General features: G+C 40.0%; 1 long non-coding RNA gene across 2 annotated transcripts; it reads right to left on the minus strand.

Annotated features, from left to right (window-relative positions):
- Positions 1-60,723: 60,723 nt before the first annotated feature.
- Positions 60,724-119,551, minus strand: LOC143658922 (uncharacterized). Of its 2 annotated transcripts, none has more exons than XR_013163368.1 (5): positions 119,384-119,551; positions 90,396-90,472; positions 67,671-67,776; positions 65,968-66,119; positions 60,724-60,942 (listed from the first exon to the last, which is right to left on the minus strand). It is a non-coding gene; the product is annotated as an uncharacterized LOC143658922 (long non-coding RNA). The 2 variants fall into 2 exon arrangements; XR_013163367.1 differs by having other exon boundaries at positions 119,338-119,551.
- Positions 119,552-121,896: the final 2,345 nt, after the last annotated feature.

Genomic DNA, 121,896 nt, shown 5'->3' on the forward strand with positions numbered 1-121,896 from the left:
AAAACTAAGGCAGTGGTAAACTGAACTTAATCGATAATATCTGAAATTTTTAATAGCCTGTCTATGTGTGGAATTAAATCAATCATGCAATTTAGAAACCTAAGAGAAAGCATGCGGAGATTTTCGTCTTACACTGAAATTAGCTCTCAGCCTATTTTTTTAAGGGATTTCAACTGGTATTTACAAATTACAGAGCCTATGTTTTCCTAGGCCAGTAATAGGTAAAACAAGCTACTGTAAATTAAAAATGCCTTGGGCTATGCAGGTCTGATAAGAAAGACAGCTATATTTTAATGGAGGCGGCATGACTGAAAATTCCATTTTTGATTTGCTCCAGGTTCTCCAACTTTCACACAAATAATAATAACATATGGCTACGATCTCAAAAACCACTTGGAGAAAACATGTACTTGCAATACCTAAAGAAATATTATCAAGTTACTATTAATTATTTGGTTGCAAACCAGGAACGTGCAATGTCACCTCAAAAGACTACATTATACCCAGTTGAGGGGTAAAAAAGAAAGAAATCCTAAAGTATTTCTAACATACTCCAAGTTCAAATCCAAATTAAATTAAATTTTCAAATTGGCTGCCAATTTGTTCAGAACTAACTTTGACTCCTCTTACCACATGGTTTGGTTTCCTGTAAAGTTAGTTCTCGAAAAGATTAAATAGCAGATATTCAACCATCGTCTTTGGTGCTGCTTTTGGAATGACTAATGGGGTCTTGGCACAAGAGTAGGGTGTTTAGAAAAAGAACAGGAGCTGCTTTGTTGAGTTGACAGGGAACTTCTTTACCCCAGAAGGTAGATATTTCAGAAATGAAACTATATCTGAGAAAACACTTTGGTGAAAAATAAAACTATTAATTAAAAAGACCCAACAGCAGTAAAAGAAGGGGGGCTCTGGCTGCCTACCTCTGAAATCTTAGTTTAAAAAATGTCAGTGCTGAACTACCAGGGTGAAGTGTGGAGTTAGGACCCTGTCAGATGAGATTGGTGAAGTTCACACATAGATAAAAGGTCTTACCTGAGGGCTAGGAAGGGAGCATTTGATCTCTAAAGAGCAACTTATAGACGAATTATTCCGCAGAGGGGAGTCTAAAAGTGCTGACGCTTCTCAGCAAACCACCATTCTGTCTAAGAGGCTTTGGCTGAGGACCTGTGCCTCCCACCTAATCATGCAACTAATAAGTAATTAATGTAAATGAGGAACGAGTTCCAACTTAGGAGTCCAAATGGCAATAGCCAGGTCAGGAATCAAAATCAAATAGTTAACCCATCTCATTCCTTAGACATTATTGAGTCAACCATCTTCCAATCACTAATATAAAGTCTGAATTCCAATGATCGGAAGACTTGAATAGCGCTTTCAAAATGCTGCCTTGCTTCTTTCTCTTCCAAGTGATTTTGAGACATTCTTTCAGGAAATGTATCTAATTTGCCCGAATAGGTGGTCAGTGGGTAAATGGTTTCTACTGGGACAGATGTCGTCTCCCAAGTTTGTTTTATAAACTAGATGGCCTAAGGTGGGGTCTGGAAAATGACAACAAGAGCAGAATGGTTTTGGTGAGGACCTGAACAGGAGAAGAGAGGCACACTTCTCAGAAGTCGGGCTCAGAAGAAAAGCATTCTCTTTAGAAAAGGGAACGGGAGGATGAGGCAGGTTATATATGTTTTAAGAAGCTGTCCAGTCACTAACAAAGATGCATCCCATAAGCAGCTGGTGATCTAAAATGAGTGTTTCAGCTAAAGATTTAGTTTTGGCAATCCAGAACCAGTAGGATAACAGCCAAATTGTGAAAATGGGAGAGCTTTGGGAAAGAAAGAGTATGGAAGAGAAGTAGAGCAGAATTCATAAACCCAGAATGAGGAGGGAAGAACAGGAGCCAACACTGAAAAAAGAAATGAAAAGATCAAAAAGGAGAGAGGAGAGGCCATTGATTGGATGCATTGCCCCTACAATGGCTGCCCAGTCCACTGCACCCAGAGCCTGGTATCTCCCCAAACGAGAGTTGTGCTTGAAGGCAGAAGTTAGCACGGATATGCACTTCATAAATGACTGTTTCAAGCACCTCCTCTTCACCTCATTGGTGAAGGAGGGATTCCTGTCCTAAGGGCACAACGATGGCGAATGCCGGACACTGGACAGATGAGAACAGGAGCGGTTTATTAGTCACATCCGCTCCCAGTCTGGGGGGGCAGGGAGAGGGACACCAGACTCCACGCAAAGCCACATGCCTGTCGTATTCTGGAGCAGAATGAAAAAACAGTGGCTGGTAGCAAGCTTCGTAGTGACAAGAGGGTGGGGTGTCCCCTGGTTTCCATGGGAGGATGTGATTGACTTGTTTGAATAATTCTTTGGGCTGATGGAGAAAACAAAAACTACTACTCAGGGATAAGCAGGAACTGCAATTGTATTTTTGTTAAGGACGTTTGTGTGGCTGGGGGACCTTATCTGCCAGAAAAGAGTAGGGAGGGGATATGCAGTTAGGACATATGAGGCCCTCTCAACTTTACCAGATGTCAAGGAAGCACTTAAAATTGGAGCTTAATTTTAGGTCTTACACTGCAATGGATAGAACAGCTAACACTGCTAGCCTGGGTTAGAAGCAAAGTGTTTATTCAGATTAAGAGTTGACTAACCAGTTCAGCATCTCTCAAACTAGAAGAGTTTCCTGTCTCCAAATTAATTTCCCGCTGGGCTGACTCTGATCTAATCCATTACAAGAAAGCCTGTTGCATAAACAAATTTTGGCAAGGCTTCTTTCCTTCATATCGGAGAATAGAAATGGCTCCAGGGAAAAGGCTAAAAGAACAGGAGATAAAGACTTAAATGTTCACATTTAAATAGCAGTGTCTGGGCAAAACAGACCAAACAATTTAATTTGATCCAAGAAGTAGGTCTTTCTAATAAATGGCTTTGTTTGCATTAAACTCTGATTTGTTTGGTTTTTAAAAACTGCAGTGAATCGTAAGTAATAGAGGAGCTGTGAAAAATAAACACAACTGGGTGGGCCACCGTGGCTCAGCAGACGGTGAGTTCTCGCCTGTCATGATGGAGACACAGGTTCAACTCCTGGTGCCTGCCCATGCAAATAAAAAATAGAAAATAAAAAAACACGAGTTTACACCTTCTCAATGTGTGTCAGAGTTGGCATCGACACCTATGAAAGCGGCGAATTTCCGACAGCTGCCAACTGCAGCTTTAAAAATATTGCCCTCACTTAGAGGAACCGTGATACTGACTTTCTCTTAGATGCTTTGATTTGTCCTATATTCATCCACAGTTTCCCTTCATTTATTTCTTATGCTCCTATTATGTACAGTTTTTAGAATCAAATTTACTTTACGTGAGACAAGGGAAATCCGGTGGCACTGCCTGAGCTCCCGCTGTGTGGCTTTTCAAGCTCCAAAATAACTGTTGTGACTTAAGGCCTGACTAGTCAAGAATTGGCTCTCTCAGGGTCACTCACAGTGTTGCTTCTCTTAGACAGCAATGTTCATTTTTGCCTCTGGTTCATTCTCAGCTAATTAACGTCCGTACCTCCCCAGTGATACAGAAAATGAAAAAGTGTTTAAGCCTATTGTTCTGCATCCTGATATTGCCAAAGGGTAAGGAATTCTGATGGAAATACTGAAATGGGTAGCCAGATGTCACTAAAACCAAGCCCCAGAAGTTGGTGTCATCTTGCACAAGTGCCACTGACCTCCTTCACGAGTTCTGGAGAGCAGTGGAGTCTGCCCTACTGAAGGCTGAGTGAGTTCTAACAGAGCCTGGCCATATGTGTGGACTCTGCTAGGACCCCACCAGTGATGTGTGGACTTACCTCTTTCGTGGTCCAAGAGCCTGCCTTCCATTACTGCCATACTGATTTCTAATGCCGAAGATCCCTAATTTTTCTTATTACTTCTATTTGGGGACAAGATAATTAAGATTTATCAATAATTACAATAATAACTAAGGACCTACGTTAAGTTTTATTGCCTTCCTAATAGTGAAATAGACAGATCATGCAATAAGAATAGATTCAAAGCATTGAACCAGATTCAGTATTGCTGATATCTATTCTCCCCAAGTTGATTTATGGATTCAATACAATCCCTGTCAAAATCCTAGCTAAATTGATACACTAATTTAAAAACTTGTATGGAAATTCAAATGAGCCAAAATAGCCAAAACAATTTTGAAGAAGAAGGAAGTTGAAGGATTTACATTACCTGATCTGAAAAATAAAAGAATGATTAGAGCTACAGTAATCAAAATAGTATGTATAAGCTTAGAGATAAACATGTAGATTAAACAAACTGAACAGAGAGTTCAGAAATAGACCCACTCATAAATGATCGATGGATTTTCAACTAAGGTTCCAAAGTAATTCAATGAGAAGAGATAGTTCTCTCTATAAATGGCGCTAGAACTGAATATTCAAATTTAAAAATAATCAACTCCAACTTTTATCTCACATCACACATATTGTGTCCCCCCACCCAAAGATTTAACCTAGCCCTAACCCCCAGTATCCATGACCTTATTTGGAAAAGGATTCTTGCAGATTTAATTAAGTGAAGGATCTCAAGGTAGGACAATCCTGGATTAACAGGTAGGCCCTAAATCCAAGGACAAGTATGTTTATAAGAAAAGGAGAAACACAAACAGAAGAGGAGAAACACAGTGGATAAGTTCATACGAAGATGGAGACAGAGATTAGAGTGATGCTGCCACAAGACAAGGAATGCCAGCAGCCACCACAAGCTGGAAGACGCATGGAAACATTCTCCCCTAGAGCCTTCAGTGGGAGCCTGGTATTGCTAGCACCTTGGGTTCAGACTTCCGGTCTCCAGAGCTATGAAAAAATAATTTCTCTTGTTTTAAGGCACTAAGTTTGTTGTAATTTGTTATGGCAGCCCTAGAAACCTAACATAATACATAAAACTTAAACTCGATATGTACTCTAGGCCTCAATGTAAGATTTAGAACTATGAATCTTCTAAAATGAGGCACAAGAAAATGTCTTCATGATCTTGGTTACAGTAAGCAAAGATTTCCCAGGTGGCACAGAAGAAAGTACTGACTATAAATTAAAACAAGATTTAAACTTGTGCTTTTCAGAGGACACCATTAAGAAAACAAAATGCAATCCAGTGACTGGGATAAAAATTTCACAATTCATATATCTGACAAAGAATTTATATCAAGAATATACAAAGAAAAACTACAACTTGATGATATGAAAACAAACAACTAATTAAAAGAAATAGGCAAAATATTTGAGTAGACACTTCACAAAAGAAGATATAGAATAGTCATAAGCACATGAAAATATTGTCAGCATCCTTAATCATCAAGGAAAGGCAGATTAAAGCCCAAGTAAGATACAACTTCCTAGTCATTAGAATAGATTAAATTGAAAAAACTACTAATACCAAGGGGTGGCGAGAATATGGAGGAAGTAGAATTCCCTAACTCTGTGGATCGGAATAGAAAATAGTACACCCACTTTGGAAAACAGTTTGACAGTGTTTTAAAAAGTTAAACATGCAACTACCATATGATGCAGCCATTTCACTCTACTTTCTAGGTATTTGGCCAAGAAAAACGAAAGCAATAATAGTCAGAAACAGGAAACAACCCATATATCCTTCAATAAGTGAATGGATAAAAGAATTGTGGTGTATCCATACAATGAAATACTACTCGGCCACACAAAGAGATGCACTATTGATCCATGTAGCAGCATGGATATTTCTCAAACACTTTTCTGAGCAAAAGAAGTCAGACACAAGAGAATATATACTAAATGTGATGGTCTGGAGTTGTAGGTAGCCCAGAAGATCATATTCTTTTAATAGGTGTGGACATATTGTGGGTGGGGCCTTTTGATGAGGCTATTTAAACTAAGGTATGACCCGCCTCATGAAAAGTGGGTCTTAATCTCCCCTGGAGACCTCTATAAGAGGACAAAAGATATGGAAAATTCCCAGAGAAGCTGAGGGACAAGGGCATGCACAGAAGCTCAGAGGAAGCCACTGAAGCCAGAAGCTGGAAGCAACCGCACATGGGAGAGAAGGGAGAGACAACAGACGTCACAGAGGAGCTGAGGATCACCATGGCCAGTTTTCAGGAAGAAAATACCCATCCTGTTGATGCCTTAATTTGGACATTTTTCTCAGCCTCAGAACTGTAAACCTGTAAGTCAGTAAATCCCCATTGTAAAAGCCAACACATTTCTGGTTTATTGCATTTCATCAGCTTCATCAAACTAAAACACTATATGACACCATTTGTATGAAATACTAGAAAACGTAAATCCAATTTATGATGAAAGAAAGCAGATGGGTGGTCACCTAGAGCTGGGGGTGGGGGGCTGGCTAGGGTGGCAGCAAAGGAACACAAGGAACTTTTTGGGGTGGCAGAAAGTTTGGTACCTTGATTGATGTGGGGGTTACAGGGGTGAATACAATTGTCACTGCTTATCAAAGCGTATACTACGTATTTTATTGTGTGTAAATGAACCTCAGAATAGTTGATTTTTAAAGTAAAGAAAATATTGAACCATTTTCTCCATATCTACAAATGCTGCCAAGAATGTGAGGCAAGTCTAGAGGGTGAACTAAGTGCATTTGAATGAGGCTACTCTGGAAATCAATCCACAGCCCAGTAAATCTGTGCAGTCTCTGGGGACCTGCCTGTCTTTTCTTGGATTTCCCTGAGGATACAAGGCTAAAAGCCCAGGGACTTCCTGCGCTGCTCGCACTGCCTCCTCCTACAGGATACAGGGCAGCGCTCACAGTGGGTGCTCGGTGCACATTCCCAGAAAAAAGTTCTCTTCATGAAAGAAAACGCGACTTTGAGCAGAGAGAGGTATTTGCCTGTAAAAAGCAGTAAGAGTGGAAAGAAGAGAAAATAAAATGGCCTGACGGTGTTGAAAGTTGGAGCCCAAGGGGTCTTTAAAGGGAAAGTTTTCGGGTCAGGGAAGGCTGAGGGCCTTGCTGGCAAAGGAAACAGTGTAAGTAAAGACGGCGCAAATGAAAGTGCCAAGCGTGTGCAGGCTGTCTGCCACTCAGACGTGGGAGGACAGGTTGGGGCCAAATTGTGCAGAGCCTTGACCTCTGCTGGAAAAACCAACCTGCACCCCCTGGGCAGGGCAAAAAGCCAGTCTAAACTACCCAAGCAAGGAGGCTGTTCTTGGCATAAAAAAGAAAATCCTCAAGATGCAAACTTACCCTCCATTCTCTCAGTCTACTCATTCAAAAGACATATGGTCTATTCAGGTTGCTCTGAATACGTGCATGCTCTGTGCCAGGCACTGAGATAGAAGGATGGAGCCCTTATCCTCAGGAGCCACGGTCACCTGGGGAGAACCACTCAACTGAGCTTGAGTCAGAGTAACAAGGGCAGAGGGCCAGGGAGGGGCCCCCATCTGCAGGCAGGGAGGGCTTCCCAGAAGAGGTGGCAGCTACACTGAGAGACGATGAGAAGCGTGCGCAGCAGTTTGCCAGATGTACGAGAAGAAGCAAAGGACTCCAGAAAAGGAAATACTATAGCGTGCAAGGAAATAAAGGTAGGGAAGTTTGTGGCTGGTTTGAGAGCAATGAGCAAATTGCAGAACAGAGAACTCTCATCAGAGTTCCATAACAGGAGAGGACCCAGTCCTACACGACGAACTAAAATGATTCAGGATGTACTGACTACTGTAGGGGCTTAGGGCTAATTTCCTTATATCCTCCTGAAACTAAATTCGTGCCTTTCTACTACCCCAGGAGCAAGCGAGCACTGGGCAGGCTAAGCTGAAACTCAATGATAAGCATGAAAAGTGTGGAGTTCACATGGAAACTGACTCCCAGGGAGGCAGCAAAGAGGCAAGGGGAAGCAGGGGCAGCTGGCAGGGTCTTTCTCTTCTCCGAAGCAGTGAATGAAATGCAAACCCAACCTGACAGGGCGTTTTATGCCAAGCAACTCAAGATATAAACCCACGGAGTTTCACCACCACACTGGGTAAGAACAGAGATGCCCTAGGCGAGCCCACATTAAAACCTGAAACTCAAAACCATGAAGCAGCATTTACGCAGTCACCAGGAAAGGACTCGCTAATCGGCCTCTCTGCAGCTCTCAGCTGGACACCGCCTGCCCCTTTGGAGTCTTTCTGTGCCAGGGGTGGAGGCTCTGCTGAGCCGGCTGGCCTCAAGCACCAGCTAATCCAAGCTCAGCTTCAACCAGCGGCACTGGCCCATGCCCAGAGCGCAGAGCAGTCCTAATTGAAGTTGGAGAACTAAGAGCTCCTTAACCAAGATTCTTAGACATTCTCAAGCAGATGCACCAGCACTGCTGCTTCTGCAAAGACAGCTGTCCCCTGCTTGACATGCTTCCTTAGTTATGGTTGAGCTTCTGCAAGCTGACATGTGACACAGTGTGATTATCTCTGCCTAAAACAGAATCACACCTGTGTTTCTCTGATGCCGAGAAGTACCACAAAAGCAGCTCCTTCTGCTCTTCAGGTTGAAAAGCAGGAGGGCATGGACACTCATCCCAGCCTCAGACACTCACTCCCAGCCTCGGACACACCCTCCCAGGATGCAGGAGTAGCTGGAGGAGATACTGGACCAATGGCAGGGGCGTCCAACGACTGTACTCCCTAGCCCCTCCCGAGCCCATCACTAATTCCATTCTCTCTTCAGTCTTTTCCATCTCCAACAGGGAACAGTGTGGACTTTCCAGAACAGCTGAGGCTATAATGGCTACAGGTGATCACCTTTGTCCCCCCAGGGTGTTAAAGAAAATATGGTCCCATGTATTAAATAAAACAAACAAACAATGAAAAAAAACTCACTGTGCTCAAATTTGCTAGGTAGCATCAGGTGCTGCACTGCAGTCTTGAACCACTGGTGTTTTCCCAGAGAGGGCAGCTTTCCCTGGGCCAGCAGCTTGGCAGTCTCCAGAATGCAGCGCTGCCAGGTGAGTTACCTTTTCCCAGGCCATCAAGATGCTTCGCAGAGGGATCAGGCACAGAAGAGAGCTCAGAGGCAGCACTGCCTGCTGACCCCGTGCAGCCCTCCTGCAATCAGCCTTTAGTGACCCCCATCGCTGAATGATTCCTGACATTGAAAAGTCTTCAGCTCCCTCTCTGGTTCAATCAACTGCACCACTGCAATTGCCCTCAGTGAAAACTGAGCACAGGATGGAGTGTGTGTCACCGGCAGACAGAAACCAAGCACCTGGCATGTTCTCAGAGCTCCTGGCAACCCCAGCTCTCATGACCTGGGAAATTAATTGCATGTTTCTCCAAGTGACAAACAGGGAGCCCGAGTAACAAGAGTGCAAACTGTCTCCATGGATTCTAGCTTTCTCTCCACGGAGGTTTGGAGAACTTTCCATCCCCATCCCAAGCAGACGATGTTTCAAAAACACTTTACAACTAGTGTTTCTATCATATACTCCTGCTGCTAAAATTTTGAGCCCCGAACCCATGTTTTCTTTTTGCCAAGATAGAAGCCAAAAGGGAACAGCCAGCCAGCCTGGTGTCTTGCTCTCCCCGGGTATCAGCTGGGATTGCCAGTTACTGCTTAGGATGAGTGAAACAGAACGATGCCCTCACAGGCCCTGGTGAAATCCAGGTTCATCTGAGAACAGAGGCCAAGAGGTCTGTGCTCCCCACAGGGTGACCCCCAAAGATATCAGCTCCTGATCCCCAGAACCCATGGGTATGTTACCTAACGTAGCAACAGGGGCTTTGCAACGTGGTTAAGGCGAGCATCTGGGTTCCCCAGCGTCCTTATCATATCTGACCAGTCCTTATTGGAAAGGACAGAGCCAATGGACAGAGAGAAAGAGAGCTGAAGATGCTCTGCTGCTTCTCTGAAGACCAAGGAAGCAGATCATGAGCCAGAGGAGGGAGGAGGCATCTGGAAGCTCAAAGAGCCAGAAGAGGGAGCACAGCCCTGCCAGCACTCTCATCTTCTGGCCTACAGAACCGTAAGAGGAGAATTTCGCATTGCTTCAAGCCACTAAATTTGTGATAATTTCTTCCAGTTTGTGGTCTTTTGGGTAAAATGAAATCTCCTCTGTTTAATACAGAAGAGAAGGGCAGCTGCCTCCAGGGCTCCGTAGGATGTCTCCTCGCGAACAGAATGGGCTCGGTAGACATGTGGCCTTTCCATTTCCCTGTGTAAGGTCGTGGGGGTTCCTGACCACTGGAACTGCAAACACACATCACTGAAATTAACTGAGCGGTCACTCGTGAGGTGAGCAGGAGGCCATCTGTCTCTCAAGAAGAGAAGAGAGGTTTTAATTGTTCCTTCTTCTCCTGGACTGTAATAAATCTGTGCGCGATTCTGTCCAGACTTTGTGGGACACTCTTGGGCCACCTTACATGAATGTAATCCTGTGCATGCTCAATCAGTAACAAAATCTCTCTCTCTATCTCTTATATAAGTATGGAGAGAGGGGCGCAGTTTATTTTGTTGGCGAGACTGTTTTATTCCCTCCACAGGGCCCCATGTTCACATCTCATCACTCCTGATGTCACGCAGGGGCCACCGGACACCTGAGCAAAGGGCAGCACCTGCATGGAATGCCCCAGTAGCAAGACTCCAGAGAAGTGGCTGGGACTGGGTGGTGTCCTGGGCATTTATGTTAGAGGTCTGCCCTGAGGGTCAGGGGACTCCACTGTGCTCCTGACTGCCAACAAGCGGAAGTAGGAGTCCCTGCTGCTGCCTCCTGTGTCTACAGACCCTAAAAGCAAGATGGAATGAGCCCAACCCTCCTGCTGCCTGGCTGGAACAGAAGCTTGCCCAGGCTCCATGTGAGTCCTGGAGAGTGGACGCCTTGGTGTGGCTTAACCAAGACCAGGCAGGGGCTGTCTTCCCACATGACCTGAGATGCGCTGGGTATCACACGCGCTGTGCCGATGGCGAAAGCCTGAACTTAGGTGTGGTGGGAGAGATGGCAAGCCAAGTAACAAGGCTGGGAAGCAACTCGGCACAACCGGTAGACTATTCTGACTTAGAGGTTTGTAACAGGGATGTCAAATGCCTGGTAAGGACAGCTCGTCGGCTCAGCCCAGAATCACCATCTGAGACCTCACTGGAGTGGGTTCATGGTTCTTGTCCATGTGATGTTGTCAGTATACTCCATGACAGGTGAGTGTATCTAGGAGCAGAGAATTTTAATAAAACATAGTAATATTAGCACATGAGGATCCTGAAGCAATAAAGTAGAAAAACAGTTTAATCTTGCCTGTTGAGATAACAGGCTAGAACAGCGAGCTCAAGAGAATAAGGTGAAATATGTTTTGTTTATTTAATGTTCCCCAAATTATTATTTAAACACAGCACAAATACATCAGTTATAAGATCTGTCTTTACCTCGTTCAGCTGAAGGGACAGAGCAGACCCAGTGTGGAGATGCTTGCCGACCTGAGGCACGCGTATCCGCTCACTGAGCACTTTCAGCTCACTAATCCCTGAACACAACACCAAGACTGTGAAGGAGAAAACACAAGGCTTTCTGGAACGTCTTCCTCAGTGTAGGATTCACACAGGCAATTCTCCCACAAGGTGGAAAGAATGCTGCATGATAATGAAAACGAAATACCACATCAAACGTTTAGCACCATCTCACCCCATCCAAAACACTGGTTAACTGTAAATAGCGCTCTAAATTAACCTTTGGATAGTAGCATAATCCCATTTTGAGAAAGTACGTCATGCAATCATCTCTGTACAAACAAGTGTTTGAGTTTGACTTTTGTAAGATGCAAGGTCTACCTTGAATGCTGTTTATCAGTGAGCAGCATATGCAGCCAGCTTCAGGTGGGACCCATGGGATGTTTTTTGAAGGGTTTACCAAAAGTCCTCATTATAAGAGGACCTCAGGTATGAGGGGCCCTGGTGCACCCACTCATCTGCTTACTCGGCAGTTATGTATCGATCTTGCACCTGAGCCAGGTACTGAGACAAAGGAGGACAAAGACAGGCCAGACCTTGGCCTCACGGAGCTCCCACTCCGGTGGGGAGAGGAGGATCACACCCATAAGATAAACAAAAAGAGAGCATCGGGTACTGTCTCAGCTTGCCAGGTCCACGATAACGCATGCCACACCCTGGTTGGCTCCAGCGAAGGGAAGTGACTGTCTCGCGGTTTGGGAAGCTCGGAGTCCAGCAGCAAAGCCTCAGTGGCTGCGCTGTCTGGGGCTTCTTTAGGTTCCTGTGGTAGCTTGCCACCAGTGCTTAACTCAATCGCTGCCTCCAGCGTTGGGCTGCCTGTCTCCTCCTGTCCCCCTTCTCCCTTGTATTCTGCCCAATTTCCCACCCCGACTCACCTTGGCCTCATCTTAACAGGATCTTGGAAGACTGTTTTCACATGGTTCACACCCACGGGATTGGGGTGAGGACACAGGCGTGTCTTTGCGGGGGACATGACTCAATGGGTAACAAGTGTTGGTAAGGGTTCTAAAGAGCATAAAGGATGGTGTCTTGGCCCAATCAAAAGACCAAAGAAAACGTCACACATAGACTGAGGCATGAACTTCATTAAGAGAACTTACGTGTAGGAGAAATCCAGCAGCTCCGAAGTGGTGGTCTGGAATGAAGTAGCGCTCTGCAATTAGATGGAAATCTGTAGGGTCAGTTACAGGGGCCCAAGCAAAGACATTCCATTGTGTATGAGAGCACAGGTAAAGTGAGGGGATTGCCTGGTAGGTAACAGTAACACTTCAAGGTTCCCAGAATCTTCTAGGGCTACACTGACCATCTGCACATCCTTTCCCCCTAGAGAGGCCAGTCTCAGCTCAGGCTAACTGCTCAAGGTCATGCAGGCTGCTGTGTGCACAGGTTTCATAGACTCTTAGGGAAATACCCAGGCCCTGAGCTCCCACAGAGGGCAGTGGACACAGACTCATCCTATCCTCTGGCTCAGAGGTCACTTCCTCCACGAGTCATCAATGTCCCTTGATGACGCGTGCAGCCACTGACCTGGCGTTTGTTGCCTTGATTGCAAAGATCTCATCTTTCGGCCACCTACCAGGCTACTGGCTTCTAGAGGGCAGAGGCAGTGAGACCAGTGCCAAGCTCATCAGAGGCCCAGAGCAAAGGGTTCCTCTCCAAAAGGCAATTGACATCTTTAAAAGGACTTAGCAGTTTACAGCTCACCCTCAGGTGCCATCAGCTCACAGCCATCAGAAAGCAGCAACCCAGAGGCAGAGTCTCCGAAGGATCTGAAACAATGGATGTGGCAAGGCGGCTTCACACACCCAGCTCCTCAGAGCCCCTTCTCGTCTGCAAGCAGCGTATGAAGGAAGTGGTCGCGTCTGCAAACAGCGTATGAAGGAAGTGGTCGCGTCTGCAGGCAGCGTAGGAAGGAAGTGGTCGCGTCTGCAGGCAGCGTAGGAAGGAAGTGGTCGCGTCTGCAGGCAGCGTAGGAAGGAAGTGGTCGCGTCTGCAGGCAGCGTAGGAAGGAAGTGGTCGCGTCTGCAAGCAGCGTATGAAGGAAGTGGTCCCAGCAGAGCCAGGTGGTTGGAGGACCAGGAAGGGGAAGAAGCCAGGCAGTGGTGCAAGGTCAGGTGAAGCCCTCACGGAGAGCTCTGGACACAGACGACCATGCAGAGGTCATCCTGCCTTTGAAGCAGAGGAGCTGGCCCTTTGTACCAGCACAAGCCACCACGGGCCACCCTGGGGCAGAGAAGGTTCAGACAGAAAATGCTCCTGCACTTCCAGCCCTCTGGACAGTGGCGGCAGCTCCCGTAGCCAAGTTTTCTGAGCTGTCATGGAGCAGCACAGCCAGGGAAAGCCGGAGGGTGAGCACACAGAGCCGGGAAGAAGGGTCAGAGGGGACCTGGGAGGGGCACCTCTAGCTGCATTTCACTTCAAAAAAGGCATTTGTGTTTCTACCTGCACACCCACAGGAACTCTTTGACCTACAAAAACAGCATCTTCCTGCAAGAGTTAAATATGTAAACCTACAAGCATGAAAATACCAGAAGGACACATATGCCTATTTATACAATATGTGTATGGGGAAGATTTTTTAAGCAGCATAAATCAAGAAACCAAACAGCCAAGAAGTGGGGAGGGGGGCTATAATTTAAATATTTCACCACTTATAATATATTAAATCTTGACTGTGGAAATCGGTTTGCCATCCACAAATTAGGAGTCAAAGAAAAGCTAAAGGAGGAAACTCCTGCACACATGACAGGCACATGGAGAAAGGTCTTGCCAAGATAACAGAAAGTGGATTCACGTCGACTCCGGTGGTGTCTTTATAAGCAGGTCCCAGCGCCCCAGCCTCAGACCAGACTTGAGCTACATTGTTTCCTTGGCTGAGGATGTAGGATTATAAATACACATGCCACAAAGCTTGACGAGATGGCCAACCACTGAACAGTAAGAGAAAGACATGATTAGTCTAATGAAGACTCTGGCTAAGTGAAGACACTAAGGAGAGTGCAGCATTAGCAAAGCAAGCCAATAGTGACTCTGCATGCCAGTGTGATGGAACCCACTGGGGAGCTGTACGCAGATCTGGGCACTGCATTCTGGTGTTGAGTATGAGGAAACCAGAGGCGATCCGCAGGAAAGCTGCCTGGAATGACAATCCACACTCTGGAAACTGTTATAAGAACAAGGGTGGACAAAGCCAGCTCTTTCCTCCTTTTTTAAGAGTGGAACAGGTTGAAGTATATTTACCCCATGGTACACTAGAGAAGCTCAAGGGTAAAGTAGAAAGAGATAGAGATTTGTAATTGAAAGACCTAGACTCGAGACCAAAATTGCCCATATTTATCTGCTGGAGCTTGGGCCGAACATTTTGGAGTCCCAATTTTCTTATCAATAAATGGAGCAATGCAACAAACAGCACAGATTGACTGTTGTACATGTCAATTTGAAAGCCATGATTTCTGACGAAGAGAGAAGGTGGATTAGAAAAGATCCAGGGGGACTTTTGTTTAATATAAAATGCTTGGATATTTCTACAAGGAGAATATATTTACATATGACTCACATAATTAAAATTCATTCTAAAATTCAGACAATGGATAAAGAGACTAGCAGTCATGACGAAGAATGGGATTAGAGTATTTGATAAAATTAAATGAGACAATGTATATGAAATCGTTTTTAATAACTATCAGTCAATATGTCAAAGACTATTCTAAACTGGAAATGTGTTTCCCAGAGATGGCAGTAAGTTGACTCCTGCCATCTCTACCGTGTCCTACATACATACCTGCATTCATATATGGGTTTTTTCTATTTAAATAATATGTAACAAAAGCATCCCTTGAGAATATGTAGACCTGGTTCTTAAACTTCAAGTATGTTTTCATGGGTGAGTGGTTTTTTGGAACATCAGACAGAAGCAACAGCACTCCCTCCCAAATCTGGACTAAACACAATGCGATTACACCTGGTCAAACAGAATCTAAAGAGTTTTCAGGGTACATTTCTACCTTTTAAAATATATAGAAACAAAAAGTTTATTTCCACATTTCACTTCTTAATAGGGAGTAAGACAGAGAATCTTTAAACCACCGAAAAGCAGCAATAGGAAAGCGATGCGTGTGATCCACTGTGCACAATGCCAATTCCTGCACAATTTCCTACCTGCTGGGCTCCTCTTGGCCAAGACAGCACTCAGAAAATGCTGTTTGCTTGCATCTGAGTCCCCAGAAAGCCCTGGAAGGCAGCAGTATGCATTTTCATAAGGGTCTTAGGTGAGGCTTTTCACTTCTGGAAAAAAAAAAAAAACAAAGTAGAAGAGAAATGAAGGAAAGAGCACCTGGGCTCTTTTTGCTAAAATGATTCCTTGTGAGACAGGGCAGCATATTTTGCTCACAAAACATTATTAAATACCAACCAGTGCAATCCCCTACCCCCATCCCGACACTGTCACTGGTCATCATGCGTGTTTGAAGGACAATTTGAGCCTCACCCACCTGGCATGCGCTGAAGTGAAGCCCTCTGCTTGGACCACACCTGACAGAGCAGCACAACGCCGCAACCCCACCAGGAACTGGAGGTCACAGACAGCCTCAATGCTACCAGACTTAAATTCGGTTTTCGCATGCATTTGTAAAAGTTGTTTTCCCTGTGGCTGGTCTTCAGTATCTCATCCAAACACAGAACACCTTTAGAAGTCCCTTCTCCTCACCTGCCAACTGGCTCGCACGCATTGTCGCTGTGGCCATCCTGTGTTGTTGTCAGAAGTAAACGGTTTCACACATACAACTTTCTTTGCAACAGAGGAACGGGGGTGGGGCTCTAGCCCCCTGCTTTGCTTAGTTGTACTGTTAATTCTCCACCACCTGAAATGTATTTATCAGCCTCGCTAGCTATCACTTTGGGCAAAGGTGAGTGACTGTACCCCTAAGCGAATGGAGCCTGGGACCATTTAGTTTGATTGGAGGAGAAAATATAAAAGGGTGATGTCAACTTTGGGCCCTTTGCATAGTAGAAAGACGTGAACAGCATGTCGTTCTTCACCTTCGTGGGATTCTTTATATATGTCTTCTGGGTTTACCAAGGATTTCTTTGGTAGAGATAATGTTTTAATGGAATCAAATAACTCTTAAGGAGAAACTGAAATTTTTCTAATTTCATTTTGATAAATCTATTTTGTTTCAAAGCATAATTTATGTTTAAATAAATGAAAACTTTCATTATAAAAGCCCACCGAAATTGGCTATAGAATTTTTTGGAAAAGGAAAAGAGGAGAAAAAAGCCTACCCACAATCCTATCACTCTAAATATTAGCAGATAATTGGGCTATTTCCTCTTGACCAATTGTTTCAAATTGCAGTCTTATCTATTAAATCATTTTATGTCCATAATTCGATATCATTAGGCACAAAATCTTTAATTTTATTCCAGTTAATTAGCATTGAAAGGACATACTTTAAAAAAAAAAATGTTACTTTGTCCGGTCGTGGGTCAGTTTCCCTAACTATGCACTGTCTCCTCCCTGACTTCATTTGATGTTCAGTACGTGGCCACAGGAGCACTTCCTCCATGTCAGGGGCTGAGCTAGCCCTGGGAAGAAAGCTGCAGGCTGCCATGATGGAGACGAAAGTTTGATGGAGCCAGCATGGAGGACTCACGAAGGCAGATCTTACACACCATGGGCAGACGCCTCAGGTGCTCAGGAGCATGGGCAGGCGCAGCTCACTGAGACTCAGGGAGTCAGGGAGAGTGGAGAAATACGCTGTGAGTGAGACCTGGGGGGGACGTGGCCCCCAGCCCTCAGGCCAACAGGAGCATTTTGCTCTAAGCAGAAAGATCAGTAAGTGCCAATGTCCAGAGGTCAGAGGACATTATGCTTTGTATGGACAGATGTTTGGCTGTGACAAGATTTGAAAGTGGTGGGTGTGCTTGGAAAGTGTTGTGTACCTCAGAAAAGCCATGCCCTTTAATCCTGATTCAATACTGTAGGGTGGAAACCCTTTTGATTAGATCATCTCCACGAAGAGGTGGCATGCCAAATTGTGGGTGTGCCCTTTTGGTTACATGCAGATGTGACTCCACCCATTTAAGGTTGGTCTTGATTAGTTTACCTGAGTCCTTTAAAAGGAGAAACATTTTGTAGAAACCTCAGATACAGACGCTTGGAGAGCAATCACTTCAGAACTGACAGAGACACGGATGCTTGGAGATGCTCAGAGTGCCGACAGAGAAAGCAGATGCCTAGACACAGGCAGAGCTCAGCAGACACATCACCATGTGTCCTCCCATGAGATGCTGAGCAGGCCAGAACCCAGAGTTGTGTCCTGGAGTTGTGTCCTGGAGGAGCTAAGTGAAGGCCTACAGACACTTGGAGAGGAAACCACTGACATCAGAAGCTGGAAGCAATAGAACCAGAAACAAGGACCAACAGACTCCAGCCACATGCCTTCCCAAACTGGCCTTCCTTGAGCCAAGATATCTTTCTCTAGATGCCTTAGTTTGGATGTATTTATGGCCTTAGAACTGGAGACTTGTAACATATTAAATTTCCTTTATGAAAGCCATTCCATCTCTGGTATATTGCTTTCTGGCAGAATTAGCAAACCAGTACAGTGTGGGACAGGGAGAATTGGGGTTGAAAGAAGAGAAGGATAGGGAGATAAGACCAAAGAGTAAGAAATCGAGGGCCTGTGTGACGGTCTTTAGAATCTGTGTTGTACGACTTTCATTTCTCCTGAAAGTAATGGTGGGCCATTGATACACTTTAAGAGGAGTGATGCTTTTCTATGATTCTGAATATTTATAACAAGCATGTCCCATGATTATAATCTCCTAAACCTTAAATAATTTTAAGATGACTATACTTCAATGGAAAAAAAGTCTCATTCAGTATTCATTGATTAGACTCAGCACCAGCTATTCAAAGAAGCTAGTGGTTGTAATACTAATGTCACACGGCCAACTTGTTATTAAATTAGTGTTATCTTAAAATTGGCTAAGCTGATGTTTGCAGGTGATTTTTCCAATGCACAAATCTGATTGCATTTCTCCCCTGCTCAAAAATCCCCCGTGGCTCCCCTTGCCAAAGATAGAATCCAGACACTTTAACATTTAAAGCCCTCCAAAATGCAATCGGAGCTCACCTCCCCAACCTCAGCTCCCAGGCTGCCATCGTTCCCTCCTCTGTATTCCAGCCTCACCAGGCCAGCTTTGACCCCCACCCTCTCCTCTCCTCACTTACGTCCCGTTCACTGCCTCCTCCACCCCTTTCCCCAAAATCCATTCTTCAAGAGAAAATGCATTCCTCATTCATTCATTAGTTTAAAACTCATTGAGCATCTACACTGCGCCCAGCACTGCCCTCTTGGAGTTTCCGTTCTAGTTATGAAGAACTTCAAAGCACAGACAAGAAATTTGAGGGGAATGGGTATTCTTGAAAGTTGTCACTTGGGATGAGTTCAGGATGATGAGGCATCGGCCATGGGAAGGGCACATTGATGGAACAGCAGCTTCCTTGGAAAAGAAGGAGCTTGGGTGGTAGAGGATGAGAAGGAAAAGCCCACGTGACCGGAGTACATGTGAGGTGTGGCCAGAGAGGCAGAGCTGTGTCTGGGATTTCCTCTGTGGACTCACCTGGTCTCCCAAGCAAAGAGACTCCCTCATTTATGGACCCTCCACATCTCAGGTCCCTAGGGCAGCCCTAACCCTGTGCCACAAACGGGGTGACTTCAAACAACAGAAAGTTATTGTCTTGCAGTCTGGAGGCTAGAAGTACAAATCAAGGTGTTAGTGGGGTTGGCTCCCTCTGAGCTCTGAGGGGGAACCAGGTCCTCCCTCCTGGCTTCTGGCCATGACAGGTCATCCTTGATGTGGCTTGGCTGGAGGCAGTGTGAGCCCTTCTCAGCCTCTGTCTTTACATGGTCCTCTCCTCCATGCCTGTGTGTCCAACCTCCTCCTCTCATAAGGCCACCAGTCATATTGCCTTCATCTCCCCCCAGCCCCATGTCAGCATGGCCTCGTCTTAATTCAACTAATTCCATCTTATCTCCAAATAAATTGACATTCCAAGGTACTGGGAGTTAGGTCTTAAACATATCTTTTTGGGCAACACAACTCAAACCATAACCTCATCAGTGTGGGAAGCAGAAAGCACATTAAAGCATCACACCATAATGTCAGATAAGGATAAGTGCTGTGAAAGCAAGAGGGTGGAAGCAAGGGCGGCTAGCTGAGTAGGTGAAATGGGGAGTGGGCATTTTAGACTAGAATAGGTGAGTCTTTGAGCAGGACAGGATGAGGAGGAGAAGAAAGGAAAGGAGATGGGAGAGAAGGGAAGAGAGGAAGGTGAAGGGGGGGGAAAGGGAGGGGAGAGCAGAGAGGTCCAGAGGCAGAATCTAGAGCGAAAAGGGTCAGTGGGATCTTGGAGCCAAGGAGGAAAGTTCAAGTCAAAATTACGTCTGTAATTGCTCCTTGCTCTAGTGTGTCTTTGAAATGGTGGAAAGAACAACCAGTCATATTATAGACTTATATTTCTTAGTATGTCTCCAACATACCTGTTATAACGTGTCTATTGCTCTGCGTTTATCCATGTTACACGTCTTACATGCTACTGTGGCTTCTCCATTATACATGCCCTTGCCTCACCTCCTTAGGAGAAATCTTGAGGCTAAATCCTTTTGACATTTTAGCACCTGACCTCTCTTTCCTGGCTCCAAGTTACCTAATAGTTAATTCATTATTTTCTCCTTAACGACAGAAAACCCGATTTCAACAACAATCCTGGTAAACTCTCAGTAAAGATAGCAGACCTGGACCTGAGACCCATCGCACATTAGGAAATAAATGTTTTCCAAGCCACTCTCTTACTGCCTTTCTTTGCCAGAGCACATTTCCCTTAAAAGCATAGACATTTAAAAGAAATAAAATAATATATGAAGATCCCTAAGGGGAAAAAAAATAGATTAGACTTCCTTCACACGACCAGCTTTACAAAACTTTCCCTTGAGTTTGCTAATAGATGAGCAAAATAACAGCGGAAGCAAATAGCAACATGATCCGTGCTTTCATCAGATACAGGAATCAGAGGAAAATGGAACTTTTCCTCATCGATTAAGAACTCTTAGGCCCAGGCCAATTTTCAATCACTGCCCGGGCTGTGATATTCAGGGGAACAGTGTCAGACTGGGGTGAAGTGCCAGGAAAGAAAGGATGTGAGGAGGAGCTGATTTGCTTCACCTTTAAAAAAAATAACTCAGAGATGCTAGGCAGACACTGGCACCTTCTCAGACCCCTGTTCCAGCTTCCCTTCTCAGCAAGGCTGCTCCAGTTCAAGGTGACTCTCCATCATTCCTGCCAGAGCCAGTGTGAAAAGAATCCACCTGAAGGTGAAAGAAAGATGGCACGGGCAGGGCACCTGGCTCTGCTCCACCCTGTCAAATACTCTGGACTGCTCAGGTCCCACTGCATTTTTTTGCACACGCTTCCTTGCAGGAGGCTGCTCTATTATACACCAAAAACCTGAAAGACAACAGGTCTGCCATGTGCTTCAAAATACCTTCTGATGTGTCCCACAATATCCTGTCAGGAAGGATGACATTTACCAAGCAGAAATGTCACTGCAGAAGCAGCTTCACTCCACAGCATGAGTTGAAAACACAAAGCAAAAGAGGAGAAGGAATGGTACAACAAAAAACCGGTTCATCCTCATCTCTCTTTCCAAAATTATTTTTATAAATCAGAATATCCCTCACTTCTGTTGATCATTTAGCTGTTCTGTACATATAAAATATTCACCAGATTTTAAAGACTTCGGGGAAAAATTTACCATCTAATTAATAGTTTTACATTAATATCATGTTGAAATGATCCTATTTTGGATATATTGGGTTAAATGAAATATAGTATGAAAATAATTTCACCTATTCTCTTTACTTTATAAAATATGGCCACTAGAAAATTTAGAATTACATAAGTGGTTAGAATTTGTGTCTCTCATTGTTCTTCTTTAAACAATTCAGGTCTAAATGGAACCCAGAGGTGCTTCCAGTCCTGCCACTCCAAGGCTTTCCTGCACTGAGAGATGGAACTTGCATCTCGGGACAGATCTTTCTGATTTACAGCAGAATCTGCCACCTCAATGGATCTGAACTTGCTCATCCAAGTACATACAACTGGTTTATAGACCATCTCCAGCAGCTATAAGAGCTTTGCTTTAACGTTACTCAAAGATTCAATTTATCTCCAAACTTCCCCAAAGATTCAAACTTATATTTTTCTGACTAATCTTTTGTTTCTTCTAACAAAGGAAGCAGCTGTATCAATGCGCAATTGATTGTCATTGTCACTGTTGAAGTGTGTAAGCTTAAAATGATACTAGATTGCAAAATTCGTTTAATTTACTATAATTCGTTTTAACTTCTGTCTCAAATGAGAATTATAAAATATTCCCGAATTAAAAACTTGCCCATTTATTTGAGAAATACGCTATGCAGGCCATGTAAGAATTTTTGAGATTCTACAAATATGCATTTTAGAAGGGCATAATGAGCTTAAATTATAAAAACAGGGTGGAAAAAATTTTTCACAAGTCTTGGTCTATGTTGGTGTGATGGTTAATTCATGTGTCAACTTGGCTAGGATATGGTACCCCATTGTTTGGTCAGCCCTGTTTGTTCTTGTGAAGATTGTTGTAGATAGGATTTGCATCTATAATCAGCTAATTGCATCTACAATCAACAAAGGAGATTGCCCTTAGCAATATGGGGAGTCACCTCATTCAATCAGTTTTGTCCTTGTCTTAAAAGCCAAACCTGTGGGTTTCAGAGGTCAGGAAAAGAATTCAGACTCAACGTCAGTACTGGCTCTTGTTGAAATTTTCAGCCCGACACTTTCCCCTAGGAAATTTGAACTAATGACTTCAGTATCACCTTTATTGGAATTTCCAGCTTGCAGCCTGCCCTTCAGAGTTTGGATTTGCCGGCCCCCAAGATGATGTGAGCCAGCTCCTTATAACAAATCAGTCTCTCTCTCTCAATCTCTCTTTCACTTTTGCTCTCTCTATCCATTATCTATCTATCTGTCATTTATCATCTATCTATATAGTTGGTTCTGTTTCTCTGGTTTGCTGTGGATACAGCATAGAAGAATCCATATAAATCAGAGACATTTTCAAAAATAAATATGAGAGACTTTTCTCCTGACTTGGTGGGAAGCCACATCTGATCCAAGTCAACCCAATTTTAAAGGCGACCAGATGCTCCATGCCTGGGTACAGTGGTGCCGATGGAACCCAGCCCCGGGGCTTCAGATGGCAAGGCTTCCTGGGAATGGAGCTAGATGAAGATGAGGGAGCTGGATCGAAGAGGTTGAAGGTCTGTATTACACCCGCTGTGGTTCCAGGAAGGCAAGATCCGACTTAACTTTGCCTCCTGCACTGTTTCAAGAACAGTTTCCAGCATTCAGTACCGTTTTAATAGACGTTTAAGTGTGATTAGTTCCAAAGACATTAAGCAACCACTTCAAAATGGTGGCTCACAGTGGATTTGCCTGATTCCTCAACTGAAATAGAGAACAGATGAAATTTTAAAATCCATTGGGAATGGTGTGGGGCATCAATCTCATTTATCTTATCTCTTAGACTGAGGGAAGGAAAATTAACCATCACTTCCTATCTGTGGTCCTTATAGCTCTTCGTTTGCCCATAGTTAATTAGAAAGCTCATTCTTTTATGAACTTTTGAGTTAAAAAAAATAAGTACATGTGATTAGGCATACTGCACAAACTAGCAAGTCTTCTCCACAAGGCAGGAGAGATGGGCAGCTAGCACAGGTCAGTACCATGCAGCAATCATTCATTAAATGATGGTTCAGCAGTCGTTCACTAAATGATGGTTCTTCCCTAAACACCAAATCAGCAGCCTCAACTGATTCACTTTCTCAAAGGTAGAAACTACTTGAGCATTTCCTGCTCTACTCTATTATCTTTGACACAGGACCCCCTGTCTTGTCCCCAGTTCAATGAGGGTTTTGACAACTTCAAAGTTTAACCAAGAAGAATAAATTTTTAAAATCCGGATGGAAATCCATGTCTACCAAACAATTTCTGAATGAAAAATGACTAATAGGATAGTTATCCCCTTGAAGGTAAAAGTATAATCGTTTCAAAAGAAATATGAACGTGGATGCTGCGTTTGAAAATGAAGTCAAGATGTACAGTTACGTTAAGGACTATTTTAATGGCAATTCTCTATGGAGAGCTCTGCTATTGTCACCTGGAATTTAAGTTTTGAATCTCAGAGGTTACAATGAAAAAATAGTAAGCCAGGAATATAGTGTAAAAAATACATACAAAATACTTTAAAGATTTGGTGTTTTATATCCACAGAAATAAGAGCAGAATAAAGCAGTTGTTCTCATAACCCTCTTACAGCATTAGAACTAGACAAACTATGGCCTCTGTAATGTTATATTGATGTATTAAAAAGGTAAGTGGGAGTAAAACCAGCTTTCGTATGCAAGATCCTAGATGCAGCTTTATGGATAAAATGTGAGACTACATCAAAAGTAGAAAACAAGATAACAGCAACCGCAAAAATAAGCTTGTTAATTGCTAAGGATTTAAAGGAAGCCTGAAGTAAGATAGGGGATGTATCAGTAATGATTTCCCAAATAAACAAAACTAAGAGAGGGAGAAGAGAAGACAAGAGAAGAAAGACATTTAAAGGGACTGACTCACCAGATTGTGGGGTGGCAATCCTGAGATTTGTAGGTGAGGCCGGCAGCCTGGAAACTCAGGCTGTAGTGTTGAGGCATCCTTTCTTCTTCTCTGGGAAACCTGAGGTTTTGCTCCTAAGGCCTTCACCTGACTTGATGAGCCCCCTGCCCCCCACGTTCTCGAGGGCAATCTCCTATATTTAACATCAATGGATCGTAGGTGTTAACTCTATCCAGAAAATACCTCCACGGTAACACCTAGATAGTTTGACAAAATAACTGCGTACTATGGCCTAGCCACATTAACACCAAAAATTAGCCTTCACAGGGGATAATGAAGTAACTACTAGCAGCACGTGATGGTTTGAAGCTGTAGGTGCCTCAGAAAAGCACGTTCTTCCAGTTAACCCATTCCTGTGGCTGTAGACCTATTGTGGGTGGGACCTTCTGATGAGGTTATTTCGGTGGAGGCATGTGTTAGGGAGGTCTTAATCCACTTACTGGAGTTCTTTCTGAGAGGGTGAAATACAGAGGGACGCACAAAGAGAAAAAGACACAGAAGCACAGGGAGAGAGCCGCTGAAGCCAGAAGCCAGAAACAATGAAACCGGGAAGAGGAGGGAGAAACCAGCAGAGGCCATGAGCCTTGCCATCTGACAGAGTCCGAGAATCATCTGGTGATGCCTCGATTTGGATACTTCCACGGCCTCAGAACTGTAAGCCTGTAAGGTAATAAAAAAGCCAGTGCATCTCTGGTCTATTGCATTTCAGCAGCTTCAGCTAACTAAAACATCCTCTAGTGCTCTGAGCAGGTCCTCCTAAGTGTTGTGGGCACTGAGCTCTGCAGGACTACCCAAAAAGCCCACCTGGGATGGCTTTGGTCCTCTGCGGCTGCAGACCCAGCTCCCAAAGCTTTCCTGAATCTGAACTTCATCCGAGCTGGCCTCATCTCTGCAGTGACGTGCAAACCTTTGGGGCCCTGTGGGGTGGTTAAGGAAGGATCAGCCCCTGGGGGCCTGTGTTTCCTGGGTACCCGCCGAGATTTCATACTCTATCCACTACACAGTGGGAAGAGGCTCATCTTTGAAAATCTGAGCAGACTCACCCCTTCCTCAGGCAACTATCAGAGCTCCTCAGTGCCTGCCAGCGCTGAGTGGTGTCCCACAGCCAAGGGGAGGGTCACTCCTTCCATCCTGTCCCTCTCCAGGGAAATGGCACTGAGGACCCAGCTGAAACTGCTGTGAAAGTCCCCACACACATCACAAATGACACAGTCTACAGATAAATGCCACCAAAAGGAGCATTGGATCTCTTGAGTTGTTTTTAAAGTAAAATTACAGACAAATGAATTCCAATGAAATCTATTCAGGACAAAGGGTTTTGGATTTTTAGATGATGATAGAACTGTGTTAACATGACAGAAACGTCAAAAGCAATTTGACATGTAATCTTACCTGATAATTTTATATCGGCAATTTCATAATCAGCAATTGCCTACACAAAAAGAAAAAAAACTCTACTAAGTGAATTTTGAGATAGCTTGCTATTTTCGGAGTAAATGAGAGAAGCATAGATAGAAAACTTCAAATGCTCTTTCAAAACAGAAGAGATCACTGATTTCTTTTTAAATTCCAAGAGCAGCCTGTATATACGTATCTGTATACACACATATGTGTGTGTGTTCTTTGATTTTAGACAGTGCTGCTTTCTCTCTTTCATACAGTTTTCATACCCTGTGCATACTATCTATGGAATTTGAAACTGAAAATACTGTTAGCCAAGTACAATGAATAATTTCTATTGGAATAACTTAGAATTAATATTCTTATATATTTTTTTGTCCTGAGTGTTTTAATCATACTAATCAATTGCTCTAGAACTTGACCGTGGAAGTGCCAGTTTCACAGAATTTCAATTTTATTTCCCATTTTAAAAATCAGACCTCGGTGGCTGACCTGCTCTGTGCGGTGTGGCACTGCCACCTAGTGGTGGACTCACTTCATGACACAGAAACTAAAAATAATGATTACTTCACCGTATTAAAGGTCTTTTCAAAATCATATAGCCATTAAGACAATTCAAAATATATGACCTATACCCAAAGACATCAGGACCAGGATACTGACCTGCTTTAGTACACACCAAATACATCTCGATGTTTCATTTTGTGATGTGTGAATCTCTGCATCCCTGAATAATCTAAATTTTCATTTCCTGAAATTCAGACAAGTTTTTAAAATACCATTAATGAAGTCACACAAAAAGTTCAAAATACCTCTAAACTCCCCACCAGCTTAGGCTTCCCAAGACTCATGGGAGGTTGTGCACGCCTGAGCATCTGTGTGTTTTAGTCCTTTTTTTTTTCTGTTTATAAAACTTTTAGATATGCATTTCAGATAATTTAGAAATTTCAGAATTCTAATTTTCATGGAAAACTTACCAAGTGCTCTGTGGAACCATCATGTAATTCCGTTTTGACAATTGAGTGAAATACTGGCTCCTTTCACTTCCATGCAATTTTTTGAATGAAAATCTGCATTTTAACTGAAGACTCAACTAATGCTATGTGAAACCTGAAGGTAAATCCATTTTTGAAACTGAGTGGTATTCTGGCTCCCTTCACTTTCATGTCCTGTGTTGAGTGAAAAAGAACATTTTTGCAGAGCATTATCCTAGTGCTCTGTGAAAAGTTTTATGAAGTCTGCTTTGAAAACTGCATCAAATATAGGCTCCATTCATTTCCATGTACTTTTTTGAGTGGGAAACTGCATCACAGAACACTGAACTAATACTGTGCAAAACTGTGATATGAGAAACTTTTTCTTATTTCTTTATTTTTTGTTTTTTTATTTTCTTATTAAATTAAAAAAAATATTACAAGAAAGAAACATTCTTTACACATGCTCATTCCATTCTACATATACAAAAAACTGGATATGAGAAACTTTTAAGCATTGAAATACCAGACCCTGGCAGCAGAGCTGGAGGCCCTCGGTCCCGCTGCCTCCTTCGCTTTCCGTATCTGGGGCCAAAGCAGGGCTTTTTTTATTGTGAAAAATAACACGTATATAATAAAGGGATGCATTTCAAAGACATCGTAACAATTAGTTGTAGAATGGATTTCAGAGTTTGGCATGGGTTTTAGTTCCATGATTTTAGGGTTTTCCTTCTCGCTGCTCCAAGACCCTGGAGACTAAAAGAAATATCAGTAGAATGATTCAGCAATCATACTCATTTGTTAAATCCTATTTTCTCTGTATAACTCCACCATCACCTTTAATCTTTCTCCCACTCTTTAGGGGTATTTGGGCTCTGCTCATTCTAATGTTTTCATGTTGGAAGGGGCTGTTGATAATATGGGATAGGGGGATGGAACTAATTCATGTCCTGGAGAGGCTGGTCCTCTGTGTTTCAGGACTTATCTGGCCTAAGAACCCATCTAGAGGTTGTAGGTTTCTGGAAAGTAATCACGGTGCATGGAACCTTTGTAGAATCTCAGACAAAGCCCTAGGTGTTCCTTAGGGTTGTCAGGAATGGTTTTGGTTGGGCGTTTGGCTAGCTATGATAGGTAGCAATGTCCAACTGAAGCTTATGTAAGAGTGACCTCCAGAGTAGCCTTTGACTCTACTTGAACTCTCTCAGCCACTGATGCCTTATTTGTTAAAATTCTTTTCCCCCTTTTGGTCAGGAAGGCATGGTAGAACCCTAATGCGAGGGCCAGGCTCACCCCTGGGAGTCATGTCCCATTCAGGGGCGAGGATAATGATTTCCAAACCATGGCCTTTTTAAATATTTTTATCGTGAAATCTTCACACACACACAGTCCATACATGGTGTACCATCAGTGACTCACCATATCATCACATGGTTGTGCATTCATCACCACAATCATTTCTAGAATATTTGCATCACTCTAGAAAAAGATATAAAAAGAAAAAACTCATACATCCCATACTCCTTACCCCTCCCTCTCACTGACCAATTTTTTACCTTTTATCTTCTCTATTATTTATTTTCTTTTTATCCGTATTTTTTTTACTTGTCTGTCCATACCCTGGATAAACAGAGCATCAGACACAAGGTTTTCACAATCACACAGTCACATTGTAAAAGTTATATCATTATACCGTTGTCCTCAAGAATCAAGGCTACTGGAACAAAGTTCAACAATTTCAGGTACTTCCCTTCAGCTACTCCAATACACCGTAAACTGAAAAGGAATATCTATATAATACATAAGAATAAGTTCCATGATAACCTCTCAACTCTGTTTGAAATCTCTCAGCCATGGAAGTTTTATTTTGTCTCATTTTTCTCTTTCCCTTTTGGTCAAGAAGGCTTTCTCTATCCCGTGATGCTGAGTCCTGGCTCATCCCCTGGAGGGGAGATTTACACCCCTGGGAGTCATGTCCCACATAGGAGGAGGGCAGTGAGTTCACCTGCTGAGTTGGCTTAGAGAGAGAGAGGCCACATCTATGCAACAGAAAACATGGTTTTTAATAAATGAGGAAAGAAGACCAGCCCCAGAGCAGAGAGGACAAACCCAGAGAGGCTGGGACTGTGCAGGATGCAGAGGAGGGAGGCAGCCCCCAGGAACCTCTCACTAAAGCAGCAAGAAGACAAAATGGGACACATTCACTCATTCAACACATACTTGCTGAGTTCCAGCCAAATGAAAGGCACCATCTCAGGACATTGACGAAGGAGACATTTCCTGGCCCTCCAAGAGGGCAAGAGTCTAGAGCTGGAATCACTCTGATGTCTGTACAATAATTAATCACATGCCGTGGAGATAAAGTGGCCGCCAACATATAGCAAAGCAAAAAGAACAAGAAAGGTAAGCTGGTGACTCAGCTGTGCCAAGCACTCACTGATTTGGGACCTTCTTACCACATAGCGTGGCGATGGCCATGCACACCTCCACCCACTCCAGATGAACTTGGCTGCAGATGCTGCACAGTGAAAACGCCATGCATGCCTGTTCAGGTTTTCCTGTTTCTTATTCATGTTTTCCCCAAATTAAAAAAGAGCTAGAGCTGCCTCCCAGGCTATTCCTGGGGACATAATAGTAAAAACACATCTAGGTAACACTCAAGAAAATAATATCTAATAGTAGATTTTTAAAATTAAAACATCATTCATGTTCGATAATGAATTAATTTTTATTTTCCTTCTTCCTACCCTTAATCAAAATCATATTACTAAAACAAAAATTGTCACAGCCTCCTCTGCCTTGGCCTATAGGGGCTAAACAAAAATTGTCACAGCCCCCTCTGCCTTGGCCTATAGGGGCTAAACAAAAATTGTCACAGCCCCCTCTACCTTGGCCTATAGGGGCTGCCAGCACTCTTCATGTATCTTAGCAGTCAAAAGTCATGTTTACAATTATTAACTTAATAAACCTAAAATTCCCCCTAAGACCACCTGTAGCAGATGATTTAGACAAGGCCTGGCAGCCCAGGTGGTCCACAGGTCCACACTGGCAGAGGAAGTAAATTCCACGTTTGGGGACTTCCATGCCCGGTCACATGGCAGAGGAAGAAAACCAGGTCACGTACTGAATGATGCAGTGCTATACAGATGAGCCAAAGATGGCCCCGTGTACTGTTTACTTATTCACAGCAGATTGCAATTGCTGACCCAAAGTCCACAGGCACCAGACTCAAATTTGTACATATCCAAACGCTTTGAAATTAGCCACAATAAGCAATTTTCAACCATTTGGAGCTGCCGTGCTTTGCATATACTACAAAGGTCTGCCCAACATCTGCTAAGCCATACAGATGATAAAACCCTGTGATTCTAAGACCCCAAGCTTCTTCAGTTTGACCACAAGCTATTGCCTTGCTGAACGAGGGACTTCACCTAGACACGTGATTCTCTGAGCTCACCTTGCCCCCCCACCCCCACCCCCGGAAGTTTCCTTGCCCTCTACCCTTTCTGGCAACCTCCACTCACCTTTGCCCTGACTCCCCTGCCTGAGCCTTTGGAAGAATTTACCTTCCCAAACAGCCTGGGAAGTCAGCACCCCATGCACCGCTTGTTCTACAGTACTGGTGGGCACATCCTCCAAATCTCTCCAACTTGTAACTGAGAAGTTAGGATCGAAGAAACAATGATGAATACGGAGTCATCATATAGATATTTCTTTTTACTTTCTAGGATATTAGAAGAGCCAGAGGGAAAGACTGAACATCTCTGAATTGTAATCTAGCTGCCTTGATCTCTGCCAATGACTGTGATTAATTCTGTGATTGTAAAAACCCTGTGACTGAAATCCCACTAGTATCCTTTTTATCCAGATTTTCAACTTTAGAGTCTCATGATTAGAATCTATTAATAAAGATCTTGAGTCAGTTCAGTACTCACCCACCCCAAGTCCAGAGTTATCTTGATAACCGAGACCAGATCAAACCAAAATGGGCCCTCCTGACATGCGCAGTAGCTTAGACTTTAACGTATGTCACCTATCCCTCATTATAATATTAAAAATTGTCATAGTAAGGCTTCCATTTTCTTCCCTAAATTCTGTGACTAAGCATGGAATCAACCTGCACATGCTCAATAACTAAATAACTCTGAAAATAAATAACCTCTGATTGCATAATCTGGGGCCACTGTGCTCATTATCCTAAACCTGACCATCTTTTAATACAATGAAACTACCAGATTTACTGCAGAAAAAGGAGCTGACTAATACCCAATCGTATATTCTGCTCAAGGGGTTCATTTGTCTGAACTAGGGCTTGACAAGTGGATAGCTGTTCTTTACTTCAGTGGAATAAATGAACTCTTGGAGTTCACTGTTGCTCATGGTTAAATGTTCATGCCTGGCATTTTTCGTTTGAAAAGAAAAAGTGTTGTCTAGGGATTGGAAAGGGTTTCCCTTTCCTAACAGGCCTCCTGACATGATGGGTAACAAATGAAAACAATTCAGTATTTTTGTGCCCACTCGTATGTATCAGGTGGGGATGATAATTCCTGTCTGCTTCCCTGAGAAGGTGATGAAGCAACTGAGTGATTTTTCCTTGGTTGCTTTCTTTTCAAGTCAGAAAAGTTTAGGCTTGAGACCTTTTAAAGGGAAGAATAGTCTCTTCCAGGCAATTCTTGGAGAGTTCCCTTCAAAAGAAAGCCTTTCTTGGAACCCATCCTGGCCTTTAATACATTTTACCATCAGAAATTCTGAATTCATTCAATTGCGTACAACAGAAACTCAACTCAAATAGTTAGGTAAAAAAGGGGAAAGTTATTCTCTCATTCCTCAAAAACCTGATAAAGGTAGAATTGGCTTCAGGTATATAGCTCTGTTCTAGTTTGCTAGCTGCCAGAATGCAATATACCAGAAATGGAATGGTTTTTAAAAAGAGATATTTAATAAGTTGCTAGTTTAAGTTCTAAGGCTGAGAAAATGTCCCAATTTAAACAAGTCTATAGAAATGTCCAATCTAAGGCATCCAGGGCAAGATATCTTGATTGAAGAAGGCCAGTGAAGTCCAGGGTTTCTCTCTCAAGTGGAAAGATACAGCAAACACAGTCCGAGTTTCTCTCTAGGCTGGAAGGACGCATGGCGAACATGGTGTCATCTGCTAGCTTCCTCTCCAGCTCCCCAGGAGGTGTTTTCCTTCTGCATCTCCGAAAGTCGCTGGCTGGTGGGCTCTGCTTCGTGGTTCTGCAGTGTTTTCTGTTGCGGCTTTCTCTTGGCTCTGTCACTCTTCTCTGCTCCCTCGGAACCTGCTTTCTCCAAAATCCCCTGTTCTAGGATACCAGTGAAGTTATCATGACCCACCTAGAATGCTGGAGACACATTTCCACCTAATCTGTTCAACAACCAGTCTTGATATGACTCCTGGGGATGACACTGGCCCTGGTACCATGGGGTTGACAATGCCACCCTGACCAAAAAGGAGAAAAGAATTGCAACAAATAAGGTATCGGTGACGGAGAGAGTTCAAATCGATTCAAGGGGATACTCTGGAGGCTACTCTTATGCAAGTTTCAGCTAGATATTGCTACCTATCACGGTTTGCCAAACCCCAACGAAAACCATTCCTGCCAATCCTAAAGAACACCTAGGGCTCTGTCCAAGATTCTACAAAGGTTCGTGCACTATAATTACTTTCCAGAAACCTACAATTTCCAGGTGGATTCCTGGCCAGATAAGTCCTGAAATGCAGAGGGCCCAGCCTCTCCAGAACATCAACTAGTTCCTTCCCCCTATCCCATATTACTGATAGCCCTTTCCAACATGAAAAAGTTAGAATGGGCAGAGCCCAAATACCCCTAAAGATTGGGAGAAGGATCAAAGGAGAAGGTGGAGTTATACAGAGAAGATAGGATTTAACAAATGAGTATGACTGTTGAATTATTATTTTGATATTTCTTTTAGTTTCCAGTGTCTTGGAGGAGCTAGAAGGAAAAACCTAAAATTGTGGAATTGTAACCCACACCAAACTCTAAAATCTGTCTGCAACTAAATGTTGTGGTGTGCTTTGAAATTTATTGCTTTTTTGTATATATTTTATTTTTCATAATAAAAAAACCTTAATTAAATACAAGTAAAGAAAATGAAAAAAAGTGTCATTTAACAGTGACCTATGAACCTACTTAAACAAAAGTTCAAACCTCCTGAAAACTTTTAAGAATATGTCTTCTAAAATCAAAACCATTAAATGATATCTTTCTAAATTTCAGACTCTTTTGGGATTTTTCAGCAGGCGCCTGGAAAAATCACAAAGAATCTCCCATTTCACAATGTAAAAACAAAGGTGCTAGATATTACTTTATCTGATATTTTATGAGTTGCAGGGAAGAGATGCATAAAGAGAGCTCTCTAACATTCCATTGGTTAGACTTGTGTGCATAGAGTGTTATTTGTGTAGATGTTCTACAAATTATATAAAGATCCTAGAGATTTCTCTATGTCCTCAGTGTCCATGAAAAATTGCAATTTTTATCAGGCATAATTGAGTTAGTCATGAAAATATGTTACCTGCCATACACATACACATGCATGCAAACCAAATTGCCTTCTCAATTATATTATTTTGTAATAAACTCTCATTAAATCTTTCACTTTTATATCAGTAATAAAACTGGTCATTTTTTCTCTTTTATGTTTTAAGTTTTTTGTAATCCACTGATATTTTGTTTTATTCTAGTGTTTTTCTGAAAGTACTTGCAACTGGTTACAAACCAGGTTGCTTCATCTTCAACAGAGAAGGACTGTCTCAGAGACCTCTGGAAAGGGCTATGCCAGGTGCTCTAGGGCACCAGGCCTGAGGACACTGTTTAAAGAACTTTGAGTTCATATCATGGCATTGACTCAGGATTTCCAAAATTCTAGCAGAAAGCTGGCGGGTACATGAAATTGCTAACACCATGTCAAGCAGAACAAGAATTACCAAGGACAGAATGAATTGATTAAGAATAATTATGAATTTTGTTTGAAATATTGTCAATGCTTTCTTTTTTCTGAGATACGTCATTCCTTTTACTTTTCCCCTAAGCTATCTATAAGTCATGAAACATTTATCTTTTTCTCCATGCCTCATCTCTTAGATTCAAAACCTCTTATTGAATATTTTTATTTGCATGGAAATATAATTATTTAAGTTCAATAAGAAAATATCCTCCTTGTTACCAGGATATAATTGAAGTCTCCAGTCATATAACTAAAGCTTGTACTAGAATATCATAATTGAAAATGATGCTAGTTGAATATTGGATGTTGGGATGAGATATTTCAAAACTTGTTAATCTTTCTTCTTATTATTATTACAGTGTCTCTTAATCATTGTCTCATCTCTAAAATAATGGTGTGACTACTGCCCAAGCCATGCTCATGTGTCAGATTCTTAAGCATGTAGCGCATACTTATAAAATGACAAAGCTAAGCACAACAATAGCTAATGCCTAAGAATCACTCCCTTAGAACCTCCTTGTTGCTCAAATGCACCTTCTCTCTAAGTGAAACTCAGGATAAACCTGTAACTTTCCCTCCTACAAACTTTACTCCTAATCTCTTGCTTTTCCTAATATCACACCCATATAAAATCCATGTTGCAGCCTAAACAGCAGTTATCAGAGTGGTGTTCTCCTAAATCCCCAGACATATGATTGTGATGGGAATGGGGACCTAATCTCACCATCTGGCAAACGTATTTATTCTGGGGTTTCTGATGCCTTTTAAAGAACTGTAGACTCAACTAACAATTGCCTCCTTGTGCGTTAGCACGGCTGTCTTTGTCGTCAGGAAGCACATTTCAGTAGTCTGTGAATTCCAAGAGAGGCAGCTAGATAAATGTTTGAACAAAAATGAATTTATTGTCAGAGGCCCAGGCCCTAGCCCCACCTAGAACAAAGCAGCTCTCGTTATGCAGGGAGATGGGAACCCCAGGGACAGGGTTCTTTCCTGGAAGGACACCCACCTTACCAGAGCTTTAGAACAGGTAAAAGAATCCAGAAAGAAGCATGGGGTGGTTTGCATGGGCAGAGCCATTGTGGATTCTCCCATCCCTACTTATGCTGAGCTGGATGTGGTGATAGGCTATCATGGACAGTGTGAAGGTGGAAGCAGTGGGTGGACCCACTTGCAGAAGGTGGAAACCTAGAGGGGTTGAGAGGGGTGGGTGGCTCTCAGGCTGCACAGGCGATGCCACTTCACTGAAGGGCTTGTGAGGACTTGGTCTGGAGAAGGGGATAGCAGCTAGAGCCCAGGAATTGTCTCCATTTCTCCCCAACTAAACCTCCTCATTCATTTTTTCTTTAAAAGCGTGAGAACTAATCATTGTTTTGCGTATATTTTACTTCTTATGAGTGCTTACCTAAGTGCCTACAAATGGAATTATGGTCTATTATAACACAGTTACTGATTGAGTTACCCCTGGTGTATAGGACAAAAATAGGTCCTTAATGGGCATCCTTGATGACTGTTTAAATTTTTTATAATAGATTGGAAATTCCCAACTGTCTTTTCCATGTCACCTATTTCTGGACCCTTCCAATTGAAAAAAAAAAATGTATCCTGTTAGCCTTCCATGTCTTTCAAGGTCGTCACTGGAGTCTGCACAGGAGGGATTCTATTTACCTTTATTTTCTTCCTTAGTTTCTCCTGGGGCCCTTTTTCTCTTTCAGGACCATCCAGGATACAATATTACATTTAGTTGCCATTTCTGCTCAGGCTTCTCATAGCTGTGAGTACTTCAGACTTCCCTTGTTTTTGATGACCTTGCCAGTACTGAAAGGACTTGTTAGGTATTTTGTAGTATGTCACTCAATGAGATGTGTTTGATATTTATCTTATGATTAGACTGGGGTTGTGGGTTTTTAAGAGGTAATGGTTCCTCTTCATTACATCATATCAAGGCTACATGCTATCAGCATGATGTACCCCTGCTGATAGTGACCATGGTCACCCGCTGGTTCGTTGGGTTTTTCCACTGTGAAGTTACTCACTCCCCTTGCCTGTCCATACTGTACTTTTTAGGAAGAGGTCAAAAGGCACATCACACCTTAAGAAGTGGCAAGTCAACTCCACTTTCTTGAGGCTAGAATATCTATATAAGTTATTTGGTATCCTTCTGCATGGAAGATTTGTCTGTTATTCCCCATTTATCTTTTTATTCAATCATTTATTTGTCAGTATGGACTCATGAAAATTTATACTTTAATGTGGGTTATCTAATACTACTTACTTAACTCCTCAAATTGTTTGCTCATTGGCTATTAGGAGATGTTTCAGTTGGCTCCTGTATCCCTTTGACACAGTCCCATCATCATGGGATTGTTTTAGTATCCCTTTACTCTGGTACTACAAGGTGCTCTAGATTAAGCTTTTATATTTTCTCTCCAGTCCTGGAATCATCCATTTGTCCAAGGAGCCCTAGTTCCCTTTATTTGAGAATGGTATTAGAAGCCAAGATCCAAATGTTAGATGTGCTAGTGCTATTGAAGTGTCAGTATTTCTAGGCCCCTCAGCTGACAGAGAAAGGAAATATAAGTGTATTTACTACTACATATATATATACATATATTTCTCTATGTATCCCTCTAACCATGAGTTCATACTGATGGACAAGTCTTTCCACAGACATTGCATTTGTAGGTGCTCCCCTATGTGAATCCTCTGATTTTCAATGACGTAAGACTTTTGGAAGGTTTTCCCACATGTATTACATTCAAATGATTTCTCCCCTGTGTGAGTTCTCTGATGTTGAATGAGGGGATCTTTTTAAAAGAAGTATTTTCCACAATCATTAGAGTTCCTGGATTGCATATCTGTGTAAGTTCTCTTGTGTTCTACGAGGTTTGACTTCTTGTTGGCTTTCCCCACAGGATATCTATTCTGTGTGATTATTCATATGTCCAGTAAGGTTTTCCCACATCTATTACATTCATAGAGTTGTACCTTCTCATAGTTCTCTGATGTCAGTATAGATGTGATTTCCAACAAAGGAATTTCTCACATTCTGCACATTGATAAATTTTCTCCAATGAGTGGGTTCTCTATGTTAAATGATGTATTCCATCTGACACAAGGATTCCCCACATTCATTACATTTAAATATTTTTTCCTGTGTGAGTTATCTGATATATATTGAGGGATGAATTTTTGATGGATGGATGTCCCATATCCACCAGATTTGTAAAACCTTCCTTCTGTGTAAATTCTGTGATGTCCTGTTAGGTCTGAATTCTGGTAGAAAGAATTCCCACGCTCATTATGTTCAGTGGCGGTAGAACCAGTGCTCTATGAGGTACTAAGGGCATGGACTTATGAAAATTTCTCCACATTTATCACTTTCAAAGAGATCCCACTTTCATTGCATTAATAATGTTTCACAGCCATGTAAGCTTTATTTTATTTCACGATGATTAACGTCTCACTTAAGGTTTTCCCATTTTTGTTAAATTCAGGGTGACTCTCCCCTGTGTGAGTCCACTTGACAGGTGCATTTTTCTTTAATATGAAAACTATTATGTGTAACAGTGGAAGATTTCACATACAAGGATTTTCTAAATTCATTATATGCAAAAGCTTCATTCCGAGTTTGGATCTTTTGATGCTGATTGATATTTCAGTATATCTAAGGCCTTTCACACTTTCATTATAGTCATAAAATTTCTTTCCAATTTGTGAACTCTTATGCTTAATACTAAGAAGTGATTTATCCTATGCATGAAAGTAATCAGCCCTGTTCTTAAGTAGCTTATTACTAATATTTAATTCAGACCTATTTGGCAAAATCATCCCAAGAGTCATATTTATAGAACATTTTATTGAAAAGACAGGAGGTACACCTATATTGAATTAGTTAATGAATAGAACTTTCTATAAGTGTTTGACTTGGTTTTCTTTGTTCTACTTGATCAGGTCATTAATTTGGTAATATTGTAAAATTGAAAAAAATGAAAATTCTTTGTCATGAAGCTTACATTCCAATGCTCTACTATGTATTTGATTCTTTGGTTTCTGGTGTGTATGTATGTTATGTGGAAGGGTATAGTAGAAAATGAAAGAGAAAACTTATTAGTGCCTATATGTATTTGGGAACCATTAAATGTGATTTTCACAAAGTAGTAGAGCAGGGAAATAAAGAAAAATTACAGTGAATAGAAGAGAGCTTTGTAGAAGGACTGGCTTCAGGGAACAGTAAATGAAAGAAATCCAACAAGAACTATAAACTTAAACAGGAGAGCAAGAGCACTGAGTAGACTTGGTTCTAATGGGACAGCCAAGGCAGCGTTTGGTTGGGGAGGTGGTTCACCATGCAGGGCCTGGAACTATCTAGAGTAACAGGATATTTGCTAGTATGCAAACTACTGTCTAGTAATCCTGTCGGTGTTTCATTCTACACGACATCAAAAGCACCAACTTACTTGAGTTTATGTGAAGAGTCCTATAATTTGGATTTCAATTTTCTTCCATCTGTGATTCATGGGTATAAAAATACAAATGTGTCCAAAAGGAAGTGTAAACCTAAGGAAAGGAAGGGCCGTATTTGCAGTGAGATTAAATTCACTTCTTGATTTGGTATACGGTTCCGTTAATTAATTTTTTTTAGAATTACTCAATAATGAATCCGATTGACCATTAAAGCCTAAGTTTCCACATTTCGATGTGCTCACTTAAGTTTCCTAATCCAGTCTTTCCTTTGATACAAAACTAATCTTTATCGTGTAATGTGAGATCTTAAGATGCATATGTCTCATACTGTTCTTAAAATCTGGTGGTAGCATCCTCTAAACTCATTCATCACAGACATTTTTATGAAAATTATATTGTTATTCCCCCGACAATACCCACACCCAGTAAAACAATGTTAACCCTGGGCTGGAAACCTTCGATGGCCCTGAACCCATTGCCATAAGTATCTACAAATAAAACTGTTAAAGTTCAAGACTCTCCAAACAAAATTTTACACCAACTGGATACAAACTGATGGTCAAAGCCCGTTCTACAAGTCCACTTTATCTTCAGCTTCAGTCTGGGTACTTAACACTGGGACACTTGTGGCTCCACTTAAAGGCTCATTCTGAACAGTATCATCCCTGTTCTCATATTGGTTCATCCAGTCTGCCTCAGTTTCCTGGGGCTGCCACTAAAAACTACCACAAATCAGGTGTCTTCAAACAACAGAAACTTGTCTCACAGCCCTGGAGGCTAGATGTCCACATCTAAGCAAGCAGGGCCAGGCTCCCTCCGGGGTCTTTAGAGCTCGGGTGATGGTTAGTGACAATTGGTGGCCTTGTTTGGCTGCTGGCATAGCTCCCTCTCTGCATCTGCCACGTAACAGTCTTCTCTCTCTCTCTCTGCCTCTGTCTCTCTGTCAGTGTCTAAACTTCCTCTCCTTCTAAGGATGCCTGTCATATAGAATTATGGCCCACCCCTAATCCTAACTGACTGCATGTTCAGAGATTCTGTTTCCAATTAGAATCACATTCACGAGACTGGGTCCGAGAGCATGGGTATATCTTCCAGGGAAGGTGCAATTCAGTTGAGAACTGTAGGGGACCCTGACCCATTTTTCATACCCCTCCCCCACGGCCAAAGCAACACCCTCCCTAACTAGATTGCAGAAGTTTCCGTTTCTCTTTTCTCTGGAATTCCCACCTACTCACCACACAGATCAATCTTGTTTTTCACAGTGTTAGCCAGACAAGCCTTAGTTAGTTTTATCAGAGACCGCAACTGAAAATGACCCCAGGATATAAAATATACTAAGAAAGTGGGCGGGCCGCGGTGGCTCAGCGGGCAAAGTGCTTGCCTGCTATGCCGGAGGACCTCGGTTCGATTCCCGGCCCCAGCCCATGTAACAAAAAACGGAAAAACAAAATACAATAAAAAACAAGAAAATGTTTAAAGATGTCTTCCTTCCTTCCTTCCTTCTATCCTTCCTTCCTTCTATCTGTCTATGTTTCCCTTCCTTCCTTCCTTCCTTCCTTCTCTCTGTCTTTCCTTTAAAAAAAAAAAAAAAAAAAAAAAATATATATATATACTAAGAAAGAACTCAAAATGAGCAGAGATAACAGGAAAGAGGAAGTCCAGACCTGAAAGAAAGCAAGAAGGACGGGCATTACAAATTCTGGCAACATCACAAGCCCACCTCTCAAGATGATAGAACCCGTCAGCCAAAGATAATAGCCAGCTTGCAATCCCTGATTTAAGTATAGACCCAGCTGATGATAAAGCCACTCCCAAACCTAAACTTGAATGTTTACTAGCCAGTCCCAATGTGCCAATAGCGCTGGCATCCCTAGCCCTATGCCCCTTTGCTTAATCCAACAAAGGTCTCTCCCCTGTCCGGCTGGGAGAGACAGACTAGGGAACCTATCCTCCTGTCTCGGCAAGACAAGCCTTTGCTAAATAAACTTTTTCCCTTCTCAAAATCCCGGTTTCTGCTGACATTATGTGCACATCTGGTGAGGACTCATTTTTGAGCTGTAAACGAACCATCTATAATATAACGTTGGCTCTGCTCAGAATTGAAGTGTCTTACGGTGTAAGGCTAAACACCATCCCCACACCCCCAAAGAGAAAGGCTTAAAAAAAGATTCTCTGTGTCCAGTTTCGTTTGCTTCTGAGGACTTCAGCCGTATTGGATAAAGGCTCACCCTAATTCATTCAGTTTGGGCCACACTTTAATTAATAACATCTTCAAAGGTCCTGTTTACAAACGGGTTCACACCCGCAGGACGGCGGCGGTGGGACCTGAAAACACCTTTGGTGGAGGACATGATTCAATCCCCAACAGATCCACTTTAAAAAAAGTTTTAATGTAGCTTAGGACTCTTACATAGGGCACTTTGGATGAGAAATTATTTATTTTTAGAAATTAATCCAGGGATGGCTTTTAAAGAATTCCCTATAAAACTCCATGCATTGTGCCTACACATTAGAGTTATTTTTCATTCCATTATATGAAAAGTGTGACAGCTTCTTAAACTCTCATGTGATCAGCACAAGTAAACACCTATCAGAATCTAAAATCGCATCAGGTGTGTCTCACCTTGTATTGGTATGAAATAAGCATTATTTAAGCTAAACTAAATTTTGCTTTCATCCTTCTTTTCGCTGTTTCCTCTAGTAACGTGCAGCTTCAGGCTTCACCTTTATGTCCTTCCGGGTGGGTAACCTGTCATCCATATACCATTTTGTTAATTCACTCCTTTTGCATTGACTTTTTTTTTTCTTGCATGGGCAGGCACCGGGAATCCAACCCGGGTCTCCAGTAGAGCAGGCAAGAATTCTGCCTGCTGAGCCGCCATGGCCCGCGCCACACTGATTTTAAATATCTTCATCATATACTAAATCCCTTCTCCTTTAGTAACAGATCATGCCGTGCCGGCACATATCTCAGCTGTGCCAGTCACAGCAGCCCTTCCTTTTGGCCCATGTTGATTGTTCCAGAGAGTGGTATTTGAATCTAGTTTGGCCAGTGAAGTCCTCCCAAGCATTTTCAAAATGGCCCTGGAGCAGCCTGCGAGGACCCACGCCAAGAATGGGTAGTGTCTGATGCCAAAGATCAAAATGTCATAGTTTATTCTATGGCTCTGCTGTCGAGGTATCAGACACTAATCCATTGCATGTAATTGAACCTTCTTTTGGGGTCTTCTCTTTTACCATAAACTGTTATCGTGCCAAGTGTGATGTTTACTCTGCTTTTGTAATACTTAGTATTTACAACGTTCTTATAAAAATCTCTTGAATGTTTTCACTTATTTTTAGATGTACTATTTAGAATCATCATTCCTTCTGTTTAAACCCAATCTTTTAGGATTGTGATTGGATTTGCATTAGATGAGGTCTCAGGTGTGAAACAAGTTTTCCCAGAAGTCCCGGATTATGTGGTGGAGATAAAGTGGCCAAGTCCCGTGACTGGGACTCGGGCCTCACCTGCTATCCTCTTGCTGGGGCAGGCTTACGGGACACCACCCCCCGCCCACCCCCGCCCCAGATGCTACATCATCCGCTGGAGATAATCATGCATGCCATAGTCACGGAAACGTCCTTCTTTTCCCTGCCTTGACTGTCCTTACCAGATCACAAATTTTTATTCCAGCAGACGCATGCCTCATCAGGAGACACAGGAGAATTCGATTTTCTGTCAACCTGCTTTACTAAAGGTTTTCAAGCTGCTACAGAAAGAGAAAAAGCCCGTTTTCGGGGGGGGGGGTCCCATGACTGCACATAATGTCACACTTGCCTCCTGCCCCCCAGGTCTCCTTTTCCGTCAGACTTGCTGACTGGCTGAATGACAGCAGGAACAACCACATGCCCAGCTCCGAGGATGACGAATCCTTCATAAATTCACCAGCACTAGTCCAGTTCTTTGGGTGCAGAAGTTGACACAGAGCGCCTTGCTCTCCTCAGCTGCTGCTCTGTCCAACAGGGACAACATGACACTGAAGAACCACAAGCCCAAGCCGTCACCCCAGCTCCAACGGGGCCAGCGAGGGCGTGAGATAGAGGCTGAGCCTGATTCCTGCCACTTCAGCTCCCACGCACATCGCCTGTCACTCACCGGTAAGCACAGAAAAGGCAAGTGGGTGATTCATGTTGGGGAGGGACAGCTCACAGATGCCCCCAACTTGCCCAGACAAACCCTGGTCCCCTCCTATTTACTCACCTATTCTGCTTCTCACCCCAGAAATGTTTTCCTCCTATGCGCTCTAATTTTCCCAGTAACGAACTTGGTGGCAGCAGTAACAATCATCCAATCAGCGTGACTCCTCCTGGGCCCAATGCACCGGGGGCAATCCTGAAATGGGACCTGGCTTTGTATGTGGTCCATCTGAGACCCATCTGAGACCGAAGGTGTTCATTTCAAATTCCTCAAAACGATCCCTGAGTCACCCGCCCATCAGCGCCCTTCAGGATACTCCTTATTCATGGTGCCTTGCGTTCATCCCTCATTGCTCTCAGTTCCTAGGTGTTTCTCTTGTCCTTTCCGTAATGGTCCTTCCCTCTGACCATCCCCTCTTCACCCCCTGCATTGGACACGCTCGCTCTTTCACTGGCATCTATGGAAATATCTGGGCCCCTGTGTGCACATGTGGGCTACGAGGGAGCCAGAAGTCCCTCCCTTTACGACAACCTTCATTGTTGGGCAGGTCCTAGAGGCATTCAGCGCCAACCCAATCCCCCTCCAACCAGATGACACCTGGAGAACTTACCAGTGTTCGTGGACTCTGCAAAACACATCTAGATGTTTCTATTGCAAATCTACACACCCTAAGGTGGGCATAACCTAGGGCAACCCCAGGGGGTCTCACCCATGTATGACCCCTTCTCCCAAGTGTGGGCAGAACGGGTGAGTTGATAGAATGTCACCCCCTTGTTTAGGTGATATCACATAAGTCTCCATCTTGGAAGAATGGAAAGAGATTCTCATGCTAGCCTTGAAGAAGTAAGCTGGCATAAGAGGGCATATGGAACCAGGTCGCTCTACGAAATGTGGGCGACCACCAGCACACTTCAGGACCCTCACACCGCTGCAAGGAAATCCTGCCGGCAGTACGGGTGAGTGTGGAAGTGGATTCTTCCCCAGCCGTCCAGCCAGCACCCTGTTTGCTGTTCTGAGACCTTGACCAGAGGGCCTGGCTAAGTCATGCCCAGGCTCCTGACCCATGGACCCGGTGAGCTAACAGGTCTTGTTTTAATCTGCTAAGTTTGTAATAATTTATTAAGCAGCAATAGAAAACTAACACCCTGAGATCAGAAAAATAAGAATGCACACACTCTTAGCCTTCTATCTTTTCTGTCCTTCCCTAGGCCAAATGAACCAAGCTTGTACTTTCTCTATCCAGGATTCCCCCCATGTAATATTTCCTCAGGGGAGTTAAGCCTCTTGACTCAGCTTCAATGGCAAAAGGGTGTTCCTTTCTATTCTATTCTAAAGAACTATAAGATCAAAGTCTAAATACGGCTCTTGAGATTAGAACCAAGGAACCACTGGAAACTCGGGATTCACAAGAAAGAAAATATCTGCTTCATCTCCTGAAATAACTCTGTTACAAGTAGAAGTGACTGTGAACTTTCCCAACATATGAAGTGTAGTGCGTATGATGAGTTACTTCCAGCTCTCCCACACACCGCCTTCTGCCTTTGGTGTTACTAGACAAAGTTTGAGGGTCCCACTGCAGAAAAAGCACACAAAACATCTGCAACAGAGGCTGAAAGAATTCTGAGGCACTTGATAGAAAAGCTGAGACTGCTGTGAAGAGAGCTACAGAGAAAGTTTCTGTGATCTTAGAGAATACATATATTGTCATGAACAAGATGTTGGTAGAAACGTAGCCATTGAAAGTCCTCACTGGGACGCCTTAGAAGGAAACGATGTGTGTTGTTGGAAGCTGGAGGAAAGGCGACCCTTGTTAAAAGGTGGCAGAGAACGTGGCGAAATCATGTTCTGATGTGAGACAGGAGGCAAAACTTGTAAGAGATGGACTTGTATATTCAGCTAAGGAGATTTCCAAGCGAAGTGTAGAAGGCACAGCCTTGTTTATCCTTGCTGCTTATAGTGAAATACAAGAGGAAAGAAATAAATTGAGGACTTAACTGTGAAGCATAAAGGAACCAGCAACTGGTGATTTGGAAAGTTCTCATCCTCTCCAGATAGTGTGTTCTGAGACTAGGGCCAGAAACCGCTCCCATCAGGGACCCTGGAGCTCTCAGAAGGTGAGTTCTTGGGAACAGGGCTCTGTGCAAGGGGGTGTTGGAACCCGTTTCTAGGAGGGTCAGGTGTATGGCTCACGGATCCAGTCCTCCAGGTCAGAGGAAGTCAGGATTGGAGATGCATTTACCCAGGAACGGTCTGCAGAAGGGCCTTTTATCTATTGTCTTGGACCACTTGCCTGGAAAGCTAGAAACATTTTTAGAGTTTAGTATGAGCAGAAGCACTGCCCGTCTGGATGGAAAGGAACAGAGAGAAGATGAACTGAAGGGAAAAATAACGTCATGGGGTTCACAGGGAGACCCCTGGGAGCCTCGGTCCAGGCAGAAGAGATTTCTTAGGGCCGAGAGAGAGAGAAAAGAGCTTCTGCCCTGGCCTCTGGATGGGATGGGGTTTCCACCGTGGCTTTTGGAGAGACATGCCGTGCTCATGGATTGCAAGATTTAACCTATTAAAGATGTCAGTTCTCCCAAACTGATCTAGGTGTTTAATGCAGTTTCTCAGTAAGATCTCTTATAAACAAAGACAAGATTCCTCTACAGTGTAGATGGAAAGGCACAGCCCCAGATAGCTGACACAGTCTTGACAAAGAAGAAAAAAGTGGAGGGATTACTCTACCTGTTATGAATGCCTCATCTCTAACTACAGCAATGAAGACAGCTTGGTGCTGGTGGAGGGAACTAACTGCTGAGACATGCAATAACTTGCTTGACTCTCTGGGGAATCAAGTTGGGGTGGAAAAGGCTAAATGTCAGTCCCAAAAGGCGATGTGGTGTATAGGTGTATATGTGTTCATGGGTCTGTGTCTACGAGTGTGTGTGCACGTGGAAACGCTGTTTAAATGATGAAGTTTTCTACGTGGAGGACAGATCATTTGTTACCAGGAGTTATGGCCGGAGGTGGGCGAGGCAGGCAGGAGGTTATAAAAGAACAACACGAGGGACCCCTGTGGTAATGGGACGTCCAGTGCCTTCACTGTGGTGCTGATGGGTGAATTTGCAAAGGTGACAGAATTGCATAGAACTTAATACACGCACAAGTGTATGTGCATGAATAGTGAGTGAAGCTGAAACTGGAGAAATCTGAATACAACTGGTCAGTTGTACTTACGTCAATACCCTGGTTGATATACTGTATTATATAGTTTTCCAACATGTAACCATTGACGGATGTTGGCCAAAGTGTTCAGTGAAACTTAGCTGTTTCTTACAACCAAATATGAATCTAAAATTAAATTTATTAATTTATTAATAATTCAATAATTTCTTAATTCTCAATTAAATTTCAGTTTTTAAAGAACCTGGGCAAAAGACTTGAAGAACATTTCACAAAAGAAGATAAAGAAAATCCAATAAGCATAATGTAAAAGACTGAGTGCATCATTCTTTCTTTGAGAAACACAAATTCAAAATCATAGTAAATATCCCTATACAACCATTAAAATAGAAAGAAAGGTGGGAAATACCAAATATTGGCAAGCATGTGCACTAACTGGAGCTCTCACACATTCTTGGTGTCACTGTAAATTTGGAAAGTATTTTGGAAGTTTCTCATGGAATTAAACATATGCTTAACACAGGGCCTGCAATTCTATTCATAGAGAATAGTATTTACCCAAGAGAAAGGAAAGCATACGTCCACATAAATACTTGTGCACAATGTTCATAGCAACTTGAGTCATAGTAGCCGAAATCTGGGAGCCAAAGTTCAAATATCCATCAAATAGCAAACAGAAAAACAAACAAACATTTTGATGTTTCCGTACAGTAGGATACCAGGCAACAGTACCAAGAAATGAACTTGACACATACAACAAGATGGATGAAACTCAAAAACATTATTCCAAGCAAGAGAAGCCTCAGTGATACAAAATAATACACACTCGCGGTTCCGTTGATGTTGAATTCTAGAACAGGCAAAGCCAATCTGCAGTGATAGAAATAGGATTGTGGTTGTCTGGGGCTGGCAGGGGTCAGTGCGGGGGGACTGACTGCGGACGGTGAGAAAGGAAATTTCAGGACCCCATAAATGTTCCGTTTCGAATATGGTGGTGATTGCACGGGGCACACGTGCTTCTCAAAACTGAACTAGCCGTATATTTAAATGGATTTTTTTTTTAATCTATAAATCATACCTCAAGAAGATTTATTAAATGATAACGCACAGCTTTATATCATAAGAAAGCCAGGCTACCAGCTGATCTGGTGACTCTTTCATATAAATTCTTTTAAGTATTTGGCAACAAATAAAACTACTTAAAACTGATCGTGTTAATATCATCATTATTAAATTATTCGAGAAGTCACAAGGAATTTCTGTCAACACTTTTCAGCTCGTCGGAATCGTCTGTGCCTTTAGCCGACTGCTGGGCGGTGAGAGGCTTGCCCGGACGTGCCGCTTGTGGTGAGTTCGGTATGATCCCTAAAATTACTGTTTTCCGTTTCAAAGAGATTCAGGAAGCTGTTCATTTATAAATATCTCCAAAGCACTCCACCTGTGGCATTCTTCCATAGTAACCCCGTGATATAGAGTGCCTGCCGAGAAGCAGATGGAGTCTAAAGCATCCTCGGGTATCAGGGTCATCATCCGTCATTATCAGGTGGGCAAGAAGCGCACGCACCTGCCATGACACCTGCGGCCACAAGGTGGTGCTACTTCCCACCATTTCGGCTGAAACCTCAACTGAGGAATTTCCCTGAAAAAGGCTCCAATTGTCCTAAAACCATAGTAGCCGGCTAGGGCGCAAATTACTGCAAAGAACTGTTATACCAGGTAAGACCCACATTATCCTAAGTAAGATCGAATACACCCTAAGTAAGACCTGAATTGTCCTCATTAGGAATTGTCCTACATCCATCCACCTTACCCTGTTGAGATCAGGGTCCTGCACTTGGAAATCTCGACATTTGGGGCCAGAAAATTGTCACCGCGGGCAGCATCCCGGCCCCTACCCGCTAGAGGCTCACAGCGCCCCTCTCGCAAACGGTGACAACCCGAAACAGCTGCACCCATTGTCAAATGCCACTCACACACCCGAAGGGGCGAAAGTCGTGCCGGGTCCAGAAGCACCGCCCTCAGTAAGGTCCAGATGGCGAGAAAGGCCGGCATCACGCTCCGTAAGACCTGCCCTCGTCCAGCTCGGTGGTCTGCAGACCCGGGCATCAGCACACCGGGCGGGCTCGGGGAGACACCGGCTGGGCGCCTCCCGCAGAGGGTGCGATGTGCGTTTCTCACATCTCCCCAGCGCTGCCCAGGCTGCGGGAAAGCCACCGCCCCTGAAATCGCCAGGGGACCCTCTGCCCTCCTCGTCCCAGAGAAAGCCTCAGTGTCCCTGGCATCACCGTATCCCCACGGAGGCCGGTACGACCCCAGGTCCCCCCAGCTGCTGCTAAAACCTGGGGCTGCACCCCCCACCACCAAGGAGAGTGACTAGGCCGGCAGGAGCCGTATCTGGGGATGCGCGGGGAGCAGGGGCCTCAGAAAGGTGGACTCCTACGTCCGGCCTTCCTTAGCCCCTCGTGCCACCTCAGTGTCCACCTGCGCAGCAGAAACTCCAAGCCTCTGGGAAGCTTCTTGCCTTTCCTTTCCCCTCTCCAGAGAGGGAATGCCCATCTGCAGAACGCTCCCTGCAAATCCTCCCAACCGACAGGCACAGAAATGTTAACGTGGTCAGAAATCGCTAGTATTAGCATTATCAAATGCACTTATTAAGCCCCAGGAATATAGTGACTGAGAAAACAAAACCCCTTTAACTGGTGGAGTGGCTATAGAAATCCTTCTTAATGCCCCACCCCCCACCCCACAGGCAAAAGACTCAAAACTAGGGGGCTTTATTATTATTTTATTAATCACCATCATTAAGACATAGCCATGAGTTTACTACTAATGAAATCTCTATGCCATTTAATGGCTGTCCCTTTCACAGAAATCTCTCAAAATAAACTATGTTCTGACAGAGAACACAATAAACAGACTGATTAATATTTTATTATTGAGCTAAAAGCAGGAATTTTTCATAGAAAAAAGTACAGAACAACTGCTAGTTATTACAGACAGAAATACCTCCACATAAAATACATGCCTGGAAACAACGGCATTTTTAAGTTCTTAGGTTTGAGGACAGGGCAAATCTCCTCAAAGAGGGCAGAGCTGCCATCCCTGGCAGTGGCTAATCTGTGACTCTTCTTTAAAGATGGAAAAAGGAAAGAATAAAAGACAATGAACTTAGATGAGTACTTCATGAATTTTCATGTTTGATATTAGAAGACATTTAGCTGTCCTTTGGAAATTATTACTTTATTGGAAATTACTGCTTTAGATATTAATAAGCAAATAACATGCTGCCGCAATCAACTTGGAAAGACAAAGACAAAATTGTACTGGGGTTCTTTTCCAAGGGAAGCTTATAGAATATGTCCAATCACAAACTTGGTAAATGGAGATGAACAGTCAGTTCCTCATACCTACTTTTTTTACAGCTATATTTTATAAATTAACTATCTTGAAGTTTTGATGGAAATAAAGTGACCTTCACCAGCCACAGATAACAAATAAGCTCTGCCCTATTAAATATTTTTCAGATAATCCCAACTTTTTAAAAAGAATTTTAGAAGTGTTCTTATTTGTGACTATTAGAACTATGTTTCTGCCTATTCAGTTATAGAAATTACTGCAAAATAATCATTCATTAACAAAGACTGTCTTAGAGTCAGAAGAAAGCAGATCCAGAGTCAGAAAGTAATTGATCTATATGCATAAACAGTACTATTGATTCAATCATAAGGTGATTATGGAATGTATCTTACCACGCACATTTACATGTCTGTTCCTATCTCCGTTGTGTGGAGGTTTACATACCTAATTCCATTTATTTCGCATTTACAGAGAATTGAATCAACATTTTACATGTACATTCATTTCATACTCATGACCATACAGGTTTTCTTTAAGGTTTCACAGAGAAATAAGCATATCACCACTGTGAACAGAAGTTTCTGCCGGAGTTTCAGAGAGACCTTTCTTTATCTTCGAAATCAGATAAAGCCGTGATCTGCAAGGCTCCTTCCAACGTCACTCATGGGGGGATGCTGACTGGAGACGCAGCTCCAGCCCTTTCTGTGGCATTCCTTTGCCTTTTGGAACTCTGAAGGAGTAATGCCGCCTATTGTGGAGGTGCTGGACCATTTGTTTCTGACTATCTGATGTCTCCAGAAATACCAGCTCATCCTGATCTATAAATAGTTTAAAACAAAGCTCTTTAAACTCTTAAAAATGTTTCCCATCCATGCATCTCCAAGAAATTTATAATTGTTAATAACCACATAAGTATCATATCGTTTGGATTTTTAAAAGTTAAAAGTGAATGGCTAGGGTAAATTCAGACAAAATATAAACAGAGTATAAATGAACATCATTTAATGTTCAATTTAAACCATACTTGAATCTATTACCATTGAATCTATAAAATAGCATCATTCCATGGAGAAAGCAAAAACTTTGGTGTCTTTCCATTTTGATTTGCCCTCACATTTCTCTGCCAACTTTTATCTCCTACCAGATTTTTGTAATTTATGGTAATTAAAATATTCTGTGATGTTGTAGGGTATTAAGCATAAAGAGCACAGCTTTCTATGAATGAAGGTAATCACAATTATTCTAACACAGCAAAGTATTTCTGAGGCCCACTGCAGGAAGAGGAGGTGCTGAGGAGGAGGAAGGCAGAGCAGTTTGTAATGCTTATAGTCTCTTCTGAAAGGTAAGAATGGTCTCTGCTTGCTCCCCCTCCTGATCCTAGAGGGAGATGCAATTCCTCTGTAGGAGGGCAGCCCCCCCACCCCATTTTCTCCCTCAATATCCAGAGGTAAACAAAAGCGCCAACCAGAAACTTTCAAATGTGCCTTAGGACAGCATTACAAGAAGAAAGTAAGATGGTTACACCCACATGAGCTTTCCATCCTATAGTAAAATGAGAAAAAAGAGAGGACTCTCCTGAGGCTGGAGTTTAGAAATAGAAGTGGGGAGAAGCTATAGTAGGACTCTGGAGTAGGCTACATGTTCCTTCCACCATATTGCAGCTTGGCGCATTTTTACACCCATGTCCTATTGGGAACTGGAAAGAATTTTCACAATAAGCCAAATAAATGGCGACTGGTCTTTGCAAATTCTTAGGTCTGACTAAGTCTAGATAAATCTCACTGAAAGGTAACCCAAGGATGTCAGAAATAGATACTTTTAGCTGCAAGCTAAAGGAAAACTACTCTTTACCCTCAGTGCATTAAGAGCAAAGAGCACAGAGTTTGAAGTCAACTTTAAACCTTGCCTCCATCACTTAATGCTCTGTGATCAGCTAGAGATATGATTTCTTAGAAGGAGTTCTATGAAGATGGGGCAGGATGGATTTTCTATAATCCTACAGAGCAGCTAGTGAATAACCAGGAACTGTCTAGAACAACTGTTTGGGGACACCCATGACCAGACACGTATCGTACACCAGTCTGGGTGGAAGGGCTGAGATCACAGCACAGAACTGTAAGTAAAGCCCCCAAATTGCAGAGGCAGGCACTCCCCCCTCCACCCAGTGGCACAGCAGGCTGCTGGAGACCCTTCCCAGTGGGAAAAAGAAGCAGACTCTACTAGGCGCAAGGGAAGGTAGTTCAACTAAGCTCCAACTACAGCTTTTTTTTTTCTTTTTTTTGGTCAGAAACATACATAAATTCATTTATTTGCCTCCCCAAATCCCAAGAAGTTCATATTTGTCATAATCACTCCCATTTTACAGCTGGTGGAATTAAGTTTCAGAGAGGCTGAACTTACACAGAAAGCAGTACTGCCAGTCAGTCTGATCCTAATACAGTCTAAAGAAAGTAGCATCCACCACTTAATGATAAATTTAAAATACTAAGCATAGTTGTTTTTCTGAAAATATTACACCTTCCCTCTCCTATTCTACGTTAACACATTTATTTTTCCAACTGTCACCTTTTTTTTTTTTTTTTTTTTTTTTTTTTTTTTAAAGGAAAGACAGAGAGAAGGAAGGAAGGAAGGAAGAAAGGGAAACATCTTTAAACATTTTCTTGTTTTATTGTATTTTGTTTTTCCGTTTTTTTGTTACATGGGCTGGGGCCGGGAATCGAACCGAGGTCCTCCGGCATAGCAGGCAAGCACTTTGCCCGCTGAGCCACCGCGGCCCGCCCCCAACTGTCACCTTTATCGGCAGATTGGATAAAGATTGAGATGCAGGTTCAGTAGAAAAAATAAGGTATCTTTTGGATGGTAAAATTGAACACATGGAAAATCAGGGCAAGCTGAAGTGAGGGGCTCAATAGAATAGAATAGACTAAGGATATATGTCCTGACATTGAAAACCAACTGCAGAGATGCAGGAAGGAGCAATAAGTGATTGCTACAGGAGGATTTAGGTTAAGAGCTAAGTGTGAATTAATTGTGTACTTGGATTATGGTAACTAGATTATGGAGGCACCCATGAGATGCTTCATGTCTTCATGAGATGGTCATGGCCTGTTTATCTCTCTTTTGTCCTCAACTCTAGAAGGGAGAGAGAGCTTGTTTTAGTTTGCTTTGTAGCCAAAATCAGATACCGTAAAATGTGTTGAAATCTTGATTTGGACATTTCATTCAGCCACAATACTGTAAGCTTGCAAGCCAACTACAGCTTTAATTAATGAATGGGGACTGCTGAATACTAGCTCCAAGCACAGACAAACCCAGGAAAAGCAGGCAAGTATCCCTGAAGTCTCTCTCTCCTGGCAGAGAAAGCGCTGATGAAGGGGGAAAAAATGAAAAACAAGAGAGGCTTCTGGAGTTGGTCGAACTCAGAATACTGGAAAAGGGCTGTGTCCATTTATAAAGCCAGATACCAATTCTGGCTCTTGACTAGCGAACCTTGGGGGCTGGGAACTGGCTCTGAAAAGGGATTTTATTTTTTTTCTTTCCTTAATTTTCTTTTTTTTTTTCTTAAGTATTCTAAGTCGTTCATTAGAGAAAGCCTTAGATATTTTCAATTGTCAGCACTGACCCAGGTGAAGGCAGTTAGGATGGGTCTCTGAGAGACAAAGTAGCAAGTTAAGTGAAGGAGATAATACCTTAAAGGGCCTATCTTCCCCAAGAAAAGGGGGACAGGACCCAGTTAACTGGAAGTCCTCTTTCAGAGAACTCAGAGGACCCCAGGGGCTGGGAATCTGATACAATGCAAGCTTGGCTTCCACCTCAGTCTCTGTCTCAACCATGCCCCTGGCAGGTTGAGAATTAAAAACTCAATACCATTTTACACCCATATGGGGCTGTGGGCTGACAAGTGCCACTTGCTGGGCAGGAAAAGATAAACACAGCATCTAAAGGCTCCACAGGAAAGTCAGACAACCTGCTGGGTCTCATCCTCAGGGAAACTTGATCCTAATTACATCCTCCTCCTGAGACCTGGGCCTGCCTTGTCTGGCAAAATCTGATTGGGGTAGAACAAATTTGGGGAGACCCTCCTCAAAAGAAGGTTCTACAAAGGCAGGGCACAAAGCAGGAAAACAAGAGCCGCAAAGTTAAATAGAAGTTGTGGTCAGGTCTATAATAAATTGAACTGAATGCCAAAGAATAGAGAACAAAGCCAATCAACAAGAAAATTCTAGATAAGAGTGAAAACAACATCCAGAATAAACTAATCAAGGAAATCAGATGCCAATACACGAACAAAAAAAAATTATGAGTCATACTAGGAAAAACAAAGATTTGGCCCAAAGGAACAAACTAACACTTCTAATGAGATATGAGTTGAAACAGTTAATGTTCAAACACGCTAAATCAAGTCAAAAACCAAATCAACAAGTTGAGCAAAGACATGGCAAAAGACATGAAGGACATAAAGAAAACACTGGGTGACCATTAAAGAAGAACCTGAAAGCTGGAAAAAAATGACAGAACTTAGGGGAATGAAAGGAACAACAGAAGAGATTAAAAAAAACACACACACAATGGAGGTATTCTAGTTTGCAAGCTGCTAGAATGCAATATACAGAACTAGAATGGCTTTTAAAAGGGGGAATCTAAGAAGTTGCATGTTTACAGTTCTAAGGAAGTGAAAGTGTTCACATTAAGGCATCAACAAGAGGCTACCTTAATTCAAGGAGGGTCACTGGGTCAGGATCACCTCTGTCAGCTGGGTGGTCAGGTGGTTGCCATCTGCTGGTCCCTTGCTCCTGGGCTCTGTTGCTTTCAGCCTCAGTTCCTGTGGGGGGTTCTCACTTTGCTTCTCTTGGCTGGCTTCCATCTTTTGGCTTCCCTTGGCTCTCTCCAGGTTCTGGCTTGCTCAATATCTCATGTAAGACATACAAGCAATGTCTTCTGGGCTCCAAAACACCTCCAAACAACCATATCTCTGTTCTCTGAAGCAACTGTTCTTCAAGCATCTATGTCTCTGCTCTCTCTGTCACTCTGAGATTTCTGTCATTTTCTGCCAGCTCCAAAACGTTTCCTCTTTTAAAGGATTCCAGTAAAAATTATTCAAGATCCAACTGGAATGGGTGGAGTCACATCTCCTTCTAATCATATGTCACACCTATAACTGGATGTGTCACATCTCATGGAGGTAATCTAATCAAAAGTTTCCTATCTATAGTGCTAAATGAGATCAAAAGAAATGATTGTTCCCACAAGATTGAATCACGATTAAAACATGGCTTTTTGAGGGTACATAATACTTTCAAACCAGCACAGGAGACTTAAAACAGCAGATTTGAAGAGGCAGAAGAAAGGATTAGTGAACTAGAGGAACAGGACATCTGAAATCCTAGACAGAAAAGAACAGGATAGGGAAAAGAATGGACAAATATGAGCAGAGCCTCAGGATATTAAATGACAACACGAAGCCTGTGAATATTATGTTATGGGTGTCCCAGAAGAAGAGAAGGGAAAAGGGACAGAAAATAATGTAGGAAATTATCATTAAAAATTTCCCATCTCTTATAAAAGACACAAAATTACAGATCCAAGAATCACAGCATACCCCAAACAGAATAGATCCAAATAGGCCTACTCCAAGACACTTACTAATCAGATTGTCATATGTCAAAGTCAAAAAGAATTCTGAAAACAGCCTTAAGATATTTACTGCTTTCTCTTGTAATTTATTCCTTGACCCACTGCTTATTTAAAAGTGTGTTGTTCAACCTCCATATATTTGTGAATTTTCTGGCCTTCTACCTTCATTCCATTATGATCTGAGATAGTGTTTTGTATAATTTCAATCTTTTTAAATTTATTGAGACCTGCTTTGTGACTTAGGCTGGATTGCATGGTGTATGAATATAACTGTTTAAAAATGAACAAAGAGTTTAAAGTGCTGGAGAAAATGTGGAGAAAGAGATGCATCTATTCACTGTCCACAGGGAAGGGGAGTGCAGCCCCTGGGAGGGAGTGTGGTGGCTCTGATCCTGCAATCATGCTGCTCAGTGTATACCTGGAAGAACTGAGGGTGGGGACACGAATGGACACGTGCACACTGGTGTTTATGGGGGCATAACACCTATTTGCAATGGATGTAGGTGGCCTAAGGGTACATCGACTGAGGAATGGAAGGGGGAGCTGTGGTGTATAAGTATAATGGACTACTGAGTGGCTGCAAGAAGGAATGAAATTGTGAGGCATGCAGGTGAATGAAATCCTCCAGGTGAATGAAACCTGAGGACAATAAATTGAGTGAAATAAGCCAGGAACGAAAAGAAAAATATTATAATGCCTCACGACTATGATGGACTAACTATAATGTGCAAACTCTGAGAATTCAATTTGAGAACACGGGTTATCAGGTTGGGGCCTATTGTAAAAGTTGCTAGATTGTAAGTTCTTATATCAGTCACATCTATTCAGGAGTTATAGCTGTTATTTGCAAATTCTGAGATGTTGAGCTATTTGTGCATAACCTGGCCGTTCCCTAGAACTTCGGGTATTTGTGTGACACCTGAGACTCAGAGCTAGAGTTCTGCAGCTATGAAAGTCAACATTATCTCATACAGCAACTGTTAAAAACAACAAAAAAATTGATCAGACTTCAATTAGAGATATGAATGGAGATGATCTGGGTAGTACCAATAAGGTAAATCAGACTAAAGGGTAAAGGATGATATTGACCATATTTTAAAACTTCACCTTCTGTCTAAGACAAAAGGAAAAGATATTATTTGTTTTGTGCAAAACTTATTTTTGTGGAAGCATACTATCTAATTGAACTTGTATGGCCAGTTTATTTGAACACCGTAATTATACGGACCCTTGAATAGGGTGAGATCTTGATGGAATGTACAGGTTAAAGTGATGTCCTGATGCAATCCAGACTAAGCTGGGCCCAAGATTAAAAAGTATTGGCAAAGTCCCCTTGAGGGACTGGGGAAAGAGATGGAAATGTCCACCTAGGGAAGACCTGATATTTTCACAAGCATTGCAGTCTGCCAATTCGATGGGCCAGACCCTCAATCTTGGGGCTTGCCCTTATGAAACTTATTCCTGCAAAGGAGAAGCTAAGTCTACTTATAATTATGCCTAGGAGTCACTCCTAGAGGACCTCTTTTGTTGCTCAGATGTGTCTCTTTCTCTAAACCAACCCTGCAGCTGAACTCACTGCCCTCCCCTCTATAAGGGACAAGGCTCCCAGGGGTGTAAATCTCCCTGGCAACATGGGACATGACTCCCAGGGATGAGCCTGGACCCAGCATCATGGGCATGAGAAAGTCTTCTTGACCAAAAGGGGGAAGATAAATGAAACAAAATTAAGTTTCAGTGGCTGAGAGATTTCAAATATAGTGAAAAGGTCTTTCTGGAGGTTATTTTTATGCAGTATTTAGATATCTCTTTTCAACTTTTGGTGTACTGGAGTAGCTAGAAGGAAATACCTGAAACTGTTGAACTGTAATCAGATAGACTTGATTCTTGAAGATGACGGAATAAATATAGAGCTTTTAAGCTGTGAATGTGTGAGTGTGAAAACCTTGTGACTGACACTCCCTTTATCCAGTCTATGGATAGATGAGTAAGAAAAAAAAAGACAAAAAATAAATAAACAATAGGGCCTTGGGTGATGAGATGTTTTGGGTGTTCTTTTTAACTTTTATTTTTATTTTTATTCTTTTTTTTTTTTTGAGTAATGAAAAGTTCAAAAATCTGTTTGTGATGATGAATGTACAGCTGTATCATGATACTGTGAACCACTGATTGAACACTTTGGATGATTATATGGTATGTGAATACATAATATATCTCAATTTCTTTAAAAAAAGTACAATTTTAAAAAGAGTTATCATCAGCTGTAACAAATGTTTCACACCCATGTAGGGCGATGTATGGGAATCCAACATTTTATGCATGATTGTTCGGTAAACCCACAAGTTTCTAATAAATTTTTTGAAAAAAGTAGTTCTACTAAAAAAATGTATTTTCTTACTTGTCATATTATTTTTGAAATATATTAATCTAATAGTCTCCAGCCATAAAATATTTAGAGATCCTTTAATACTCAACGGTCGAACCTAGAACAATAAAACAGTAGATTACTATTTCAACAAAATTTTTTTTAAAAAATATGTTTTAAGGCTAATTGCATATATATAAACCTTTAATTATCAAGGTATTCCATTCAGAGTCACCCCTCCAATGTCATAGTCCCAAACACACATGCAGGAAAATGTCAATCAAGGAAAATGGACAGTGTTACAAACTCAGGTTGATAAAATTTCAAAAGTACGGGCTAAAGAAAAAAATCTGAAATTACTAACTTAATCAGAAATACATTTTAAATTTAAATTAACTTTTAAAGAAAAATAAATAAAAATTTGAATTAACTTTTAAAAGCCATTGGTAACTAAAAATTTATTCTGAGAAGACTCAACTGCCTTAGGGATTCATTTTATCAAATACTAAACGTGACTGTTTCACATTTAGAACGCTGAAAATATGTATCTTAAAGTTTTGTGTGATGTGGCAGTATTTACAAAGGCTTTCTCACTGCTAATATTGTTTAAAGTAGGGCAAAAACCTTACCTATGACAGACTACTTTCTTCATCCTATTCCTGTATAAATTCCTTTTTTGATGGTTTATGCTATTTATACTCTACATATCTCTGAATTACTTATTCTTAAATCTTCAGTGGTCTTTCTTAACAAAATGGCAATTTTTTATTTTTAATTTCTAACTTTTTAAAAATTATTTGTAGTAGCAATAGAAAATGTTCAGTGAAATCCTAATTGAGATTCTTAAACACACTTTATTTTTTTTTTTTCATTTTTTTAGCCTGAGAAGCACTCCTTTAGAGGATATAATTAACTCTTAAGAGAAAATCAACAATAAATGAAAGTAAAATATTTCTTCAGAGTACTTTAAACTGCATGTAGGAAGTAACATCTATACAGTATATATATTAATTTATGTGATGACAATCCTATTTTATATAGTGCAACTAAATATCACAAAATAGTATGTGTGCTAGTATAACTAGAGCAATTAACCACTTTGATCTTTGGTTACTTTAATTAGCAAATACACATTACATAAATGTACAATGGGAATTTCCTGTTTCCATTTATTCAATCAGTGACTCATTAGTCAGATAATCTTAAAGTCAAATTACCTTTCTGAGGGGGACAGTCTGAATCCATTCCATGGAGTTCACACCGAAGATGTCTACTGCATTTTCACTATATACTGAGAGATACAGGGCATTGTAACCTGGGAGAAGGAGGGGGTAACAGCAAGGGCAGGTTTTGTGATTACTTTTTTCACTGAAATTTTTCATTGAGCTAATTACAGGTTCAGATGCAGCTGAAAGAAAAAACAAGAGACATCCCTTGTCCACTTCACCCACTTTCCCCAATGACAACATTTTGCAAAACTAAGGTATTGACATTGATGCAATTGACCTATAAATCTTCAACCCATTTCCCAAGTTTTACTTGCACTCTGTGTGTGTGACTGTGTGTATGTATTAAATTCTGTACAATTTTATCATTTCTGAAATGCAAATCCAACCCACATGAGTCCTTTTGTAAACAAGGACTGTTATCCAGCTCACAAGAGTCCCTCCAGTCCCATCTCTCGAATTATTATCTTGAGCTCCATGCTTGAAACACTCTGAACTTATTAAAGTTCCTCAACAAAAAAAAAGCTGTGAAGATGGTTAGATCCATTTATGACAAAGTAACTGGTATTAGACTTACTGTCCCACCATAAGTAATTACTAAACCAGACAAAATATATGAAGTAACTACTTTCAGGTATTAGTTAATTTACTTGGTTAACAGGACGGCAATCCCTGAAAGAGAGGAAAGGCATGGAGTAGGTTCTGCATTCCCCCAGCTTTCTGCTTAAGGGCAAATTCTGAACCGCAATGTGGGAAATACAAATTTGACTCTTCTCCTAATTTTATCCAAAAGCATTTAAGAAAGGTTCCAATAACAATGATCTGATAAGTCTTCTAAATGTCATCAACAGGAAGAACTTTTCTACAAATGAAAATAATGGCAAGTCACTTTCAAATAAACAATATTTAAAAAAAAAAATTCTCTCCCAATTATTAAGCCAATGAATTGAAGCCAAAGGTTCTAATAAAATCATAGACACAAACTGACAGAGAGTTTTGAAAAAGATAGAAAAGCATATGAGATTAGAAATCATATAGCTAAAAAGGAAAGCAGTTATTTAGAGGTAGCATAATTTACTTTAATATTTCCAAATAAAAAGACCATAATAAAGCACTAAAGTTAGCCCCAAGATTCTAGGAAACAAGGCAAACAAGTTTCAATGTCTGATAAATGGAAACACTGCATAATTAGGAGGAAAATGATTATTTTTCTGGGGTTAATTGATTCCTTTATTCCACAAATATTTGTTGAGTGCTTACCATATACCAGATAAGTTATAATACATTCAAGAGACCAACTATATTAGAATGGTTCCTCCTTATTTCAGTGAGTCCAATATGTGTCCTTCAAACAGCCACAAAAGCAAACATAAACAAAAACAAGGAACCCTCTTTGTGGTGCTAATATTATAGTTGGGGGGGGAGGTAATAAAGCAGAATTTTCTTTTCTTCCATGCACCAAATTCAAGATTATAATCTACATTCTTACAGTGAAATTATTAGATCAAATCACCTCTGATGCTATTTAGACTCTGGGGGGATTATGGAAAATTGGAAATTAGAAACATCATCATTTAACTTGAAAACACATCAAAGCTCATATGGAAGTTTCCATTTACAGAAAAAAGAGAATTTATGTGATATTATTGTTATTATTATCATTTAAAGTTATTCCAGAGCAGTGAAGACTCTCCTTATCATCTATGGTAATATGCACAACAAATAACCCTTCTTCGTTTCCCAGAGCAATTATTTTGTGATGTGTATTTGACAAACAAACAAAAAAATAAAACTTTGTTTGGGCAGAAACACTAGATAAAGCTAATAGGGTAAACTGAAAAATTTTATCAATACTGAAAAAGTTAAAGACATATTTAACATATAAAAATGAACAGGAATATAGGAAGAATAATTAATTTGCACTGTTACATATTCTTTCAGATTATAGAAGCCTAGTAAAGCATGGCTTTTCTAAATGAGGATCTTTATAAAGTAATCTTTACTTGAAGAAAAAATACTATCAAGTAAGATATGCTCTCAAATAAATGCTTGTTTCATGAATAAAAAAATGTTACAATCTAATTTTTTAGTGATGAGGGTCCGAAAGGTAACAGCGTTGGAGTATACATAAGAAAATAGTGAGATTTAAAGATCCAGGTATCAAAGATAGTATATGTTGTGTGAAGGCCTTGAATGCAAAATGCCATAACTGTGAAATACAGGAATAATCTACATTTAGCATGCGAGCCCAATAATGCTCAAAGCTATTTAGCAAGTTGCTCCATGTTGCACAAGCAGTAAATAACTAAGTGGTTCTTACGGAAGTTGGGAAAGGAAAATATTCCTGTTTACTGACAAATGCTTGCATCCTGATTTTAGTAATTTATGTTATGCTTCACTTTCTAGTCATTTATTTATCAAGTGTTGGACATCGGGATATGAAAGATCCTAGGCAGATAGTTTACAGTGATTAAACAGGAGCACAGACCTTCGTGTGATGCCCTGGGGACCAGATGTGCTTTGGAACTCAAATTTTCAGACTTGAGAAAGGCATTACTGTATGCGAGCACGTAGTATATGATACAACACGCCGAGAGGGGTCTGTCTGGGGAAGCATCATATAATCAAACATGTCATTATATTTTTTAATTTTGCAGATAATTCAATGAATCATCTCACTAAGTATCAACCTCCTGTCAATGAACATCAGGTTTCGCTGCTGAGCGAGTTGTGAATAAACTTAAGGTTTTCTGATTATGGCTTTGGAATTGCAGGTGAAGGGACATGGACCTAGTTGGATGAAAGTTATAGAAATCCGTACCTATGATCGCCGCTGCCTGGGTGGTTTTGATCAGGGGTAAGCTGCTGGCATAAGCCTCTTTCAGAACACAGACTGAGTGGTCTCTGGGATGATTTTTTTTCAAAATCTTGTGAAATTCACGCAGCACTCCCACCCATTCACTCTTCTCATTCTCATTATCTGCTAAAATTGGGATTGAATATTTATTACTAGGTGCTGAGAGCTGGGAAGCTGTGACCTAGAACAATTTAAGGAATACCTATGTTATAAGAAAGCAGATATTCTTTATGCTATCCTGCTTAGCATTTTTCACTAAACTCACCATTGGTAAATGACACCTCAACTACAGTTAGATTCTTCCTGGTTATTAGGATAAAAAGTCTAATTATGAGAACCCAGGCCAAAAGCAAGAGGCAGATACTCTGTAAAATACACGAATCACGTCTACTTGAACCCTTATAAAAATACTGGCGTTGAGGATGATTGAATAATGATACAGCTGTCACAATGTGACTGTGTGATTGTGAAAACCTTGTGTCTGATGCTCCTTTTATCTACCTTGTCAACAAAGGAGTAGAACATCCGGAATAAAAATAAATAATAGGGGGAACAAATGCTAAAATAAATTTAATTTGAAATGCTAGTGATCAATGAAAGCGAGGGGTAAGGGACATGGTAGGTATAATTTTTTTTTTTCTTTCCTGTGTTCGTTTTATTTCTTTTTCTATTGTCTTTTTATTTCTTTTTCTGAATTAATGCAAATGTTCTAAGAAATGATGAATATGCAACTAAGTGATGATATTGTGAATTACTGATTATGTATGTTGTTTTATTTTGTTTCTTTATTTTTTAATTAATAAATAAATTTTTTAAAAATACTGGCATACTACCACTAAATACCATATTGTACTTCATCCAATGCAAATAATCACCACTTGTGTGCTGACTCTGCCCTAGGAAGAGCTCTAAGGCATTTTCATGTATTAATTGATTTCCTCCTCATGGAAACCTCACCAGGAAGGTACTCTTCTCACCATTTCACAGATGAGCAAACAGGCACAGAGGTAGAACCAGGCAGTCTGGTGCCAGAACCCGTGCTCTGAACCTCTATATTTCATCAGAGACATAACTTTTGCACCTTCTTATATCTCTAAAATGATGATGTCTTGCAGCTGTAATCATAGCCCAATTATGATTATTGGGGTTTTTTCCTTGTTGTTGTTAAGTTAGAAATGTTCAGAAATACTTATGCTTTTGGCTGCTACATGCCTGTAACTAAATCATCATTAGTAAAGAGCAAGTCAAATTTAAATTTAAAAAAATACATCAGTATGCTAACAGAACTCTAAATTTATATATAAAACTGTCCTGGTAAACATCAGTTCTAAGCAGCAATGACACAATAAATTCCCACTGTATAAATCAGTAACTGAGAGCCAGATCTTTGCAGGACTATTTATTGGTTATCTTTGGGCTGAGAAACTAAGAATTTCTCTATCTAGTCTTTGTTAAATACAGATTCATAGGTTGACCCATAACAACCTAAGTCAAATAAGGCAACAGTAGTCCTTTCTGTCACTATATTTAACCCATTCCAGAATCATTTTAATTTTTTACATGAATTTTTACAAGAGTGGAGCTTCTAATTTTATGAGATCACAAAACCACGTACTTCCCTGATTTTTCAATATGATAGTCTTGGTTTGAATTTGAAGTATGGCTTCAAATTTGCTTCAGAGGAAACAGTTTTTCAAAGTGTCTCTATTTTTGGAAGCTATACATTCATGCATACTGCAAGTCAATGATTAATTCAGCAAACATTTACATCCAACTTACAGTCCCATAACAGTGGAGACAAAAAGGAGATGAGACTTGGTATTCACACCACAGGAGCTTTTTCTCCCTTAGACACAACCTGGAAATACGTCACTTTTGAATCATCTCTCCTTCTCTGACACTATTTTTCCCCTTTTATTTCAGCCCTATAATACAGTCCTGCTTTTTAAGTCATCCTGTTTCCAGCTACAAATCTGACACCTGAAATAAAAGACTTCGACACGTGCAGAACCCTATTTATAGTATCTGGGGGTAAGAATGGGGGACAGATCTATTACAGCAAGTAGAAAAAGGGGGAAATTCCCTTGCACAACTTCCAAAATCTCAACTTCCAGTGACCTTCAGCATCCCAGAAACCTTAATTTCTGTGTACAGGCTAGGCACAGACTGAAAAAAAAAAAAAACACATAATGAAGTGAGCCAACTGCAGCACGCATGCTTACTTTAAAGACGCAGGACATACCCTTACTCCTTACAGGAATAAAATCAGTAGGCCGGGCGGAACTGACAGAAAATGCTCCATCCCTGAAGGAAAAGTAAAACATTGAATCTGAGTAGAGGCACCTGCAACTGAGTAAAAACAACCCATAAATACAATTTTTAAGTTGAACTTTATTGGACTTTACCGGTGGTAAGGAGAAAGCGCGTGTGAGAGATCGCTCAAGCCATCCCTGGTAGATGAAAGCAGGGGCACAGTATATGACAGAATCACCCTGTGTGTGGATACGGCAAAGAGAGGAAGGGCAAGGACAGGTTCTAAGGGACACTAAGAGGAAGGCGGAGAGGAACCTAAAATATTCAGAACAGTCAGAGGAAACAGAGAACCATACCGCATTTCCCTCAGTACGAGACACTCCCTAAATGTTCACAGATGCCGTTTCCTTCAATACGAGAAGCTCCCTAAACGTTCACAGCTGCAGTATCCTTTATCAAACGCTCCAAGAGTGTCAGGAATAATGTCAGTGAAAATGGCAGAGTAAAGACTTTTGAAAATTCTCTTCTTCATAAAAACAAGGAGAAATTTGACAAAATTTGTCAGAATTGACTTTTACAGAAATTAGTCAAAGGTTTGGAACAATCCAGGGAGGCTTCACTCAAGAAACAACAGCCAAATATTGGTAATTATAGTGGTGTTTGGTGATGTTATAACTTGCCTCAGTCCCATTTTCCACTCTCCAGCTCCATGGTAGCCCGCTTTCCTGGTGCAGAATAGGAAGCTCTGGACAGAGCCAGAGGGAGCAGGAAGGAGCAGAAAGGAGCTGGAGCCTTCTAAAAGCATCATTCCCAAAGAATTGTCATTATTTGTCCTGCCCAGGAGTTCTCTGGAAGACTCAATCTGCAATAATGTCTGTATGTGACCTGATTCATAGTGCAACCAGTATGAAAAGCTCTTTCCCTGCAGGGCATTTACAGAAAAGAATTTCAGGTAAGCTTTTAAATTTCATGACTACCTGAGGTACCATTTAACAGCCAATTTCATATCAGAAACCACAGAAGATGGAAGGCAGTGAGATGATACATTTAAGGTGATGAAAGAAAAAGACTGTCAACCAAGAATTCTATACCCAGAAAAACTATCCCTCAAACAACTGGAGGAGAAATCAAGCCATTCCCAAAGAAACCAAATCTAAAAGAATTCATAGCTAGCAGATGTGCCTTACAAGAAATGTCAGAGGGGGTCCCATGAGCTGAAATGAAAGGATACTAGATAGTTACTTGACTCCCCAGGAAGAAACAAAGAGCACCAGTAACAGTTAACTGCATAGATAAATATAAATGGCAACATGCATACATTTTTTCTTTAACTCATTTTTCTTTTAAATGATTAAAAAGATAATTGCATAAAGCAACAATTATAAATCAGTGCTGATTTAAAATATATCAAAATTTATATATTTTATATAAAAAATAAATGTTTATATAAAATATATTTTAAAAATCTTTGAAAAGATCAACAAAGTTGACAAGTAGCTTAATGGACTAAGAAAAAAAAGAGAAAAGACACAAATTACTAAAACCAGGAATGAAAGAGAAGGCAACGCTAACAACTTTACAGAAAGAAAAAGTAAAAGGAATACCATGAATAATTGTATGCCAACAAATTAACTAACTTAAATTACTTTAAAAGTCTGCCAAACTTTTAAAGAAGAATTAATACCAGTCCTTTAAAACTGTTCCCAAGAAATAGAAAAGGAGGGAATACTTTGCAATGCATTCTATAAAGCCAGTACTACCCTGACACCAAAACCAAAGACAGTGCAAGAAAAGAAATATAGACCAACATCCCTTTTGAATGGAGATGCAAAAATCCTCAACAACATACTAACAAACCTAATCCTGTACTGTATAAAAATGATTACACACCATAATCAAGTGGGATTTATTCCAGAAATATAAGGTTGGTGCAACATAAAAAATCAGTCAATGTAATACACCATGCTAATACCACAAAGGGGGAAAACCCCACGTGTTCATTGCAATAGACATTGAAAAATAATTTGTCAAAAACCCATACTCTTCAATGATAAAAATACTCAACAAATTAGGAATTGAAGAGAACTGCCTTCAAAAGTGTATTTGCAGGCAGGCCACGGTGGCTCAGCAGGCAGAGTTCTGGCTTGCCATGCTGGAGACTTGGGTTTGATTCCCGGTGCCTGCCCATGCAAAAAAAAAAAAGTGTATGTGCCATAAAAAGAATGAAGTACTGATGCATGCTACAACGTATATGAACCCAGAAAACAATTATGCTAAGTGAAAGAAGCCCGTAACAAAAGACTGCACATTATATGATTCCATTTCCTGAAATGTCCAGAACAGGCAAATCCACAGAGATGGAAAGTAGATTAATTTTGGTGGCTGAGAAGGAAGGGGATCGACTGCTAATATGCATAGGGTTTTCTTTGGAGATGTTGAAATTGTCCTAAAATGCTATCGGGCTGATGGTTGGTCAACCTTATGAATATAAAAAAAAACACTTGAGTCACACCCACTTTTAAATGGTGACTTTATGGTATGTGAACTATATCTCAATGAAAGAATGCTTGGTTTTGAGATTGTATTTCCTTTCTTACTACATACACACATACGCATCTATAGGTATATCATTAGAACACATATAGGCATATCATTAGAAAACAAACTTTTGGTGAAAAAACTTCTTACACATATCACACTAAATATAATCTATTCCTAAAAGGTGGTAATGGCAAACTTTAGGCAAAATTTTTTATTTCAACATTTCATAGGGCAAGGGGGAAAACAGCAAATTTACACAAAATTAAATCTGAATGGCAATAACATTTTTAAAAAATATCAGAAACCCTTTTATTCCCAGATTTTTATAAGAAAAATATTCTCCCTTCCAAAGCTTACCTCATGTCAATCACTTGACTCACTACAACACTGGGTTTGGATGCTTTTTCTTCATCTATCTCATACAGGAAAAGTTTGAAGTCACATACTATGGCCCAAACTCTCTGCCATCCTTTCTTCACTCCTGCTTTCTTTGGGATCTTTGGTTTTGACTTGTTAAAGAATAAAAGAAAATAATTCCAATGGAAGCATCAATTACTACCCAATTATTACATATGAATTAAAACAAAATTTTTTTATAAGCCTGTCACTTTTCTTGCGAAAGATACAGATTGGAACTATCTAATATGAATGAAATTTTTAAAACAAGGCAATTCACAGGAGACCTGGGTTCGATTCCCGGCCCATGTACTTCCCAAACAAAGAAACCAACACAAACAAACAAACAAAAAACTCCACAAATGGTGCTGAAATAATAGGACACTTACATGGAAAAAGAATGAAATGTGACCCCGCCACACAGCATACAAAAAAAAAGTAAACAGCCAAAAAAAAACAAGGCAATTCCTTTGAGGACAGAATAATTTTTGTGCTATGGAAATGAGAATGGCACTGCTCCAATTATCACTTGCATTTATCTTTCAAATAGCAATCCCAGCTTTGCCTCTAGGTAACATTAAATTCAAAATGGGTAGCACCAGGCCTCAGATTCTTAAATATTTCTCAAGTTTATTCACTTCTAGTTTTCAATTTATCAGCACTGACCAGGAGTCAAATCTACACCCTTGTGGAAGCTTCAGCACCTGTTCACCACAAGGCAAGGACAAAACAGAAAACTTAAGAGACATTTCAGAATATCCTAATGGGGGAAGCAAACTTTTGTTCTGAAATCATCTTCTTAGGACGGAAGAAATTTTCTATTGCTTGTTTTCAACCACCTAATATTTCTGGCAAATCCTGTGCTCACACAATGAGAGGCAGTTAACTTTTTAAGAGTTGGTCTCAGTGCAAAATGCTGACGCTTTCCCAGATATGGCCTTCGGAATAAGCGGCTCCCACGCCTTTCTGTGGATCTAGACCGAGCAGACCTTTCTCTCGTGAGAAGGCGCTGGACAAGCTCTTGGAACTTTTTCTACACAGGTTTTGTGACAGCAGAACCCACATGCTTTTTTGAGGGAAATAAAGAAAGATGATCATGGTGGATACTTGGTTTGACTCCGCCCTCCATGACATTCCTTCTACTGCACTGCTCAAAGCTACATTTCCTGGACTCCCTTGCAACTCAGGTTAGGTAGGACCCGATTTCAATTCTGCTAATAGGATGACTTTGTGTGAGCCTCTGCGTTCAGCTGGGAGAGACGCAGGGTGCAGCGCGCCTGCTTGCTGGCGGCGACCCTGAGTTTAGGCTGCAGTGGTGGCTTCCTCTCTCGGTGAACCACAGCAGGCTCAGCGGCCAGCGTCCCGGCCCCCACAGCAGCCGAGGGTTCCGAGGGCGGCAGCACTGGTGGAAGCTTCCAGATTCATCACCTCCGTGCAGCAGCGGGTGCAGCCCGCCCAGGCTCGGCAGAAGCCCAGCAGTGCTGCGTGCACCGAGGGCGCTCCGGGGGACTCAGCTAGAGAACTGCCTCCGCAGACTAGGGGGGACGTTGTAAGCACCGGGCTCCCCACTTTTAATCCTACTGCATTTAATGCACCGCAACCGCATGCGCAGTTAAGGGAGACTCTGGCACCGCGCTACGTCTTCCTTTCCCCTGCAGACTCACCTTCACAAATGCAGCCCTGTCTCATCAAACCCACCATCAGAGACGTGCACTGATGACATTTGGTGGGTATGGTAAAGGACATGAGGAAAAACTGGTGAGCTTTACACTACAAAATAAAGAAGCAAAAAAAAAAAAAAAAAAAAAAAGACAACATTGAGTAAAGAGTTTTGCAAAGGTGATTCCAGTCTGTAACCCCCACCTTGCCCAAATTATCATGTTATACTCAAACGAAAAGAAGCTCCCTTCCTTCCTCACCAGCATTCAAGATACATGCCCCGTAATCATTTCCTAATTGTAAAATAGTGGGCAAGAGAGGCTAGAAATTGCCCAAAACAAAAATGGAGTTCAGTGATAAGCAAATATTTGTTAATGCTTTAACAAACCACATACATGAAATATGGCCTTTGTACTGATACATACCGAACAACTGCAATGTTGCTTTGTTGAATGTTAAATTCTTGAAATTATTCCTTAACAATGGATTGAGAATTGCATTACTATTTATGGCGATAACAAAAAATGTGATTTTGCACGTTGTTTTGGAGAGGAAGAATCAGTTCAAATTTTTATCTCTATAGCAAATTCTATGCTTCATATGTACTATCAATTCAAAATCATATGCTTCACCCCATTAGAAAATGTAAATTCAGAGTCTTAAAATGTAGAATATAGGGAACCTAGAGATAGAAGCTAGAGAAGGGAGAGCAAGTTACCTAATATGTACAGACTTGTTCATGAGGCTGAATTTAAATGTGTAGGAGTGGATAGAGGGGACAGTAGCTCATTAGTGGGATTATAAGTAATAGTGCCATACTGAAGGTGAACATGATTGAAAAGGGTTGTTTAGAGCCTCTCACAGATTAGTGTAACAAATATAAATAAGTTCTTATATGAACTACTTCAAAGGTATGACACTTGTATAAAGTGTTCATAATAGAGGAGTATATGGGGGAAACTACCTATTGCATGCTATGACCTATATCTAAGAGGAAAACCTCACTAGTACCCTAACAATACTAGGGGTCAGTAATTGGGGGTGGGGGAACAAGAGTTAAGGGCTATAACTACTTGTTAAAATGTACTTTGAGATTTATCACTTTTTTGCATATATACTTCACAATAAAAAATTTGTAAGAATAAAATAAAATACCTCATGAATTGATAACCTCCTATAAAGCAGGTGATACTACACTTGAACAGATACAAAGAGAGCATGTTTGATATCGGAGACAGTTTCTAACTGAAACTCCAGTAACTAATATTGCAAGAGTCTTCACAGATTCATCTACAAGTTGGCAATCCAATCTGAATTCTCCACTTCTGGAGCATGCCTTTCTGCCCCCAAATTAATTGCTAACATCAATTAGCCACATGTAAATTATAACAACCTCTGGCTTCTCCATTTATTAATTTGCAAGTTTTTTCAACTTCTCTGTGTCTGAGTTTCCTCATATGTAGAATGGACGGAGTTACGGTAGCCGCTGGGCACTGTGTGTGTCCGTACAGGACCTACACATTCCTCATACACACCGTCAGCCCTCCCCCCGTTTGCAGCAGTGCACATCACCCTCACCTCCTGGGGGCCTGCCGTCTCTACCCCCTGAGTCTTCCCGGGGTTCTAAGACACAGATCGTCTTGTGAATTTGGGGCATGCATTCCCCAAGCATGTGATCCTCTGATTTCTCAGCTCTGCTAATCTCTCACTCAGGCTACCATCTTCCCAAAGTACGATACTGTGTTGGCCTACTCTTCTTCTCTCATCAGAAATAGATATATTTTTCTATCTATCATATGTAACCAAGTCCCCAAGAAAGAAGGAAGGATGGAGGAGGTCAAGAAGGGAGTTAGGACAGAAGGAAGGAAGGGAGAAAAGACAGAAGAGAGGCAGAAAGGGATGGAGGGAGGAAGAAAGGAAGGAAAGGTGGGAGGGAGGGAAAGTAAACTCTTATACTCTGATTGATATTATCTTAAAATCACATATCAATTTTGGCAAAATGGATAGTTCACCATATTTTTTTCATTATTTTTCTTTAATATATGGTTTTGCTGATCCTTGTATATGCATCTTTTCTAGTTTCATTTCTAGACTAGGTGTTCATTATATAATGAAGATAAGTAGTACTTTGCATATCTATCTTGTATCCAAATTATTTTACTAATTTTAGTAGTTATCTTAAACCAGAACCTCAGGTTCTCTGAGAAACCACCATTAAAATCATATGGAAGAGTTTTTTCTTCCAATGTTTATTCCAATCATTTCATTTTTATTTCTTATTTAATTTCCTATAACATATCAAAAATTGTTGAATACTAATGGTTCTATGATATATAATTCCTAATTTTAATTGAAAACTTTAGAAATAATATATATTACTAGGTTTTGGAAAATAGTCTATGCCTTTTGAATTTCCTTTTATTCTTGCTATAGTTCTAGAATGTTTTGACTATTTGGGTCATCTTGAATTAGGCACCGGAAATCGAACCTGGGTCTCTGGCATGGCAGGAGAGAACTCTGCCTGCTGAGCCACTGTGGCCCACCCTTGAATTACTTTTTGAGTACGTAGTACATTCACCTTGTTCAAAAACCAAAAAGAGGACTTCTCCACTCCGAGGTTATAAGACACTCCACTACACTTCTAGTATTTCTGTGGTTTGAGTTTTACATTTAAATTACAGATAAACTTAGGATTTATCCTGGTGTGAGGTAAAAGATATAGAACTTTTGAGTTGGTTTCAGGGGAAAGATCTGAGCTGCCCATTTTAGTTCACCATTATCTGGAAATTCTTAATAAGGCCTGATAGAAACAATCAAAACCCATTAAAGAGGGGAAAAAAACAAACCATAAATTTTTCACTAAACATTTCACCTCTTTTTTTGAAGTATTCGCAAACGTATGAAAAAAAATGTTACATGATTTTCTATAGTGTTTATTTTTCATATTACTTGATCTATGATGAATGTAAGTCTGAAAAAATGTTTGATAAATGCCAAGGCGAAAACAGAGAACAAAAATAATTTATTCATACTTTTAAGGAACCCACTAAGTTTATAAATAAAGTAAGTACCATAGATAGGAAGACAGTTCTACTATGAAATTCCTTTCTGCTAACTGTTGGTGTGTAAACTGGGAGATGAGCAGAATCTACAATATTAATTAAGGAAATAAAAAAGAAATAAAGGCAAGTTACATATATTTCAAAAATTACCAGAATTTTAAAATTCCCAAAGTAAGACAAAATAATTACATTTGTTAACAGACAAAAACTCCATAAAATTAAAGAGCTAGTGGTGCTGGAAATGTATTTTGGGTATATAAATATTGGGTATTTAAATATCTGCTTGCAGTTTCAACAAACAATTTATATACATCATACAATTGATTCTAATTTGAATATTTATAAAATAATATGAAAACTTACAAATTATAGTAAATCATATAATTATAAAAATAATGTGATTCATCAAAAATGGAAATGTTATAGCACATAGACTTCAATGAAAGGACATTTATCATTAAAAAAATTTGAAAGAGACTTTTAATAAGTAGATATCATGATCAGTATTTTCAAAAGCTCTTTGAGCTATTGTTTCATGGGTATAGGGGGCAGTTTTATGGATGTGACTATTATAAAAATATTTTTAAATCAGTTGTAGAGAGTTCAGCATAACTTGTGGAGTACTAATAATCTAAACATATACTCAGTAAATTTAGAGTACCTTTCTATAGCATTCCTATGCACAATTATTATGCATCTCAATAAAAAAGACTTTTTCATATGAATGGATAGACATAAGTCAAATAAAACTAAGCCTCTTGGGAATATTGGATTTCATTTATTGATAACCGAGTACCAATTTTAGTTTTATTTTGATTAGTAAGAGACTATCTTCAGTCTAATAAAGAAAAACCACTAATCATATCAAATGATACATAAGCATTTGACCAAATTCAACATTTATTCATGACAAAGCTCCCAACAAACTAGCAATACAAGGAACTTCCTTAATCTGATAAAGAGCATCTACAAATTTAAAAATTCAAGCAAACATGACTAATGATGAAATATTGAACTATTTTTCCTAAGATCAGAAAGGAGGCAAGGATGTCACTCCCACCACTCCAATCCTGGATCATTCTGGAAGTCCTAGACGGTGCTATAAGGCAAGAATAAGAAATTAAATGCAAACAGACTGGAAAGGAGGAACTCAACCTGCCCTTACCTGCAGATAACATTTGCAAACAAAGAAAATCCCAAGGATCTCAAGGGAAAAAATTGGCACTAAGAAGTGTATTTAGCAAGGTCATATGACATAGGTTAACACATAAAATCAATCATTTTATATATACTAGCAATAAATAATTGGAAACTGACTTTTAATACAATTTGTGATACCTATAAAATAAGGGAAATACTTAGGTATAAGCCTAGCAAAACATATATAGTAACTGTAGGCTAAAAACTACAGAACACTGATGAAAACAATTTTAAAAAGCCCCAGTAAATGGAAATCCATTCCACACTCATCAATTGGAAGATATGTAATAATGTATATATTAATTCTCCCTAAATTAATCTATAGATTTAGCACAATACCAAACTCCCAGCAAGATTTTTCTATAGATGTAGATAAATAGATTTTAAAATGTACATAAAAGGTATAGAAATTAGAATAGCAAAAATATTTTAGAAAACACTTTTAATGCCTTGACAGAGAATAAAAGAAAGAAAAAAGAACTAAATGGAAATTTTAGAACTTAAAAATACAATAACCAAAATTAAAACTCAATAGATGGGCTAAACAAGAAAATGGAGAAGACAGAAGAAAGCATTAGTGAACTTGATGATGGAACAATATAAATTATCCAGAATGAACAGTATAGAGAAAATAGACTGGGAATAAATGTAACCAAACTAAAAACATTAGAATAATATCATCAGAGTCCCAAAAGCAGAGTAAAAAGAAGATGTGGTTAAAAAAATACTCAAAGAAAGAATAGCTGAAATTTTACCAAATTTGACAAAGGATATAAACTACAGACTCAAGAAGCTAAGCAAATTCCTAATGAGATAAAACTAAAAACACATGCCCAGGCACATCAAAGTCAAATTTCTGAGAATTGAAGACTAAGAAAAAGAATCTTGAAAACAAAGAGAAATGACATATTACCTATCAGGGCAATGCAGTCTGAATGACAGTAGATTTCTCACTAGAAGCCATAAAGACCAGAAATAATGGAACAATATTTTTAAAGTGCTGATAGAAAAGAACCATCACTATATCTAGTGAAAATATCCTTCAGAAATAAAGGGAAAATCAAGATGAAGTGTCTTGATTTTCCAAGATAGAGTGTCTCTCAGATGAAGACACTCTAAAAGAATATGTTACAATTGACCAAAAAGAATGGCTAAAGAAAGCTCTCTAACTGGAAAAGAAATTATATAAAAAAAGATTCTTGAAACATCAGAAAAGAAGAAGTGATATGGAGAAGATTGAAAATATGGATAAACATAATAGATTGTCCTTCTCTCTAATTTTCTACATTATGTTGGATGATTGAGGTAAAAAGTATACAACACTAATCTGTTTCTCAATGCATGTAAAGGAAACATGTGAGACAACAATACAATAAATGGGCAAGTGTAAATCAGTGATTGGTAATGGATTAAACTCTCAAATCAAAAGGCAGAGATTGACAGAATGGATAAAGAAACATGATCCAACTACACCCTATATTACAGAATACCTATCTCATATTCATAGATAAAAATGGGCTGAAAGTGAAAGGATGGAAAAATATTTCATGCAAATAGTAATTAAGAGAGAGACAGGGAGTGGCTATATTAATATCAGACAAAACAGAGTTTAAGTTAAAAATATGTTACAAGAGACAAATGGTGTTATACAGAAATAAAATAGAAAATACAAGATTTAACATTTATACATATGCACCTGACCACAGAGCACCAATATCTATAAGCAAACATTGGCAGAACTGAAGGGATAAATAGACAGTTTTACAATAATAGAGATTTCAATATACCACTTTCCATACTGGATAAAAATCTAGACAGGAGGTCAGTAAGGAATAACAGTATAAAACAACTAGATCTAGCTGACATATATAGCAAACTTCACCCAGCAACAGCCAAATACATATTCAAGTGTGCATGGATCATTCTCTAGTATGCAATCATATGTTAGAGTATAAGTAAAGTCTTGATAATGTTAAAAATATTGAAATCATTAAAAGTAACCTCTCTGACCACAATGAAAGCTAGAAATCAATAGCAGAAGGAAAACTGGAAAATTTACAAATATGTGGGAATTACACAGCACACACTTAGACAACCAGTGGATTAAAGAAGAAATTACAAGGGACATTAGAAAATACTTAAGAGACAAATGAAGAGAGACACAACATACTAAAATGCATGGGACACAAGCAGCTGTGTCCCTACCGTGGTGGTGCCCATTTGGCCAACTGTGATGTGGACCCAGCCGGAGAGTTAAATTTTTATAGCAAATTTATTGTGGCTTCTTGCTTTAAAACATTTGGGTTTGAGACATGTCAATCATAGAGGAATACTAGAGAATCAAAGAGGAATCATAGAGAATAATCTATCACAAATCCATGTAACTACTATCCACACATTTAGTGAAACATTTTGCCAATCTTGTTTCAGGCTAGAAGAAATTAAAAGGATCCTGAAACAGTTGCATCCTTCTAGCTACATTCTTCTCCCTCCTGAGAGATTAGTGAGTATCCTGAAATGATTCTTCTTGTCCAATTTCTTACACTTTAATGACATATTCATGCATCCTTTAAGTAATGGCATCTCTTGGTCTATTTTTTAAAAATAAGGTCTGACATGGCTATAAACCACTCTGAAGTTTTCCAAACGACACTACCTGCCCTATTAGAACTTTAGACCCAGCCCTCAGGATTCAAAGTGTGAATCAAAGAAACCCCAGGAGGAGGCACATGGGTGAATGAGAGGCAGAGAAGAAATGGAGCCACATTTTTCAAGATGGAGAGTGTGAACCACCAAACCTTTTCCTGAGGAAATACTTTTTCTTGTGGAAAGTCACACCCCCTGGTTAACCTGAAAGGCTATGAAGAGGGACTTTATGTACTATTATCTAGAGGACAGGAAATGCTCTCTGATTTTAATGAGTGCAGCTACAGGTGTATTTTTATACCTTACTAAGTATATATGACATTAGACTTGACATTAAAATTATTATATGATTTTCTAAAATGTTCCTGTTATATCATGATTTACTGATGCTAACTAAAGCAATGGAAATGACAAGAGAATTCTCCATGCCAGACCATGTCTGTACCACGTTTGGACTCACCATTTCATAATTCACATAACTGTGTTCCCCACTCTTTTTAATCCAAACTTCATAACAGTCACCATCGTAAGCCTCATTGTTTGAATGCAGTTAGAACTTTTGCCTTTTTTTCTTAGATTTTTGGAAAAACTTTTCTCATTTGAGTTTCAAGTTTTCCTTAGTTAGCAGTGAAACTTAATATTCTCTAATAGACTTGCCAAATTAAGCAATATATTTGAGGAGGGGAAAACCTCACTCTATTCTTCCAACATGATTCATTTTTTTTCCTGTTCACAAGTAACAAGTTGAGGAGCAACTTGCCCCAGGCAGGCACCTTCACTGGGTCGGCTTCATCTCCACTATGTGAGGAAGGAGATGTGGACCCGGAACTGATGTAAAACTTAATCTCCAGGTTCTGTTCAAATACGTTCTCAACCGAATCATTCTAGGAAAACAAGTCAGGAAAAAGAAAGTTCAAAATGTGAGTCATGAACGTTGTATTTCTCAAAGACGGATAACACAGCTAGAGTTTTGGTACTTTTGTTGGTAATGTTTCAACATAGGAGATGTCTACAACCATGCAGAAAATGCTGTGACACACCTGTACTGCTGAGCACTTTCCTTCATCCCTGAGCCCTATACCATGCTCCATCCTTCAGTTCCATGTGCAAGTATAAGGACATCCAAAGAAATTGAGCAGGTGGATTCCAGTTAGTATGTGATACAACAGTTAACTAGAAATTAAAAATAAGAATGCTGTCCCTTCAGGTACCCGTATAAAACACTGAAAGTAAAGGAGGCCAGAACAATATTGGAGATCTCAGTGCAAATGCAGACCTGCTTATTTTACAGCATGGAATTACTTGGCATTGGTGGTTGACTTTTAAAAATTGGAAGGTCATATGGCGCATAATTAAGTAATTTCCAAAGTTTTAAATCTTCTCAAATGAAATGCAGAAACAGCTGCAGAATTTACATAGAAGAGGGATGGGGTGGAAATTTGGTCCAAAGAGAAAGAGGGCCCTCTAGGAGAGTCATTGTGGGGTTGCATGTGCATAGTAAGCTCGGTGTTTCCAATGTAACCAGAGAATAAAAATAGGTTTTTTTGCACTTTATATTTAATATACATAAAGTGATGGTGGAGCTGCTGATGGTGGTGGTAACAGCCATTGTCATTGGGGATTTAGGGGACCAGGCAGAGATTACAGAAAGGCTCGCACAGACTCAACCACTCCTTAGCCTTGGAGCCACCACTGTTGGAGAGTTCCGAGAGCTTGAATGAGCACGTTATTGTGCTTCCAGGACACTAAGTCTCTTAAGACAGTCAAGGCCAACTAATAAGTAGCAGAAATAGTTAATGATATGTGAAGCAAAACAGTTCTGCCTAGTAAATTACCGCCTACCTTTGTTCTCAATTCCCGATAGCAGACAAATGGCTTAAATCCCCAAATGCCCTGTTTACTTTCTCAAGTTGAGGCATTATCTTCCATTGTTTAGTTCATGTACTGCTACTGCTGTGAAATTATAATGCAGTGTTGGAATAATGTTTTTTGTAACTTTTTTATTGTGAAATAGAACATATATGCAAAAAAGCAATAAATTCCCAAGTAAATTTTAACAAGTAGTTATAGAACAGATTTTAAAGTTTGGTATGGGTTATAGTTGCATGATTTTTCATTTTTCCTTCTAGCTGCTCCAAGACACTGGAGATCAAAAGAAATATCAATGTAATGATTTAGTAGTTATACTCGGTTGTTACATCCTATCTTCTCTGTTTTTTTCTCACATAATATTTAATTAATGCTTTTATTGGTGTGGAGAATTTTAAAAATCTGCTTTTGGATTAATTCCTGCTACTAAATATATTCTGTATGGCTAATATTTGAGAAATTCACAAGACTACTGTGGTAGTTAGATTCAGGTGTCAGCTTGGCCAGATGAAGGTACCTAGTTCTGTTGCTGTGGACCTGAGCCATTGGCTCAGGTCCACAGTCAGCTGATTACATCTGTAGTCGGCTAGGAGGCGTGCCTGCTTCAATGAATGATGTTTGATTTAATTGGCTGGTGCTTAAATGAGAGAGCTCAACATAGCATAGCCCAAGCAGCTCAGCATACCTCATCTCAGCACTCGCAGCTCAGCCCAGGCCTTTGGAGATACAGAAAGGAACCACCCTGGGGAAAGTTGTTGGAACCCAGAGGCCTGGAGAGAAGGCCAGCAGAGATCACCCTGTGCCTTCCCACATAATAAAGAACCTCAGTTGAAAGTTAGCTGCCTTTCCTCTGAAGAACTACATGTTAAATCAATAAGTCCCCTTTTACTGAAAGCCAATTCACCTCTGGTGTGTTGCATTCTGGCAGCTAGCAAACTACAGCTCCCAAAGAAACAATTAAGCCAGACTCTGAAGGCTGGGAATTAAAACCCACCAATATCTGTGACTTATTGCTAATAAATGTATTCCCTGCTGGGGCCCTGAGCTTCACTGAGGAAGACTCCTGGTCCATCTTTGCATCTCTGGTTCTCATAACAATGGAAATTCAAATCCTGGCACCTTCCCCTGCCACCTCTGCCCTCCACTCTCCCCAGCCTCAAGCATCAAGCTAGCCAATGTTTATAATCTCTGAAAAATCTAGGTGTTTCCTTTTCCCAGATGTGCAATAACTTTTTAATTGCCCACAGGTGTCTTGGGCTATATTTGGAGCAATATCTATGTTACCCAATATGTGGTGGTGCTAGGGGGTCCTTTTTTACAAGGGTTTGGGTCAATGACCTGGCTTAGGTCTAGGAACTGCCTAATATGCCATGACTCTATCGTGGTGATTCCGAAGTTAGGTTTTTACCACAGAAAGTAGGTAACATTTTAGGATACTCTCCACCTACTTAATTCCTAGGTTCAGCTTGACCAATTAGTAATGGCCAAATATCCTTGAAGGTCAGCACACTCTGATTAACACCTTATCCCTGTACTGTTATTAAGGCAACTGCTCCCACTTTGTCATGGACAATTAAGCCCAGTTGGCCTCTGCCACTCCCAGATTACCTCTATCTAAAATAGGACTCGTACTCTACAGCACATATCTGAGTGTCATCCCTACCTGAAGAAGATGTTCACGGTAGGGCATTTCACACCTGATGGTGCTCTCTCACTAATATACTTCTCAGTGCCTTAATGAAAGGAATATTCCTCTAAGGATGCCTCAAGAGGCAAATTGGTGGATGTTCAGGTGAAATTTGGGGCCACACTGTTGGAAAACCCAACTGTTTCAGTAATCCAGACATGAAAAGTCATTGAGGGGGATAAATGTTCATCAAGACAAGTCCTTAACTGAGATCAGAGCTTTTAGTTGTAGAGAAAGGCATCAGCACAAGGAAATTATGAAATAAATCAGATTTTTATGTCTAGTGAAGAATTTTCATTTGGATCACCGGCACATGGCACTAACCAGAGACAAGTATAGAGGGGGAAAAAAGCATTAATTTTTTTCAGGGAATTTTATTGCCAAATAACCCAAAAAACTGGCCTAAAGATGCCTTAAAACAATCCATAGGGCCCCAAATGTATGCAAACAAGAAGCAGGCATCGAAGAGTATACAGCTGCTCAAGGTTGCTAATTACCATGGTTTGCCAACCCCCAAACCATTCCTGTTGATCCTAAAGAACACCTAGCGCTCTATCTGAGATTATACAAAAGTTTCACGCACTAAGATTACTTTCCAGAAACATACAACCTCCAGACAGGTACCTGGCCAGATAAGTCCTGAAACCGAGAGGAACATACCTTTCTAAGAACATAGACTAGTTCCATCCCCCTATCCCATATTATCAACAGCCCTCTCCAACATGAAAAAGTTAGAATGGACACGGCCAAAATATCCCTAAAAATTGGGAGAAGGATCAAAGGAGAAAGAGGAGTTATAACAGAGAAGATAAGATTTAACAAATGAGTATGATTGCTGAATCATTATATTGATATTTCTTTTAGTCTCCAGTGTCTTGGAGCAGCTAGAAGGAAAAACCTAAAATTGTGGCACTGTAAGCTGTACCAAACTCTGAAATTTGTTCTATAGCAACTTGTTACAATGTATTTTGAAATTTATTGCTTTTTCACATATATATTACATTTCAAAATAAAAAGCATTTTTTTTTAAAAAAAGGTATACAGCTGGGCATAACGTCTAGAAATGGTGCAGTGAAGAGTGCAGTAAATTCTCTTCCCCCAAAGAAACTATAAAACTGAACAAAGTTGTCATAAACAACCATTTCAGTTTTCTCAAAATCAACCAAAGGCAAACAACAAATTGAAAATCACCTATTCATGAAGACCTTCTGAAGTTCGAGTAAGAACAGAGGGATTCTGTGGTTTTGCCTGTGGGTTTGCTGCCGTCACCCCTTCCTCCAGGTCACTTGGCATGGAACTTCCACCCATGAAATCCATCAGCTTTGCTGCTGAAGGAGGATGACTTGATTTGGAGAGCAGAGATGCCAATAAAAGTAGAAAGCTCAGAAGGAAATGAGAAAAACCTGTAGCACTTCTATCCTTCGGTTTTAGTCCCAGGTGTGGTGAGTGCAGAGCGAAGGTCTAGCCAGATATTTAACAGGGAGAGAACCTAGAAGGACTCTTCACGTGGATAGCTCCAGCTGACTGGGAAGCTGCATGCACATTCAAAAGAGGTATGAAAGGGCTCTGTGGAAAGTGGAAGCTGAGGCTCAAACCACCCCAAGTGAGAGTGACTGAGCTTTGAGTGCTCTCCCAACCCACAGATCCACCAGTGGAAGGTAAAGCCTGACCAAACCCTCACCTATGAGACACTTCATCCAGCAGAACACTGAAGACAGGATGATGGATATTTTAATAAATGGGACTGCATCATTTGGGCCCCTACATCAAAAAAAATCCATGCATGGATTTTTTGAAAGGCAAAACTATAAACATTTAGAAGAGAAAACAGGAAAATATTTTATTAACCACAGATCAGAAAAGATCTCTTAACCAATACTAAAAAGTCCTAGTTATAAACACAGGTTAATAAATTCAACTACATTAAAATCTAGAACTTTGGTTCTTCATAAGACACCATAAGATAATGAAAGCAGCTATATATAGTATCAGAGATGATATTTACAATAGATCAACCAATACAGAGAGATTTATATCCAGAATATTTAAAGAACTCCTACAAAGGAATAAAGAAAAGATAGAAAACTGGGCAAAAGACTTGAGTGGGCTTTTTGCAAGAAAGGCTTTCCCAGACAGCCAATAAACAAATGATGAGGTGCTCAGCCTCACTAGCATTAGAAAAATTCAAATTAAAATCACAACGAGATAATACTACATACAGACTGGCTAAAATTAGAAAGCTATTGACAAGAACATGGAACATTCCACTGCTAATGGAGATGGAAATGGTGCTACCACTTAGACATTATCTAGTAAGGTTGAAGTTTCTCCTGCCTCAGAAATTTCCCTCCCAGGTATTTTCCCTAGAGAAATTCAGCACCCAGGTAAAATATTGTTCACAGCGGCACCATTCACAGAAGCACCTAACTCTGCCAGCTATTGAGCTATAGTCTATCAGCTTCACACCCATTCTTCTATACTTTGCTGTGTATTTTTGCTAACTGGTTCCTGTTTTAAACACCCTGTGTTAGTAGTGGATGATGGAGGGAGACCAGAGGTAAAGAAAGGAGATATGCACCTTCCTGTTTTCTTGCCTCCCAGCAGCAATGTCTCACTCTGGTGGCAGGAGTTGGTCCAGCCCACATTTTCTTGGTGCCCTCTACAAACCAGCCTTATCAGGCCCCCTCAGAGATGCCAACAGCAGCTGGACACAATTGCCCCCCCTACCTCAGGTCTGGGTCACCTCTTTCCCAGATTCTGAAACCCCACCCCTTCATTTTCTTTCTCCTTCCCCAGAATGGTAGCTGCTTCTTGCATGTCTATTTTACCTAATGATTGCCTTTTGCCTTTCCAGTGTCTGTTTAATCCATTCGCTGTTTTCCAATGTCTCTAGTAGAATACCTGGCATATTTCCTGTCTAGAGCCTGATTCATATGCAGACCAACGCGCTGCGGATGGTCTCTGTGGAGCGGCACTATGTGTGTTGGCTCCTTCAGAGAAGCCTGGGTCACTCAGGAAAGCCCACCAGGACCAAACTCAAAGTCTACACAGCCAATTATTTATTTATTTATTTATTTATTTTTTTTTTTTTTTTAAGGAAAGACAGAGAGAAGGAAGGAAGGATAGAAGGAAGGAAGGAAGGAAGAAAGGGAAACATTTTTAAACATTTTCTTGTTTTTATTGTATTCTGTTTCTCCGTTTTTGTTACATGGGCTGGGGCCGGGAATCGAACCGAGGTCCTCCGGCATAGCAGGCAAGCACTTTGCCCGCTGAGCCACCGCGGCCCGCCCCAATTATTTATTTTTAGCTTTTTTATTGTATAGTATAGCATGTATACACCACACAAAAAATAAAAAAAACAATAGTTTTTCAAGGCATTCTTCAACAGTAGTTCCAGGAGAGATCCCAGAGTTTGTCATGGGCTACCATATGATCCTCTCTGACATTTACTTCTAGCTGCTCCAGAATATAGAAGGCTAGAAGGCTTAAATATTATTTTACCATCACAATTGACTTTTCTTCTTTTTGTGTGTGAAAAATAACATATATACGAGAAAAGCAATAAATTTCAGAGCACAGCACCACAATCAGTTGTAGAACATATTTCGGAGTTTGACATGGGTTACAATTCCACAATTTTAGGTTTTTACTTACAGCTGCTCTAAGATACTGGAGACTAAAAGAGATTTCAATTTAATGATTCAGCATTCTTATTTATTTGTTAAATCCTATGTTCTCTGTATGACTCCACCATCACCTTTGATCTTTCCATCTCTCCCTTTAGGGGTGTTTGGGCTACAGCCATTCTAACTTTTTCATATGGGAAGGGTCTGTGATTAATATGGGGTAGGGGGATGGAACTGTCTGCTGTTCTGGAGAGGCTGGGTCCCCTAGGTTTCAGGAATTATCTGGACCAGGGACCCATCTGGAGGTTGTTGGTTTCTGTAAAGTTACTCTAGTGCCTGGAACCCTTGTGGAATCTTATATATTGCCCTAGGTGTTCTTTAGTGTCGGATGGAATGATCCTAGTTGGGTTTTGGCAGGCTGATAGGTAGCAAGGTCTACCTGAAGCTTGGGTAAAGGCAACTTCCAGAGTAGCCTCTCGACTCTATTTGAACTCTCTCTGCCACTGATACTTCATTAGTTACATTTCTTTCCCCCTTTTTGGTCAGGATGGAATTGTTGATCCCACAATGCCAGGGCCAGATTCATCCCTGGGAGTCATCTCCCATGTTGCCAAGGAGACTTTCACCCCTGGATGTCATGTCCCATGTAGGGGGTGGGCAATGATTTCACTTGCAGAGTTGGGCTTAGAGAGAGTGAGGCCACATCTGAGCAACACCAGAGGTCCTCCAGAAGTTAACCCTTAGGCATGCCTACAGGTAGGCTAAGCTTCTCCGCTACCTACATAAGCTTCACAAGAGTAAACCTCATGATCAAGGGCATGGCCTATTGATTTGGGTGTCCCTGAAGTTTGACGCAGTATCAGGAGATTCCCTGATGGTAAGGTTTAATATTCTTTCTCCCATCCCTCAAGGGAGTTTGCCAATACTTTTTGATTACCTGCTTAATATACTCTAGGATGTATCCAGGCATTACATTAGGTTATACAGGATTAAAGGACCTTTTTCTTATTCTGTGCTCCCTGTGTTTCAGTTGTTCAAATGAGCTATACAGATAGATTGAGTTAGATTATGCACTACAGAAAATTTCAGTTCCAGACCAAATAAACCTTTCTTTCTTCGGTCTCAAAGAGTGAGTGTGGTTCTAAAATATGACACTGTCTTCCTTACCCCTGTGTTTGGAATTACTTTAACCCCAACCTGACTGGCTTCATTCTTATCTCAAAATATCAGGTTATATATATAAAACAGTCTCAAAATCCATAAATTATAATCAGCACTCCGGACTTAATATCTCTTCTATAAAAGCTTACAATCTAGGCCCCTGTTTTCTTATAAGCATTTTCTAAAGGAGACCATACCATTGTTGTTTTGTTTCTGGCTTATTTGGCCTCATCAAATGTCCCACATGTTCATTCACGTTGTTGTATGCCTCACTTTGTTCCTTTTTGTAGCAGCAGTACCTTCATTCCTAAGTATACACCATTGTTTGCCAATCTACTTCTCAGTCAGTGCATCCTTCAGCCACCTGCATTCATCACACATCATGTATAATGCCTAAAGTCCACAGTCCATCAACATTCTCATTTTCAGATAATTTCATTGTTCCCAAGAGAAAGAAAATCAATAAACTCACCCTCACTAAATAGTAAATCTAAACCTCCTCTTAACTCTTTTCCTTCCCCCATTATTTACCTCTTCTGTTGCTGTGGTAGTTCTGATGTTTTCCTTTTGAACATAGCCATAGCATGCAATAGCAGTTATCCCCCTGTACCCTGGACTTAAACACTCTTTTCTTTGTACACATCTTATCTTTGAAGTAATTCCTGCAAGAACTAATTCATATTTCTAGTGTTAATAGTGGGACACATAGATCTATACATAAACCCCTTTCGATCTTGTTTATCCTCTATATGGTAATATTACTTGTAGACCCACTAGAGAACCATCTTCACTTCTATCTATTCCCTTACATTGCAGTTCAACCTCATCAGCTAACCATTCACCCATCTCTAGCTTCTATGTATCTCTAAGTCCCCTATATTCTGTATTATAAGCCTCTGATTATACCTTTATGCTGGTCATAAAAGTGGAATCAGACAGTATCTCCCCTTTTGTGACTGGCTAGTTTCACTCAGTATTATGTCCTCAAAGCTCATCCATCTTGTCATGTGCTTCAGGACGTCATTTTGTCATACTGCTGCATAGTATTTCATTGTATGTATATACCACATTTTGTTGATCCACTTATCTGTTGATGGGCATTTGGTTTGTTTCCATCTTTTGGCAATTGTGAATAATTCTGCTATGAATATCTGTGTACAAATGTCTGTTTGTGTCATTGCTTTCAGCATTTCTGGGTATATACCAAGTAGTGCTATTGCTGGGTCATAGGGCAATTCGATATTTAGTTTCCTAAGGAAATGCCATAGTGGCTGCACCATTGTACATTCCCACCAGCAGTGTATAACTGTCCCAATTTCTCCACATCCTCTCAACATTTATAGTTTCCTGTTTCTTTAACAGCAGCCATTCTTATAGGTGTGAGGTGGTATCTCGTTGTAGTTTTGATCTGCATTTCCCTTATATCCAATGAAAATGAGCATCTCTTCATGTGCTTTTGAGCCATCTGTATTTGCTCTTCAGAAAAATACCTATTCATATTTTTAGCCCATTTTATAATTGGGTTGTTTGTTCTTTTGTTGTTGAGTTGTATGATTTCTTTATGTACACAGGACATCAAACCTTTGTTCAATATGTGATTTCCAAATATTTTCTCCCTTAGGTTGGCTGCCTCTTCACCTTTTTGAGAAAGATTTTTGAGGTGCAGAAGCATTTGATTTTGAGGAGTTCCCATTTATCTATTTTTTCTTTTGTTGCTTCTGCTTTGGGTGTAAAGTTTAAGAAGCTACCTCCCATTACTAGGTCTTGAAGATGTTTCCCTACATCTTCTTCTAGAAGCTTTATGGTGCTAGTTCTTATATTTAAGTGTTTGATCCACTTGGAGTTAATTTTTGTGTAGGGTATAAGACAGGGATCCTCTCTCATTCTGTTGGCTATTGTAATTCAGTTCTTTCATGCCCAATCATTGAAAAGACTATTTTGTCAGAGGATTTGGAGGCCTTGTCAAAAATCAGTTGACATAGATTTGGTGGCATATTTCTACACTCTCGATTTGATTCCATTGATCAATGCTTCTATCTCTGTGCCAGTACCATGCTATTTTGACCACTGTGGCTTTACAATAGGTTTTAAAGTCAGGGAGTGTTAATCTTTTAAAAAGAGAATTTATTGAGTTACAAGTTCACAGTTTTAAGGTCATAAAAATATCTAAAGTAGGGCATCAAGTACCCAAGTAACTTCTCTGTAGATTTCTCAGGATCTTCCAAGTATAGCATCATGTTATCTGCAAATAATGAAAGTTTTACCTCTTCCTTTCCAATTTGGATACCTTTTATTTCTTTGTCCTGCCTGACTGCTCTAGCTAAAACTTCTGGAACAATGTTGAATAGTAGTGGGACAGTGGGCATCTTTATCTTATTCCTGATATTAGTGGGAAAGCTTTCAGTCTCTCTTCATTGAGTATGATGCTGGCTACCAGTTTTTCATATATCCCCTTTACCATATTAAGGTAGTTACCTTTGATTCCTATCTTTTGGAATGTTTTTATCAGAAATGGATGTTGAATTTTGTCAAATGCCTTTTCAGCATCAATTGAGATGATCATGTGATTTTTCCCTTTTGATTTGTTAATATGTCGTGTTACATTAATTGATTTTCTTATGTTGAACCATCCTTGCATTCCTGGTATAAACCCCACTTGACTGTGGTGTGTAGTTCTTTTAATGTGTTGTTGGGTTCGATTTGCTAATAATTTCTTGAGAATTTTTGCATCTATGTTCATTAGGGAGATTGGCCAGTAGTTTTCCTTTCTTATAGCATCTTTACCCGGTTTTGGTATTAAAATGATATTAGCTTCATAAAATGAGTTAGATAGACTTCCTTTACCCTCAATTTTTTGGAAAAGTTTGAGCAAGATTGGTGTTAGTTCTTCTTGGAATGTTTGATAAAATTCCCATGATGCCATCTGGCCATGGACTTTTCTTTGTAGGAAGATCTTTGATGACCATTTGAACTTCTTTACTTGTGATTGATTTGTTGAGATCTTCTATTTCTTCCTGAGTCAGTTTAACTTGTTTGTGTGTTTCCCAGAATTTGTCCATTTCATCTAAGTTGTCTAATTTGTTGGGATATAGTTGTTCATAGTATCCTCTTATGATTTATTTCTTCAAGGTCTACAGTTACACACCCATTTCTGATTTTGTTTATTTGCATCCTCTCTCTTTTTTCCTTTGTCAATCTTGCTAGTGGCCCATCAATTTTAGTGATTTTCTAAAAGACCAATTTTTGGTTTTATTGAGTCTTTCTATTGTTCTTTTCTTCCCCATTCATTTAACTCTGCTTTAATCTTTATTATTTCACTTCTTCTATTTGCTTTTGGTTAGTTTGCTGTTCTTTCTCAAGTTCCTCCAGGTGAGCAGTTAAGTCCTCAATTTTTGCTCTCTTTTTTTTTTAATATAGGCATTTAGGACAATAAATATCCCTCTCAGAACAGCCTTTGAAGCATCCCATAAGTTCTGATAAATTGTCTTCTCATTTTCATTCATCTCCTCATAGCTACAGATTTCTCCAGCAATTTCTTATTTGACCCACTGATGTTTAAGAGTGTATTATTTAATTCCCATATATATCTGAATGTTCTCATTCTTTGGTGGTTATTGAGATCCAGCTTCATTCCATTGTGATCAAAGAAAGTGCTTTGAATAATTTCAACATTTTTAAATTTATGAAGACCTGTTTTGTGGTCCAGCATGTGATCTATCCCGGAGAATGTTCCATGAGCACTAGAGAACAATGTATATCCTATTTTTGGGGTGCAATGACCTATATATGTCTGTTAGGTCTAATTCATTTATCAAGTTATTTAACTTCTCTATTTCCTTGTTGATCTTCTGTCTGGTTGTTCCATCCATAGAAGAGAGTGGTGTATTGAAGTTTCCTACTATTATTGTTGAAACATCTATTGCTCCCTTCAGTTTTGCCAATGTCTGTCTCATGTACTTTGGAGCTCCTTGATTGGGAGCATAAATATTTATGATTGTTATCTTCTTAGTGAATTGACCCTTTAATTAGTATATAGTGCCCTCTGTCTCTTATGATGTCTTTACATTTAAAGTCTATTTTGTCTGATATTAATAAAGCTACTCTTGCTACAATTTCCATGGAAAACCTTTATCCATCTTTTCACTTTCAATCTATTTGTTTCATTATGTCTAACATGAGTCTCTTGTAAGCAACATATAGCTGAATTATATTTCTTAATCCATTCTGCCAATCTGCATCTTTTAATTGTTAAGTTTAGTCCATTAACCTGCAAAGTTATTACTGAAAATGTGTTTCTTGAATCCACCATCTCATATTTTTAATTTTATTTGTCACATCTATATATTCTTTTCCCTCTTTCTCTTTTTATTCTTTAAGTTACCCTTACTGGTACTCTTCATTTCTGTGCCCTCCTATAGACCTCCAACTCCTGTCTTTTTGGTTTTTTTCAGCCGGCAGAACCCCCTTTAGTATTTCTTATAGGGCTGGTCTCTTGTTAGAAAATTCTTTCAGGACTTGTTTATCTGTGAAAACTTTAATCTCTCCCTTAGTTTTGAAGGACAATTTGGCTGGGTACAGAATTCTTGGCTGGAAGTCTTTCTCTTTCAGGATCTTGAATATATCATACCACTGCCTTCTCGCCTCCAAGGTGCTAGTTGAGTAGTCTGAATTTATTTTTATGTGGTTTCTTTTGCATGTAGTATATTGTTCTTTTCTTGCTGCTTTCAGAATTTTTTGCTTCTCTTCAACACTTGACAGACTGATTAGTAAGTGTATTCAGGAAGGACTATTTGGATTTATTCTGTTTGGAGTTCGTTGGGCATCTTTGACTTGTATATTTATGTCCTTTATAAGGGTTGGGAAGTTTTCCCCCATTATATCCTCAATTACTCCTCCTAGCCCTTTACACATTTCTTCCCTTCTAGGACAACAATGATTCTCATATTTGTGTGCTTTGTTTTGTCTATCATTTACCTGTGGTCCAATTCAAATTTTTCCATCTTTTTTGCCATTTGCTGCTTGAGTGTTTGAAATTAGTTATCCTGTCCTCTATGCCACTTATTATTTCTTCTGTCTCTTCAGCTCTGGTGTTGTGTGCCTCTTGTATGTTTTAATTTGGTCCACAGAGTCTTTAATTTCTGTGATATCTGCTGTTTTTCTATTTATTCTTTCAAATTCCTCTTTAGGCTCTTCTACTATCTTCTTGATCTCCTTATGTCATTTGCCATCCCACTTATTTTATTTAGTAGAGTTACATGAACATCTTTGATTAGTTGTTTCAGTGTCTGTTTCTCCGCTGGTGTTTTAATTTGGTCATTAGGCTGGGCTATTTCTGTCTGCATTGTGATATGCTTAGTGATCTTCTGTTGTTTTCATCACATGTAAATATCTTAATTGATTTACTTTGGGAGTTGATTTCTTTCAGTAGTCTAAGGCCTTGTGTTTGCAGACGGATGTCTGCAAGGATGCAGGGTACGGGGTGGGGCATAGCAGTGCAGTGATGCATTGCAACATAGGTAAAGGTGCAGGTTGGAGATTTTACACTGGTACTTGTGAACGTGGGCACCAAGCAGCCAGGGAGGATGTAGCTGTGCAGGTGCACTGGCCTAGGGGGCGTAACTCTGGTGTGGGCTGGTCTAGGGCATAGGCCCCTTGGTGCACATGTGTAGAGCTGTGACAGCAGGCCAGTCTTATGCCTTTGTGTGTTGGGGGCAGATGTGACCTGGCTGTTCAGGTCAGCACTTTCTCATAGCTGGGAAGTGTGACTGAGGGCCATGCACATGCGCGGGCCTAGGACTATGGTAAACTGATGTTCCCAGAGCTGAAGGCTATGATTGGGGGTCTCTGTGCATGTGGGGATCTAGGAGTGCTGTAAATTAATGTGCAGAAGTCCAGGGAGGGAGGGTGAGGCTGTGTGACACTATGGGTGGGGGCGGGGGTAGCCTGGGTATGGAGGTCAGTGCCCCTGTAGCCTGTGTGAACTGGCAACAGCCTGCAGGGAACATGGAGAGGGACGTAGAGCTCAGGAAGGGCGCAGGAGAGGTGGATTGGGCTGCACTTGGAGTAGGAGTGTGCGGCAGGTACGTGTGCTGGGGGCTAGTGGGGTGGGGGTGCTTGAAGAATGGGATTCAGGTGTGTGGGGTGAGTCACAGGTCACGGGGCTGCACTGGTGAGGGTAGCACATTCAAGGAACACAGTCTGGCTTACTTCCTGGTTCCCAGCTCCTGTCCATGCACTACTGTGGGCTCTGAGCCTCCATGCCAGGGTTCAGCTTTCTCCTTCTCAGTTCCTCAGCCTCTGCAACCAGGGCCACCCTATGTGCTGCAGACGGCTCTCCCAGGTCAGTTGCACTCTTAAATCACTATCAGTCGCCCTCCAGTCCCTTCTCTAACTTTTCCATGGAGCAGGGCTGAACTCGAGTTCTCTATTTGGCTATCTTCCCAGAAGTCCCACATCTGGTTATTTTTAAAATAGCCAAAATAAGCAATTTTTAGTCATTAGGCTGTACATAGCCCATGAAACTTACCTAACAACTGCCCATCATTGATAAGATTAAAAAAAACCACTTCTGCACTTATAAGACCCAAGCTACCTTAACATCTCAGAGCTGTCTGGCACAGAAGCTCCCCACTGGGCTAACTCTATATGCCTAGACATGTAACACACATACCCCTCAACCCCACCTCTGCTGCACACCCACTCCTATAAAGCTCTCAACTTGTCATTTCGGAAAGTTTCCCACCACTAGAGGTTGCCCCTTCCACCTCAACCTAGCAAAGCATCGCCCCCAATAAATAATTTGTGTGTTATTTCTGTCTAGTGGTCAAATCTTTTTCTTGGCCAACTCTAAAATCCTCCAGTTTGAACTCACCACAACAGATCTAATGGTCCATCACCAGAAGAATGGGTAAATAAATTACAGACTATTCATATAGTGGAATATTATATATCAATAAAAATGAACCAATCATTGCTATACAAACAACAGGGATGAAACTCACAAACCTAACACCGATGGCACAAAAACCATATGCAGTATGAATCCACTTGTATATGTCCTGAAATTAAACCATTTTGTTTAGGGATGCATTTTGTAGGTTGCAAAAGTATAAATAAAAGTGAGGAAGTCAGAACCATAAATATCAAGGTAATAGTTCCTCTAATATCAGGAAAGAACACACATCTCGGGTGTTGGCCACATTGCATTTCTTGACAAAGTGGTGGTTACATGTGTTTTATGAACTTTCCTGTATATTTGTCATATTACCCAATATAAAATGTTTATTAGTTATTTTAACTATAATAGGGATGTTTGACAACTTTTATAAACTTCCAACTTTACTTTCCACCAAAACTGTTTCTTTCCTATATGTTCATGCCAAGTTATCAGTCCTGTAACATGGATTCTTATTTTTTAAGTTTTCAGCAGAGTGATTTCTGCAAATGCTGTAGAACATAGTCAAAAAGCTTAATACTTACTCCACATTGATCCACAGCTTCGGCAGTTGCATTAAAAAGTGCCAATGTAGATTGGTTTGGGTCTTGTTGCATTATATCTAGAAGACAACAGCAAACAATTTTTAAGTTAGAAAATGGAAGCTAATTTTCATGCCTTTTTTAGACTTAATCTATTTTATATTATTCTCAGGCCATTTTATCTCAGAAATAATCTGATCAAATATACATATTTAAACTAAAATACATGTAATATTTTTAGCAATCTGCATGTCAATTGAAACTATAATTTTTAGCAAATTCAGAATAAATTTATAATGGAAGTGCATAATTAATTTATATCAGTTTTCATGAATTATATAACTCTTATGTGTCAAATCATTGCTTTATTTCCCCCAAAAGTATTTAAATAAAACTTGGAACATTTTTATAAGACCCAAAGGAATTTCAGAAAAAGGGTTATGCCGATGACATCTGCTTTTTCTATGCTAGTACATCTACTCCTTAACTCCAGTAATTGATTTCAAATTACTCTTACCCAGTACATAATACACACCTCTTAACCTAAGTTATCTGTAATAAGAGCATGGTCCTTTGTAAAACAAATATATTTCATTATAATTAAAATTCTATCATGGTGTCACCCTAATTTAAGATATTCATTTAGATAAAATAAAGTATCCATCTACAAGGTATTTTACCCAGAAGAGTTTTAAAGAAAAGTCCATAATTACCATCTAGGAATTGTACTAAGTTGAAATAAATGATAATCAAACTAAAGTCTTAAACTATTACCATAGTTACATTTAACTATGGGGGGGGAGGGAGAAATTTTGAATTTCTCTAACAAGCATACCTTTAGGAATTGACATTGAAAAGAATGTGTTTTTAGGAGGAAATTGCAGGCATGATTGCCTAATGATCACATAAAGTAGTGCTCTCAGAAATGTCACATAACACTGCAGAAGTGTTTTATTGCTCTACAATATTCAAAGAGAAAAATAAAGCTCTAGGCTGAAATATCAGTTTCATAAAGCACTGTGATGGCACATGGTCCTTCTCCTTTACGTTCATTCTAATGGTGACTCCCACCGGTTTGGGGCTTAGAGTACACCCACTCCCCGGTGCTTCGGAGCCAGCATTGCCCTGGCCTTGGTTTCTTTGCTGGAACATTTGCCCCTGGGCCATAGCTATCCAATGCCCTAGTAGCTTTTACGCTACCTTCAGTACTTCTTTACACCTCTCTTGAACGAGAATCTGGCTTGGTTCCCATGTTACAATGGTAGCTGGAATTCTCGCTCTTTTTTTAATATGAATTATAACATATATACAAAAACGCAATAAATTTCAAAGTACATTCTAACAAGTAGTTATAGAACAGGTTTCAGAGTTTAGTACAGATTACATTTCCACAACTTTAGGTTTTCCTTCCAGTTGCTCCAAGACTCTGAAGACCAAAAGAAATATTGATATGATCAACAGTCATATTCATTTGTTAAATCCTATCTTCTCTAACTCCACCGTCTCCTTTAATCTTTCTCCCAGTTTTTAGGGTTATTTAGGCTATGCCCATTCTAACTTGTTCATGTTGGAAAGGGCTGTTGATATCATGGGATAGGGGGATGAAACTGAGTTGATGTTCTGGAGAGGCTGGTCCCTCTGGTTTCAGGACTTATTTGGCCTAGGAACCCATCTGGAGGGTGTAGGTTTCTGGAAAGTAATCATAGTGCATGGAACCTTTGTAAAATCTCAGATAAAGCCCTAGGTGCTCTTTTAGGGTTGGCAGGAATGGTTTTGGTTCAAGTTCGGCAAACCATGATAGGTAGCAATATCTAGCTGAAGCTTGCGTAAGAGTCACCTTCTGAATAGCCACTCGACCCTATTTGAACTCTTCACCCACTGATATTTTGTTTGTTGCACTTCTTTTCTCCCTTTTGGTCAAGAAGGTATTGTCAATCCCATGGTGTCAGGGCCAGGCTCATCCCTAGGAGTCATATATTGCCAGGGAGACTTTCAACCCTGGATGTCATGTCCCATGTAGAGGGAGGGGCAATGATTTCACTTGCAGAGGTGGGCTTAGAGAGAGAGAGGCCACTTCTGAGCAAAGTCCTCCGCAGGTGACACTTAGGTATAACTATAGGCAGGCTAAGCTTCTCCATTATGTAAATAAGCTTCACAAGAGCAAGCCTCAGGATCAAGGGCTTGGCACATTGACTTAGGAGTTCCTAATATTTAAGACAATATCAGGGGTTTCTCTGGTGGTAAAATTTAATAGTTCCATATTTTTTCTCCCATCCCTCAAGGGACACTCCCAATACTTTTTCATTATCTGCTTAATATACTCTGGGATGTATCGAGACACAGGTACCAAAAGTTCCAAGGAAATACCAGGTTATTCATAGATAGCACAGCCCTCAGAATCTAGAAATAACAATTACAGCTCTGGACTAAATGTGACTGTTATAAGAGCTTACAATCTAGGCCACAATTTTCTTATAATTATTTTCTAAAAGAAATCATACAATATTTGCTCTTTTGTTTCTGGCTTATTTTGCTTCACTCATTGTCCCCCAGATTCATTCACCTCATTGCATGCCTAATGACTTCTTTCCTTTCTGTAGTCACATGGTATTTGATCATATGTGTACACACCACAGTTCATCATTCTCCTTCACAGTCAGTGTATCCTTCAGCCACCTCCATCCACTGGGCACCATGTATAATGTCCAAAGTCAACAGTCCATGTCTCATATTATCCTCACTTAGTTGTATAGTCATCAACACTCTCAATTTTAGACAATTTTCAATGTTCCCAAGAGAAAAATAATGAATAAACAAGCCCGCCTCAAACAGAAAAATCTAAACCTCCCCTTAACTCTTACCCCTCCCCCACAATTTTTCCCCTGGTATTGCTGTGGTACTGTTGATGTCTTCCTGTTAAATACAGAATATAACACGCAGTAATTGTCTCTGCCCTAAACCCTGATATTATTTACTCTTTGTACAAGATTCATACTTTGAAGTAGCTCATGCAGCAACTTATTTATATTCACACAGTGTTAATCAGTGGGACACATGGCTCTATACAACCCCTTTCAATAATGTTCACCTTCAATATGGCAATATTACTTATAGACCCACTAATGAACTGCCTTCACTTTTATCCATTCCCTTACATTTAATTTTAACCTCATTAGCTAGCTGTTAACCCATCTCTGACTTCCATGTATCTCTATGTCCCCTGTATTCTATATTATAAGCCTCTGAGTTTATATTTACCAAGGCCATAAAAGCAAAATCATAGAGTATGTATACTTTTGTGTCTGGCATTTATCACTCAGCGTTATGCCCTCAAGGGTCATCCATGTTGTCATGTGCTTCAGGATCTCATTTCACATTCCTGCTGCAAAATATTCCATCCTATGTATATACCACATTTTGTTAATCCACTCATCTGTTAATGGGCACTTGGATTGGTTCCATCTTTTGGCAACTGAGAATAATGCTGATATGAGCATCAGTGTGAAAATGTCTGTTTGTGTTACTGCTTTCAGCTCTTCTGGGTATACAGTGAATAGTGGTATTGTCTGGTCATAGGGCAACTCAATATTTAGTTTTCTAAGGAACTACCAAACTGTCTTCCACAGTGTTTGCACCATTATACATTCCCACCAGCAGTACCTAAGTGCCCCAATTTCTCCACATCCTCTCCAACATTTGTAGTTTCCTGTTTAATAGCAGCCATTCTTATCCATTTGAGGTGCTATTTCATTGTGTTCTTAATCTGCATTTCCCTTATAGCTCATGAAAATGAGCATCTTTTCATGTGCGCTTTAGCTATCTATATTTGCTCTTCAGAAAAATGTCTATTCATAACTTTAGCCCATTTATAATTGTTCTTTTGTTGTTGAGTTGTATGATTCCTTTATGTATACAGGTTATCAAATCTTTATCCAATATGTGATTTCCATATTTTCTCCCACTGAGTTGGCTGGTTCTTCACCATTTCTTTTTCTGTCTCTCTCTCTTTTTTTTTTTTTTTTTTTTTTTTTTGGCATGGGCAGGCACTGGGAATTGAACTCAGGTCTCCAGCATCTTCTTCACCATTTTGACAAAGTATTTTGAGGCACAGAAGGATTCAATTTTGAGAAGTTTCTATTTATCTATTTTTTCTTTTGTTGCTTGTGCTTTAGGCATAAAGTTTAAGGAGCTACCTCCTATTATTAGGTCTTAAAAATGTTTCCCTACATTTTCTTCTAGAAGCTTTATGGTACTAGTCTTATATTTAGATGTTTGATCCACTTTGAGTTAATTTTTGTGTAGAGTATAAAGTAAGATGCTCTTTCATTCTTTTCGCTATTGATATCCAGTTCTCCCATGCCCATTTATTGAAAAGACTGTTTTGTACCAGTTCAGTGGATTTGGGATCCTTGTCAGAGATTTGTTGACCATAGATTTGGTAGCTCATTTCCACACTCTTGATTCAATTCCACTGGTCAATCCTTCTATCTTTGTCCCAGTACCTTGCTGTTTTGAACACTTTGGCTATATAATAAGCTTTAAAATCAGGAACTGTTAATCCTGTTATTTCATCCTTTTTTAGGATTTTTTTTTTTAGCTATTTGAGGTCTTCCCCTTCCAAATTAATTTGATAATTAGCTTCTCCAAATCTTCAAAGTAGGTTGTTGGAATTTTGATTGGTACTGTGTTGAATCTGTAGATCAATTTGTGTAGGAATGGCATCTTAACTCAGTTTAACCTTCCTATCCATGAGCAGAGAATGTCTTTCCATCTATTCAAAATAGATCTCCTTTGATTTCTTTTAGCAATGTTATGTAGTCTTCCGTGTACAAATCCTTTACATCCCTGGTTACGTTCATTCTTAGATACTCGATTCTTTTAGTTGCTATTTGAATGAGTTTTTTCCCTTAATTGTCTCCTCAGTTAGGTTATTGCTTGTGTATAGAAACATTACTGATTTTTGCACATTAACTTTATATCCCACCACTTTGCTGAATTTGTGTATTAGCTCAAGAAATGCTGTCACAGATTTCTCAGGATTTTCCAAGTATAAAATCATGTCATCTGCAAACAATGAAAGTTTTACTTCTTCCTTTCTGATGTGGATCTTTTATTTATTTTTCCTGCCAGATTGCTCTAGCTAGAACTTCCAGTACAATGTTGGATAATAGTGGTGACAGAGGGCATCCTTGTCTTGTTCCCAATCTTAGGAGGAAGGCGTGCAGTCTCTCACCATTGAGTATGATGCCAGCTGTGGATTTTTCCTATATGCCCTTTATCATACTGAGGAAGTTTCCTTCGATTCCTACTTTTGAAGTATTTTTTATCAGAAAAGGATTTTGATTTTGTCGAATGCTTTTACAGCACCAGTCAAGATCATTATGTGATTTTTCCCTGTAGACTTGTTAGAGGGCTCTATTACATTGATTGATTTTATTATGTTGAACCACCCTTGCATGGTTAGAGTCCTCTTTAACTGTTTTTTCTACTGTCCCTAAAAAAAAAGTCAATCCACAAATATTTATTGAACAGCCACTGCTTTCTGGGGCATTCCTATCTTGAATTCACTGTTAACCTACTCTTTCCCTTCCAAAATTTTCACCAATGGGAGCAGTTCCCTCGGACCCGGGCCAATGCACGCCCCAGAACTGTGGGATGAAATGTAGAAGGAGATTCACTAGCAAATTTTAAATTAAGATATGGCCACTGTTAAGAAAATAAAATACCCCTTCATTTAAAAGGAAACATTCAGAGGTTATTTTACTAAATTTTCCTATCATTTGTAACCGCATAATGAAGGAAAATTTTAAAATGCATGTATGAGAAAGTGTGGTACAGTCTTAGCTTTAATGATTCACGGGGAAATGTTCAGAAAATGCTTGTTGGGATTTTTTAAAAAGTCAATAAGTCTTTGAACACGGCCTAATGCAGGCACTCCAAGAACCAAAAGAAGCACGACCAAGAGCATCCAAATGCAATTCTTAGTGTATCTCTACTAATCTCTGACGTTTCCATGAATGTCTCCTCAGCTCTGCTTCCAGAGCCTCAACAGCAGTGCCTCTACTTGCTTCTCATTTTGGCCCTTTCCATCATCCAGTTCCAAACACACAAACCATGTGCTCACTCGACCTTATCCAATTTGAACATCAGCACACACTCATAATGCCAGAGTGGCTTTGTCTCCTGCTACAAACAGGCGCTTCTTCTAAAACTGACAAGTGATAACCAGTATGAAATAAACATTCTCTATCAATCACAAAGGTATGAGAGGGAAATCAGGGCGGGCCACGGTGGCTCAGTGGCAGAGTTCTCTCCTGCCAAGCTGGTGACCCGGGTTTGATTCCCAGTGCCTCTCCATGTTAAAAAAAAAAAGAGAGAGAGAGAGAAATTTTAAACTGTGTAAAGTAAAACCCAACAAAATGTGTCTCTGAATGTTTTGAATGCTCCACTGTGCATTTGAATGCTCCACACAGGCTCCACTGTGCAGTGGGCATGGCTGATGTCCACCAGTCTGGAACAGCCCAGCCTCAGGGGAAGGAGGAAGCCCTACCCTGCACCATTACTTACTTTAATTGGTAAGTGGCATTGTGGTGACGACATTCAAAACAGCCATTTTGATGCTTGAAAATTTCTTTGAATCATGAACTTTCAAAATGAACTTGCAGCTATATAAATATAGATATTGATATGTAAATCTATATGCAAATAAGTTAAATGTGAAAAATGAAAAAGGAGATATGTAAATCTATATCTATACTATATATATAATGACAAGCAAGAATTATATTTCTTATGGCTTGATTTCCTTTTTGAAGTATCTATTTTCAGTTACCTTTAATTTTGTTGTAATTTCAAACTCACAGAAAATGTATAGGAATAGTACAAAGAGCTCCTGGGCAATATCAGATTTACCATTTCTATCATTTTGTCCCATTTATTTTGCCCCAATAATTATTATTCTTTCTCTCCCCCCTCCCCACTTTTTGCTTCCCTTCATATATGTGTATATTTTCTATTTCTTTTTTATGAACTGTTTGAAAACAGTTGCAGACATGTTCTCATACCTCTAAATACCTAACCACAAGGACATAGCCTACATAACCTCAATACAATGATAAAAAACCTGTAAATTAAATATTGACACAACACTATTAACTAAACCATAATCCATAAGAAAACTTTGTCGATTATCCCAATAATGTTCCTTGCAACTCTTTTTTTTTCTAGGTTCAAAATCTAATAGAGGTGATGCAAATGTTCTAAAGAGGATCATGGTGGTAAATACACAACTATGTGATGATATTGTGAGCCACTGATTGCACACCATGTATGGACTGTATGTGTGTGAAGATTTCTCAATAAAAAAATTTTTTAAAAGATCTAATATAGGATCACTCATCACATTTGGTTGACATGGGCACAAATGTTCATAGTAACTTCTCCATAATAGCCAAAAACTGGAAACAAGCCAGGCATCAGTCAATAGAAGAATATTTTTTAGAAGCAGAATATTTTTTAGAAGTGTGATATATCCATATTGATGAAATACAACAACAGTGAGAAAGAAGAAAATATTGCAACATGCAACAATATGAACAAATATATCAGGGATAATATTGAGAAAAAAGCCAGATGTGCAACATCCCATAGTGTATGATTCTATTTATATACACTCAAAAATATTAAATACCTAGGTAAATATAACAGACTATTTTTTCTGCTTTAAGTTCTTTAAAATATGTGTGACAATTGAAATCAGAAATTATAACTACTGTCAGATTGGATTTTGAATATATGTACATGTAACACATATAACAACTGTAACTTAAATAACAATTGTAACTTAAATTGTTAGTACATATGACAATGTTACTTTTAAGACCTATATGATGATAAGGTTGCTATATTCCATTTGCAGTAGTAAAATATTCATCAAAGACTATGAAATGTCAGATTTGCACATTATAATACCTGGTACAATCACTCAATATTTACAAAAAGATAGTATAAAAACTTAATGGGTAAATTAAAATGGGATACTTAAAAATTTTTTCAAATCTAAAATGTGACAGGAAAGGGTAAACAGAGGGAATAAACAGAAAAACAAGTGATATTATAGTAGACCTAAATGCAAATTAGCAATAATTATGTAAAATGTCAATGTCATAAATGCACAAAAGACAGAGGTGGTCCGATTGGATTATAAAAACAAGATCCTGACTGTATACTGCTTGCAAGAAATGCACTTTAAATAAAAAAGACATGGATAAGTTAAATGTGAAAAATGAAAAAAAGGAGAAGCTATGCTAACATTAATGAAAGCCAGAGTGACCATACTAATATCAGACAAAGTAAATTTCAGAACAAGAAAAATTACCAGGGATAAAGAAGAATATTATACAACGATAAAAGGGTCAAGTCACCCAAAAGAAACACTATCCTAACTACATGTATATGATCAAACAACAGAGCTTCAAAATACCTGAAGAAAAACAGATAAAATGGAGAGATCCACAGTTATAGTTGAACACTTCAATATTCCTTTCTCAATAATCAATATAACACGGCAGTGCTGAGATGGAAATTTATTGCCCTAAATGCCTATATTAAAAAAGAAGAAGGAGAAAAATCAAGGAATTAACTGCTCACCTGGAGGAACTAGAGAAAAAACATCCAACTAACTTTCAAAAAAAAAAAAAAAAGGAAAGAAACAACAAAGATTAGAACAGAAATAAATGGAATTGATAATGTGAAAACAATAATTAATAAAACCAGAAGTTTTTTCTTTGAAAAAGTCACTAAATAGATGGACCCTCAGCCAGGCTGACAAATAAACAGAGCGGATGCAAATAAATGATATCAGAAATGGAAGGGGGGTCACAACTACTGGCCCTACAGAAATAAAGGAGATAAGAGGATACTATGAATAACTATATGCTAACAAACTATACAACTTCAAAGAAATTGACAACTTCCTAGAAAAACAAGAACAACCAACACTGACTCAAGAAGAAATAGAACACTTCAACAAATCAATCACAAGTTGAATCAGTCATCAAGAAGTTCCCCCCAAAAAAGGTCCAGGAGCAGACGGCTTCACATGTGATTTCCACCAAACAATCAAGAAGGAACTAGTACCAATCCTGCTCAAAATCTTCAAGAAAATTGAAGAGGACGGAAAGCTATGTAGCTCATTCTATAAAGCTAACAACACCCTAAAACCAAAGCCAACCAAAGATATTACAAGAAAAGAAAATTACGGACCAATCTCTTTAATGAACCAGATACAAAAATCCCCAACAAAATACTTACAAATTGAAGCCGGCAGCACATTAAAAGGATTATACACCATAACCAAGTGGGTTTCATCCCATGTATGCAAGGATGGTTCAACACAAGAAAACCATTATAGTATATCACATCAATAAATGAAAGAGAAAAACCACATACTCATCTTGATTGATGCAGAAAAGGCATTTGACAAAATTCAACATCCTTGCTTGATGAAAACACTTCAAAGGATAGGAATAGAAGGGAACGTCCTTGACATAATACAGGGAATATATGAAAAACCCACAGCCAACATTATACTCAGTGGGGAAAGGCTGAAAGCCTTCCCTCTGAGATAAGGAATAAGAAAAGAATGTTCATTGTCAACACTGCCACTCAACATTGTGCTGGAAGTTCTAGTTAGAGAAATTAGTCAAGAAAAAGAAAGAAAAGGCATCCAAATGGAAAGGAAGAAGCAAAGCTTTCTCAGTTTGCAGATGACAAAGATCCTGTATGTAGAAAATCATGGAAATTCTACAGTTAAGCTACTAGAGCTAGTAAACAAGTACAGCAAAGTGTCAGGATACAAGATCAACACACAAAAATCAGCAGTATCTATAGACCAGCAATGAGCAATCTGAGGAGGAAATCAAGAAAAACTTCCATTTACAATAGCAACCAAAAGAATCAAATATTTAGGAATAAATTTAACCAAGGATATAAAATACCTATACACAAAAAACTACAAAACTTTACTAAAAGAAATCAAAGAAGCCCTAATTAAATGGAAAGACACACCATATTCATGGATTGGAAGACTAAATATAGTTAAGATATCAAATCTGCCCAAATTGATTTATGGATTCAATACAATACTAATTAAAATCCCAACAACTTAATTTGCAGAAATAGAAAAACCAGTAATCAAATTTATTTGGAATCGTAGGATCTCCTGAATAGTTAAAAATATCTTGAGAAAGAAAAATGAAGTGGGAGGTCTCATGCTACCTGACTTTATAGCATATTACAAAGCTACAGTGGTAATAAACAGCACAGTACTGGCATAAAGATAGATATATTGAAGAATGGAATTGAATTGAGTGTTCAGAGGTGGACCCCCACAGCTACAGCCAATTGATCTTTGATAAGGCGGTCAAGTCAACTGGGCCTCTTCAACAAATGGTGGCTGGAGAACTGGATATCCATATCCAAAAGAACCAATGAGCACACCTATCTCACACCTTATACAAAAAATAAAACAAAATGGACTGAAGACCTAAACATTAGAGCTAAGACTATAGACATTTAGAAAAAATAAAGGGAGATATCTTATAACTCTTATGATAGGAGGTAGTTTTCTAGACCTTACATCCAAGTGTGAGCAATGAAAGAAAAACCAGATAAATCTCTTCAAAATTGAACACTTTTGTGCATCAAAGAACTTTGTCAAGAGAATAAAAAGGCAGCCTATGCAATGGGAGACAATATTTGGAAACCACATATCAGATAAGGGTTTTAATATCCAGAATATATAAAGAGATCTTACAGCTCAAAAAGACAAACAACCCAATACAGAAATGGGCAAAAGACATGGACAGACACTTTTCTGAAGAGGAAATACAAATGGCTTAAAACATACGAAAAATGGTCAACATCACTGGCTACTAGGGAAATGCAAATCAAAACCACAATAAGATAATATGTCCCATCCACTAGAATGGCCATTGTAAAAAAAAAAAAACATAAAATGACAAGTGCTGAAGATGATATGGAGAAAGAGGCACACTTATTCACTGTGGTGGGAATGTAAACTGATGCAACCACTTTGGAATGTAATCTGGCAGTTCTTCAGGAAGCTCAGTATAGACATGCCATATGATCCAGCAATCCCATTGCTAGTTATATATTCAAAGGAACTAAAGGCAAGGATGCAAATGGACATTTGCACACCAATGTTTATAGAGGCATTATTCGCAATTGCCTAGAAATGCAAAGAACCCAAACGTCCATCAGTGGATGAGTGGCTAAACAAGCTGTGGTATATGCATATGATGGAATATTACACAGCTGTAAGATGGAATAAAGTAATGAAACCTGTAACAACATGAATGAACCTTGAGAGCATTATGCTGAGTGAAATTAGCCAGAAGCAAAAGGACAAATACTGTATGGCCTAACAAATATGAATTAACATTAATAAGTGAACATTGAGAGTTAAAAGTTGAGAACACAGGTTATGAAGAGATAGAAATAGGGTAGAGATTGGATATTTGGTACTGAAGGAATACAGAATGTTCAACAGGACTGATTGTAAAGATCCAGAAATGGACAGCACAATACTGTATGACTGCAGCACTACTATATGATTGTAGCACAATATTGTAAGCACACTGAACGAAGCTGGGTGTGAGTATGGTTGAGTGAGGAGGGGTGACAGGCATGTATGACACCAGAAGGAAAATTCGAGAATAGGGACTTAGATGGTATAACTTAGCAATGCCTAGATTGAACAATGATGGTGCTTAAATACCTCACACAGATTATGGTGAAGGCATGGTTATGTGATTATACTGGGAACCACTGATTTTTTACCCAGGCTGGATTGTATGATGTGTGAATAAAATTGTTTAAAAATGAACAGAGAGATACAAGTGCTGGAGAAAAAGTGGAGAGATAGATGAACCTATTCACTGTTGGTAGGGAAGAAGAGTGGTGCAGCCTCTCCAGAGAGCAGGGTAGTGGCTCCACAGAAGGCTAGGGATGGGGTTGTCATAGGATCCTGCAACCCCGCAGTTAGGTGTATACTTGGAGGAACTGAGAGTTGGGACACAAATGGACATTTGTACACTGGTGTTTATGGTGGCAGTGTTTATGAATTGCAATGGATGGAGGTGACCTAGGGGTATATGAACTGAAGACTGGATGGGAAACTGTGGTGTACACATACTACCAAGCAGCTATAAGAAGGAATGAATTTGTGAGCATGCAACTAGGTGAATGTACCTTGAGGACAGTAGGTTGAGTGAAATAAGCCAGAAAAGAATAGACAAATATTATAATGCCTCTTTAACATGGACTAAATATAATGAGCAAACTCTGAGAATTGAATTTAGAATAGGTGATCAGGAGAAGGCCTATTATAAGGGGTAAACCCTTACAGCAGTCACATCTATTCAACTGGTCATTCCATGGACTTGAGGGTATTTGTGTGACACCTGAGACTCAGAGCTAGAGTTCTGTAGCTACAAAAGTCAGCATTACCCCACACAGCAACTGTTAAAAACACCAAAAACACTGATCAGGCTTCAATTAGATATATGAAAGAGGCTGATCTGAGTTGGACTAAGGTAAATCAGACTAAAGGGTAAAGGATGATATTGACTGTATTTTTTTTTTGTATGCTGAATAGTGGGAGTCACATTTCAGTCTTTTTCCATGCGAGTCTCTCTTGTTGCAGCACCATTTGTTGAATTTTCATTTGCTTGTTTTTGTTGGTTTGTTTGTTTGGGAAGTGTACAGGCAGTGAATTGAAATAGGGTCTCCCACATGGAAAGTGAGAATTCTACCACTGAATTACCCGCACACCCCTGATATTGACTGTATTTTAAAACTTCAACTTCTATATGAGATGAAAGGAAGAAATGTTTATTTGGTTCAAAATTTGTATTTTCAGTAACACATTAACTAATTTAACTTGTATTGTAAGCTTATTTGAAAATGAAAATTACATGGAGCCATGAGTAGGGAGTGAGATCTTGTTGGTTTGTACAGGTTGTTGTTATGCCCGATACATCCCAGAGTAAGCTGGGCAAAAGATTAAAAGTTATTTCTAAAGTTCTGTTGAAGGATTGTGGGAAAAGGTGAAAATATGAAACTTCCCCACCTGGAGAACTTTCCCACCTGATATTCTTAGAAATATTGGGCTGCCAGTTACATGGACCAGGCCCTCAATCTTGGGACTTGCCCTTATGAAACTTATTCCTGAAAAGGAGAAATAAGCATACTTATGATTATGCCTAAGAGTCACCCCAGAGAACCTCTTTTGTCACTCAGATGTGGCCTCTCTCTCTCAGCCAAGTCCACAGATGAACTCACTGCCCTTCCCTCCATGTGGAACGTGACCCCCAGGGATTGTAAATCTCCCTGGCAATGTGGGAGATGACTCTCAGGGATGAGCCTGGCCCTAGCATTGTCAGAGTTAGAAAGCTTTCTTGTCCAAAAGGGAGAAGAGAAATGAAAGTTTCAATGGTCAAGAGCTTCAAGTAGAGGCAAGAGGTCTTTCTAGAGGTTATTCATATGCAGTATATAGATACCCCTATTCAGTTTTTGGTGTATTGGAGAAGCTAGAGGGAAATACCTGAACCTGTTGAACTATAATCCAATAGCCTTGATTCTGGACGATAATTGAATAACTATAGAGCTTTTAAGGTGTGACGGTGTGACTGTGAAAACCTTGTGACTAACACTCCCTTTATCCAGTCTCTGGACAGATGAGTAAGAAAAAGAAGACAAAAAATAAATAAAGGGGGTTTGGGAGGTATGGGATGTTTTGGGTGTTCTTGTTTACTTTTACATATTTTTTCTTATTATTTTTACTGTTTTTGGAGTAATGAAAATGCTCAAAAATCAATTGTAATGAATGTACAGTCCTATGAAGACACCGTGAACCACAGATTATACACTTTGTACGATTATATCAATAGAGAAATCATTGGGGAGTTCCGGCAAGATGGTGGAATAGGATAGATGGAGATCATCCCTTCTCCAAGGAAAAGTTAGAGAAGAACAGGAGGGTAACTGAGATGGTGATTCATGAGTGCAGCTGACCTGGGAGAGCCTTTTGCACCCCAGAGGGTGGCCCTGGTTGCAGAGGCTAGGAACTGAGAAGCAGAAAACTGGAGACTAACGTGGAAGTGCAGAGCCCACAGGAGTGCACAGATGGGGAGACAGGGACTTGGAAGTAAGCCAGGCCAAGGTCCTTGAACACACTAACCTCACCTGCCCAGCCCTGCAACCCACGACTCAGCTCACACCCCACGCACGCACCTGAACCCTGTCACCCGCCCCCACTCCCCACGCTCCAAGCACCCCATCCCAGCCCCAAGCGCACATACCTGCCCCAAACCCACACCCCAAGTGCAGTCAACCCACCTCTCCTGCACCCCTCCCTTGCACTACCTCCCCCTCCCTGCCCCCTGCAGACTGTCGCCAGTGTATAAAGTCTGGAGACAAACCTCCATGTGCAGGCTACTCCTGCCTTCCATCCATAGTGTTGCACAGCCTCACTCCCCCCAGCCCCCACCCCGAGCTCTGCAAATCACTTTACAGCACTAGACCCATGCATGGGCTCAGCCCCCAGTCATGCCCCCCAGCTCTGGAAACATCACTTTACGGCACTTCTAGACCCACGCATGCACACGGGCCCCCACTCATGTCCTTCAGCTCTGGAAACATCAGTTTGTGGCACTCCTAGACCCACGCATGCACACGGCCCTCAGTCACACTTCTCAGCTCTGAGAAAGTGCTGACCTGCACAGCCAGGTGACATCCGCCCCCAGTCCAGGAAGGCATAACGCCAACCTGCTGTCATAACTCTGCACATGTGCACAAAGGGCCCCATGCCCTAGACCAGCATACACCAGGATTACGCCCAGACAGGTGCACACACACAGCTACATCCTCCCTGGCTGCTGGACGCCCATGTTCATAGGCACCAGTGTAACATCCCCAACCTGCACCTTTACCTGTGCTGCAATGCATCACTGCACTGTTGTGCCCAGCCCTGTGCCCTGCACCCAGCTACACAGTCACCCCACAAACACAAGGCCTTAGACTACTGAAGGAAATCAACTCCCAAAGTAAATCAGTCAAGACACTTACATGTGATGAAAACAACAGGAGATCACTAAGCATATCACAATGCAGACAGATATAGCTCAGCCTAATGACCAAATTAAAACACCAGAGGAGATGCACATATTAGAACAACTAACTAATCAAAGATGTTCATACAACTTTACTTAATAAAATAAGTGAGATGGCTAATGACATAAAGGAGATCAAAAAGACAATAGAAGAGCATAAAGAGGAATTTGAAAGAATAAATAGAAAAATAGCAGGTATCACAGATATTAAAGACCCTATGACCAAATAAAAAGCATACTAGAGACATACAACAGCAGATTTGAAGAGACAGAAGAAAGAATAAGTGATCTAGAGGACTGGAAACTGATTTTGAACACTCAAAACAGCAAATGGCAAAAAAGATGGAAAAATTTGAATTGAATCTCAGGGAAATGATAGACAAAACAAAGCACACAAATATAAGAATCATTGGTGTCCCAGAAGGAGAAGAGAGGAGTAAAGGGCTAGGAAGAGTAGTTGAGGATATAATGGGGGAAAACTTCCCAATCCTTATAAAGGATATAAATATACAAGTCAAAGAAGCCCAATGAACTCCAAACAGAATAAATCCAAATAGGCCTTACCCAAGACACATACTAATCAGTCTGTTTAATGTTGAAGAGAAATAGAAAATTCTGAAAGCAGCAAGAGAAAAACAATGTACTACATACAAGCAAAACCACATAAAATTGAGTTCAGGCTACTCGACCGGCACCATGGAGGCTAGAAGGCAGTGGTATGATATATTCAAGATCCTGAAAGAGAAAGACTTCCAGCCAAGAATTCTGTATGTAGCCAACTTGTCCTTCAAAACTGAGGGAGAGGGCGGTACGATGGTGGTGCAGCTGCAGAGTTCTTGCCTCCTATGCCAGAGACCCGGGTTTGGTTCCTGGTACCTACCGATGCATACACCCAAAAAAAAAAACTGAGGGAGAGGATAAAATTTTCACAGATGAACAAATCCTGAAAAAAACTGTTGAGACTGGCCCTACAATAAACACTAAAGGGAGTTATGCCAGTTGGAAAAAAAAAAGATAGAAGAGGGAGGTCTAGAGGAGGGCACAGAACTGAAGAGTACCAGTAAGGTCAACTTAAAGGATAAAAGGAGAAAGAAGGAAAACAATATAGAGACCTGACAAATAAAATAAAAAAGATAAGATGGTAGATTCAAGAAATGCCTTTTTCAGTAATAACTTTGAATGTTGCTGGACTACATTGACCAATTAAAAGATACAGATTGGCAGAATGGATTAAGAAATATAACCCAGCTATTTGCTGCTTACAAGAGACTCATCTTAGACACAGGATACAAATAGATTGAAAGTGAAAGGATGGAAAAAGATTTTCCACGCAAGTTGTAACCAAAAGAAAGCAGGAGTAGCTATTATTGGACAGCTATTAGTAGCTAATATTGTACAAAATAGAGTTTAAATGTAAAGACATCATAAGAAACAAAGAAGAACACTATATATTAATTAAAGGTACAATTCACCAAGAAGATATAACAATCATAAATGTTTATGCTCCCAATCAAGGAGCTCCAAAGTACATGAGACAGACATTGGCAAAACTGAAGGGAGAGATAGAAGTTTCAACAATAATAGTAGGAAACTTCAATGCAACACTCACCTCTATAGATAGAATAACCAGGCAGAAGATCAACAAGGAAATAGAGAAGTTAAATAGCATGATAAATGAATTAGACCTAACAGACATATATAGGTCATTGCACCCCAAAACACAAGGATATGCAATCTTCTCTAGTGCTCATGGAACATTCTCCAGGATAGATCATATGCTGGGCTACAAAATCGGTCTTCATAAATTAAAAAAATGTTGAAATTATTCAAAACACTTTCTCTGACCACAATAGAATGAAGCTGGATCTCAATAACCACCAAAGAATGAGAACATTCACAAATACATGGGGATTAAATAATACACTCTTAAACAACCAATGGGTCAAAGAAGAAATTGCTAGAGAAATCAGTAGCTATCTGGGGATGAATGAAAATGAGAACACAACTCATCAGAATTTACAGGATGTGACAAAGGCTGTGCTGAGAGGGAAATTTATTGCCTTAAATGCCTATATTAAAAAACAAGAAAGAGCAAAAATCAAGAACTTAATAGCTCACCTGGAGGAACTTGAGAAAGGACAGCAAACTTAACCCAAAGTAAATAGAAGAAGAGAAATGACAAAGATTAAAGCAGAGTTAAATGAATGGGAGAACAAAAGAACAACTGAAAGAATCAATAAAACAAAAAGTTGGTTCTTTGAGAATATCAATAAAAATGAGGGGCAAGACTGATAAGGAAAAGAAGAGAAAGGATGCAAATAAACGAAATCAGAAATGAGAAGGGATGCGTTACTATGGACCCTGAAAAAATAAAAGAAATCATAAGAAGATACTATGAACAACTATATGCCAATAAACAACAATAGACAACTTAGATGAAATAGACAAATTCCTGGAAACACACAAACAAGCTACATTCACTCAGGAAGAAATAAAAGATCTCAACAAACCAATCACAAGTAAAGAGATTCAATCAGTCATCAAAAATCTTCCTACAAAGAAAATCCCAGGGCCAAATGGCTTCACAGGGGAATTTTATCAAACATTCCAAAAAGAACTAACACCAATCCTGCTCGTACTTTTCAAAAAAGTTGAGGGAAAAGGAACTCCTATCTAACTCATTTTATAAAGCTAATATCATTTTAATACCAAAACTGGGTAAAGATGCTATAAGAAAGGAAAACTACTGGCCAATCTGTCTAATGAACATTGATGCAAAAATTCTCAACAAAATATTAGTAAATCGAATCCAGCAACACATTAAAAGAATTATACACCACAACCAAGTGGGGTTTATACCAGGAATGCAGGGATGGTTCAACATAAGAAAATTAATTGAGGTAATAGAGCACATTAACAAATCAAAAGGGAAAAATCACATGATCATCTCGATTGATGCTGAAAATGCATTTGACAAAGTTCAACATCCTTTACTGATAAAAACACTCCAAAAGATAGGAATCAGTATCAATATGACAAAAGGAATATATGAAAAACTGATAGCCAGCATCTTACTCAATGGAGAGACTGAAAACTTTCCCCCTAAGATCAGGTACAAGACAAGGGTATCCACTGTCACCATTACTATTCACCACTGTGCTAGAAGTTTTAGCTAGAGCAATCAGGCAGGAAACAGAAGTAAAAGGCATCTAAATTGGAAAGGAAGAAGTATAACTTTCATTATTTGCATATGGCATGATATTATACTTGGAAGTTCCTGAGAAATCTACAGCAAAGTTACTTGAGCTAATAAACAAATTCAGCAAGGTAGCAGGATATAAAATTAATGTACAAAAATCAGTAACACTTATATACATAAGAAATGACCTAGCTGAGGAATCAATTAAGGAAAATATTCCATTCAAAATAGCAACTATAAGAATAAAATACTTAGGAATGAACTTAACTAGGAACGTAAAGGACTCGTAGACAGAAAACTACATAACATTGCTAAAAGAAATCAAAGAATATCTAAATAGGTGGAAAGACATTTCCTGTTCATGGACAGGAAGGCTAAATACAGTTAAGATATCAATTCTACCCAAATTAATCTACAGATTCAACACAGTACCATTCAAAATTCCAAAAACCTACTCTGCAGACTTGGAAAACTAGTTACCAAATTCATCTGGAAGGGTAAGAGACCCCAAACAGCTAAAAGCATCCTAAAAAAGAAAAGCGAAGTGGGAAGATTAATGCTCCCTGACTTTAAAACCTATTATAAAGCCACAGTGGTCAAAACAGCATGGTACTGGCACAAAAATAGAAGCACTGACCAATGGAATTGAATACAGAGTGCAGAAATAGACCACCAAATCTATGGTCAACTGATTTTTGACAAGGTCCCCAAATCCTCTGAACTGGGACAAAGTAGTCTTTTCAATAACTGAGCATGTAAGAACTGGATATCAATAGCCAAAAGAATGAAAGAGGACCCCTATCTAACATCCTATATAAAAATTAACTCAAAGAGGACCAAACACTTAAATACAAGAACTAGCACCATAAAGCTTCTAGAAGAAAATGTAGGAAAACATCTTCAAGACCTAGTAATAGGAGATAGCTTCTTAAACTTTATACCCAAAGCACAAGCAACAAAAGAAAAAAGAACAGATAAATGGGAACTCCTTAAAATCAAATGCTTCTGCACCTCAAAAGATTTTGTCAAAAAGGTGAAGAGGCAGCCAACTCAATGGGAGAAATTATTTGGAAATCACATATCGGACAAAGGTTTGATATCCTGTATACAGAAAGAAATCATACAACTCAACAACAAAAGAACAAACAACCCAATTATAAAATGGGCTAAAGATATGAATAGGTATTTTTCTGAAGAGTAAATGCAGATGGCTCAAAAGCACATGAAGAGATGCTCATTTTCATTGGCTATAAGGGAAAGGCAGATCAAAACTACAATGAGATACCACCTCACACCTATAAGAATGGCTGCTATTAAACAAACAGGAGGCTACAAATGTTGGAGAGGATGGGGAGAAACTGGGACATTTATGCACTGCTGGTGGGAATGTATAATGGTGCAGCCACTGTGGAAGATTGTTTGGTGGTTCCTTAAGAAACTAAGTATCAAATTTCCCTATAATCCATCAATAGCACTACTTGGTCTATACCCAGCAATAACACAAACAGACATTTTCACACGGATATTCACAACAGTATTATTCACAGCCACCAAAAGACGGAAACAAACCAAATGCCCATCAACAGATGAATGGACTAACAAAATGTGGAATATACATACGATGGAATATTATGCAGCAGTAAGACAAAATGACGTCCTGAAGGACAGGATGAGTCCTGAGGACATAATGCTGAGTGAAATAAACCAGATACAAAAGGACAGATACTGTATGATTCCACTTTTATCACCATGGTAAAAGTAAAATCAGAGGCGTATCATACAGAATAGAGAGGACTTAGAGATACATAGACGCTAGAGATGGGTAAACGTAAGGAGATAGACATGAAGGCGGTCTCTAGTAGGTCTATAAGCAATATTACCATACTGAAGATGAACAAGATTGAAAGGGGCTGTATAGACCTACATATCCCACTGATTAACACTAGAAATACAAATTAGTTCTTACAAGAATTACTTCAAAGGTATGATTCGTGTACAAAGAATGTTCAAGGCCTGGGCACAGGGCGAAAACTGCTATTACAGGACATGGGCTATGTTTAAAATTAAAACATTAGCACAACCACAACAACAGCAGAGGTAAATAATGGGGGGTGGGACAAGAGTTAAGAGGAGGTTTAGATTTCCTATTTGGCGAGGGTGTCTTTACTGGTTTTCTTCCTCTTGGGAACAATGAAATTCTCTAAAATTGAGAGTGCTGATGGACTGTGGGCTTTGGGCACTAAACATGATGCCTGAGGAATGCAGGTGGCTGAAGGATGCACTGAGAGGTAGGTTGGCGAATGATGATGCATACTTATGAACAAAGGGTGTGCTGCTACAAAAAAGGAACGAAGTCATGAGGCAAGCAACGGCGTGAATGAATGTGTGGGACATTTGGTGAGGCAAAATAAGCCAGAAACAAAACAACAACAATGGGATGGTCTCCTTGAGAATATGCTTACAAGACAACAGGGGCCTAGATTGTAAGTTTTTATAGCAAACACATTTAGTCCGGAGTGGTAATTACTATTTCTGGATTCCGAGAGGCTGTTAGATAGATAGATAGATAGACAGATGGATAGATAGATAGATAGACAGATAGGTAGGTAGGTAGGTAGGTAGGTAGGTAGGTAGATAGATAGATAGATAGATAGACAGACAGACAGACAGATAGATTGATTGATTTAGATATTTTGAGATAAGAATGAAGCCAATCAGGTTGGGGTTAAAGTAATTCCGAACACAGGGGTAAGGAAGACAGTGTCATATTTTAGAACCACACTTACTCTTTGAGACTGAAGGAAGAAAGGTTTATTTGGTCTGGAACTGAAATTTTCTGCAATGCATAATCTAACTCAATCTATCTGTATAGCTCATTTGAACAACTGAAACACAGGGAGCACAGAATAAGAAAAAGGTCCTTTAATCCTATATAACCTAATGTAATGCCTGGATACATCCTAGAGTATATTAAGCAGATAATCAAAAAGTATTGGCAAACTCCCTTGAGGGATGGGAGAAAGAATATTAAACCTTACCATCAGGGAATCTCCTGATACTGCGTCAAACTTCAGGGACACCCAAATCAATAGGCCATGCCCTTGATCATGAGATTTACTCTTGTGAAGCTTATGTAGGTAGCGGAGAAGCTTAGCCTACCTGTAGGCATGCCTAAGGGTTACTTCTGGAGGACCTCTGGTGTTGCTCAGATGTGGCCTCACTCTCTCTAAGCCCAACTCTGCAAGTGAAATCATTACCCACCACCTACGTTGGACATGACATCCAGGAGTGAAAGTCTCCTTGGCAACGTAGGAGATGATTCCCAGGGATGAATCCAGCCCTAGCACTATGGGATCAACAATTCCATCCTGACCAAAAAGGGGGAAAGAAGTGTAACTAATGAAGTATCAGTGGCAGAGAGAGTTCAAATACAGTCGAGAGGCTACTCTGGAGGTTGCCTTTATCCAAGCTTCAGGTAGACCTTGCTACCTATCAGCCTGCCAAAACCCAACTAGGATCATTCCAGACAACACTAAAGAACACCTAGGGCAATACAGAAGATTCCACAAGGGTTTCATGCACTAGAGTAACTTTACAGAAACCAACAACCTCCAGATGGGTCCCTGGTCCAGATAATTCCTGAAACCTAGGGGACCCAGCCTCTCCAGAACAGCAGACAGTTCCATCCCCTTACCCCATATTAATCACAGACCCTTCCCATATGAAAAAGTTAGAATGGCTGTAGCCCAAACACCCCTAAAGGGAGAGATGGAAAGATCAAAGGTGATGGTGGAGTTTTACAGAAAAGATAGGATTTAACAAATAAATAAGAATGCTGAATCATTAAATTGAAATCTCTTTTAGTCTCCAGTATCTTAGAGCAGCTAGAAGTAAAAGCCTAAAATTGTGGAATTGTAACCCATGTCAAACTCCAAAATATGTTCTACAACTAATTATGGTGCTGTGCTTTGAAATTTATTGCTTTTGTCATATATTTGTTATTTTTCACAAAGAAGAAAGAAAAAAGTCCACTGTGGTGATAAAAAAATATTTAAGACCTCTAGCCTCCTATATTCTGGAGCAGCTAGAAGGAAAAATATGGGAGGATGGTATGGTCGCCTAAACAAACTGTGCAACCTGTCCCGCAACTACTTGTTGAAGAGTGCTTTGAAAGTTATTGCTTTTTTATCTCTTTGCTTTGTATATATGTTATACTATACAATAAAAAAGTTATAAAAAACAGTTGGAAAAATATATAATAGTGGACAGAAGGATAGAGAAGAATGGAAAATGTCATCAGCCAATTGGACCTAGCTGACATTTATAGAGCACTCTACCCGACAAAAGCAGAATTCACATTGTTTTCAAGTACTCATGGAACATTCACCAAGAGAGATCACATCCTAGGTCATGAAACAAATCTCAACAAATTTAAAAGAATAAAAATCATGCAGTGAGTGTTTTCTGATCATAATGAAATCGAACTAGAACTCAGTTACAGAAAGATAATTGAAAAACTAAAACACACTATTCTAAACAGTCCATGGGTCAAAGGGGAATTAAAAATATTTTGTGCTGAATGAAACATAGCATTTTAAAATTTGTGCTAAAGGAGACTTTAAAGAGAAATCTGTATCTTTTCACTGTTTTTACGTAAGGAAAGAACAGTCTCCAATCAACAATCTTAAATTTCTCCCTTTATGAACATAGAAAATAAATTCACAGCAAGATCTTTTTAAAGGTGTTTATAAAAGTACGAACATAGATCAATGAAAGTAAAAACTGAAACAATAAAGAAAATCAATAAAAACTAAAATTGGTTCTTTGCAAAGATCAATAAATTTGATAAACCTTGTTTTAGCTTGTAAGCTGCTGGAATGCAATGTACCAGCACTGGAATGGCTTTTAAAAGGGGGAATTTAATAAGTTGCAAGTTTACACTTCTAAGGCCATGAAAATGTCCAAATTAAGGCAAGGCTATAAAAGCATCCAAATTAAGGCATCCAGGGAATGATACCCCTGTTCAAGAAGGCCAATGATGTTCAGAGTTGCTCTCTCAACTGGAAAGGTACGTGGTGAAGTCTGCTAGCTTTCTCTCAAGGCTTCTCCAATGGCTCCCTCAGAGGCATTTTCTTTCTTTCCTCCAGCTGTGTGGCATTTGTTGGCTCTGGTGTCTCTAAAGCTCTTTCCAAAATGGTTCCCTCTTAAAGGGCTCCAGTAGCAAACCCACCTTGAGTGGGTGGAGACACATCTCCACGGAAACCATCAAAAATTCCTACCCAGCAATACTGAATGAAGATTAAATAGCATGACTTTTCTGGGGTACATAATAGCATCAAACTGGTACAAATCTCTAGCAAGAATAACAAAGAAAAAGAAAGAGAAGACACAAATTACCAATATCAGGAATGAAAAAAGGGATATCACTATAGACCCATAGACATTAAAAGAATAACAGGAGAGTAGTACAACCGAACACCTCTATGCACGTCAATTAGACTTGAATAAAATGGACCAATTTCTTGAATACTAATAAACTGTATCAAAACTCACCCAAAGTTTAAAACCTTCCCAAAAAGGAAACTTCAGACCCAGATAGTTTCATTGGAAAATTCTACCAAACCTTCAAAGAAGAAATAAATCTGCATAAATAAATGACCCTGGAACATGCATATGCAAAAGAACCTCACACTTCATACAAACATTAACTCAAAATGCATCACAAATCTAAATGTAAAATATAAAACCTTTAACAGAAAACGTAGAAAAACAAAAGAAAACATAGGAGAAAACCCTAAGCGCCCTGGTTAGACAAATTTCTTAGCATGATCCAAAAAATAAAAAAACAAGAAAGTGAACTTCATTAAAATTTAAATCTCTTTAAATTAGATAACGTTAAGATAAGCAAAAATAAAAGCTGAAGAGTAGGAGAAAACATTTGCAAAACCCATATCCAACAAAGGACTTGTATGCAGAAAATATTTTTTAAGAAACAAAACTCACAGATGCTGCCCATGCCAAAACAAACAAACAAACAAAAAATAACCTCCCAAGCCTGCATAGTAAGAAATCAAACAACCCAATTTTTTTAAAAGACAAAACATTTGGAAAGATACTTCACCAGAGAAAATAAATTATTGGCAAGCAAGCATGTGAAATGAAGTTCCACACCATTAGCCATTAGCATTTGGGAAATGAAAATTAAATCAATGAGATACCATTTCACTCTATTAAAATGGCATAATGTTTTTTTAAACTGTCAGGACCATGTCTGGCAAGGATACAGGGTGACTGGAGCTCTCTACAGTGGGTTGGGAACAACCACCCTGGAAAACAATTTAGCATTTCCTTAATGTTCCTACTGTATGACCCAACAACCCCAGTCCTATATAGATTCATCCTAGAAAAATGAAAACGTGTTCACACAAAACCTGTACCCAACTATTTATATCAATTATCTTCATAACTCCAAAAAATTATACAGTATCCAAATGTCCTTCATTGAGTGATTTGATGAACAATTTCTAGCATATCCATAAAATGGAATGTTACTCAACAGTAAAAAGAAATGAACTATTGATTCGCAACACCCTGGATGAATCTTATGGGAAATATACCAAGAGAAAAAAGCCAATCCCAAAACGTTACCTACTCTATGATTCCATTTATACAGTAATATATATAAAAACTCACAAACTGTACAGCAAGAAAAAGACAATTCACTGTATACAAGCTTTTAAAACAATAGAAGTTAAATAAAGCATTAAAATTGAACTCAAGAACCATACGTGTTTCAAAAGTGCTTCAAAGACTGTCCATTGTGTAGTGTTTATTTAGTCCTTGTGCTTTCCTGAACGCTAAAAACTTTTTTTCCCTACATCTCTGGATAAGCTTGGAATCATTCCCTTTTGACTTGAGTTCAAAGGACTGATCTCACATATGGCCACCAGGGGGCAGTAAAATACTAAAGTATTTCCTTTGGCCATGTCCAAGCACCTTTCATTTGTAATTCCTCTGAAGATCACCAAATGCAAGGAAAGGAGAAAGGAGAAATGTTATCATCCTGTGCACCCACCACATGTCTACACAATTATTATCAATTTACAAAAGGGCCAGTCTCACAGCTATGATTCTGGGTTCATGTGGGACCTTCTGCTGCAGTCTGACTGTGCCAGAAGTTTTAAGGCAACTCATTTCCCCTCTTCAGGCAGCGAGTGAAAGATGCAGAACACCAAGGAGCTTTCTAAAAGGCACTGGGATACAGCAGGGAACTAAGAAAACAAGTTCTACATTCTAGTACAAGGAGACAGACAATAAATTACATTGTCTGTATGTGTATATGTTAAAAGCCAGGTATCAGGAACTGCATTGGGCTGCCAAAGTTACCCAAATTGGCAATGCTTAAACAAGACAGTTATTTTTCTTTGTAGTAAAAGAAATCTAAAGACCCAGGCATCAGTGTTTCTGACGAACTAACATTAATATGTGGCTTCCATACATCAGTATGTGGCTTCCATCCTCGAAGTCCCTTCCTGTCACAAAATGGCTACCACTACACCAGCCATCACATTTGAATTGGAGGAAGGAAGATGAAAGGAAAGATAGCAGGAGTGCTACCCCTAGTTGAGTCAGCTAGCATTCCCAGAACCCCAGTCGAGAGACTTCCACTTGCTTTGCATTGGTCACTCATCTGCAAGGGAGACTCGCAGAAAAATTGCATGAGCTGTGAATGCTTGTCCCAACTGAAATGCCACTTTTCACACAGTTCATCTTTCGTAAAATTTTCATTACCTTTCCAGCTTTCTGTCAAATCATAAGCGGCCTATGTAAAAACGAATCAATGTTCCTTCTTTAAAACCCAGCTTTCTTTTTTTTTTTTAAACCAGATCTAAAGTTTGTTCCCAGTGTGTTTTCTTTTTACTGCAAGTATTCCTTGCAGTTTAAGGAAAAGAAATAAACTTCAGCATAGCTCAATGGCAGCAAGTTTAAAAAGAAAGAAAGTATAAACAAACATACTTTGGAATTTTGCACGCTTGCCAAAGTAGGCCCACTTTGGAGGGCAGTCTTTGGAGGGTGGCCTGCGTGTGTCTTGCAGTGCCTCAGCTCTAGCTACGGTACGTGACCTCGGGAGGCTGGCACGCCATCCTGGCTTTAGCCGGGCTTCAACTTTCTTGCATGGCACCTGTTCAGGAACAGAGTGGAGGCCCCAAGAAGCATCCTCCGGGCCCACCTTGTAGGGGGGCTTCACGGCCAGATGTGAGAGCACAGAGGGGAAGCCAGCGTGTCTGCCGTTTGTCTCGGCAGCGATGGCCAACGGAGATGTCCAGTCTCCTGAAGGACAGAGAGGCTAGCTGACTCCTTTCCCTGCTCCACCAGAAGAAGGGGGAGCCCACGCTCTCGGGCTCAGGAAACACGCGCCCGCCCCTTCGGGACAGGTGACGGGGAGGGCCGCCGGAAGGGGCGCCTGGACCGCTCCGGAGCCAGCCTGCGTCTGCACGCTGCACCGCGGGCAGGTCAGGGCGCAGGCACAGGAGGGCCCTTTGAACACGAATCAGAAGAAATGCATCTGATTCGGACGGCAGGCTCGGCACAGAAACGTCCGGGAAAACACGGAAAGGTACTTTCTCTTTTCTTTGTCTCTCCAAAAAACAAAATACACGTATATATACACATATATAAAAATTGCACGTAAAACTCAGTTTGCAGCATGGTGTTATTACACTTCAGCCCTGATTTTTTTTTGTTTTTCCTTCCATTTCTTCCACTAACCGGTACAGTGTATGGCTTGGGCTATATGCATTTCCTTATATAAAATACTGTTATTATATCTATCTGCATTTGTAAATGTACATAAATGGCATGTGTTTTGAAATCTCAGTCTGTTTCATCCTAGTGGCATCTGGTTCTTTACCATGTTGATGAGAGTGTATGTGTGTGTGTGTATGTGTGTGTGTGTGTGTGTAGAGGGTAATGGTGTGAGTGCAGTGTGTGTATGTGGTGTGAGTGCAGTATGTGTATGTGGTGTGTGTATGTGTGTGTGTGTGTGTGTGTGTAGAGGGTAATGGTGTGAGTGCAGTGTGTGTATGTGGTGTGAGTGCAGTATGTGTATGTGGTGTGTGTATGTGTGTGTGTGTGTGTGTGTGTGTGTAGAGGGTAATGGTGTGAGTGCAGTATGTGTATGTGGTGTGTGTGTGTGTAGAGGGTAATGGTGTGAGTGCAGTATGTGTATATGGTGTGTGTGTGTGTGTGTGTGTGTGTGTGTGTTTTGCTTTTAGCAGCTGTTTGGTATTCAACAGAATGTGTCTTTTATTCGGGTCCCTGAGAGGAGCCCCTGAATAGGGATGTGCGTTCTAGTGACCGTTTGGGAAGTGACCCCAAGAAACGCTGGCAATGCGTGAAGTCGGGGAGGCTGGAAGGAGAGAGAAGGAAGCCAGCTGCTTGCTCTGTGGCCCTTCCGGCCTGCCCCGCATGCAGACAAAGCTGGCTCCAGGACCCAGAAAAAGCAGCTACAAAGTCTGCACAGAACTGGTAAGTGCCCGGGTCGGGGTGGGGAAGGGCCACACAAAGAGCCGCTTCTACAGCAGCTGGCATGTGGAGTTATTTACTCCCCCCCCCAGGTAGCTAGCTCCCCAGATGATGCTGAGCTGATTATCCTCACATGTGTGTCCCCTTATGACTCTGGGTGAGAGGTTTTCTAGGACATATTCCCAGGAATAGAACTGCTGGACCTAAGGGAGGTGAAAACTTTGTTTCACCAAATGCTGCTGGGCAGCAGCTCTTGATAAGAGCGACTCTAATTTACGGCTCACCAGCAGTGGGCGTGGGTTATCACCCACATCATCACCAGCACTTGATGGTACTAATTTTTTAATATTGCCCATCTGGTGGTAGGCTAGTGGCATCCTATTGTTATATAGAATTGTAGTCCTCTGATTGCAAGTAAATGTCTTATACTTATTAACTATTCAGGTATCTGTGGATACCTGCTAGTTGGAACTAGCTAGTTGGAACTAGCTGTGGAAACAAGCTAGTTCCTTCACTCTATACACAAAAATTAATTGCAGAAATATCACTAAAAACAGAAATCTAAAAATTGAAGAAATAAAAAAAAATTGAGGTGTCTCATGGGAATAGCAATCAACTCCATTAATACTTGGTGATTCTTGACTGTATAATGTCCCCATTCAGCTTATCTCCTCTGTTGATTGTCTCCTTCCTCCAGAATATAAACTCCCTGAGGGTAGAGACATCCAGTTCTTTGTTTACTACTGCATTCCCAGGACCTAAAACTGTGCCTGGCATGTAGTAGATGCCCCATAAATACTTACCAAATAAATGAATGAATGACTTACCTCTCCTGTCTACATGGTGTGATCCCTAGGATGTGCTCAGCACACACACACACACACACACACACACACACACACACAACGTGGGACACATGCATAAACATACACACACACATGCCTAAATGAATGACTAAATAAAAAACTGGGGTAAGATGACATTATTTTTAAAAGAAATATGTGTTCATAAGTATGAATGTTAATACCTTGAAAATAATCCAGAAATATACATGCCAAATATGAAGTGTTCACCTGTGATGGGAAGGACAGTAAGAACTGGGGATGGGTGAAGAAGGTCTTTTGTTCTTTCATCTGTGCACCTAAGAATTCATCAACTCTTTTACAACATGGATGCTGTGCCTGAATCTTGTGGACCCCAGAAAAGCCATGGCCTTTAATCCTCATTCAATTATTGCTTAGTGGAATCTTTTTTATTGTCTCCATGGAGATGTGACCCACCCAATTGTGGGTGGTAAGTTTAGATTAGATGGTTTCCATGGAGATGTGTTTCCACCCATTCAAAGCGGGGTTGCTTACTGGAGCCCTTCAAGAGGGAACCAATTTGGAAAAAGCTTTGGAGCCCACACAACCAGAGACCTTTGGAGATGAAGAAGGAAAATACCCCTGAGGGAGCTTCATGAAACAAAAAGCCTGGAGAGAAAGATGGCAGACCTCACCGTGTTCACCATGTGCCCTTGCATTTGAGAGAGAAATCCTCAACTTCATGGGCCTTTTTTGAATGAAGGTAACCTCTTATTGGTGCCTTCATTTGGACATCTTCATGGCCTTAGAACTGTAAACTACCAACTTAATAAATTCCCCTTTTTAAGGGGGAAAATTCAACTTCCCCAAGTGGAGAATTCCTGATATTCTCACAGGCAGTGGGGACAACCAAAGCAATAGGTCGAGTTCTAAATCTTGGGTTTGTTCATATGAAACTTATCCTCACAAAGGATAGGCTAAGCCTACTTAAAATTAGACCTAAGAGTCACCCCTAGAGAACCTCTTTTGTTGCTTAGATGTGGCCTCTCTCTCTCAGTCAACACAACAAGCAAACTTACTGCCCTCCCCTCCCTACATGGGACATGACTCCCAGGGGTGTAAACCTCCCTAACAACGTGGGACAGAAGCCCTAGAATGAGCTGAGACTCAGCATCAAGGCACTGAGAAAACCTTTTCGAAGAAAAGGGAGAAGAGAGAAATGAGACAAAGTAAAGTGTCAATGGCTGAAAGATTTCAGAGTCAAGAGGTTATCCTGGAGGTTATTCTTATGCATTATATAGATATCACCTTTTTAGTTAAGGTATATTGGAGAGACTGGAGGGAAGTGCCTGAAAATGTAGAGCTGTGTTCCAGTAGCCATGTTTCTTGAAGATGACTGTATAATGATAAAGCTTTTGCAATGTGACTGTGTAACTGTGAAAATCTTGTGTCTGATGCTCCTTTTATCTACAGTATCGACAGATGAGTAAAACATATGGATTAAAAACAAATAAATAATAGGGGGAACAAATATTAAATTTAGTAGATTGAAATGCTAGTGATCAATAAAAGGCAGTGGTAAGGGGTATAGAAAAAATAGGGGAAACAAAGGTTAAAATATTTTGGGTAGAGGAACTACTAGTAGTCAGTGAGAGGGAGGGGTAAGGAGTATGGTATGTATGAGTTTTTGTCTTTTTTCTTTTTATTTCTTTTTCTGAATTCATGCAAATGTTCTAAGAAATGATCATGGTGATGAATATACAACTATGTGATAATATTATGAGTTATTGATTATATACCAAGAATGGAATGATCATATGGTAAGAATGTTCATGTTTTTATGTTGTTATGTTCAAAAAAATATTTTAAAAATTTTTTTAAAATCCCCCTTTTTAAAAGCCACTCCATTTCTGGTATATGGCATTCTGACAGCTTGCAAACTAGAACAGATGCTTTCAAGTATTACTTATGCAATAAAAAAACATAACCACAAGTAGCAAAGACACAAACAACATTGTGCCGCCATTCTTTCTATGCTGATTAAATGGCTGATTTTCCCTACACCGATGAGGAAGTGGGCTAGGCATGGTAGTCAGTAAATTTCTATCCATTTTCTCCTTCCCTTAGGAATTGTTAAATTCTGAAAGAAAAAAAAGTCTAGAGCTTATGTGTCAATATCAGCAGCTTGGATTGGGAAAGCCACATACTCCCCATAGAAATACAGCTCCAGGATTCAAATTCGTATTTAACCAAACAATATAAAGGATATTAAAATAGGTGGGCTTTCAAGCCTCATAAATGCTGTTGTGCAAACCTGCTATGGGGAAATCTGGCTCAAAGGAACAAGCAGGGGAGATACAGATGTTGTCAAACTTGTCCTGCTTCTTGTAGATCCTGAATGTTTTCACCCCCACATTTCAGTTTGCTCACTGCTAAAGCAAATACCAGGCAATGAGTTGGCATAAAGAACGGGAATTTATTAGCGCACTGTTTGGGGGCTAGGAGAAGACCAAATCAAGGGATCATCAAGGCAATGCTTTCTTCCCAAGGACGGGCATTCTGGAGCTGCTGTTGGTGATCCTTGGCCCTGGGCTTCACTGTCACATGTAAGGCACATGGCGGCCTCTCCTGGCCTCTCCCTTCTCCTCTGGTTCTGCTGACCTTCAGCTTCTTGCTTCCTGTGGCTTTCTCTAGGTTTATCTGAATTTCATTCTTTTACAAAGGCTCAAGTAGTAGGATTAAAACCCATCCTGACTCAGTTCGACCACACCTTAACTGAAGTT

Source organism: Tamandua tetradactyla, chromosome 2 (genome assembly GCF_023851605.1).
Source record: "Tamandua tetradactyla isolate mTamTet1 chromosome 2, mTamTet1.pri, whole genome shotgun sequence".
Lineage (NCBI taxonomy): Eukaryota > Metazoa > Chordata > Mammalia > Pilosa > Myrmecophagidae > Tamandua > Tamandua tetradactyla.